Source organism: Peromyscus leucopus, chromosome 15, assembly GCF_004664715.2.
Source record: "Peromyscus leucopus breed LL Stock chromosome 15, UCI_PerLeu_2.1, whole genome shotgun sequence".
NCBI classification, from domain to species: domain Eukaryota; kingdom Metazoa; phylum Chordata; class Mammalia; order Rodentia; family Cricetidae; genus Peromyscus; species Peromyscus leucopus.
The window spans coordinates 59,992,336-60,136,514 of NC_051076.1; positions in this window are offsets into that span (position 1 = coordinate 59,992,336).

Sequence of the window (144,179 nt, forward strand, 5' to 3'; positions counted from 1 at the left end):
CTCTTAGTCTAGCTAATTTCACTTAACATAATATCCACCAGGTTTATTCACATCATCACAATGGCAGGGTTTCCTTCTGTCTTTGTATGTGAGTATGTGCAGCTTGCATGCATGTATATGTGCATAGTCACATGATCTCCATTTTATTTAATGAGACATGGTCCCTACTTGAACCCAGAGCCTGCCTCTGTGGGCTCATCTTCAGAGATTCCCAATCTTTACTTTCTGAGTGAGCAGAGGATTTCTGGAGAGCCACCACGCCTGCTGGCATTTGCATGGGTGCTGGAGATCTGAACTCAAGTCCCCAAGGTTGCATGGCAAGCACTTTATCCACTCAGCCTTCTACCCAGCTCTCGCTCTCTCCTTCTTTGTAATGAGGAATAATAGTGCATTATGTATGTACTATTTTTTTCCCTCCCCTTTTATCCATTAATAGACACTTGGATTGTTTCCACATCTTGGCTATTGTATATAAAGGGCATGGAGTTAAATGATCTCTTCAGAATCTGATTTTTTTTTCCCCCTTGCCTACATACCCAGACGTTGGACTGTTGGATCGTATGGGATTTGACTCCTAATTTTTCTAAGGAACACCCATACAGTTTTCCATCATGGTTCCAGGGGATACAGTCCGTTATGCTATAGAAGTTGAGATACCAAGAGCTTGAGACAGCTGGCCACATGGCATGTGCAATCAGGAAGTAGCGGGTGAACAGGAAGTGGAAGCAGGCTAGAAAACCTCAAATCCCACCCCCAGTGACCCACTTCCTCTAGCAAGACTCCATCTTCTAAAGGTTTTGCAACCTTCCTAAACACACCATCGGCTGGGGACCAAGTGTCAGAACACACTTGGAAGGATGGACACACTTCACTTCCAAATCACAGCGTTGCCTTCTCTCCACAGCTTGGACAGACACTTCCTCTGGTGTGTTTGATAACAGCGATCCTGACAAGCGGGAGGCCATCAATCCTTTACTTGTTTGTTATTTGTTATATGTTGTTATTTACTTTTCCCTAGCGATTGGTGATGGTGACCACATGTATATCTTCTCTCGAAATATGTCTATTCAGGTCTTTTGCCCATTTGACTGGGATTATATAGTTTTCTTGCTCTTGAGTTATGGCGGGTTCCTTACATACTTAGGATGTTCACACTAATCAAGTCCACATGAGTGACTACTTTGGGGGATAAAGGAAAATGAAGAAAAGATGGGGTGAGACAAGCAGAGAGACACCAGTATATATCTTCATTTTTTTTTTTTTTTAGAAATCCTGAAATTGTAGTAAAATAATAAACCCTGTGGATTTATTATCCCCTCTCATTCAGCTATGGCGTGCGCCCCATGCATGTGGGGATGAGGTGTGGAGAGACCAGCCTCACATGTCATTCCACAGGTGCCGTCCGCTTTGTTTTTTTGAGGCTGGCTTGCAACCTGCTGATTCAGTGAGTCTGGCCTCTGAACCCCAAGAACCCTCCTGTGCCTGCCTCCCCAGCTCTGGGATTATCGAGGGTTCGCACCATGCCAAGCCTTTTACATAGGTGTGAGCGACCGAACTCAGTTTCTTGTGCTTGCCTGGCAAGCACTTTGCCAGCCTAATCCCTGGCTTCTATCATCTTTTAAGCTTTTTAAGAATAAGGAAAAACAACTAAAGCTGGCACATATCTGGCCTGAGGCGAAGGAGAACTGTCCAGTGTATCCCACCACTCTTTGGGGAGTTACCATCATTGTCCTGGCATCACACAGCCAACTTGCTACAGAAACGGGCATCAACTCAGCCCCCCTCCATTCCATGCCTGCCTTTTCTGGAAACGGCACATGCTTGCCGTTCCGGGCAAGCATTCAAGTTATTTGCAGCCCGAAGTGTTCTATGGATTTGCTAAACCAAGAGAAGTCGAGGGAGGGAGAAGTTTAAATCACTGTAGTTGCAGCCACTGCTAGAGCTGAGGGCTTCCCCCAGGGTAAAGTCAATGAGGGCCGAGGAGTGAGGGGATGGAAATAAAGCACTTTTTACTCCTCTGGAGCAGATCTGCTAGGCCCCCACAGGCATCTCTCTTCTTCCTCGCTCACCAAGTAAACACAGATGCCCAGGCAAAGACATCCACCTGCAGACAGCGAGTCAAGAAAGCAGGTGTGGATAGCTAGAGAGACTCCTGTACAACGGAGCCCTTCCCTGGGTGAGGAGGGGACCTACAACCACAAGGGAAGTAGGGAAGGCTGGAGACTCATGGGAACAGCTCTGCGGAGAGACGAAAAACACACAATAATGTAAAGCAGGCTCTAGGATGCCATGCTTAGCCCTGACCTGCGGTAGTATTTGAAAGTACAGTGCAAACTGGATGTATTGTCAAACTGCCTTCAGTGCTTGTGGGTGTGCATGTGCACACACACACACACACACACACACACACACACACACACACACAAATATATATATATTTCTTGAAAGAAGGAATGGGTGGGTGAAGGGAGAAGATTGAACAGCAAGCCCCAGATCACCCTTCACCCTCCACTGGCTCACTCCACCCATTCTCCTGACGGTTCCCCCTCCTCCATCTTCCCACAGCCCCCTCTCCAGGCTCCTGCTGTCCAGGGACCAAAGCCAGTGAGAAGGGAGAGGGTCAGATGCCAGGGCTCTGTCTTTCCCCACAAACTACTGTCAGGGAAGCAGAGGGAGACTGGGTTCACCTGGTGCATCCGGGTTATACGGAGCTGACATGGGATCTTTTCTTCCAAACCAGAGGAACCATACTCATTCTCCAAAGAAAGTATTTCTTCTTGCAATAGCCATGTTACTATGGAGTCCTGGAATTCCAGTCTTTGAAAATGATGAAAATATGATGGCATTCTATTATAGAGACAACTGCCATGTTATCCCTTTCTTATTTAAAGTGTAATTTTGATGTGTCATAAGGAAAAGTCATGCCTTCATTGATCAGGGAAAACATGATCTTCTATTTTCTTTCGGAAGCTTCATCCAGACCCCTACTCTCCCGCCCTCTTAGGACTCTGTGAGAGTACTGATCTTGGGACTTGGGACTTACCTTCATAGAGCACCTGCCTAGCTCACAGGGGGCCTTGGATTTGAACCCCAGCACCACACACAGTGGATATACTGATGCACACCTGTAATGCCAGCACTTGAGAGGTGGAGGCAGAAAGTTAACAATTTAAGGTAGCCTTTGCCTACATAAAGTATTTGAGGCCAAGCTGGTCTACTCAAGACCCTAACCTCTGCTATGAGTTAAAAACAAAACAAAACAAAACAAAACAAACAAACAAAAAAACCTGACTCTCAAAACTGACATGGTAGATGTCTCCACCAGCAAAAAACTGTGAGTACAGCTTTGAAGAGAAAAGGACTTCAAAACCAAGGTCAGAGGTCAAGAATGCAAGCAGCTGGACATCTGTCTACTGTGTGCACCCCACCCCCTCACAGAGTGTCACTTGGCTGGGTGAGTTCACAGTAGCTTCAGAAGGGCCCAGGGAAGAAACTGCACCTATTTTCACAACCTCACTGAGGCCTGCTGGGGTTGAAACCACACAGTGAGGGCTGATGTGAGAAATTAGGTGCTTTACGCAAACCAAAATGGAAAAGATGAATCAAAGAAAGTCTTTCTTTTCTTTTCTTTTTTCTTTTTTTTTTTTTCATGCTTGTTTGGGGGGGGGCTCTAATATTTCCTTCATAACAAAACAACATTCACACTGTCAGGGGAAGAGGCACACTTTGTGCACTGTACACACTCCAACGCAGGACTTGATTAGCATCTCAGAGTGCCATTTGCTCAGCTACACTCGTAATCCCCCGCATTTCACCTCTTACCACTCATCCAGAAATCCTGCTTTAGTTATAGGTGCTGGGTGGCACACAGAACTGACTATTGCCGTTTCCTTTCTGCTCCTGTGAGAAAACACTCTACCCAAAAGCAACTTAGGGAAGAAAAGTTTAAGTCACTTATCAGTTACAGTTCATCATCGTTGAGGTGCTTTAGGCCAGGACCACTTGCCAGGGAATGGTGCCACCCACAGTGGACTGAGCTCTTTTATGTAGATTAACGATCAAGGCAATCTTCCAAAGACATGGCCACAGATCATCCAATCTCAGCCTCTCAGTGGAGACTCCCTTTTCTGGGAAGTGTAAAGTTAACGGTCAAAGCTAACTAGGACTGAAACTCTGTAAAGAAAAGAGGGTTATGTAGCTCACTGTTCTGGAGATCCATGGACTCACATCTGGTGATGGCTTTCTTGATGGTGAAGTCACTGGGATGATGGAGAATATCCAAAGGCTAAGAAGGGTATAGATATCTGTGCTTCTAAATCCCCACGTCTCTAAAGTGGCCACCACCAGTCCCAGCTTGGAAAGGTAAGGAGAAGCAAGGAACCACACACAAGTGTGCAGATCTGGTTCCTCCCACTGGCTTGTGCCTCCCCAAAAAGGTATTCCCTCAGTGCCTCAAGAAAGCCTCTAAGCCACACCGAATGACTGCCTGAGCTCAGCTTCTGACAACCGTCACTGGGTGTCCGAAAGTGACCACGAGGGTATCACCTGCCTAGGAGGAGAACTCACCAGAGACACTATGACTGGAGAAAAAAAAAAAAAAACCAATTCTGTGGATGATAGAGAAGAACACAAACAGAATTGGAGAAGCCACAGGCTGCGTGGATAGGGGCATTTTCTTTCCTTCTCCTGAAGCCATCACTGATCAGTTTCACTTGTGAACAACTGATAAAGCTTATCTCGTCTGGTCTCAGGAGCAACCCTGGGCTTAGAGTGTTTATCAGTGTGTCAAGCAGACAAAGCAGGCTGAGCTTCAAATAGCCAAGGGTGGCAAGCCACAGGGCTCACACGTTCGGTTCCTCCTCCAACATCCATGGGCATCAGAGAGTTCCAGATTTGCTTGAATAGGCGTTGGGCAATGCTTCAGTGGGTGGAGCGATGGCTGAGCAGCCTGAGGACCAGTGTGCAGATGCTCAACGCCCACATAAAAAGCCAGGCATGTGGCAGTGTACAATAACCGCAGTGTTGGGGGAACAGAGACAGAAAGATCCCAGGGGTTGGGGGGCCAGCCAGCCTAACAGAAATGGTGACTGTCAGGGTCATTGAGAGACGCCATCCATCTCAAAAATAAGATGAGGGGTGATAAAGGACAGCTCTGGATCACACACACACACACACACACACACACACTTGCTTGAATAAAGGTGAGGAGATGGTTTAGAAGCCTGACAGAAGCCTGGCCCTTTGGGAAGCAGAACAGAGAGTGGAGTGCTCTTAGAACTGACTGTGTCACCCCAGGACTTCCTTCCAGGTGAACACCTTGGGGCACCTTGGCTCAAGAACTTGACCTTCCACAGCCCATGCCCAATTACCCGGTTAAACACACAGAGCCCCAGGCATCTCTCTAGATACCACGTTTTATCTTCTGGCCTTGAACAGGGTTTCTGAGAAACCCGTCCTTTTGAAAAATTGCCAGGCTGCAAGAGAAATCAGTGCAAAGTGCATATTTGTAAACAGAACTTCTCATATTCATTATTTTCTTTTCCCAGAAGGGATGAGGTTAGCTACGCTACTACAGGATAAAAATGGCTTTAGCCGTTGCGACTGTCATCCCAATGACAAATGTATTTTTCTCTGCTGCCCAGAGCAGGTCTCTTGACACACCGTGAAAAGTGAGGGGGGCTCTTAATTGCTGAGCCCCACTGGAAAAGATGAGCAGGCTAGCGACGCACGGATTTTAATGAAAGGATCTGCACCAGGAGGGGCTGGGAAAGCCGTTCTCCGCTCGACTGCCTCTTCTCCGGGGGGAGTTCTTGGTCTTGTGGGGGAAAGAGAGGGCAATTAGAACAGAAGTAAGACTGCTTGCCTGTGCAGTTCAGAGCTGCTGACCGCCCTGGGGACCTGGTCCGATGCAGGCAGCAGCTGCCCAGGGGTGAGGGCCGTTCTGAGGATGGAGAGAGTGGGAAAGGAAGGCGCATAGGTCCTCATGTATAGAGCGGGGTCTAAGATAGCTGTCTGAAGGGATTGTTCAGGGCTGGGCGGTGGGTCAGTCCGTGAGGAGCCTGCTGCACACACAAGGACCTGCTCTCTAACCCCTGGAACCCACGTAAAAGCTGGCCGTGATGGCACACGCCGGGAAGCTCGGTGCGGGGGGGTAGGGGAGTGACACAGGCAGATCCCCAGGGCTCACTGGCCGGTTAGCCTAGCCCACCCCACTCAGTAAGCTCGGGGAGAATGAGGGACCCTGTCTCAAAAAGGAAAAGAGACCAAACCAAGTTGGATGGTACCTGAGAACACCCAAGGCTGGCTTCTAACCTTCACACACACACCTGTGTGTGCATGCCACATGCACACCACCTATACACGCAGAGAGACAGAGACAAGTAGAGAGACAGAGATGGAGAGGCAGAGATAGAGACAGAGAGACAGAAACAGACAGATTTGCCTGCCCGGTTTCATTCTTCTAACCCAGCTCCCCGAGGTCTGCACCTACCTTCCTGGACAAACATCTCAGATTTTGGGTTTCGATTGGTGAAAAAGACCATGGGGATGATCCAGTCAAATGGGCAAATGCCATCTGCGCCTCCTCTCCCCCACCCAGTGACCCAGGCAGACATCACTAACTGATCACCAATTTTGTTCCTTTTGAGTCTGCATACAGCCTAGATTTTCCTTAGTCCAGCGTTCCAGGAAGCCGCCATTTTGGTATACCAGATGAAACCTATTCCCGGTTTTAATTTTGCCTGCCCTCATCTGTGTTTGTTACTTGTTTAAACACATTTCACATTCACTGGGTTAACAATTGCACAATATGCTGTTGTTTCTACTGTATTATTTTTTTTTTTGCCTTTCTGTCCCTGACTTCTTTGTCTTAAAAATAACAACCAATAAGGAAAACATAATTACGAAAATCCACACACCATAAAACGGAACCTTTGAAAGCACACAGTTTAGGGGTTTTGAGACTATTCATGAAGTTATGCAGCCTTCATCATTAATTCTAGAATAACTTCATGACTCTCCCAGGTACCTCAAATTCACTGTAAATCACTCCCCATTCCTCCTTTCTCCTCATCACCTGTGTACCACTAAAATACTTTCTTTAGATTTGCCCGCTTAGAATAACGTGTAAATAGAATTGCACCAATATGCCATCTTGCTGTGTCTTATAAGTTCAAATTGCTTTGTGTGTCTATGTCTGTGTCTGTGTGTGTGTGTGTGTGTGTGTGTGAGAGAGAGAGAGAGAGAGAGAGAGAGAGAGAGAGAATATGTGTGTCTGTGTGTTTGTGTGTCCTTCTGTGTCTGTGTGCATCTATGTGTATGTGTGTGCATGTGTGTTTGTGTGTCTGTGTTGTCTGTGTGTATATGTTTGTGTCTGTCTCTGTGTCTCTCTGTGTATATGTGTGTATGTATATGTCTGTGTGAGTGTGTGCCTGTATGTGTGTGTCTGTGTCTGTGTGTCCATCTGTATGTATGTGTGTGTAAGTGCAGGTAAACACACTCTCAAATCAAAGGTTAGTATCTGGTCGTGTGTCTTCCTCAGTTTTTTTTTTCCACTTTGTTGTTGTTGTTGTTGAGACAGGTTTTCACTGAGCCTAGAGATCACGTATTCTGCTAGAGTGACACTCCAAGGCCTGCCCCCAATCTCTGCCTTTCCACCTTGCAAGCACTGGGGTTACAAGCATTTTCTATGCCCATCTTTTGTCCCTGGGGGGATCAGGGGGCAGGGGGTGTCTAGAGGTAGAATTCAAGTCCTCTGCTTGCACATAGCAAGCACATTACCTACTGGTCTCCCCAGCTCCTCTTTCTGGTTTTAAAAGAAAATGGAGCACAGCTGTGATCTGTGCCAATGGCTGTGGGTCCCAGACACTGTCCCCACCTCCCAGGAAGCCTCCCACTCTCCCTGGAGTGCCTCCAGATCTCTCAGTCACCATGCCGGGCTGCTTCAGATGTCTGACACCTTTTCCTGTGTGGCAAGAACCCCTAGAGTACCCAGAGAGCCACAGCCCGGGGAAGCGGCTATCCTCTGCATGTGCCAAGCCTGCCCTGCTCCCTGGGGTCCTTCCTAGGAATGGCACAGACCCAGCCAGCCCTCAATGCCGCCCACCCTCCGAGGCCGGCTTTCATCCTGGGCCAGACGTGTCTGTCTGGCTTCTTTCTCACTGAGAGCTGTGTTCTCCAGAGGGCTTCCTTGTGCTAAGAGGCTGGCCACCATCAGGCCTGACTCCCAGCAGGCTGGGCTGGATAAACAGGGCCCTGCTAACGGTCTCTTTCCCTTTCATCATCCCGCTGTACCTCACCCAGGCAGCTTGGAGCCCTGCTTGGACATCAGGCCCAGAACAGACAGCCCAAGCTTGTGCCTCTGTGGCTTTTCCTGGCTCCTCCTCCCTGTTCCGTTCCCAGAAAAGTCCTTCTGCTCCCTGAGTGGGTCCAGCTGGAGGGATGGGAAAGGAAGGCTGTGTGTCAGACCCTCCAAAGGGACTTGCTGGAGCTAGGGTGGGGAGCCAGCCTTTGAGGAGAAGACCACACAACAGGGCCTCGGGGAATTCACATCTTCTGCATGTCATTAAGTGGTGATGAAGGTGGAGGGGGGGGGATGAAAGCAAAGGCCCTAGGCTGGGAGGCTGGGAGGCTGGGAGGCTGGGAGGCTGGGAGGCTGGGAGGCTGGGAGAGGGCCCTGGAGGTGGGAAATTGTAGGACTGATCCAGAACATTCCAGTCAACAGAAGTTGCGGGGAGGAGCTGGACAGTCCCCTGAATCCTGCCTGCCTGCCATCCCTGCTCTGGGTTTGGACTCCCAGAAAGCATCCCATTGATCATTCATTCATTCATTCATTCATATCCAACTCTCCTAAGCCTGGGATATACTCAATGCCATGCTAGATGCTGTCAGCGTAGCAATGAGCCAGGCAGCATGGCTCTCCAGGAGTCTGTGGCCGAGGGGGGAACAGCAGACAAGAAGACAACGTAATTAAAGGATCCTTGGCAAAGGATGTCGGTTCTATCGGGGAGAGATTTCAGTTCTGGGAGGCTGGGGACAAGTGGAGAAAGACAGAGATAGATGGAAAGAGAGAGAGAAAGACAAAGAGATAGAAAAAGAGACATATAGAAGGAGATAGACAGAGATATTGGGATCAAGAGGTATAAGGAGAAAAAGATAGGGAGGGAGCTAGAAGAGAGGGGAGAAATAGGCAAAGAGCGATGGAAATGGAGGGGTAGAGATATAAAGACAGACGGGTAGAGAGGAACACAGAGGAAGAGAAAGACGTGGAAGAGGCAGACAGAGCTGGAGAGAGGGAGAAGAGAGAATGACAGAGATGGAGAAGAGAGGTAGACAGACAGAAGGAAATGGAGATATGGGGAGAAATGTGAGAGAGACAGATACAAAATGAGAGAGAGAGAGAGAGAGAGAGAGAGAGAGAGAGAGAGAGAGAGAGAGAGAACAGAGGGAAAAAGTAAAGACAGTGTCCTTGTCACTATTTCGTCAACCTGACATAAGCTGGAGTCATTTGGGAAGAGGAACCTCAGTTAGCTTTTGGGCAAGCCTGTGGTATATTTTCTTGACTAATGACTGATGTGGAAGGGCCCAGCTCACCATACACAGTGGCACCCCTGGGCAAGTGGTCCTGGTCATATAAGAAGGCAGGCTGAGGCAGCCATAGGGAGCAAGCCAGGAACCGCTGTTCCTCCATGGCTTCCAATTCGGTTCCTGCCTCTAGCTTCCTGCCTTGACTTCAGCGATGGACTGATACTTGGATGTTGATATTAAGATAAAATAAACCCAAGTTGCTTTTGGTCATGGTACTTATCACAGCAAAAGAAGCCCTAAATAAGGCACGCAAGGAAACTGAGTGAGACAAAGACAGACAGACGACACCACAGACCAAGTGGCTTAAGCAGAAGCTTACTTTCTCTTGGCTCTAGAGGTTGGAAGTGAGGAATGAGGGGACAGCAGGCCTGCTTGTTTTAGAAGCAGCCCCTCGGCTGGCGGCCTTCTCCTTGCTGTGTTTCTCACAGTCTTTCTATGAGCGTGCCCGAGTCTACTGTAGGTACACCAGTCAGATCAGAGGAGCGTTCACCCAATGGCCTCCTTCTATTCACCCCACATTATTAAAGGCCTTGCCTCAGTCTTTTTGAACTGCTGTAACCAAACCCATGGCACTGGGCCATTGATAAAGAGTTGAAATTGATTTCTTACAGCTCTAGAGGCTGGGGAATCCAAGATCAAGGGACTGACAGTTTATAACCATTCATTCTCCACCTCCAAGATGATGCCATGAGCATCCTGAGGAATGAGAGCCTCCATCCTCACAGGAGAGAAGCTGGAAAAACAGGTGGAACTCATTTGCTTTGTGGTAAAATTGAGTTCATGGGGGAGATCCTAATGTCTGTATCCCCTCCTATCCCCTGCGTAACACAATCACACTGCCCATTATATTTCAGCACCTGAAGCTTTTAGGGGGCATCATAGACCCCATTGTTACCAAGTTATTAGAGTCAGACTGTGTTCTGGCATCCCTAACAAGTCAGGCTAGGCCACCTGTCCTCAATAAGCCAATTAAACACACAAGTTATAGTGAAAGCCAGATTGGGAAGAGCAACAAGCAAAGAGACCCAGTGACCCACCCTGCACCACCATCAAGTCCGCCTTTGGGATCCTGACTTGAAATTTATGTTTACGCAGAAGGCAACAGGCACGCATAGCTATGCAGCTCTGGACAAGAAGTGGTCCTGCCCATCACTGGCCCATCATCGTCTTGACTCTAGTCTCTCCTTCGAGGTGGTCTGACAAGTTGTAAGAACTGTGTGAAATAACTTGCTGGGAGACGAGTTCCTCCTCTGGCTGTCAGCAGACCTCAGCCTTTCCCTCCCTCGGCATAAAAAGATTCCAATTTCCTCCTGGCAAAATTCCGATTTATTTGGGGACCATTGTTTCAATAGTTTGATAGCCAAAGGGAGGAACCTAAGTGTCTCTCCAAAGTACCATCAACACACAGCACTTTGAAGGGAACATCCAAGACCCATGCTATAGCTTGGTGGTCCTGATGCTGACGACACTAGAGATGTCACATGGTGAGAATCTCCATCCCATGCTCGCCTCCATCAGCAGGATTCTCTGCGTTTCATTCTCTGTGCTGTATGAAGAGAAAGCCCGAAGGCAGGCTCCTGCTGTGGCAGAGGTTGCAGATCCTTCCAGAACATTCCTTCAAAACATGAGCCCAGCCCCCAGGACGCTGGCATGAGCACAGCTGTGATCACCACTCCTTCTCACACACGCAGAAGGCATGGAGCTCAGTCCTGGTAGCTAAATCACACTGTGAAACACAGAGACGACATCCAGACCTCCCAGAAAGTGACTAAAAGCCCCAAAGGGTACTTTCCACAGAAACGCCCTTGTAAAGGCCTTTGGGGCTCACATGAAAGTCTCCTTGATCCTATAGCTAAAAGCAAACTGGAAAGTCTTGTGTGCTCCTCCAGTTTCTCTAAGGGTATGGACAGCGCCGGGAGCCTTGGGCTGGAAGAACAAGGTTTGGCTCTGACTTGGCTTGTCAAGGCTGAGCATCTTTGCTGACATCAGCCATCAATTGTGGAGAAGTCAGTTCTTTCATCTCTAAATCAGAGCAAGGGGACCCTGTCCCGTCCCTGCCTGCCTGAAGATTGGACTTCTGTAAGCTTTGGAGGGAGGGAGTCTGCTTTGAAGCCACGGGGTTCTACTCCACCTTAGCCACTTGCCAGAAAGGCAAGGGCAGTGGGCCTCCAGGGTGAGGTGTAGAGACTCTCACTGTGGCCCTGGGTGCTCATTCCATGAAGTGCTAGCTTCGGAAGCGTGAACATCTTGGTTACCCAGAACCCATGTAAAAAGCCCGCGTGGTGGTGTGGCAGTGGTGTTTGGGTCCTCGTGAGCTTTAACTGTCAACTTGACACAGCCTAGAGTCATCTGAAGGGGCTGGGGAGTTGCCTAGGTCAGACTGGCATGTAGGCATGTCTTTGTGATTGTTAATTGAGGTGGGAGGGTCCAGTCCACTGTGGGTGGCGTCATCCCTAGGCATGCATAAGAAAGCTGGTTAAACAAGAGTCTTCCAGCCAGCAGGGTTCCTCTATGGTTTCTGCTTCAAGTGCCTGACTTGAGTTCCTGACTGACTTCCCTCAATCATGGACTGTGACCTCGAAGTATAAGCTAAATAAATCCTTTCCTCCCCTACCTTGCTTTTGGTCAGAGTATTTTACCACGGAGGCAGAATGAAACTAGAATCACTAGCTATCCCAGCATTGGAAAGGAGACAAGGGTATCTCAGGCTCACTGGACACACAGCAAAACTATTTGACACACGCATGGCGGGCATATGGAGAGAAGAGGACGACTTTGGAGAGTTGGTTCTCTCCCCACACCTTTACTTGGTGCAGTAGCTACTGTTCTGTGGCTGTGACAAAAGGCAGCCTAAGGAAGAAAGAGCTCACTCGGGTGTATGGTTCTGGGTGGAGACTCCATAATGGCAAGGATGGCATGGCAGCAGGCATCTGGAAACTTGAGGCAGGGTGATCTGGAGATGCTGGGAGGCTAAGAGCCTGCCCCTTGTGATGTACTTCATCTGGCAAACCTCCACCTCCTAAAGCTTCCACAATCTCCCCCAAACAGCACTCCCAACCAGGGACTAAGTGTTCAAATATGTGAACCTATGGGAGAGACATCTCCCATCTAAACCACCACAGTTGGGTTCCGGGCATTGAACTCAGGTTGCCAGACTCATGCAGCAAGCGCTCTTACCCATTAAAGCATCTCAGCAAGATTCTCTTCCCTCCCTCCACTTCCCTACCTACTGCAGCCCAGGGGCTATGGGAGGGGGGCATGTCTGGGGTTCATGGATATGTACCTGATAAATCCGTACCTGATTCATCTGAGACAGCCAGATTGCAAGCATCTATGTGCAATCAACCACACGGTATAGAACCTCTCCCTTCCTCTGAAAGCTACAAGAAGCCCCCCATCACTCTGCCTTGAGGCCCGAACTCTCCTGAGAGCCCCCACCATGGCATTAATAGCTGATCCAATAAATCTCTTACCCAAAAAGTCAGTCCATCTCAGTGTCTCCCTTAAACTCTGAACTCAAAATGGTTCACCTCTCACAAAACCACAACACAGTGCCTTTGGAGCTGGGCAGGAGAGGAAAATGTCTCGTTCCCAAACGCTTCCTGAGTAGAGAGACAAATTCCCCCAACTAGAGTGTAGGGATTCAAGATCTCAAAACTTGAAGTGTCGGTGGAGTTTGTTAAAGAGGCAGAGACACACCTCCCCATGGGGAATTCTGGTACAGCCCATCTAAGAAAGACTCCCAGGAAAATTGCATTTTAGTAAAATGTAGTAAAAAGCTCTGGAGTTTTGTTCTTGTTATTGTCGCTGTTTTTGTTCAGTAGTAAGTCTTTCAATCCTTACCCTTGTTTCCACACTAAGACAGTAGCTTATTTGGGGTTTAGCATCTGAGAGACATCATAGCCACAGTGGTTATTGTTTAGGACATCCCATCAGCCTGGTACCTTACATTTAGTATCCAGAATCTGTCTAGAAGCCAAGAGTTGAGTATTTTGTTTTCATGAGTTCGAACCTGGCACATCTCTCTGAGTTAAAGAGATGCCATTTCCTCCTTTCCTGTGACTGCATTGGATCTGCCAGTCAAACTGTCTAGTGCCCCTCTTCTGAAGAGGAGGGCATGCAGAGGAAGGCATTTGACTCAGCTCCAGCCAATCGGATCCCTCTTCCTGGGAACCTGCTAAGTGAGACAGGTTGGGGTGATCAGTGTCAACTTTCCCTGGGGGAATCCACAGTCCAGCCTTGACAGAGGCTGCACAGTTCAGCTCCGTCTTCCATTCTGTGAGCTACCCAGGGTCGTCCTTTCGGTGAAATTTTTACTTGATGGTGCTAGTCTCCTTGATTTATTAAACACGTTACTGTGATATTTGTTTCACAGAGAGGAACTAAATGACCAGCCCAAGCTCCATCACCCAGAAGACGGCAAAGTAGGGCTTACAGCAGGCCTGCTGGTGTTCCCTGGCCACAAATCTGTCATTACCACCCTCACCTTAAACTTCCTAAAAGCTGAAGTGAGAGAGAGAGGAAGAACACCACCCATATTCTTTAAGGCAGGGTCTCTCATTGGCCTGTGCATTGATGAGGAGGGAGGAGAAGGAAGAAGAAACAGAGAAGGAGGGATAACTATTTTGAAATATGTATATATCCTTTGAGAAAGTATAAAAGGAAATTTGAAAGCTACTACAAACCTCTTCAAACCTCCTTGTAGAGGTTTCAAATCTATGAGTCAAAGAGGCAGGCTAATTAGTAATTTAATTGTATCCATTTTAGTTAAATGTCCTGGTGATCTAATCATCAAATATATATACTATATTAGAAGCATAAAGAGGTATAAGAATAAGAAACAGTGGTCCAAATTGGGGAAATGTTGAAGAAAAGTGTTCTGATAGAAAAATTATTAGGGCCAGAGTTCAACATCACTTTGACTGAATTTTCATTCTGGGTTTTTTGTTTGTTTGTTTGTTTTGTTTTTTGTTTGTTTGTTTGTTTTTAGGCTAGTGACTTCTTAAACTCATGGGTCTTAAACTATAATGTTAAAATCACAGAACAGTAGATGAAATCATAACTGAAAATATGGCTAATTCATAGTCAAGTATTAAGTCTTCTTGCCTTTGCCTCTAGAATAAGTAACTCCCTTCTCCTTCCAAGCACACAAGCAAGACTATGCAGAAGAAAAAAAATCTATACTCACATGGTTCCATAATATGCCTTTCACCCCACCTTGGTCACTGCAAATTCAAAACCAAAATAAAGCTAGTTTCTGTCATTAAGGAGAAATCAGTTTTGCATAATTTGCTTTAAATCTATATATAGCCTCAATTTCATGTTTAGTGCCTGTGTGCATGTATACTACAGGAGTGTTTGTGTGCATGGATTGCTGAAGTACATGTATGTGTGTGCACACATATGTGTATGCATATGGAAACCAGAGAGCAACCTCCACCTCAGGTGTCACCCTAAAATACACTTCCCACCTGGTTTAAGACAGGGTCTCTCGTTGACCAGAAGCTCACCTCCTAGGCTGGGCTGTCTGTTCATGAACCCTGAGATCCTCCAGTCTCCGCCTCTCCGACACTGGGATTACAAGCACGCACCACCATGCTGGATACTTTTCCTTGACTTTGGGGAATCAAAGTCATACTTCCAAGAAAACATTTTACCAACAGAACCATCTCCCCAGCCCTGTCTATTGAGTTTTGGTGAGCTCAAACTGGTCATACTGGAAGATTCCCTCAATTTTCCCCCAATCTATACCCCCAAATAACCATCCATCACTTAGGTAAACTTCCCCTTACTCCCTTAGAGCTTCTGTGCTGTAGAAAGCCAATAATTAACCCCACCTCCTGGAATTTTATCTAAAATATGATCATCACTTTACCTGGATAGTCAGCCCTAAGGCGACGTAGATCATAGCACTGGTTCTGACAGGAAAATAGAAACAACATAAAAGCCAAAAAATAAAAACTTGCACAGTCACCCACTTAGGATGGTCTGACTTAATAACGATGTGCGAACGATGCCCAGACAACCATCCCGGCTCTCACTTTCTGTAGCATGTTCAACCATTTGCGTGAGCGTTTCGACACTCCTGTTGTAAAGGAGACGTGTCAAGTGACTTCGCCAAGCTGTTAGCTGTCAGCATTTTGAGTGTGAAGAAGGTGGGCAGAGCTGAGCTGTAAGGCTCCATAGCCTGTGGGTATCAATCAAATGCATCCTTAAAGTAAATATTTCAACTTAGAGTGGGTTCACTAGGATATAATCCCTGAGTCAAGGAGCATATGTGATTAAATACATTAAATAGCATGATCATCTAAAAGTTGTTTATTAAAACTGGCCTGATGAGAGTATACTCATTGGTGTAACACTGTCATGTGTTGTAAATGCATGTACAATACAAATATAAAATATTTCTCCATACGTATCTTTGAAGGAAAGATTTTACAAGTATATATGTATAGATACAGTAAATGTATATGATACTTACCATGATTTTAAGTGTACTCACCAAAATGGAAATTATATTTATGCCTGGAAACTATAATTGTAAATTATTTTATTTTCATATTCATTTTTGTGTGTGTGGCACAGTCTCATGGAATCCAGGCAGGCTGGCCTTGAATTTACTGAGTAGTTGAAGATAACCTTGAATTTCTGACCTTCCTGTTTTCACTTCCCTAGTGAAAAGGCACTCAATTTGCCATGAGGATTACAGGTATGTGCCACTGTATCTGCTTTATAGAGTTCTGGGATTAAACCCAAGGCTTCATGCATGCGAGGCAAACACTTAATCACCTAATCCACACCCTCAGCCCCATATCTACATTTCTTAAAATTTCAAAAGCAACTATTGGACTGGTCAATAAATGGGCAAACTGGTTAAGTCAGTCATGCCCAGTCAGACCTGAGTTGGCAGCTGATATCGGATCCTGGCCTTCTGGATGGTAAGCTGTATACCATCCAGGGAGACCATTAGAAAGATTCCAGGTGTCAAGTATCATGTGCCAATCTGTCATGAAAAAAAAGAAATCTAGAAAGACAAGTAAATTCAAGGAATTAAAATGTAGGCGTGGGGCTAGGGATGTAACATGGTTGGCAGGGTGCTTACCCAGCATGCGTGAAGTGCTGAGTTCCAGTCCCAATCTCACATAAACTGAGCATGAGGAGCCATGCCTGGAACCCTGGATCCTGGAAGTGGAGGATCGGGAGTTAAGGTCAATCTCTGATACAAAGTGGTTCAAAGCAGTCAGGCTGGAACACATGAGATCCTGCCTCAAAAAAGTGGGAGAGGTAAGGGAAAACTATATATATATATAAGGATTAAAAATGCAACAGCTCATATTTAAAGGTGATGTGGGACGTTTTAAGTTTCCTTTTGAAGTACCAGGGAAATCACCTGAAGCAAGTTAGAGGGTTTGGTTGGAGGAGGTCAGGTCTCCAGCCAGTCTCGAAGATGAACCCCATCCTGAGAACCTGAAAGCAGGACTCACAAACACAGGGAAAGTACCTCTCTCAGGTTCCACCTGCCCCTCAGCTCCTCAGGCAGCTTACAGGCACTGCTTTGAAGGATGTGTCCAACCACCTCCTTCTCCAGCAAAAGATGAGTAACGAGGAAATTTAGAATAGAGTGTAGCAGGAATCTTAAAAGTTCTTATTAATAAAATCAAATCTGAGACGAGTTATTGGGGTCCATGATGGTAGATCAGAGAGACAGAATAAGCCACAGCTATCTCACCTTGCCACTTCCTCAGCTGGTCTTGTCTCCTCAGACTGGAGGCCTCTGAGTCCTCATCTGGAATGGGTCTCAGCTGAATTACTGCTCAAAAGCCTGAATGCTCAACCAGCCAAAATCTTAACCAGCCAAATGCTCAACCAGGCCAAAATCTTCTAGCCAAATGCCTCTAGTTTCTCGTCCTCACGCCTTATATATCTTTCTGCTTTCTACCACCACTCCCTGGGATTAAAGGCTGGCTTTCTGGGATTAAAGGCGTGTCACCATGCTTGGCTATTTCCAATGTGGCCTTGAACTCACAGAGATCCAGAGGGATTTCTATCTCTGGAATGCTAGGATTAAAGGTGTGAGTGCCACCATTTTCTAGCCTTTGTATCTAGTGGCTGTCTGTTCTCTGACCCCAGATAAATTTATTAAGGTACACAATATTTTGGGGAACACAATACCGCCACAATAGAGATTACTTTTTCCCCCATATTACTTTGACCCCCATGTCCCCAAGCATCCCTGCCATCAAGAGAATTCTCCACCACATTGGGACACCACCTCATTCTCTCCACATCTAAGTACCATAACAACAAAGGCTTCTGTATCATAATTCAGAGTAAGTACTTCATACAAGAAAAGCAAATATCTATGAAACATCCAGATGAGGAGTCTCAGGTACTTAATCCCAGGTCTCTTTACTCATCCTCTGAGAGATGGCAAAGGCTAGCTCCAGCTCCTCCACTCTCACTCCCTGGCTTCCTGAAGGTAGAGGCTGCCTCCATCAACAGAGATTGCACATACCATGTCACCTTTCCAGTTTCTCTTAAAATAAAGTGGCCAGGAATTCCCCATTTGGCCAAGGAAGTTACAGAAAAAGACATCTAAGAGTCTAGCGAGATGGCTCCGGCTGCCAAGTGCTTGTCAGGACCTGAGCTTGATCCCTAGAACCCATGTGGAAAGTCCATGGTAGTGAGTGCTGTAATTTTGTGCTAGATAAAGCCTCCCTGTGGCTTGGTGGCCAGCCTACCCTACTTGGTGAGTCCCAGGCCAGTAAGGGACCCTGTCTCAAAAATAAGGTAGATAGCATTCATGGGGAACGATATCTGAAGTCGTCTACACACACATGCATGTACCTTCACACACACACACACACACACACACACACACACACACACACACACAGGCGCACGCGCATGCATGCATGCATGCATAATTAACAACAGATGTACAAATAATTTCCCAACAACAGCCAAAAAGTTGTAGTTATATTTTTTGGTCTCTTAGCAACATGAATGCTAATATATTTATGCAGATGAAGATGTTGACTAGATAAAGAGGGAGAACAGATGTTTTCATTAGTTTCCAGTTTGAAGATGAAACTATGAAATAAAAGGAAAGTCCTCAGAAACCAAATCTGATTGTTTTCTAAGATAAGTTTCTAGATGAATTAGAATCATTGCTCTCTCTAATCCCAAGTTACTAACTGTCACAAACTGCACACAGGGTGTGTAATTATGAATTCCCCAGAACAAAAAAAAAAAAAAAAACACTGGAAAACTGAAAATGTCTATATCCAAGCCTTACCCCTAGAAACAAGGCACAAACAATTTGGGGGCAGAAAAATCAGTTATTTAGCCTGTGTCTATCTTGTCAGTGTGTGTGTGTGTGTGTGTGTGTGTGTGTGTGTGTGTGTGTGTGTATACATGTGTGTGCAAGGATGTGAACCCATAGATGTATCTGTGGAAGCCTGAGGTTGACAGCATTTCTCACTGAACTGGAAGCTTGCCTTTGCAATAGGGACTAGACTGACTGGCCAGTGAGCCCTCAGGACCTTCTTGTCTCCACCCCTCAGCATTAGAGTTCCAGACACACACGCAGATGCTAGAGACCAGCACTCAGGCCCTCACGCTTGTACGAAATGGGCCATCTACTTTGCCCCCGCGTCCGGTTATATCACTCATGAAGGTTTCTTGTGGCAGTGGGATTGAACCCAGGGCCTTGGGCTTGCAAGACAAGCACTCTACCACTAAGCTATGCCTGTGTGTTACTGTCTCCGTTATCTGAGTATTTGATATTGTCCCCCAGTGTAGGTCAACTTCAGCTATGATTTTGTAACTGATCTGGGGCCCAGGACTGACACTCTGATGATGTCTGACCTCTATGTGTGCTCTATGGTGTGTGTGCATCTGTACTTACACATGTACACACACACACACACACACACACACACACACACACACACACACATTGGACCACTTTTTTTTTCTTTTTCCTCAGTGGCTGGTGCTGGTCTGCTTGTATAGATCTGTAATTCTAGCTCTTGGGAAGTAGGCAATAAAGAATCAGGAGTTCAAGGTAACCCACAGCCACATACCAAGAATCCAAGACCACCCTAGGATACATGAGAGCTTGTCTCAAAACATTAAATACATCTAAATGAAAAAAAAAAAAAAGTTTAAAAACTGCTCTGTGTCTCCATAGTGGTACAGACAAAAAAATCAGCGCACAATATAGATAGAGTGAGCCAAGCCATGGATCCTGCTGCGTTACTTTTCATGTTTATGGAATGGAGAGAAGTTCCTTCACACAAGGAAGGCGCTCTTGGGGGAGGGGCTTAGAGCTTAACTTAATGGCTCGCTTGTGTGTGGGAGGGGCTTAGCTCTTATTGGCTGGCTTGTGTGGGGGGAGGGGCTTAGCTCTTATTGGCTGGCTTGTGTGTGGGGAGGGGCTTAGCTCTTATTGGCTGGCTTGTGTGTGGGGAGGGGCTTAGCTCTTATTGGCTGGCTTGTGTGGGGGGAGGGGCTTAGCTCTTAATGGCTGGCTTGTGGAGGTGTGGGGAAGGGTGGTTTCTAGTTTTTCCTGGTCCGTCACTCTGAAATACCATTTTACAGCACATTTTATTCCCACGGTACAGTCTCTGCTCCTTGACTGCTGCTCATAAACCTTCATGTGTGTGTTTCACAGCGTGTGAAATGTCCCAGCAGGTCCGCAGGGGTTAAGTAAAGCATGGCCGTGAAACCGTGGCTGCCGCAGACAGGGAAGTGACCAGGCACTGGAGCTACTCCAGTGACCTGGGCTCTCACGACCACCATGACGGGTGACATTCTTTGCCAGCTGCATTGGTTGTAATTGGGCATCTTCCTGCTGCAGTATGAGCTATATTCTACCTGCGGTGGCGGCGGGTGGGTAATGTGGAGATGTGAGTGTGAGAGCCACTGGGCAGATGCAACTTCCTGGACAGTGCCAGAGAATCAAAGGTGAGAGAAAGGAGCCTAGCCCGCGGGTGTGAGCTAGTGCAGACATGAATAGAGTGTTGTGTCAAAGGGAGATGCAAAGGGGCGTCAGGAGGGGTGATTATTGTGGAGGGCAAGAACTGCTGGGGAAGGTAGACTACCGAGCCCTGGCTGCAGCATCACAAACTGTAACTCAATTACTTATCAGTGATGTGTGCCCAATGGCAGGTCCCTCAGTGTGTCCGAGACCCAGTTCCACCATGTATAAAATGGGGTTAGCTGGGCCTGGAAGACAGCTCAGTGGGTAAAACGCTTGCTGGGCAAGCAGGAGAGGCCGAGTTCGAGCCTCAGAATCCGTGTGAAAAAGCTGGGCGTGGTGATGTGCATCTGCAATGTCAGTGCTATGGAGGCGAAGACAAGAGGATGTCGGGGCTCACTGGCCAGCTAGCCTACCCTACTTGGTGAGTTCCAGGCCAGGGAGAGACCTGTTTCACAACAAGGCACCTGAGAAAGGACACCTGAAATTCACCTCTGACCTACACACACACACACACACACACACACACACATGTACATGCATGTGAGAGTGTGCATACTTATACACACACAGTTAAAAAAAATAGGTTTGGTGAGGTGGATCAGTGAGTAAAGACACTTGCTGTCAAGGCTGATGACCTGAGTTCTGTCCCGGGGACCCAGCTGGTGGAAGGAGAGAACCCACTCCTACAGGTTGTCCTTAGATCTCCACACTTGAGCAGTAGCACACAGGCGCACTCACAATAACAATAACTGTAATAAAAATAAAATAACACTAAGTGGGGCTAGTTTCACCTTCCTCCAGGGGTCCATAGGAAATCTCGTGAACTATTTATCCCCTGAGTGGTTTCACGTATAGCAGAATTAACTCCATACTCCCCAGCCCACCCGAGATCCTCACCTTCCACCTGGCCGGAGACAGGGTCTCATCACTGATGCCTGTGGGGAGTGAGGTGAGCTGGCTGGCAAGCTCCTGGGGATCCTCCTGCCTCTGCCTCCTGTCTCTGTGGGAGTGCTGGGATTGCAGACCCATGTCCCAGACACGCACAAGTCCTGAGAATCTGAACGTGTGTTCTTGTGTCTGTGTAGCAAGAGCTTTATCCAGTGAGCCGTCCTGCTGAGGAAGCCCTCATATGAAGACAAGTGATGTTTGAGTACATGTGTAAAAGATGCAGAGAGGCAGCCATATGCCTCTGTAGGAGGAGAACGTTCTGGACAGATGGATCAGTACCAGAGGGTAAGCTCCAGGACCTGGGCTGAGGCTAGAGCTTGTCCAGCGACGGATGACACTGCCAGCCACTAACCCTGGCCAGAAGTTCCAGGATGCGTTCTCCTGGTCAGGTTTCTTATAGAACCCCAAACCACCCAAGTGAAAAACTCCACATTTACGCCAAAGACAAACAGAAGAGGGATTATTCCTTTTATCCAGGGCCTCACAAAAGGAGTCTTTTATTCAAGGGAAACTCCCTGGCACACAGAAAATGGTTTGGGGTTTAAAGTTGTGATTCTTGCTATTTTTTTTTTTTTAATCCACTTCCCACACAAAGCAAGGAAGCCCTGAAGCACTGGTACGTTTAGTCAGCTCCAGACACACTTCCCTCGGCCCTCAAAGGAAGCGGTCCTGCTGAGACAGGAGCATGACCCTCTAGGAATGGCTAGTGCTGACTGGATTTGATTGCATGTTGTAGGCTGCCCCTCTTGAGAGGCACCAGGATCAGCTACTTTTTGTGCCTTGCTAGAGCCCTGTGAGAGCCACAGTGACCCCTCCTAGTCACCCCAGCCCTTGGGGCTCCACTCAGAGCTGTGCTTTTGGGTCATTGTTTTTTTTTTTTTATTAGCGTTTATTGTTTTACAGTCAAGGAAAATACCCTCTTTGTAAGATTCAGAAAACACACAAGAGAACAAAGAACTATGTTTGAAATCCCCATACCCCTCCCACCCGGAGAAAAGCACTTACGGGCAGCCACTCCGACCTGCTGCTTGCTAGTCAAGTTGCAGGGATTTAGACTGTCAATCACTTTTTGTGTCCAAAGCTCCTCTGGGTGCTGGGGAGATGGTTCAGTCTGCAAGGTGCCGGCCGCCCTGAGGTTTTCTGTACAGACAGACAGCCCAGCAAATCAGAGCGTGTCAGGTTAAAAGTGAGCAAACAGGCTGGAGAGATGGCTCAGTTGGTTAAAAGCACATGTTGCTCCTGCAGAGGACTGGGGTTAGATTCCCAGCACCCATGTGGCAGCTCACAACCATCTGTAACTTCAGTGCTAGGGGAGCCAATACCTCCTTCTATCGGTCTTAAACACCAGGCACAAATGTGGTGCACATACGTGCAGGCAAAACACCCATATATATAAAATAATAAAATAAATCAATCTAAAAAATACTCGTTTTTTTTTTTTTAAGTGAGACACCCTGACTCAAAATCTAAGGTGGCCAATGCCTTAGGAATGGCAGCCAAAGTTGTCTACTAGCCTACACACACACACACACACACACACACACACACACACACACACACACACACTGTCCAAAAATTACTTATTCCACAAATGAACATTTCAGAATTTCCTAGCAGCTCATACAAATGCAGAGATATGAGATATGAGACAGCAATGTCTGTGGATTAAAACCAAGTAAACAAGAGAAAAATACAATCATTTTTTGTAGCTGACTTCCACACCCAGCTCCCTCACAGCCCATGTTTTTTGTGTATTCAGGTGCATGTAGGTACATGTGTGCTTGTGTGCATACAGGTACATGTGTGTTTGAGTGCACATAGTTAAATGTGTATGCATGTGAAAGCATGTAGTTACATGTGTGTGGATGTGCATATAGGTATATGTCTATTCATGTGCATGTAGGTACATGTGTGTGCATATGATTGCATGTAGGTACATGTGTATGCATGTGCCTTATACATTATTTTTCACCTGGGAGTTCCCTTTCTCTCCCCCTCTTCTCCCTCATCTTCCCAGATGCCCAGAGGTTTCCCCTTCCAAATCCCTGGGGACCTGAGAGCTACGACTGTTGAGATGCGGCCGCCGCTGAACAGAGTCCTTCACACTGAGCTAGCTACAGCCTCCTAGAGATCCCCACTTCAACAATCTGCAAACGGCATCGAGGCCTGTGCACTGCTTCAACAACAGCCAGATTGGCAGCCAGCTGGACTGCATCAGCCTGCAGGTTAATTGGCTCACATGACCGAGACAGAGCGCCAACTGTACCCCATCACACTGAACTGCTTACGGTCCGACTCTATTGTGCTTCCTAACCATTCTCATATTCCTCTGAAGCTTCCAAGAGACAAGAAAAGGATCCAGACTTAAAGAAGAGGAGCAGCTTCCCATTAGCCACCCATCTAGCAGGCTGCATTTCTTCCCCATCCTCCGCTCCCTCCCTCCCTCCCCGAGGCAGACACAGCCATCGGCTACTTCTGTGGCCTTGAAGGCATCCACAGATGAACTGTCTTTTTTTGCCATCTGATAGATCTGCGTCCTTTAATTTCTGGTTTCTATTTGTGCAAATGTTGGCTCCTGGTTTCTGAAAAGATTTGGCTAAGGTTTTTGTTTGTTTTCTTCTTTATTTCAAGCACATTTCAAGTCTCTGAAGTCTCCTGAAATAATTACCAGCCCACTGATTCTAATACGCAGTTCATCATATTCTAACATTGACTGCCCAAGTGCAAATCTATATTCCCTTCAGACTTAAGAGCAAATTTCCCCCGAGTAATGCCTGCCCCGCTATTTTATTCTAGGTAATATTGATCTCCCTGCTCTCCTCCAAAGCCCCTTGTGGTGTGCCAATAATTTTGTTATAGAAACCTTTTATTAATGAACTCCCGCAGTTTAATTTGGTTTAGGTAACTTTAAAAAGAAAAGGACGGAATAAAAAGAGCAACAGTTGACACTGTGTTATTTGCTCCACAAGTTAGGGCCCCTGTGAGGTGGTTTGTGGGAGTCGGGGGTGACAGTGTGAGGAGGCGGTGCTGTTATAAACAAAGCTTCTACCAGCTGCCACACTGCTCTGAGTCACCCGGAACAAGAGGATGTCCCACTAAGCGGAAGATTTTGATTATGCCCAGAGCTGGGTGGTACCAGGCCCAGAAGTGACTGGCACATCGAGACCTAAGCCAACCGGACTCCTCTTAGCTGGCTGTCCCCGTGATGCTGAAATACCCAAACTGAGAAAGCCCAAGATGCACAGGGAGAGACTATGGGCTGACATGTTGGACATGTTTGACGTGAGAAGGAAGGTATTTTATCCCAAGATCAACCTCTACACAAAACGATTAAATCAGACTCAGAGAGAGGAGCTGCTTTTCCCAGGCTGACCTGGGTCTGTGAGAGGCCGTTAGCAGTTCTTCAGGGTGAAGCTAATCAAAGCGAAAGTCATGGCAGGAAAGATCTTACCCACAATCCCGGAGACCTAACCACAGGTGAGGCTGCCACTGAAACTCCCCGAGTCGAGGTCAGCAACTAGACCCAGAGCAGAAGCCTTGCAGAGGCCTCACACCTGCCCCAGACCTGGGCTTTCCAGCCTCGGTGGCACCGCCTTTGTGGCCACAGACGCAGGTTACATCACAGTCTAGAATTGGCTTCGGTTAGGCAGAAGTGACCGCACACTGAGCAGAACCATCTTCAAGTCTGCTTTTGTCCTGACACTGTAGATCTAACTTGACTAGCTCTAAGATTAAATAGAGAACATAAGATAGTTGAATCCACCATATGTCTCTCCCTAACACATCTACCCAGTCAGCCTGTGGTCAAACTAGAAACTGAAGAATATTTAAGATTGTTAAAGACAATCGCTCATGAATGACTTGATACTTGGATAGGTAAGAAGATGGTTATTTGGATGGATGGGATAGACGGATGGTTGGTTGATGGTTGGCGAGGTGGGCAGATGGTCGAATAGGTAGGTAGGTGGGTGGATGGATGGATGTCTGTATAAAAGGCGGGTAGAAGGATGGATGGTATAGATAAGATGGATGGGTGGGTAGATAGATTAGATAGGTGGGTAGGTGGATATATATGTGTTGATGGGTATATGGATGAATGGTCGATATGGCATATAAGGAGATAAAGGGATAGGTAGGTAGATAAAGGGATAAAAAAATGGAAGGCTGAAGAGGAATCAGACATAAATTCCAGAAAAATGTAGAATAAGAAATTAAAACATGGGAACTGGAGGTGTTGCTCACGAGTAGCTGTTTGCCTTGAACGTGCAAGGACCCAAGCACTGGAAACAAGGGGGGGGGGGGACAGGGCTTGCATTGTTGTTGGAGAATGATGGAAACATGAAGAGATCAGGGAATGGAAGATATCAGCAAACAGAAGATGGTTTGGAGAGAGGAGGTCAGACAGAACTATGGTGCTCGTGGGGGATGGCAGAAGGAAGAAAACCCCGGGAAAGGCAAAAGAACGTTGCTTATCCTGGTGATTTTGGCCAAGTGTCTTTTATAGTCAGAGCCCTTGAGGCAGAGGCAGTCTTCCATCATCAAGGGACATCATTTCATGTAACCATTTGTTGAACCCCTCCACCAATTCCTTCCCTTCACCAGCACATAGAATGTGTGGAAGTGAAATCTGAAAGTTGCTTTCTGGTTATATGTGTTTAGTATTGTGCCCGTGAACAGACTTACAGAGACCTCGGTTTCTTCAAGGGTTGTATGGGGTGAAAGCCTTTACCCCCAACACCTGGAAGGGCTACAGTCTCTGGACTTATAAATAGCCACTGACTCCGCTGGCACATAGGACTTGTCTTTTCCTGCCCCTCCTTTGAGTCTTTCACTGACCCCATTAATGCTCTACTAAAGATCAGGAAAAGGAAACATATTTCAGACCTCCTACCATTGTACTGCTTGTTGACAGTGGAAAATTTAGTAAAAGGGTTAAAGGGCTAGCTACAATGGTATCAAGGGTCAAGTGTGGACTTCCTTTTTTGAACAGGACCCATCAAGGAGCTGGGCATATAGCTCACTTGATGGAGTACTTGTCTGGCATATATAGAGCCCTGGATTCCATGCCCATCACTGCATAAAACAAGGCACAGTGATGTACTATGTACTAAGAAAGTGTAAACAGGAGGACCTTAAGGTCAACATTATCTTTGGCTACATAGCAAGTTTGAGACAACCTGGGCTATATAAGACCCTATATAAAAAGAGAAGAAGGAGGAGGAGGAGGAGGAGGAGGAGAAGAAGAAGAAGCCAATAGTTGCTGAGCAACACTGTTCTGAGACCAGGAAAGCCCTATGCAAGCCTGCTTTCATCAACCCTGTGTATAATATGCACGATCTGGACCACACCATTGAGCTAATCCCTTTCTCCAGCTGTTTCCAATGTATTACATCCTCATCATCTACATCAGTATCCTTGTGCTGTTGTGCTGGTTAGTCTTTACTGTTAACTTGGAAAGATGGTTCCAATGAGGAATTGTCTAGACCAGACTGGCACATCTGTGGGAATGTCTATAGGGAGGGTAGATTGTCTTGGTTGTTAATTGATATAGGAGGGTTCTGCCTACTGTGGGCAGCACCATTCCCTAGTTTGGGAGTGTATACGAGCTGGTGAGGGCTAGTGGAGTACTAAACAGGTAGGCAAAATGGGTACATTTATTTCTCTCTGCTCTTGACTGTGGATGTGATGTGGCTAGCTTCTTGAGTTCCTGCCAAGACTTCCCTGAAATGGTGGACTGTAGCCTAGAGTTCCATCACCCTCTACCAGCGAGCACAGAAATCAGAGTCTACAAAAGAAACTTTGGGACACTCTCCTCTTTTGTTCTAGAGATCACAAGACTAAAATGGTGACTGGCTGTGTTATAAACTAGCCGTGTTTGCTTTTTTCCTACCACACCACACTGCACTATTAGGTAGGGGATCAACAAGCCTTGCTGGAGGGCTTGTAGGTAGCCCCAGAAATGGTAGAACCCCTAGTACCAAGTTAAGAAAGGTGGAAATGCTAAATGGAACCCGGAGTCATATTCAGAATGAAGAACTTAAATGCCAGTTCAGCTATAGCTGCTGCATGAAGCTGGGGTTCCCCCCATCATGTTCTGTGTCGGGGAGGGTAAATGTGTATGTGCAGGTGGACATATGTATGTGTGCAAGTATGAATGCATGGGGGTGTGTACATGTATGTAAAAGCTAGAAGTCAAACTCATGGCATTCCTCCAGAGCTATCCAATTTGTTTTTTGAAAGATGATCTGTCACTGGGAGGTAAGGCTCACCATTTAAGCTAGGTTGGCTGGTCATCAGCCCCTGCTGACCGACCCTCCTGGCTCTGCCTCCCCCGTGAGACCGAGTTACAAGTGCACACCACTACACACAGCCTCTTTACATGGCTTCTGTTCTGTGGAACAAAGCTGGGTCCTCAGGCTTGAGTGGTAAGCACCCTCCCCACCGAGCTACCTCCCCAGCTCACCCACCAATTACAGTTCTAATAAACAGGGTCAGGACAGATTCACAGTTGGACTTCATCCCTGTAAATGGACCACCATGGGGAAGGTTCTTCTAGGAAGATCTGTTACCAGGATTCCATTCTCTGGAGATAAAGTCTAGGGGCACTGACCCTGAGTCCCAGCTCTAACAGCCCTGCGAGAGTCCCCCCCCCCCTCAAGGAAAGGGCATCCCCTCCCCAGGCAGGTCAGACAGCGTATAGTTTGCTTTCCCACACTGTTTTCTTGCCCATGAGTGGCAAACGTGATGTCTGTGTTCCTCCCCCAGCATGGCCCTTTCTGTTGAGGTCCCTCTACCCCACTTCATCTCCTTGGGTACAATTTGTGGCTGGAGAAGGAAATGTGTGTGCGAGAGAGCGAGAGAGCCACCGTGTTGTCGATATTGGTCCTCTAGTCTCCTGGTCCAAACAAATGTCGTGCTTGATGAAAAGATGAAAGCTGGGTCTCTGAGCGTGGGAGACCAGCCAAACCAAGCCAAACACTAAACCAGCACACAGGCTGGCTTGTCTCATCTGAGTTATCATAGCTCTAGTTAGAGATCTGGAGAACTGGGCTCACCCAGGCTTGCCTAAGAAGTCCACTTTAAGAGCATTAAGAAACCCCACTAATAGATAAGGGATGCCCGTGTAGCAACTAAAGCTCAAAGCTTTTTTTTTTTTTTTTTTAAGCAAGAAAAATAGTAAAACCCAGCAAAGATCTCTGCCACATTTGTTTAACAACCACATCAGAGAGTGACAATCCTAACAGCCAACTGTGTTTGATCTGAAGGTGCCAGGTTGACAGAATGGCACCCTGGACTGTCTCCACTTCCTTTAGACATTGCTTCTCCTCCTAAACAACCCAGAGTAGTCCAATCACAGGGTTTCATCTTCAGATGCCTCAACACTTAGGTTTTTGTTTTTAAACAGTAGTAAGAAAAAGTAGAAATGACTCAAGAATAAATCAATAAAACGTGACGTAAACATGTTGAAGTGGTATCATGAAAAAAATGGAACATTTTGACATATATTTCCATATGGAGGAAACTTGGAAAATTACAAACTAGTATTTAAACAATATAAACCGGACTGGGGAGATAGCTCATTTTGGCAAAAGCTTGCCTGGCAACACAAAGGCCCGCATTACAAAAGAAACCATGTTTAAAAAATATATATATCCAGGCTTTGTGACTCCTCCTTGTGATGCCAGCACTGGGGGCGGGGGAAGGGGGGACAGAGACAGATGGATCCCTGGAGCTGGCTGGCCACCAGATTGGCCTGCTTGACAAGTTCCAGACCAGTGGAACTTCTCGGCTTAGAGAAAAGGTGGATGGTACCAGAGGGATGACATTTGAGGTTGCACTCTGACCTACACACACACACACACACACACACACACACACCACGCACGCACGCACGCACGCACACACATAAACACATGTGCGCACACTCACTTACACACAAATGTTTTTAAACTTTTTTTTAAAACAGACATCAGGTGAGTGACTGTGCAAGCTTGAAAACCTGAGTTTAATCACAGGATCCTGCAATGGGACAAGAGAACCAATTCTCAAAAGTTGTCCTCTGACCTACACAAACAGGCCATGGCATGTACCCATCCACAGTGACACACATACTCCCCCTCCTTCTCTCCCTCACCCCCTTCCTCCCTTCCTCACCCCCTCACCCTCTCTCTCAGGAAAAAAAAAAAGACAGAAAAGGTCACATAAGTGCATTTTCACAATGTATCAGAATATTTAAGTCCACAGAGAAAGAGGGTGGTTTTCAAGGCTGTGGGGAGACAAGAATTCTTTCATATTGGATAGAGACTTTATCTGGGGATGATGAAAACATTCTGGATGCAGATGGAAGTCACACATTGCTGGTATACTAAATGCCACTGAATGGTATGCTTTCGTTTTGTGTACATGAGCTCACATGATTTTCAAACAAACGTAAAGTAGGGCTGAAGAGGTGGCTCAGCAGTTAAGAGACACACTGCTCTTACAGAGGACTAGAGTTCAGATCCTAGCACCCAAGTTAAGGGGCTCATAACCACTTATAACTTCAACTCCAGGGGACCTTATACCCTCCTTTGGTCTCCACAGGTACTGCACTCATGTGCACATAACCTGAGACACACAACACACACACACACACACACACACACACACACAAACACACACACAAAAAAAAATTAAAACAAAATGGTTTAAAATGTAAAAGCGTGATACAGCAGTACCCTTTACCTAATAGTGTTGCAGATATAAATTTGGAAATAATGCTAGTATGATAGTTTTATTGCTGTACATGTTTACTGTAAATTTTAAATGTATATGGCGGTAGAAAAGACATTATCTGTTTGTCCATCTGTATATATGTTCCTGAAATGTTATAAGGTAAAAGTAACAGAAACCGGGCTGGCAAATGATTTATCAGGTAAAGGTCCTTGCTACCAAGCCCGATAACCTGAGTTTGAGCCCCAGAAACCACACAGTAGAAGGGGAGTTCTGACCTCTAATGTAGGTCATGGCACATGTGTGAGCATGTGCGCACACACACACACACACACACACACACACAGAGAGAGAAAGAGAGAGAGAGAGAGAGAGAGAGAGAGAGAGAGAGAGAGAGAGGCATATACATATCCATAAATAAAAGTAAAAAAAAAAACTTTTGAGTAACAGAAATTTAAAGTGTTGTCAAAGAAATGATGGATGCCTAAGGCAACGGATAAATGCCAAATTACCCTATGAATATTGTACATTATACAAATGTAGTATAGTGCCATATTGTGCCCCATAAAAATGTACAATTATTCTATGTCAATTAAAAATAGAAACAGAGGGGCTGGGGAAATGACTTAGTGGGTAGCAGTGTCCAATGTGTGGATCTGAGTTTGAATCCTCAGAACCCCATGAAGGCTGGATGCTCAGCACATGTCTGTAATCTCAGGGCTCCTACAGCCAGGCGGCAGATAGCAGCAGGGTGTCCCCGAAGCTCTTAGGCCAACAAGCTGCTAGCAAGAGACTATTTCAAAGAAGATGGAGGGCAACAGTTAACACCTCAGACCATCTTCTGACCACCATAGGAACAGTTTGGCACAGGCGCGCACGCACACGAACACGCGCACGCACACACACACACACACACACACACACACACACCATTCACCCACAACAAGTAAAATTTTTAAAAATACATCTAGAAGCAGGACCAAAACTACACAAAAATAAAATGAAGCCTTGAGTCGAAAGCTGCTTCTTTCCCCACCAATGAGCTGGGCTGCCAAAGCACACTCAGAACGATTTGTGAAAATTCCCAGAGTCACACTCGAAGAAAAATGAGGCCAGACAAGCTTCTGCAAATGCCTGGCCTGAAACCTCAGATAGTCCAGGGTGGCTAGGTAGTTTGTCTGGGTGGTTTCAACTCTTGACCCAGAATTGAAACTATCCTGAAAAGACGGGTCTGAGTGGTGAGGTCTTTGAGTCACTCCTTCCTCTCAGGGAGCCTTTCTCAGGCAGCGGCAGGTCAAGTCTGGTTTGTGGGCCAGCCTCAGCCTAAAGACCTACTTTGCAAGACTGGGAAGAGCTGCACGCTTGTGCCTGTCCTGGAGACGGGCACCCTGGTGGAACTTGGCGACTGAGAAGGATAGCGGGTTGCCAGAGAGGAGAGGAGACTGTGGGCCGAGCCATACCATGAGATCTTGCTTAACCTGCTTCTGAGCCTTAAGAGCTAATGTTCTAACCAGTTCCACCTTTCTGAACGCAATCAATTGGGTATCAGAGTCCTAGTGGCCCCCTCGCCGGTCCCCGTCCTTTGGTCCCCCCAGGCTCCCCTTGGCTGTGCAGCCCTCCCCACCCTTCTTAAGCTCCTGCCTAAAGAGGAAGGAGTGTGCAGAAGATCACTACCTCCTAGTCACCCTGCACCTCCACTTGTAGCTCAGAGGAAAACTTGAGGGAATCAGCTCTTTCCTTCTACCGTGTGGGTCCCTGGAATCGAACTCGGGTCATCAGGCTTGGCAGCAAGCGCCTTTACCTGCCAAGCTGTCTCACCACCTAGACCTGCACCTTTGATAGAACCAATATCTTCCCCACTCATCCTATGGGCAGTGGCAGCTCAGGACCACGCAATGTCTATCACCTAAAGTTAGGAATTCAAGCTTTGTCACAGAAAGGATGTTTTAGCTCCACCTCTCCAATTTACCCACTGGATTTTACTGCCCCCTACCGAGAGCAAGACCTGGGAGCTATAACATAGTGTCTCGCTCCCTGTGTCTGGCACATAGCCAGCCCAGAAAAGTCACTGTTAAATAACTAGATGAGTGACATGCAACAATTGGGTTCACTTGAAGCAGTGGAAAAGGCATCTAGGACACAAAGTAAGAAGATGCCTGAGAAAGATGCTGTGGCAGGCGCCAGACACTGGACGCCACTTTGTGTCACCGTCTTTGAGAGACCAGATGTGAGAGAAAAACTCGGGAAGACTGAGACTGGAACCAGGGAAGGTAGAAGGGGTCAGGGAACAGGATAAAGAGGGGTCACACAGAACAGAGGGGCTGATATAATTCCTAGGGATGACTTATTCATCATTCAAGTTTGGATTTCCTTTCCCTGAGTCTTATGGGAAGTTGGTGCTACCTACATTGTTAGGGTCAAAGCCTGGGCCCCGACAGCTCCAACAAGCTATGTTCAGCCATCCATTTTCATCCATGGCCTCCAGACACATGTATGCACACATGCACACACACACACACACACACACACACACACACACACACGCATGCACGCATGCACGCACAGAGCTAAATAAGCAGGGATTCTACTGATGTAGTTAGTGTTTTCGCTGCCCACAGTCAGGACAAATCTCTGTTACCCGCCAGTCCCACAGCCGCTCAGACCCACCAAGTAAACACAGAGACTTATATAGCTTACATACTGTATGGCGTGCAGGCTTCTTGTTAACTGTTTTTATATTTAAAGTAACGCATTTTAAATATATTCTTATATTTAAAGTAATCCATTTCTACAAATCTATACTCGCCACGTGCTGGTGCTTATCAGCGTCTCACATGCTGCGGTCATGGCGGCGGCTGCAGCGTCTCTGGTCATGCGCGGCTGCAGCAGTCCTTCTGCTTCCTGTTCTTTTATTTTCCTCTTGTTAGTCCTATCCTTCTGCTAGCCATGGCGATCAGTTTTATTTATTAACCAATCAGAACAACTTGACATACAGACCATCCCCAGCACAGCCAAGTGCAGACCATCTCAAACACTGCACTCAGGCCATGGTCTAATCATCCTCTATATGGACCTGCTGGGTAACGCACAAAAAACCAAGAAGGCTCCACAGACATACATTAACATCCCACAGCATACTGACATCATAACTTTGTCCCATGAGTTTTGCTTCAACACCTGGAAGTCTTCCAGAGCCAGCTCTGATCCTCTGCTAGGTGGGTTCCCTGCAGTGTGGACAAACTCAAACACCTTAGGGATGTCCCAGAAAGAATTTTCAAATTCACAGAATTTGCACATTAGAAATTACTCCTGTTCTGAAGATGTAGCTCAGTTGGTAGACTGTATGACCAGCACACACGAAGTCCTGGATTCCATCCTCAGCACCACCTCAGCAGTACAGTTCTGCACACCCATCACCCCAGAACTCTGAAGGTGGAGACAGGAAGATCAGGAGTTCAGGGTCATCCTCATCTACGTAGCATTGAAGGCTAGCCTCAGATTAATGAGAACTTGGCTCATAAAAGAAAATATATGTACATTCCCAAGACCTTAAGCAAGTAGAAATGTGGCTTTTTTGCCCCCTCCCTCATTGCCATGGATCTTTAATGCTATTGGAAGAATGGAAAAGGTTTCTAGAAAAAAAAAAAATCGAGCAAGTGCATACAGCTAGAGAGAGAAGGTTTTGAACCAATGTCCTGCAGTGCAAAGACTGAACTAACAACTTCGAAAGGAATTTCTACTGATACAGACAAGACCATGGCCCCATCCCAGCTGAATCAAGTGAATTTCTTGAGATGACCAACATATCACACAATCTTCTGCAAATGCCAGAAACACCTGAGTTTCCCCTGCGCTCTCAACCTTAGGGGAAATCTAGATCCCACTCATCTCTTTGCCTGCTTGAGAATAGTGCTGAGCTCAGACTCTCCATATAGTGTCCTGGGAACAGACTCAGAAAATCTCAAGCAAATCTCAGGCATCCATGATATGGAATGAATCATGGAACATCAAATATGACAAATGTGATCAGTGTCTTGCTCAGCCATCGTTAGAGAAGCTTCCTCATGCAGTAGATGGGAACACACACACACACACAACTGGACCAAGTGCAGAGAGTGGAACACTCAGTCCTAAGTGAGATGTCTCAATTAAATCCCTCCAGGGCTCAGGGAGCTCTGCAGAAGAGGCTGAAGAAAGACTATAAGAGTCAATCGGCGTGGAAGATACCAAGGATCAAGGCCTTCCAGACATAACAGGACTGGCACACATATGAACTCACAGATACTGTAGCAGCATGTACAGGGCCTGCATAGGGCCAAGTCAGATGAGCTCCCCATGCTGAGCTGAGAGGAGAACGGGACACAAGCCCCCATCCCTAATCCAGAAGCTATCTCCAACAGACAACTGCTCACAAAGGAAAAGCTCGTTTTCTCCAATACAGTCTCACTGGGTAGACAAACGGCCCTTAAGGGAGGCCCCAGGTCCAGGAGTAGATGGCCAACACAAAATGAATTCAGTAGTATTTGGGGGTTTTGTTTGTTTGTTTGTTTGTTCTGGGTTTTTTATTTTCGTTTTTGTTTTTCTCACAATACTTTGGGCTTTCTTTTAACTTATAGATCTTTTGTTTATGTGTTAAGGTTTTTGTTTGTTTGTTTTTGTGGGTTTTCCATGTGTGCAAATGTGTGTGTCTCAGCATCTGTTTATGTTCCCTGTGCTTTTTCTTTGGCTCTGTTCCCTTGCTTTGTCCTATTCTGCTTTGTTTTTATTTTATTATTACTATTTTTTTAAGATTCTTGTTAGTATTCTAATGAGAGAGAGAAAGAAAAGGTGTGGATTAGGTGGGTGGGGAAGTGGGGAGGATCTGAGAGAAGTTGGGGAGGTAAAATCATAATCAGAATTTATTGTAAGGGGAAACCATTTTTAATAAAAAGAGAAACCATGGAGTTCGAGGCCAGGGAGGTGGCTCACTGGAGGTGGTTGAGTTTGGCTCCCCAGCACCACACAGAGCTGGCTCTGGAAGCCCGCGACTGCAGCTCTAGGAGGTGAAGGCAGGCCGATCCTGGGGCCTTTGCTAGGCGCCAGGCCAGCTAGTCAGTGAGCTCCGTGTTCAAGGTGTCTCAAGAAATGTCACGGACAGTGACTGAGGAAGACGCTTGACATCAGCCTTGCATGTGTGAATGTACACACACGTAAAATATAAAATATTTTAGAAACAGGGTTCTGTATTCAAACTCTGAAGATCCTGATGTACTACAGTTGGAAGGTCGCCGAGTAAGCTAAATGATCAACTAAAAAAAGTAACAAAATAAGTTGTAATTTTAAAATCTGATACATAAAGTTAGATGTGTGTGTGTGTGTGTGTGTGTGTGTGTGTGTGTGTTTAATGTGAAGTGTAGGTGTCTTGTACATACAGTTTGATGTGCACCATGCAAGGATTTCTGGGAGGGGTGATAATTTGATACATAAGGTTCTTAAACATGTTAATTCGAGTTGCCTCCATGTCAACATCCCTCTGACAACATCATGTTTTAATTTATGCATCTATTGACTTACCAAGGAAATGTCTCTGACTCGTCACTAAAATAGTGGACCTGAGCATGTTAACGTGTGCTGCCAGAATTAACTTTGCAATAGTCTCATTAGAATTGGCACGTAAGCCATCACCCAATCTTTTTGAGAATACTCACTGTGCTGTTGTCAATAAAGTCCAACCCACTGGCCCAGAAAGTTTGAACACTGGATAACATTGATTAGAAATTCAAGACTCAGGGCGGCCACAGGATATCCCAGAAGAGTTCCGGTGAGGATCCAGTGATGACGGTGGACCAGAAACCAGAGGCCTTGAACCAGACTGGCGACTCATTGTAATAACATTTGCTAGTAAAGCTGATTGGACAAAAGGGTGTACCATGTGAGACACCAAGGCCCTCAATGCCATCAGGACAAATCAAGAGGTGTTGGAGAGGCGGGAAAGAAGGAGAAGCAAAGGTTTGTTCTTTGTTTTGTTCTTATGTTTGCTTGCTTGTTTACTGTGTTTTGTTTTCTTTGGTGTGGGGCACTGCAGGGGTGAGGGAGGGATTAAGGGGGGACTGGGAGTGAGCAGAATTGGGGTGCAGGATGTGAAACTCCCAAAGAATCAATACAGAAGTTAAATTTAAAAGAAGAAAAAAGAAATCCAAGTCTCAAATTTTCTTCAGTGGTGCAGGTAAGTCACCCATGATCCTGTAAGTACCTCCTCACTAATACTCCTGCAAGTACCTCCTCACTAATAAATACTCCTGCAAGTACCTCCTCACTAATAAATACTCCTGCAAGTACTTCCTCACTAATACCCCTGCAAGTACCTCCTCACTAGTGCTCCTGCAAGTACCTCCTCACTAGTACTCCTGTAAGTACCTCCTCACTAGTACTCCTGCAAGTACCTCCTCACTAATAAATACTCCTGCAAGTACCTCCTCACTAAATCTCCTGTAATACCTCCTCACTAGTACTCCTGCAAGTACCTCCTCACTAGTGCTCCTGTGAGTACCTCCTTACTAGCACTCCTGCAAGTACCTCCTCACTAATAAATACTCCTGTAATACCTCCTCACTAATACCCCTGCAAGTACCTTCTCACTAATAAATACTCCTGCAAGTACCTCCTCACTAATAAATACTCCTGCAAGTACCTCCTCACTAATAAATACTCCTGCAAGTACTTCCTCACTAATACCCCTGCAAGTACCTCCTCACTAATAAATACTCCTGCAAGTACCTCCTCACTAGTGCTCCTGTGAGTACCTCCTCACTAGTACTCCTGCAAGTACCTCCTCACTAGTACTCCTGCAAGTACCTCCTCACTAAATCTCCTGTAAGCAACCCCTCACCCACACCCTGTAAGCAACCCCTTACCCATGCTCCCATGAGGAACCCCTCACCCGTGCTCCCATGAGGAACCCCTCACCCGTGCTCCATGAGGAACCCCTCACCCGTGCCCCATGAGGAACCCTGCTCCCATGAGGAACCCCTCACCCGTGCTCCCATGAGGAACCCCTCACCCGTGCTCCCATGAGGAACCCCTCACCCGTGCTCCCATGAGGAACCCCTCACCGTGCTCCATGAGAACCCCTCACCTGTGCTCCCATGAGGAACCCCTCACCCGTGCTCCCATGAGGAACCCCTCACCCGTGCTCCCATGAGGAACCCTCACCCGTGCTCCCATGAGGAACCTCACCCGTGCTCCCATGAGGAACTCTTCACCCATGCATAAGGATCTTATATGAAACTTCATCAAACTTGTTGATTCAAAAAAAATAGACATGAAAGCAAAAGGGGGACAAGCTGGTAAAAAGAAAGAAAACAGCAGAAGTGGAGAGAACAATGGAGCAAATATGATTGAGGTGCATGCATTATGAAAATGTCATAATGAAACCATTATTGTATATAATTAATACATCCTCATTAAAAAAAAAAAAAAAAAAAAAAAACTTTTTTAAAAGATTGAAGTGCCTGGACCATAGTTCTACTTTAAACTGTTTGATCCAAGGAAAATCGAGTTTGCTGTTTATTCTCATAAATTGTTGTTGTTGGGTTTTGCTCTCTGGAGGGGCCTGCCACCCAGCTCTCAAATAAATCACACACAGTGAGACTTGTTATCACTTATAAATGCCTGGCCTTAGCTTGGCTTGTTTCTAGTCAGCTTTCTTTAACTTAAATTATCCCGTTTAGCTTTTGGCTTTTATCTTTCTCTATTTCTGTATACCTTTCTTTGTTTCTTATTCCATGGCTTGGTGTATAGCTGGGTGGCTGACCCCTTGTGTCCTCCTCCTTCTCTTGTCCTTCTTCCTCTCCTATATATTCTCTCTGCTTCCAACCCCACCTATTTCTCTCTCCTGCCTTGCCGTTGGCTGTTCAGTTCTTCATTAGACATCAGGTGTTTTAGACAGGCACAGTAACACAGCTTCACAGAGTTTAACAAATGCAACATAAACAAAAGTAACGCACCTTAAAATAATATTCCACCACAATAAATCATCCCCTTTTCCAGATCACTCCCTGTGTCTCCTGAGTCATAGCCAGTGGGGGACATATTCATTCATAAACAGATTATGAAAATTCAACAGCTTAAAATTTAACAGGCCAGCCCACAGGCTTGTCAGAGATGAATGATGGTCTGGGGACATAAACTCATAGAAGCCTCACAGTGAAGACACCCTGCCGCTCTGCCTCCTCGCCTCCCCAGAAAGATGGCGACCGTTTCCTGTGGACAGCTCCTTTAGAGAGGAGAGACTGGGGGGCGGGGAGCGGACTGGGGATGGTGACTCTGGTGAAGTACTTGGCACACAAGCAAAAGGATCTAAGTCCAGTCCCTGGGACCCATGCAGAAAGCCATGCAGAGCCTGGACCTGCAGTTCCCAGCACTGGAGAATCAGGCACCCCTGGGTCCCTGGGACTAACTGGAAGGAGTCTGGTGGAAGACCCACCTTGGCTCCCCTCCCCATCTCTTTCCCTAAACCCACCCTTTCAAAGCCCGCCAAACACAAGTGAGACCCTGTCTCAAACAAACAAGGTGGATTGTACCTGAGGAGCAGCTGAGCTTGTTTTCTGGCCTCCACACACATGCTTAAATATGCATGTACAGGCACATGCCCATATACACACACACACACACACACACACACACACACACACACCACACACACACACACACACACACACACACACACACACACACACACACACACACACACTCACACCAAGGAGAGAAGAGACTGTACTCTATTTTAACTACAAGTTGCAATATCTACTCATGCCCCCCACAGCTCGGTCCTAACCGAGAATGGACTCCGGTTACAAAGCGAGATGTCTCATTCCGAGGGATTACAGCTGTCACTGGGGCCACGCTAAAAGCACAGCACTCACTTTCACAAATGAAACTACTAAGGGAAAACCAAGTCACCAGCAGATGACATAGCACATCGCAGCGTGCGGCCTGTGGACAGGGTGGTATTGTTTCACTACCCTCCTGGCTGCTTTGACGCCAGTCTGTTTCCTGTCTGAATCTTCTATGCAAAACCTGACCTTAAATTGGGCTGGCTGGTACCAGCTTAAAGCTTTGAGGTTTTTCTCAAGTATTGAATACCACTTTTGAAAGGCTGGAAAAAAGAAAACAGGATGTATCTATCTGAGTTTCCTGGGTGCTTGAAATGTATGTTGTGAGGTCTTCTGTGGGGGCTAACAGCCCGATACAAGATTCTCTGCATGTGACCTTTCTTACACACGGAGTCAAATGCATGACTTCCCCATAGCTGGTCCTCATCTTTAAAGAGATATCCCAGCTTCAGGCCTGTGCTCTTCATGTCATCATGGAACATCCAAACCCGTGCTCCCAGGGAATGGGCTTATGAAGCCATCTGGCTAGGCTCCCTGGGTCATGGCTCCGAGTCTCGCTGCCAGCAGTCTACACACAAAGGGACGCAGCTCTTCCCTCTCTCCCTCCCTCCTTCCTTTCTCTTTGGTTTCTTTCTCTCATCCTTCCTTCCTTGCTTTTGTGCATGTATGTGTGTACACATGTTCGTATGTGTGCACACGAGCATACAAGTAGGTGGAGGCCAAAAGTTGACATCAGGTGTCTCAATCACTCTCCACCTTTTTTTTTTTTTTTTTAAAACGGTATTTCGCTGAACTTGGAGCTGCTGGTTTAGGTTTGGATTGACTGACTGGCCAAGGCTCCAGGCTCCTCCTGACCACAGCTCTACAGCGCTGGGACTACAGGCATGGTGTACATCACAACCCCAGATTTTTTGTTTTAATGTGAGTGTTGGCATATTGGGCCCAGCTCCAAATGCTTGTATGCGTAGCCCTTTACCAACTGGACACAATCCTCTTCCTCTTCCTCTTCTTCTTTTTTTTTTTTTATTTAAAGTTCATGAAACCAATAAGGGTCAGTAATTTCTTTGGAAAACAGGGACTCATTGATCAATAAAAAATAGACATTTATTTTCTCCCATTCAGTTTTCTTGAACTGTAATCTTCCTTTATTTCTCAGGATTAGTTGCAGAGATCACTCAGGAAAGCAAATGATCCCACTGGCGATGCTGCTGCATGTCTGAGCTGTATTTTCAGAACCTCAAGGATACACTTTGGGTTCCCCTTTGCATAGGATCTGGCTGAAGTTTGGAAAGCAGGGTTGCATACAGTTAAAAGGAACACATCTCAAAGATCTTGGCAAAGCTTCCGACTGAAACAGCATGTATAAATGTCAGCATTTTATCAGATCTCACAAGTCACGGAGAGGGAGCTATGAAGCCAAGCTGGGGGAGGAAGACATGGGTATCCCCTGGCTCTGGATCTGGACTGTCTGAGGCTGGCACTTTCGGTGCCCTCCTGGTGAAACCCAGCAGCCCACACAGCATCAAAACAGACTCGACAAGGATTTACCAACTATCTTGGAGAACTTCTGTGGCCACAACAGTTGTCTGAAAACGTGGGCCTGAGGTTTGTCATACCCTACCAGGGGACCCACAGTCAGAACTTCTCAGGGAACGAACAGTATTGGCTGTCGGTCTGCAGAGCATGGGGATTTCCAACCCTGGTGGCTGAATGGTACTCCTGATGACACACTCCATGTTGCTCAGGGGTCCCAAGGGGTTCCCTTATGGTCTTGTAAATGCAACAGCATAGCAGCATCTATACATCTCCATCTCCTGAAGGAGGATGAAACAGGACAGGAGGGAAGGAAAGTGGCTCTTACCTGCAAGGCTTACCATCTAGCTAACTGACCTGAGCTTCCTTGACCTCATCTTCAAAACAGGCTGGTAATCTCCGCAGAGCTGGTTTTTGAGAAGAAGATGTATTCAAAGGTGCTTTTTAAAGATGTAAAAAAGCACCCAATAAATGAAACATGTCAACACACTATTCATTTATGACACCAACTGGTCACCATTAATGCAATTGCTGAAGTCACTTTTGGACATTTGCTGAGCCTGTGAAAATCCAAACAAATCGAAAATCCGCAGACTAGAAAAATGACTCAGTCAGAATAGAGATTGCTGTGCAAGCATCAGGACCTGAGTTCACTCCCAGCAGTCTACACACACACACACACACACACACACACACACACACACACACACACACACAGCCCAATGTGGTGGTGCATGGTTGTAATCCCAGTGCTGGGAGAAGACAGGCAGACACTACATCCACCCACCCTTTACTCCCAGAGTTCTAGGTATCAAACTCAGATCCACATGCTTGTTCAGCAAGCTCTTGCCAACTGAACCATCTCCCCAGGCCTCACATAAACCTTCAATAGCTTACATTACCCCTATTTGGTAGGAAGGTAACAGAATACAAACAAGATCACGAATGATTTTTCTGTCTTAGCATTACTGTGAGCCTGCCAGCTCCAAAGCCTGTTCTCCTCTCTCTCAGTTCTAAGATCCCTCTGTGGGGGGAAAAAAATTGATGAACACATCCTCAAATGCAGAACTGAATCCATGCCTAAAGCCTTCCGAGAGCAACTGGAGTAATGGCTCAATCAGTAAAAGGCTTGATGTGCAAGCCTGAGAACCTGAGTTCAATCTCCAGGACCCTTGTTAAAAGCCAGGCAGAGTGGCGTGTATTTGTAATCCCACCAGGTGGAATCCCTGGAAGGTGGCCCTAAGACGATCCTGGGGCTCCCTCCAGCCACCCAGCCAAGCAGCAAGCTGCAGATGCAAGGACAGGTTCCATCTCAGAAAACAAGGTGAGCAGCGCCTGAGGAATGCCACCCAAGGTTCGCCTCTGCTGCTGCCTACTCCCAGCAAGCACGAACTTTCCGAGGCCAACTTTAACCCTTTCTCTTCCCCCTCCTCTGTGCTTCATGTCCATCCTGAATCTCCAGCAAAGACCCAAGTGCTTGAAGAACAGAAATGGGCATTACCCCGCCCTCTGTCCTGAATTAATAATCATGGCATTAACTACTGTCGCATGACTTTTAAAGGTTCTTATTAATAAAATCACACCTGGAGCTGGGTATTGGGGTGAATGCTGGAAGATCAGAGAAACAGAGAACAAGCCACAGCTACCTCACCTCGCCAATTCCTCAGCTGATCCTGTTTCCTCAGACTGGAAGCTTCTGTGTCCTCATCCAAATGGATCTCAGCTGAACTGTGCTGCTCACAAGCCTAAAAGCTTGACCAGGCTATAGTTCCTGGTCCTCACACCTTGTACACCTTTCTGCTTCCTGCCGTTACTTCCTAGGATTAAAGGCGTGAGTCACAATGCCTTGCTGTTTCCAGTGTGGGCTTGAACTCACAGAGATCCAGGTGGATCTCTGCCTCTGGAATGCTAGGATTAAAGGTGCGTGTGCCACCATTTTCTAGCCTCTATATCTAGTGGCTGTTCTGTTCTCTGACCCCAGATAATAAGTTTATTGGGGTGCACAGTATTTTGGGGAACACAAAATCACCACAAACTACCTTTTTAAAAATGTATTTATGTATCTGTGTTTGTATGGAAGGGGGTAGAGTCCTGGGCACGCCACAGCACACGTGTGGATACCCTGCTGTGTCATCTCAGAGTCCCAAACTATGAATCTGGAAAGCATGTAAGGATAAGCAAGAGTTGCCCTCTCCCGGACAAAAATCAGCCCATGCTGACGTTAGCAAGGCAGGAATCCTCCAGTTTCCCAAGGCCCAAATATTTGTCTTTGCTGAAACTTATCTTTGCAAGGAGGTCTTAAAGATGGACATCCATCTTTGCCCTGAGCAGCCAACTCAAGTGACCACTCCGACACACTTGCCCACATTTAATCACACTCCCTGGAAATAAAGTATGGAATTGTATGTATCTACACCTGTGTGCAGGCATACATGGGCAGGTGTTTGTACATGTTCATGTGGCTGCTTGTAGGGGTTATGTGGGCACATGTGTGTACATGCTTTTGTAGGCTTGCGTGTGGAGGCTAAAGGTCAACCTGAGGTTTCATTTCTCAAGACCTATCTACCTTGAGTTGTTTTTTTTTTCATTAAATCTTCATATTCCTTTATTTTTTAATTAAATCTTCTTGTTCCTTTAATTTTTTTAGATTAAATCTTTATGTTCCTTTATTGAAGCAATTCCTGACTTTTATATATTGATGTATCTAGTAGTCAGAGATCTGTGCAGAAGTTGCATCTAGACAGATTTTGGTTAAAATTTGCCAATGCCACCTAGTTTCTTAAGACAGAATCTCTCACTGGGAACCTGGGATTCCCTAAGTATATTATGTGTCTGGCAGTGGGTCCCCAGTAACCCATCTGTCAGTCTTCCCAGTGCTGGGATTCTAAGCATATACCATCACACCTAGCTTTACGTTTGATGAAATTTCAAACATGGCTCCCATTCTTGGACAGCAAGTGCTTTACCAAATGAGTTACCTCCCCCAGCCCCCAATTACAGAATTTTTACTGAGCAGGTCTAGTGGCCCACAGCCTGGAAGAAGTTGCTGCTGCAGATGTCTCCAGACCCCATGTGGAATGTCCTGCCTGTAGGGCCAAGTCTCAGCCTGAAGAGTTACTCAGTGATCCCAGGGTGGGACCTCCACGGATGTGTCAAAGGGAAGAAGCAGGCCTACCTGCCCATGAGGAGGCATTTGATGGCTCCGAGCATTTCCAGATCATTTAACACGTCCACTCATGTAATGGCTGATTTTCCAGGTCATAGATTTCATGGGTTCACTCACCACTTACAGGATAACTATTGATCATTTAATTGCTAGGCGAATACCATAGAGAAGATGGAAAAATCAGATGGTGAACACTTTGAGTTTAATTGCCTGATTATCTTTCAGTCTTCCTGGGTAGCCGTCATTAACTTTCAAAGTTAAATTTAGTCCTAGAAAAAATCTCAATCAAGGCTTAGGGGTGTGGCTAAAGTGCCTGCTTAGCTTGCAGAAGCCCCGGGTTCCATCCTCAGCAATACATAATCATTCATGGTGTCACACACCTGTGATCCCAGCATTTGAAATGTAGAGGCAGAAAAATTTGAAGTTCAAGGTCGGCCTGGGATACGTAAGACCCTGTTTCAAAACAAAAGCGGGAATAATCTCTATTGGTATCCACTGATCATAATGAAAACCATTACTATGTACTATTAACATATGCTAATCAAACTTTTTTAAAAATGGAAGTGCTTCTAAATTTACATGTAGTAATCCATGTCATTGTTTGGAACTTAATAATAAAGCTACATTTAATCAATAAGAAAAAAAAAAATGCAAGCCCTGAGCACACCCTCTGCAGATTGGCTCGTTTATCTTCCCAGAAGCCACTTCCTGATTATCTGAACCCAGTAAGGCAACAAATGGTGTCTTGGGGGTGTGCACCAGGCTTTCCCAACTACAAGAAGAGCTGGGGAATTTCAGACGGTGCTTGCCTTTGATGCTCTGGCTTTAGAAACAAATGCTAAAGGGAAGCCATTAAAGGGCCAGACTCCAGACTGTCTCAAAAGCCCCGCTAGCAAACTCCCTTCCTCACCACAAACCTTTCCCCTCAAACAACAGGGACCCTCTAAAGCCCCTGTAGCCAGCCAATCAGGAAGCAGCCCACAGCAGGGGTGGAGAACAGCAGCAGCCCAGTGGTGGGGTTCTAAGACCTTCGGCAGAAAGCTGAATGAGGAAAGATATCCCTAGATCTGGTCATAGGAAGTACTCCGGAAATGAGTTGAGAAGACTCCCAGATAAAGAATTTTAGTTCTGGGTCTGCCACTGGTTTTACATTTCCAAAGTGACTTGTTCTGAAAATGACAAGTGACACTAAATGAGCCCTGAAGACCTGCCCAGGTTTGAAATGCTGCATTTCCCACCACTGGTACCCGTAAGTCAGTGGCTGTACTTCTCAACCAAGATAAAAGCACATCATTTGTCTCACTTATGTCTGAGATGCTCTTTCTCTGATTCAACAATTATCTAGACCACAGACTATCAGGGGCTCTGTTATAACTGTCTTCTGAAGACACAGTGTTAAAAAGTTCTTATCTTCATGGATCTATTTCCTAGTGAGAGAGATAGCCAAATATAATAAATATGTCAGTAGTGATGAGCATTGGAGAGAAAGGAGGCAGGTATGGACAGCCAGTTTGAAGGCCATTTCTACTTTTCTTTTTAAATATGTATTATCTTTTGAAATGTTTATTCATTTAGTGCTGTGTAGGAAGAACATATATGCCATGGCATGCATGTGGAGGTCAGAGGCAGCTTTATGAAGCTGGTTATCACCTTCCACTCTAATGGAGGATAAAATTCAAGTCACCGAACTGGTGCTACAGGCAAGTACCTTTACCCACTGAGCATTCTTGCCAGCCTTATTTCCATTTTTAAGTAGGTTGATCAGGGCAAGTGAGGAGGCTTCTCAGGTAAAAGAGCTTCCATGAGAGCCTGATCACCTAACCTCTATCATAGCCTAGAATTTCCAGAAGTTGGCCTCCACATGCCATGCACACCATGGCCTACATGCTCACATCATACATGGATAAAAATGATAACAGTAATAATAAATAAAACTTAAATAGGCTGGTCAATATATACAATCCACAATCCTGGGGATATGAATTAATAGGTAACTTCATATTGGGTAACTCATTCCTTCAGTTAGCCCACTCACATTTTCTGTTAAAGAATTCACAACTTTGAATTCACATTCTTGAAGAGTTCACATTCTTTGTTGAAGAGAGGGTATAGGTCAATGTTAGCCAGGAGGGATCCAGCTGGGGAGACCCAGAGCAACTAATCCTGGAGTCTGTCAAAGTTGGAATTTTAGGAAAATTTCTCGCGGGGCTGGAGAGATAGCTCAATAATGAATAAGACTTGTTCTCGCAGAAGACTCAGGTTTGATTCCCAGCACCTACATGGTGGAATACCACCATCTACAGTGCCAGTTACAGAATCCTATGCCCTCTTCTGACCTCCATGGACACTGTGCACACATGTGGTGCATGTACTTATAAATGCAGGCAAAACACCCAGACACATAAAGCAAAATAAATCAGTCTTTAAAAAAAATTATTTTAAGCCCTTACTTGAAGGCTTTTTATAAGATTTGAGTGTCAGCAACACTGGTCACTAGACACCAAACCACTCCAAAATTGTAGCCATCTAAGACTGAGGGTGTAGCTCTGTGGCAATGCACTTGCCTACCATGCACAAGGCACGCGTCTCAGACGGAAGATGCAATTTGTAATAGAGTGATTTCTTTGTGTTCTCAAGGCCCAAGGTTCTCCTACTAGTACCAGAAAATCAATGATAACCATCCAAATAGAAACCTGGACGAGTGACAAGTAGAGACCTGGTCATAAGCACAGTGACAGACTCCTTTGGAAGAACCCAGAAATAAATGGGATCCAATGAGAGTTGAGGCTTATTTGGATGTCAGTTGGTTGACTGAGCCTTGGGGAACTCAGATGACTTTATATTATTGCAGAAACAGAAAGGAAAAAACTCCCACTGAGTGCCTCACTGCCCAAGTAGAGATGGCTACAGAGAGACCCACTCCAAACAGAGGAGACTGATTTTATTAAAGAGAGCGGGGGCTGGAGAGAAGGCTCAGTCAATGAAACGCTTGCTATGCAATCAAGAGGACATGAGTTCAATCCTAAAAGTGTACATTTCCCAAAAAATCCAGACATGCTACTGTATGCTTGTAATCCCATCTCTAGAGAGGCAGAGGCGGGTGGATCCCCTGGAGCTCACTAGCCATCCAATGTAACTAACTAGGTAAGTTCCAGACCAATGAGAGACTTGGTCTCAAAAACCAAGGCAGATGGTGCCTGTGGTACAACAGCTGAGGTTGTCCTCTGGCCTTCACACACACACACACACACACACACACACACACACACGACGCACACACAGAAAAAGAAGCAAGTAGTTTCCACGATATGAAGGGTTACTTAACGGGAGCCCAGCCTCTGTTATCACCTTGTCTGAGCACAAACCAGCCCCAGCAAGAACATCCCACTGCTGGCCCCAGAATGCTACCAACAAATTATTTAGCCTGTCCTCCTCATTTGCATAAGAATCCCGCTCCATCTGTTAGAAGAAGCCATATCCCTTCATGCTAATCTGATTGCTTCCATCACTTGTATTAAAAAACATGGAGGCTACCATGAGCTGTACTCTGACCTTTGATTTTCCAATATCGCATCTGGGGTAAGCACTTCCTTTTAATCTCTACGGACAATGGATGGGATTTCACTGAGGGGCCTGTGACAGAGGCAGAGATCACAGAGCATGTGTCCATGACCCCAGGTTAGATGATTATAATAACGCATTTTGGGCTCTTCTAATCAAGAATATGCTGAACGGGCTCCCACGTGTGCACACGAAAGTCTAATTGCTGTTAACATGTCACTCCCATCATCGAGAAGCAACAATGTACTGACGGCTTGTCAAATCGGGAATTGATTCCGAAATTGCTTTAATGAGGTGCTGAATAAGGTTGCAGGGGCCTGGCCATCTGAGAGGCCTCTGTAGCATCAGCAACCGTCACCTGCAGTGGCTTTGTTGACTGTTTATAAATGAGGAGGGCTGCTAGCTGGTTGCCGAGGATTTGTGAGCATGGAGCGGTGTCTTGTCACCACCTCCAAAGTCCCTTGCCTGTTGACTTTGTGTCTTTCCCTCCAATAACATTCTTTCCCAATAAATACGTCCAGTTGAAAAACCTGGGCTAGTTTGGCGAAAAAGCACAAGGAGAGATTTCAAGTCCCTTCCTGTTCCCTTTCCAGCGTGTATGAGTGGTGTTCTGAGAGCGATGGGGCCCTCGGCTTTAAGCTTTAGCCTGCCAATTAAGACTCAGCGCTCGAAAGATGAATGCTTAGGTGGGGGGAATAATGTGTGCTCGCTGTTACTGTCCACAGCGAAGACAGAAAAGCCTCTATCACCCATCTCCAAAATCACAATGTCCATTTCTGTTTCACGGGAAGGAAAAGCCGAGCAAAGTTTTGTGGATAAAAATCCTCCAAGGATAGACTTTACTGCCATCTCAATTCCAGACAATTGAAACATAATGTGTGTACTGTGACATCACAGCCACGTAGTACCTGCCGCCTGCTATTTCCACCTTGCAAGGCAAACGCCAGTGATTCCACAGTAGTGAGGTACTAGCTCAGCAGCCGATCCCTAGCACCCACAGAGAAACATGAACACCGCAGCATATGCCTGCGACTCCAGACCTGGTGTGGGGATCCCTAGAGTTTACTGGTCGCCATTCTAGCCCAATCAGAAAGCCCCAAGTTCAGTTTCGGAAATTGAGGTGGGGCTAAGGAGATGGCTGGATGCATAAAGTTGCACAGCAGTAGTAAGGGTAAGAGTCTGGGTCCCTCAAATTCACAGAAACGCCAAGAAGACATGGCAGACGCCTGCAATGCCAGCACTCTGAACATGAAGAAAGGGAATACCTGGGATAAGCTCGCTAGCTAGAGTTCTAGGTACAGTGAGAAGCCCTGCCTCCATAAATAAATAAAGTAGAACATGATCAAGGTCGTTTGATGTCAACTTCAGACCTCTACACCAATGCGTGTGTGTGTGTGTGTGTGTGTGTGTGTGTGTGTGTGTGTGTGAATCCACAAATTCACATGCACTCACATACCTTATGAACCTGCATATACATGCACACTGATATCACATGAATACACAAACGAAATAAATAAAAAGTAAATAACGTGGACAGTGATTGAGGAAGATGCCCCTCATTGACCTCTGCTGTCCACATGGACACGCACGTACTTGGAAATACGTGCCCAAATGAACACACGCACTAAAGCAGTAAGCATGGACTAATTTGGACTCTCAAAGTGTTTTTGGACTCCTGATAAGGGAGCGGTGTTTCCCCAGCCAAGAGAGCTGACTAAGCCTCCTTACTTCCTTGTCAACAACACCCACACTTGAACAATGCAGATAAATATATGCCTGGCTCGGGGTAAAAATGAACACCCTGCCAACAACACTTCACAATTGCCGCTTTCATTCCCCGTCTCTCCGCCTGCAATATTATCTCATTCCGAGCCCAGGTAGAAAGCCAAATTGCCTTATTTCCAAAGGAGATGAATGTTCTTTAGAAAATATATCCCTACGCCTCTCTCCTGCGAGCAGCGTCTCATTCTAATGGCTCTGTGTTCGGGAATGCATGACCAGCATCCTTAGCTGGTAGAGATGCTGTCAAGAAATTGATGGCTCCAGGGACCACACATCAATGTTGGGAGGATGTATTCCTCACATAATCTGCAAATAAGGTCGAAAGGAGGGGGATATTCTGGCTGACAGACTCTCTAACGGTTTTTAAGGAATAGCCAGCTTTCCTGCAAAAAGTCAATTTGTTTATACCCCCTCCCCTTAACTTTTCTTTGTTTCCAGGTTCGATCTGGGGAGAGACATTTTCTTTAGTGGTGTAGCCACTGGCAAGTTGCCCATGCTTCTCTGGGTGATTTTAATTAAACTCACTGGGTTGAAAAAAAAAAGATAAGAAAGTAGAAGGGGGGAACTAGTTAAGAAGGATAAGGGGGTTTGTCAACAACAGGAGGAGGAGGAAAATAAAAGAAGGTAATGGGATGAATATGATCAAAATGCGCTATGTACATGTACAAAAAAACGGACACTCCTGTGCGCAGTTAATAGATGCTAATTTAAAGAAAAAGAAGTCTGATCTGGCGAATGAGAGCCCGTCCCCTGCCCACCCCACAGATAGCATATTGAAAGAGAAAAGCTCATTGCTTCTGTATAAACCGGAAATGAAAGTTGTTTGCATGAAGGGGTGGATAATTGGCACCTGATGGGGTTGAGATATTTTATCTTTTCACTTGAAACCTTGCCTCAAGCCCTTGGTCTTCAAAGAAGTAAGTGTCCAAATGAAAAAGGGAAGAGAAACTGCTTCTCTCAAGAGCTTGGTGCCTCCCAAGCATCAGGCCGAAATGGAGAGTCACTAGCGAGGGGAGGTGTCTGACTAGCTCCCTGCCTGTCCAGGGGCACTTGGGGCCGAGGTGCTCAGCACAGCTCCTGGGTCCTCTCACCCCAACTTCCATTTCTTCTCACTGGTTCAGACAAAAGCCACAAAACTTTTTTTTTCCCCAATGGGGTGGGTAGGACGAGAGAACTTTTATCAAAGTCGCTAAAATCAGGTATCTTTCAAATATGTATCTATATCATATAGTAACTAGACACAATAGTGGGTCTCACTGTAAAAATCACTACCTCTGTCGATACAGTTATTAGGAAAGACACATGGGCCAATTAGATGCCTCAGTGGGTGAGACCAGTGGCCAAGCCTGATGATCTGAGTTCAAGCCCTGGGACCCATGTGGTGGAAGGAAAGAGCCAACTCCAAGTTGTTCTCTGACCATCACACCCTGGCATGTGCATGCCTACCCAACTAAGTAAATGAATGAGAGGCTGGAGGTCTCAGTGGTTAGGAGCACAGACTGCTCCTCCAGAGGACCAGAGTTCAGATCTCATCAGGCAGCTCACAACCACCTATAACTCCAAGTCTAGGGGATCCTTACACACATATACACATCCCCCAAAACATACACACAATTTAAAATAATAAAAATAAATTTTCAAATAAAGAAGAGACAACTGCAAGGGACTTAACAAAGAGCCCGAGCCACAGAAGCACTAAATATGTAATAAAAATGCAAGCACTTGTAGATCTCATGAGTTATAAGTTTCAGTGATAACAGCAATTTTTGTACATGTGTATGCATATTCGTGTGTGTAGTTACACATGTGCATGTGAGTACAAGCGTGTGTTGTGTGTGTGTGTGTGTGTGTGTCTGTCTGTCTGTCTGTCTATATGCAGGTGGAGGCCAAATGTCAACCTCAGCTGCCATCTCCAGTGCCATCTACCTTGTGTTTTTGAGACAGGATCTTTCTTTGGCCTCAAACTCCCCAAGTAGGTTAAGTTGGTAACCAAGCCTACAGGCACACCCACCACCACCACCCCCACATCTGGCTTTTCTTACGCGGGTTCTGGGGTCAAGTTCATTTCCTCGTGCTTCTAAAGCAAGCACTTTACAGCCCAGACAACAGCACCTGGAAGGGAAAGAAATAGCCTTCCGGATTAAACACAGTACTTTCTCATTACCTTTTTTGTTTGTTTGTTTCAAGGTGGCATCTCATGTATCCCAGGCTGGCCTTGAACTTCTGATCCTCCTGCCTCCACCTCCTGAGTGCTGCTGGGATTATAAGCGAGCAGAGCCAGAGTCCTGGTTTCATCCTTATTGTTAACAGAACCATGCAGGCAGCCTCTTCCAGATCCGCGAGCTCCCCCTCAGGCCTAAACACAAGGGTGAAGATGAATCCCAAGTGACAGAGGCCGAAATGTCACTCTCTCCTTCCACCACCTGCTCTCGGGGTCAGCTGTACTGTGCTGTGTAATTACTGACCTCATCACGGTCTCTTCACTTCCTCTGTCCTTCTGCCTAATTGATGGCCTGACACCAGCCCAGAGTCAGCCGCCTAGAAGCACCTCAGGCACAAAGGACTCCTGGAGGCCTCAGATGCCACTCCTTAGGAAGACGATGGCCAGAGCCAGGGTCTCAACTGTGGCTTCTATGATGGTTAATCTTGACTGTCAACTTGATGAGATTTTAGAATCATCACAGAAACAACCCTCTGGGCATGTCTGCGAGGGAGTTTCTAGGCTGAGCTCATTGAGATGGGAAGACCCGCCATGAATAGAGAGAGGCACCCTTGTCCCATGGTCTGGGGTCTTGCTATGAATAGAAAGGGGGAAAGAAGCTGAGCATTTGGAAGGTGGAGGCAAGAAGTCCAAGGCCGCTCACACCTATAGATAGGAAGTTTGAAGCCAGCCCAGACTATGTGAGACCCTGTTTAAAACAACAAAATAAGCCTTCTTCCATATTGTCTGGTGGTTACATGTAGATAAGAGTTAACAATTGCATGTAGGCCAACTAGCCCAATCATTTTTTTAAAGAATGTCAAAAGTAGGAGTTATATATTTAAATGAACTTGTTCTGTGGTTATTGAGTAAGCACTTCAAGATCAGAGACAAATAAAGATAAAAGAAGCCCGTTCTGTGAAATAAAAATGAAAAGATGTTACTGAAGTTTGTTATTCAGATAAGAAAGTCTCTCTGGGGATTTCTTCAAGGGGACTCAGATTTGTCTCACTTGATTGAATACCAACTATGAAGCAATTCCTCAAGGAGAATCCTTTGTGTAAGGGCTGTATTTAAAGTCGAGAGCAAACAAATTAGTGTTTGTTTTTCCGTGGACTGTGTAATGGCAGATGCAGCACACTTCTCGACTCTTCTCATGCCTGTGAGACACGTAGAAGATATTGCAGTATTTCTCAGTCTGACCTGAACGGGCGACAAGGTCCCTGTCATGTAGGAGATGTAGAGCAGAGAGGAAGTTCCCAGAAGCATCAAGATCAACATAGAAATAAGCCAATAACAAACGGAGGCTGGAAACCCTCTCAACCTCCAATTACATGTAAAAACACAGCGCATGTACAAAAGAAAAAAAAAACAACCCTGTTAGGTGCCAATCTCCAAATGCTTAGGGAGGTGGGGCTTTGTAAACGACCCAGTGCCAATCTCCAAATGCTGGGGGAGGCGGGGCTATGTAAACGACCCAGTGCCAATCTCCAAATGCTGGGGGAGGCGGAGCTATGTAAACGACCCATAAAGGAGAAGGCTGCTCCAAGACCTTTGAGCTGCCCTTAGAGCTCCCTAGCCTACTTCAGTCTCCAAAGTCCCTTTTTCTTTCTTAATTAATTCTGTCGCTACCTATTTCTACGTATCCCTGCTCCAGTCCCTTATTCTAGGGCACAGAGCCTGAATATCTCAACAACGGTGCTCTTCTGGGGTCTGGCGCATGCCTGTAATACCTGATTCTCATGTTGTTACTGTTAATTTGGGAAGTGTTATTTGTGTGTACATGCACATGCATGCATGTGGGGACCAGAAGAAAACTTTCAAAAGTCAGTTTTTTGCCTTCCCCCACAAATTCCAATGATAGAACTTAGGTCAGCAGGCTTGCCTTATGTTCTGGTTTCCTTTCTATTGCTGAGACAAAACACCCTGACCAAAACCAGCTTAGGGGAGAAAGGGTTTTTTACCTGACTTATACTTCTAGGCTATAGTCTATCGCTGAGGTAAGTCACAGAGGCCAGAACTCAAAGCATCTAGTCACATAACATCCACAGTCAAGGGCAGAAACAAATTCGCCCATGCTGCCTGCTTGCCTGCCAGCTTTTTCTGTTCTTGTACAGTTCAAGGCCCAGCCTAAGGGATGGCATCACCCACCAGGGGCCCTGGGTCAATCAGCAACCAACACAATCCCCACAGACACACCCATAGGCCAACCTGAGCTAAATAATTCCTCAGCTGAGGATCCTCGGGTGAGTACAAGTGTGGCTAGTTGACAACTTAACATGAACCAACACACAAGGCAAGCCCTTTGACCCACTGAGGCACTGGCCAGGCTCTGACTGGCGTGTTTTCTAAGACATACATAGCTGAACTTCATGGCCACCTGACATCTATCAAGGTCTGCTCAGCCCCTAGCCCTGTAGACAGAACCTGACCCAGATGGCTTGCACTTGAATAAGATGTTGAAAACTGGCTTGTATCTGGGCTGGAACTACAGTGATCATACCTGGAGTGGGGTCTCTACTTCTCCCATGCATTATATCTTATACTCAGAGAGTTGAGCACCCAGCATCCTGAAGCTTACATCCTCCTCTGCACTAAGTTCCAGACTGTTACACAGATGACCCCCACCATAATGGCCAAGCCCTTTGGGGTGCTGGCAAACAGTCTTCTCTCTATACAGATTCCAGGCTAGGATGTTACAGGCACAGTCAGAGAGGTAGCACATACCTCTACCCATTCCTCTCTTACACACACACACACACACACACACACACACACACACACACACATCTTTAGATCTCTTCTGGTTTCCTAGGATGTCTGCACACACGTGCAGAAGAGGGCACCAGATCCCCTGGAGATAGAGTTATAAGCTGTTATGAGCCACCAACATGGGTGCTGAGAACCAAATTCAGATCCTCTGGGAGCACTGTAGGCACTCTCAATTGCTGAGTCATGAATACATGTGTGGGTATCTGTGTGTGGGTTTGTGCACATGAGTGCAGTCCAATGGAGACCACAAGAGGGCCCTGGATCTCCTGAAACTTGAGATGCCTAGTGTGAGTGCTAGGAATGAAACCCCGGCCATAAGGAAGAGCAGTGCATACTTTCAACTGTGTAATCCTCTCTCCAGCACCAATTTTCTTCCCTCATCTCTCAGGTGCTGAGACTGCAGATAGACACCACATTTCCTGGTTTACATGGTGCTAGGCATGGAACCCAGGGCTTCATCCATACTCTGCCAACTAGAGACACAACCTCAGCCTCTCCACATGATTGTCTAGTTAAACTTCACCTTACTTCCTGTGCATTCCTAGGATTTGGCATGGTATACAGCCAGAGGTTACTCAATCAATATTGCTCCCATGTGTTCACCCACCAGGTGGCAAGTTCCTTGCCAAACAGAATAAAATAGGAATCGAATGGGACAGAATCTGTGTCTTCAGTGTATCCAAAATCTAGAAGGAAGGAAAGCAAATATATATGGTATGGCTGGGTGGTAGTTAAGACTTTAGAGATGGACCCCTAGCCCTGTCTAGGCAGCCATGGGTATGGGTATAGATAGGCTTGCACTGGGAATGTCCTATCATCTGGAAATGTAGATCAGTTTTGTCACATTGAGACCTTGGCCTTCAAAGGATGCAAGGGAAGCATTTCCTTTCTAACATTCAATCTAGAAGATTCCTGACATTTACCATTCACTGAGATTCAGGTTTTCAGCTCAAAAGCAGAGAAATACAGCTGAATGATAGCTAAATCAGTAAAGTTGTTACCAGTAGTTTAAAAAAAAAAGCCCAGGGACTGGGACAGAGTTTAGCTGCTAAAGTGTGTGTCTCATAAGCATGAGGACCTGAGTTCGATTCCCAGAGCCCACATTTAAAAAGACAGGTGTGGTTATAGAGGGTGGCTGAGGTAAACAGATCTCTGAGACTTGCTGGCAAGAGGGGTCAAATCAGTGAGCTCCAAGCTCAGTGAGAGACCTTGTCTCAGCAAAACAAGGTTGAGATTGTCCTCTGGTCTCCACAGGTGCATGCACTTGTACACACACACACACACACACACACACACACACACACACACACACACAAGAATTGGGATGGTATTAAGAGAGGATAACTAAACTGGTTCGTTATCACATTCTATGACTGAGTGGTTACGTCAGTACATAACTAAATGGGATGATAATCCCAAGAGTTATCCCACATGTTCCTTTGGCATGATTGGAGAAAAGGGAAGACCAGTTCAAGTCTACAGTGGGTAATTCACCATTTCCTAGTCAAACTAAGTGCGTCTATAAGTCACTCTAATTCTGGGTGTGTAAATGTCCCTGAGGAACTCCCACATGGATTTACAAGTCATGAGAGAGAGGGTTCATTAAGACATTATTTGCATTCATGGCAATCTGGGTACTCAGCCTGAGGTATGGGACAAATAAAATACAGAAGGAAGGAAGGGATGCTACCCAATGAGCACAGTTGAAAGCAATGAGCGAAACACCCATGTAATAACGTAGGTCAATGCTGAGGCTGGCATTCCGCTGGTAGAGCGCTCACTTGGCATGCACAGAGCTCTGGCTTCCATTCCTAGCACTGTATAAATTAGGTGTATTGGTGCATGCCTGGAATCCTAGCACTCAGGTGGAGACAGGGGAATCAGTTCAAGATCATCCTTGGCTACACAGTGAGTTCAAGGCCATCCTAGGCTACAGGAGACCCTGTCTCAAAGAAAAAAAGAAAAGAAAAGAAAAAAGAAAAGAGGACAAGCCCCAAGGAGATTAGAAGCCCCTTACCTCCTATGAGGGTCTATGCAAAGGAGTGCTATCTATGTGGGAGACCGCGCTGGCCCACTGCAGGTTAATCAACAGAGATAGGAAAATCATGTCTCCTGAACAGGAAGCCCCTGCCCTTACAGGCATGGAACACTCTAGGGGTACAAAATTGGAAGCTCCTGGCTGCTGAGTTTAGTGGGAAAGTGGTTTTAAGGTTCCCTTCTCCTGAGAGCAGGTGTGCAGGAGTACCTGGAAAGGCTGGGGTGAGGCGGAACCAAAAGATCTCTGAAGGGAGACACCCGGCCTAGCAGTGCAGATGTGGATAAGGGCATAACACATCAGAAGGCTGAATCCTTGTCAACAACAGCCCTCCAGGTCCTCCTGTGCACTGGCTGAGCATCAAGCCTAGACAAAACAGCACTTTCCCATATGGCCCATCAGGGAAAGCCTCTGGACTCTCCAGTCTGGCCTGAAGGATTTTGCACAGGAATTTGGTGGGGATCTGCCTCCCTCCAGCTTCTACCTTCTAGGGATAAGATGCTATGAGCAGCTCAGACTTCCATCCTGTTCCTCTCAGGAACAGTAGGAAGAGGGCTTTCGGTCTGAACAGTTGAGCAGAAATTTTGGAAATGCCTCCAGTGACACAAACCTGGGACTTTACCATCCCTGAGTTACATCTTGCCAAGAGGATGGAATTAACTGATTGGCCTGGACCATGTTTTCAAGCCTGGCTCTGGGGCTACGGTAAGACCTTTCCAAACTACTGAAATGGAGAATGAGGGAGGGGCGCTTTTTCCTAAAGGGGGAGTAGATTGAAAGCAAGTAAAATCCTAAATGATGAGGTGGCTCCATGGTTAAGTGTGCCCTCCAAAGCTGGCTCTGCCCCTCACCTGGACAGTGTGTGAAAGATGGCCCCATTGGTGTGGGGATGGGAGAGCTGGCGGGCTGACCAACTCAGCTATCACCCAGGCCCACCTAGCCTAGCTATCAGGGCTAGGAGTTGGCCCACCCCAGCATCCACCGCATCTATGAGCTACTGGACCACGTGAAGGGGCTGGTCCTGCAGAACCACAGCTGCAGGACATCCATGACTCAGGACAACAGCAGGGTATCTGCGAGGAGCCTCAGTGAGGGTCCAGCATTGATGGTGTACCAGCAGAAGCCAGAACCTTGAACCAAACCAACGACTCATCGCAATGAACATTTGCAAGTAAAGCTGTTTGCAACAAAAAGGGTGTACTGTGTGACCCATCGCAGCTTCCAGCGCCACTGCACTGAACAAATATGTGACGGTGAGGCAAGAAAGATGGAGGAGCAGAATGGTGCATGCGCAGAGCAACAAGAGTCGCACCGGGCTGAGACAGGAAGCAGAGAAGGCTTCGGCTGAGAAGGGAGCAGGTCCTTCCCAGAGGGGTCGGCGAGATTATTTTTTTTTCTTTTGTTTTGTTTTGTTTTGTTTATTTTTTCATTTATTTTCTTTTAGCGAGGAGGTTACAAGAGTGGAGGGTGGATATGGAAGGTGGACATGGGGAGGGCAGCGAGGTAACAGGAGCCCTCGGACCCCCACAGAGGAGGGCCTGGTCTGTCTTGGCCTGGGGACTTGGCTCACACTCTGAGATACAGAGTCACTGACAGTCGGGTAAAGAGATGTGAGTTCGCTCCAGAGGGACTATCACGTGCTGCTCCAGGAGCTACAGGATGACCACTCCTGCTGCAGGTGGGTGAGGCTGGCAGGTTTGGGAATAGTGAGAGGTGCCCAGACCTTGAAAAGCCTTTTGGTAACTTAAAATGTAGGGATGTGCTTCCCCCTGTAGGCCATGGAAGGCCTATGGAAAACTTCGAAGAATTCATCCTACTAGAGACTATGCTAATGATTTAGGAGCACAGACAGAATTCCTAGGGATTAGGAAATAAGGACAAGGATCCACTCAACAGAACCCTCCACTCACATTCTAAGACAGCAACATTCCCACCGGAGACTCTTCACCAGGCTGTGCCCCCATGTGCTGAGGCAGATGGATTCCCACCTTCAGAGCAGGATGTGTGATTTGCTGAAATGTCATGAAAATTTGAACATCCATTTATGGAAAAATGGATGCATAATTTCCAGTGGATTTTTTTTTTGGGGGGGGGGAGTCTTCTTTTTGGTTTTTTGAGACACAGTTTCTCTGTGTAGCTTTGGTGCATGGCCTCGAACTCACAGAGATCCGCCTGCCTCTGCCTCCCGAGTGCTGGGATTAAAGGTGTGCGCCACCACTACCTGGCTCCAGTGGATTCTTAAAGAGATTCTGAATCAAATTAGGATGAAGTAAAAACAGCAGGTAAGTGCATAGGATGGGAGTGAGCGAAGTTCAAAATTCTGTGTCTGTGGGGGCGGAGGTGGGGGACGACGGGACAACCTCGGCTGTCATTGCTCAGGTGCTACGTTGTCGGGGGTGCTTGACTGTGTCTGCTCCTTTGCTTTTCAGCTTTTACCCTGGTATCTAACTCCGGGTTCTTATTATTAAGACTAGTTGGAACCGTGCTTCATCTGGCATCCAACTTTTGGGGCACGAATTCACGGAAAAGCCTCCAGCTTTGCAGCCACCAACACAGGCTGGAGCTGCAGACAGCCCGAGTCACTACCCTGGAGGCTAGGTTTTCCCTTCTTTCCACCAGCCATCTGGACAAGTCTGGGATTTTTTCTGTTGCAGCCTCTCTGCAGCAAACTCCACAGGTGCTTGGGCTCCAAACGCTGCTGGAGTTAGCCGCTCACGACCGGACAGCTCTGCCTTTAGGCAGCTCCCACCGCAGATGCTTCTTTCCCATGATGCCTGTGTGCATTTTTCAGATAGCAGGTTTTCTCTCCCAGTAGGTTGTGGGTTTTCCCTGGAGCCCCTCCTCGGGCTGCTGCCAAACTAGGTAGCTGCCTTGAAAACCCACTTGGGCTTCTGCTATTCTATGTAGCAGCAGTCAGCCTCATACTTCACTGTCATGGTCAGAAGATTTGGGAGAAAATTAGGATTTCTTAAAGGGAGAGGGGTGTTAGTTAAAAAAAAGATAGAGAGGGAGTTTTTCCCATGTTAAAAAATGGGAAACATTATTACAATGATGGGAGTTAGGTCTCTGTATGATTATACAATGGATGGCTTAAAAATGGGACAATTAAATGAGAGAATAATTAACTTAGATGGGATTTACATAATGTCAATTATAAACATTATTGGTTTGATCATTCTTGTTTTATCCCTAAAATAGTTGGTTAATATGAATGCCAAGATATGTTTTAGAAAAACTTATTAAAACATATCATAGAGATATTCAGACCCAAACAGAGGAATTTAAAGAAGAATCAATCTCAGCATTGTATTATAATGTTAGAAAGAAACAGCCCAAGGTTTTCAAACAACCAAATTTAATTTACTCAGTTCACTTTACAGGAGCTACCAAATGACAAATATCCCCAAGTCTATGCAAGAACTGAATGGACTTCTGTGGAAATGTTAAATTTGGGGGGATTTAAGAAAGTGATAGTCTTATACAGCATGCATTCACCTTTTGTGAAGCAGATGTTAAACTCATGGCTAACTTGTAACAGAGTAATCCCACAAGACTGGAAAGACTTTGTTACAGCAGTATTGGAACCTGGTCTCAATTACAGTGGAGGACCTGGTGAAAAGATGAGGCTAGGACCATTGAAAAAGGAAGTAGGGATACAGGTATTGAAATCTCCTAAGACCAACTTCTTGAAGAGGGCAATTATGCTAATGTACAAAAACATTCTGTATATGATGACCACACCCTGGCTCTATTCCATGTAACAGCTTTGAATGCTTGGGACAGAACTGAAGAAGTTGGAAAGAGAAGTGAGTTATTTACTAAAGTTATACTGGGCCCCAAAAAAACCTTAACTGATTTTTTTTTTTACAAAGACTGACTTCAGCAATAAATAGAGTGTTACCAAATTCAGAAGCTAGACAAATAATAATGAAATCTCTGGCTTTTGAAAATGCTAATGCACAATTCAAGAGGGTAATTAGGCCTTGAAAGGCAAGGTTAGCACCCATAGAGGAATGGATCCAAGATGCAGTCAATATTGATCTGATAACCATGATGATGCTTGGATAGGAGAGGTGATTTCCAGAGGCTTGAAGAAAAATCAAAATGTCAAGTATTTTAATTGTGGTAAACAAGGTCACCTAAAAAGGGATTATAGGCAAGGAATTCCTAGAAACAATGTTTTTTTTTTCTAAGAATAATCCAAACAGAACACCCCTCTCCTATGGAGTATGCAGAAGGTATGGCAAAGGCTGACTTTGGACAAATGAATGTAGATCAACAAGGGACATAAAAGATAACACTTTGCCATCAGGAAATGCTTGGGGGGGGCCTCTTGTAGGCCCTGTATCAAATTTGGTTCAGTCATTTCCTATGACTTGAGGGAAACTCCTTCCCAGAGCAATTAAAGGACCTAATGCCTATTGTAATATATATATACTGCTCTGGATGATAGAACAATTTTAGAAGATAAAAACAAAAATTTCAGGAAAACCCATAAAGCAAATATTTTGGTGAACTTCTATAAATGATCCAAAGTTAAAATACAAGTAAATGACATTGTCATTGAAGGTCTTGCAGACACAGGTGTGGATGTAACAATAGTTGCACCAGAATCTTGGTATCCAAATTGACCTCTTCAGGAGGTAAATGTTCAGCTTTTAGGGATTAGAATGTTAACTCAGGTAAAACAAAGCACAAAATGGATTGAATGTATAGAGCCAGAAGGACAGAGAAGAAAATTAAAGCCCTGTGCGGCTAATACAGCAATGAATTTATGGGGACATGGTTTGTTACAGCAATGGAATACCCAGATTCACATTCCTTCAATCTCAAAAACAAACCATAAGGTGACATATGTTTCCAGACAGCAGGAAGTAATTTTGAGAACATGACACCCACATTCCCAAGAGATGGAATGGATGGATTTTGGTGGTTCAATGGATTATAGATATTTGTCATCATTTAAGGTAGTTGGTTAAAAGTTGTTATTGGTAATGGTCAGGAAAAAGCTGAACAAAGGAGATTAGATTCAAGAATCTAGTTCTAAAAAGAAAAGGGGGATATAGAAATAGGATAAAAAGGTAGATTATTGAATCTACTTTTAAAAAGCAACTGTTAGTTTTAAATATTTTACATTGGCTTGGATTCTTATATATTGATATAAACTTGGTTATTTTTGTTATACTGTATATATGTTACAGAAATTATAGGGTAAATAGGTAGATTATTGAATCTACTTTTAAGCCAAAAAAGCAACTACTAATCTGAAATACTTTACATGGATATGAATTTTTGTATATTGATACAAATTTAAGGTTATTTTGGTTAGAACAAACTGTACATACCTTTCCACTCTTGTTCAAGGTATTGTACCTATACAGCTTATCTAACAATGTAATGTAAATTTCTAGTTCTTGAACTTATTATTACAAACTATTTAGGATAATAAATAAATTTAGGTCAGTAATTAGTCACCTATTACAATCAAACTTCTAGTCATGTTAGGAATGTTTTCAAGGTCAAACAGATATATTTTAGATAGGCCGATAGTCTTCAAACACTTTAGAGATCCATAAAATATGGCATTTAAGATTTAATAACCTAAAGTCCTTTTTTATGACAATAAGACATGTCTGCTCCTGGCAGCACCAATATACTTCAGAGAAGATGATGGACATTGAAGAAACTCCATATGGAATTTACTTTCTTTGTGGCAAAAGTTAGCCACTGGACAAGAAATTGCCCTGGCCTCTACTGCTGACAGTATTCTGTCCAAATTGGACTAGCAGGACAGAAAAGAAAATGACTACAGCACTTGCCAATATAAAGTGGGACAGCTCTTCAAAACTCCTGCTTCACAGAAAAGTCTATCAGACATGCTAGACCTATAGGCTGAAGATGGATGCCTCAATGTTGCATAGGAACCTTGGATGACTGTCTAGGAAGCCAGCTGTTTCTGTCATTTCTTATTTTTGGAAGTTGTTTGCTCTACACTTCCTATTTATGCAGGTAATATTATGTCCTTCTCAGGTCTCTGATGTAGTTGAAGACTAAGCAGTTATAGTTTTCCTTGTTAGCAGACTCAAAAGAAACTAACTAAAGAGGTGTAAAGTGTATAAGTTAAGAGACATAAAAAGATAGTTTTGGGTTGGTAATCCAAGTTAGGATAGAAAGTGAATTAGGTACAACACTTCGGATTCACCAAAATAGGATAGATAATGGAGTATTTTCTCTGAATTTGTCAAATGCTAATGAACTAGACATTGTTAATGTAATTATTGCCTATATATTTTTGTATATAGTTATTGTACTTATCAGATATAGTTTTTCTGTTAGTTAAAACATTCGCTTTTTATTTTAGATAAAAAGGGGGAAATGTATGATATTTTGTTTGTATTCTAAGAAATAAAGCTTGCCTGGAGATCAGAGGGTGAAGCTAGCCACTAGCTAACCATAGAGGCCAGGCAGTGGTGGCACACACCTTTAATCCCAGCACTTGTATAACATGAATTTAAATAGTCTTATTAAATAAAAACCTGGGGCCAGGTATTGGGGTGAATGCTGCAAGATCAGAGAAACAGAATAAGCCATATCCAACCTCACCTTGCCAACTTCTCAGCTGATCTTGTTTCCTCTAACTGGAAGCCCCTGAGTCCTCACCCAAAGGCAAGATGAAGGCAGGTGGGGACAGGATCTCCCACCCATTCAGTCTGAGGATTCGTAGAGACAGGATGACCTTTTTTGGTCTGAGGAGTCAGAGAGGTAAGAGGTGACTGTGGCTGTTCCTTTGCTTCTCTGCTCTTTCAGTTTTTACACCAGTATCTGACTCCAGATTTTTATTAATAAAACTAATTAAGGTCTGCTTCAGGTGCTTGCTTGCTTGTTTTTTCATTAGTTCTTTGAGAATGCAGTGCAGTACATTTTGATCATATTCGCCCCCTCCCACAACTCCTCCTGGAAAGATAGTTTCCTTGTAGCCACCCACCACCTCTGGCTCTTACAGTCTTCCTGCCTCCTCTTTCAGAGTGATTTCTGAGCCTTTGGAGGTGGGGTTTATGATGCTATCCCATGTAGCACTAAGCATTTTGCTGTCTCTTATTCTCTGCACTTTGACCAGTTGTGGATCTCTGAATTAATCACTATCTACTGTAAATAGAATCTTCTCTGATGAGGGTTAAGAGATGCATCCATCTATGAAATAAGAATAAGAATAATATATAGAAATAAGTCATTAGGAGTTGGTTTACCACCATGTCCATTTAGCAAAATAAGTTTTTCTGTAGGGTGCATTATCTGTCTAGTCACAGGACTTTGGCCCAATAACGGTGCCAAGTATGGGTTTCATTTTGTGTAATGGGCCTTAAATCCATCTAGAAAGTGGTTGGGTAGTCCCATGATGGCCATGCCACTAATGTACCAATGGGCATGTCTTGGCAAGCCAGTCAATACTGTGCTCTCAGAGTTCACAGGTGGGTAATGTTGCCGATCACTTTTCTTCTCCAGTATTTTGTGTAGCACCTCACAGCACTATGAAAACTAGCTAGTAGGGATAAAGTTTCCAGGAGAGTACCAGCTTGACTTTTCCATGTTTTATGACTCAAGTATGCAGTGTCTTCAGCCATAGAGACTTGCTGTCAAGTTCTGGAGGGTAACCAACAGCATTGACAATGGCCTATAATGTCTAGGGGCCTATGGGACATCAGTTGTCATCAGTTCCAAAGAAGTAGCCCATTCTTGGCACTAGGCTTTTTATTTGTTAACCTGTGATATCCAGTATGAGCACTGTCACCCTGTTATAGGGTAACTCTATTTTAATTCTTTGTTTGTGTGTACTTGTATATATATATATATATTCCTTCCCTGTATAACCTCATCTACCCTGCTCTCCTATCCCCATCCCATTTAACCCTTCCTCTTCTATTATTCCCCTTTAATTCTTTGTATCACTGAATTCTATCTCCCCTTCCTTAAAAGTGCCCCCCATGACCCTTTACTAAAATGACCTCTAAATGTATTACAAATAAAACATACATGTCTGAAGATTCAAAGCAACATCCTCAAATGAGAGGAAACACGGGATGTTTGTCTTTCTGTGTCTGGGTTTCCTCGCAGTGATGGTTTCTGGTTTTGTCTGTGTACGTGTAAACTTTGTAACCTTTATTTTTCTCAACAGCTGAGTAATATTCCATTGTATTTTGAGACACGGTTTCTCTGCTGGCCTAGGATAGGCTGAACTAGCTATCCCGTGAGTGACAGCGGTTTTCAGGTTTCCATCTCCCTATGGCTGGGATATTACGAGCATGGGCCGCCCTCTCCAGCTTTTTCACCCGGGCTCTAGAGATAAAACTCAGGTTCTCATACTTGCAAAGCAAACATCCTACTGGCTAACCCAGTTCCCCAGCCCTAGAATCCACTTGTGACTTGAGCAACACGAGGCTTTGACAACAACAACAACAACAAAAAAAAAAGATGGTGCTCAGCACTGGCTCCCTTTCAGAATTCACCCGGAAACCTTCAAGAGTGCTGACATCTCAGGCTCAACTCAGTCTGGCTGTGATCTTAGAACTGGGATATTCCACATGCAGACAGAGCTGAGAAAGGCTGGTCTAGAGTTTTGATGAACCTCCTCTTGGGTTGTTAACTATTGTTTACTTACCAGGCTTTTGCCTCCTAGTGCAGCACACTGTTCATCACAGTGTCATGGGGGATGCAAAGTCCACAGCTGAGTCTTTCAAAATTCTCAAAACAGAACCACTTTAACAAAACAAAAGTTACATATATATGCATATATATATATACTATTCTTATGTATATAATACAAATACTATATATATTGTTTTATATATCACGTATATTATACATTATAGACATAATTTTTTGAGACAGGGTCTCATGTAGCTCAGGTTGGCCTTGAACTTGCAGTGTAGCGAAGGTGACCTTGACCTACTGATCTTCCTGCCTCTACCTCCCCAGTGTTGGGATTGCAGGCACATACCATCACTCCTGTTTTATATACTGCTGGAGATGGAATCCAGGAATTCATGCTAGGAAAGCACTCTACTGGCTAAACTATGTCCCTGGCCCCTCAGACATAGTATTTATAATGTAATATGTGTGGATATAAATATAAGACAGTAAAGTTGCTGTTGACAGGGCCAGGTTTGCAAGCTACCTGAGACATGGCAGGCAGCCAATGGAAAATAGACCATCCCTTTCCGCTCCCTCACACACGCGTCCCCTTCTTCTACTAAGCTAGATTGTCCCTGAACCCTTGCAGCAAACCGTAAGACACTGAAAAGAACATCCGGAGGACGTTCTACCAAGAGCCTATCATGTTTGGGCATCATGCTAGACAAGAAGGCCTGTGTGAAGGGATTCCTGTTTCATGAATGTCATGGGTGGAAAAGGGATGATTAAACAAAATGTGATGGGAATCCATTAGAGGAAGCTGCAGAGCATTCCAAAATAGGGCGGAGCTCTTAGGAAAGGTACTTCATCTTGAGTGGGGTCGGGGTGTCTGAAGCTATGAGGAGATACTCTTACATGATCTCTGAAGCTAAGGTGGGTTTCATTCCCAGAATGGCTTTTCATAAGAGGAATAAGGCGATGGAGACGTTAGAAACAGGAAATTGAGAGGAACAGAGACAGCTGAATGGAAGACAAGGCCACAGAGGTGTTGGGGACTGGGGACATCAAGGGTGACACTTGCTACAGCACAGGCTAACTTGGGAGGCCCCCGAGCTGGGATTCTGGCTTTCCCAACAGGATCTAAAGAAGAGAGCACGGGCCCCATTCAGCCTACCGGGGCAGGTCTAAGGCCACCAAACGGGGGCTTGGCTGTAAAAACAATTTTCTTTGAAGTAAAAAGATCAAAATGGCCTTTGAGAAATCAGATCTCCTGGGCTGGATTTCAGCCCCCAAAGCTGGCTTTGTAGTACAAAGACAGACGAGGTCTGTAAAGTGCTGAGGCTAGCAGGTAGTCACTGTGTCACTGGGCTCTGCTCCAAGCAGACCCTCCCTGAAAATGTCCCAGCGGGATGATGTAGAAAAGGAAGGGAAGACCACCGGAGACCTGAAGTGGACCATTGCTAGGCCTGCACCCAGGAAAACATAAGCTAAGTCTCCTCCATGAACACACAGACTCCAGCTACAGGAGCTGTGGGAATAGGCATTCACCTGGGGAAAAAGTGTGTCTGTGTGTCTGTGTGAGTCTGTGTGTGAGTCTGTGCGTGTGTGTCTGTGTGTATGTGGGGGGTATGTCCTTCAGCATTCCCTGTACCACAGAAAGGTTAAAAACGTACAGGCAATTCTAGAAGAGTTTTCTCCTATGCACCCTCATGGTCTTCTATCTATTCTCTCAAAATGAGTTTGGGGGTGGGCTGGGAAGATAGCTCAGGCAGTAACGTGCATGCCTGACAGGCACAACTTGAATGTGAGATCCAGAATTCATGTTGTAAAAACTTAATAATTAGGTGTGGGGCACACATTTGTAATCCCTGCACCAGGGAGCTGGAGACAAGGACTCCTGGGGCCCCCTGGCCTGCCAGCCTAGCCTACTTGGTGATTCCCAGGCAAATAAGAGACCTTGTCTCAAAACTCCAGGTGGACAGCACCTGAGGAGCAACACTCGAGGGTGTTCTCTGGCCGCCACAGGCACAGGCGCACTTGTGAATGGACACTTGTGTGCACACACGCACCAACATAATCATGTGTCCCTGCACACTCACACATTGCTTTTCTCCCTGTACCTCTTCGTCATCCTTCCTCTGTAGATCCCTCCCTTCTCTCTGGACACCAGGACAAAGAAAAATGCCAGCGAGGGCCTTGTTTAGACTTTAGTCGGGGCTGGAGAGTTTCAGGTTGTCAATAGCACCATATTCCAGGCAAGTCCAGTGATGCTTTCGGGTCTTAATTGTTTCTCATTGGGTAGAAAGTCTCCTGGGAGCCCTGGGCGGCAGCAGCCTGGGACAGTTTTCTGGGTAGACAGAAGGGCTGCACACAGACCAGTGGAGTCAACGGGGGTGACTGACAGGCCTGCGGCAGCAAGGTACCCTCCTCTTGGCCAGTTGCCTGGGAAGTGGGTCCCGGCAGCCCTATTTCTCAGCCACCTGTCTCCATTTCTACACCAGGGGATTTTTCAATGAGGGTATAGTCTGATAAGACCGGATCTAGTTCACAGGAGAGGAAACCGAGGCTAGGGGACTTCCTGGTGGCCCAGCCCAAGCTTTGACCAGAGCCAGGTATGAGGATTCCCCTGCTGAACTTCTGGTTTGCACTGTCACAACTCTCCTGAGAAGGGAGCCGTGGTTTTCGGGTGGTGGGGAAGGGGGGGGCGCGGCAGTGAGTCTAGTTGTAAAAGGTTTCATTTAAACAGCACGAGAGAAAGTCAGGAATAAGCTAGCACTTCCACCAAGGGCAGAGTGGAATCTCTCTCTCTCTCTCTCTCTCTCTCTCTCTCTCTCTCTCTCTCTCTCTCTCTCTCTCCACCTCTTTTGTAGCCAGAACACCCAGAAGTCACAGCTCCACTCAAAGCTGGCTGGGGAAACTCCGCATTCACACCAGAGAGGGAGGATCAAGCACCTCAGAGGGACCAGGTGTCATCTGGAGCAAACTGCGGCTGCAACCTAAGCCCTGCCTTGCAAACCCGGGTGGGCGTGTGAAGCACTAACACACTGAGGAGGAAGGGAAGCTGGACCCTTCTGACGGGCAAGCTTGATTGACAGCTCATTAAGATTTAGAATCACCATGGAAACAAATCCCTGACTACGTCTGTGTATGGGGTTGTCTAGACTGGGTTAGTTTTGAGTGGGAACCTCGACCCTGAATGTGGGGAGCATCGTCCCATGGGCTGGGGTCCTGGGCTGAATAAAGAGGAGAAAGTGATCTGAGCATAGTGTTCATCTCTCTGCTTCCTGGATGCCAGGTGAGCAGCCGCCTCAGGGTCCTGCTGCCATGACTTCCCACCGTGATGGACCATACCCTCGAATTGTGAGCCAAAATAAATCCTTCCTTCCGTAAGTCAATTCGGTCAGATTTTGTTGAAGCAATAAAAACCAAGCAACTGCATCTTTACTAGAAAAGCAATGAGTATGGAAGAACGATATAAACGGATAACAATCTCTGCTAAGTTTCACTGAGTTCTTTGATTTATGTTTTGTGCACATGTACATGGGGGTGGTGTGCATGCCACAGTTGCACATGAGAAGGTCAGAGGACAACCTACGGGAGTCTATTATCTCGTTCCACCGTGGAGGTCCTGAGCATCAACTCAGATTGGCAGGTGGACCGAACCACCAGCCAGCCCTTCAGTGAGACCCTAACACAACCTCACAGTGTCCCATGATGTGGGTCGGCATGGGGAGGTTCAAAATCTTGCTAATAGCAATGCAGTCAAAAATGGTAAGAGCTGAGATTTAAACTCAGCCAGTCTAGCAATGAAGTCTATGACCTTGATGGTTTTTTTTTTAAGTTGGGCTATTCAAACAGAGCTTCCAACTTCCTGGGCTTCACAGAAGGGGCACAAGCTAATGACTAATTCCTTCACCTATCAGAAGCTGTTTTCCATCCTGAATGTGTGAAGTACACCCACTTATCCCCGGTAACCATTCAGAAAGAGCAGGCTATGATCTCCCTGAGAATTGGGGCTAGGTGTGACTTTCCTCTGAGTATGCTCTGGATTGGGGCAGACATTCAGGAAGGGCTTGCTGGCTCCTGGCACAGCCATGTGGACAGACTGTGCAGCAGGGGGCACACTGCCGAGCTCCTGGGGTTCCAGTGGCCCAGTGTGTAAGATAGACGTGATCACTGGGCTCGCCCAGTATGTAGCCATGTGATTAGAAGCCAGCCGCCTGTGTTCACCCCTTCCCGCATGCCTGGCACCTAGTAGGTATTCAGTAAATAACAGTTGCCATTACCTTCTTCCAAGCCAAGATGCCAAGGATGGGAGCATGTGAGGGTTAATCTTATTGCCAGCTTGATTGGATCTGGAACGAACTAAGAGGCATGCCTCTGGACAGGTCTGTGGGGGCATTTCCAGGAAGGACTAACTGAGGGAGAAGGCCTTCCCCCAAGTGGGCAGACCTTCCCGCTACAGTCCAGATATAAAGAGGTCTGAGGGGAGCCAGGACTGCTGGACTGCATGCCTTTGCTTCTTGGGGTGTGCCTACCCAGGTGTCTGTTCTGACGTCCTCATCTGACATCACACTCCAGCTGCTTCTGCCTCCTGATATGAACTAAATCATAGAGGTTCTCCAGGAATCCTCCAAGCTTTCAAAACCACGTTGGGGGTGCTGAGGCATCAGATTCTCAGCCTCTGTAGCAAGCAGATAGCCGTGGTGGGCTATCCAGCCCCTGCTGGGTAAGTCATTCCTATATATCTCCCTTGTGATCTGTTCATCTTATCTGTTCTGTTCCTCTAAAGACAACTCTGTAGCATGAATCTTAAAAGGTCTCATGAACAAATACGAAACCTGGGGCCAGGTTTTGGGGTGAATGCTGGAAGATTGGAGAAGCAGAACAAGCCACAGCTACCTCACCTTGCCAATTCCTCAGCTGATCCTGTTTCCTCAGGCTGGAAGCCTGAGTCCTCATCCAAATGAATCTCAGCTGAACTGTGCTGCCCAAAAGCCTAAAAGCTTAACCAGGCTATAGTTCCTCGTCCTCATGCCTTAAGTACCTTCCTGCCTCCTGCCATTACTTCCTGGGATTAAAGGCATGAGTCACCATGCTTGGCTGTTTCCAGTATGGCCTTGAACTCACAGAGATCCAGGCGGATCTCTGCCTCTGGAATGTTAGGATTAAAGGCGTGTGCTACCACTGCCTAACCTCTATGTTTAATATTGTTACTGTTCTGTTCTCTGACCCCAGATAAGTTTATTAGAGTGCACAATATTTTGGGGAACACAATACTACCACACAACTCAATAATAAAAGCAGGGATTAGAAAGACCTATAGTTCTTCTCAAAACGCAGTGTAGAGACAGAAGCAGTCACATCTGGTATTTCTAGAGTTGTTTTCTGTGTCCAGCTCTCTCTCACTCTCATTTGGAACTTTGAATGCTGGGTCCTCTGGCATCTCAAAGAGTGTTCGGTGTGATATTTTGAGAGATATTTCCCATCGTGTGTGTATATTCGTGTATGTGTATGTGTATGCAGACTAGAAAATTCAGTGTTGGGTGTCTAGGTATCTATTTCTCTCCATCTTACTTTTTGAGATTGAGTCTCTTGATCACCCTAGAACTCACCCTTTCTGCTAGCCTGCCTGGCCAGTAAGGCCTCGGGACCCTCGTGCCTCAGCCTCCCAGTACTGAGATTGCAGGCACACACCACCATGTTTGGCTTTTTCCATGGGTGCTGGAGACAGAATTTAGGCCCTCATGCTTGCACAGAAAGCCCTTTACCCATGGTACCCTCTCCCCAGCCCGCTTGCCCTCTTTTTACCCCAGCAGAATTCTACAAATGGCTATACCCCTTGGTGGGACCTTTTGTTCTCAGGAAACCTGGCCTAGCCTCAGAAGATTAGACACTAGGCTAAACACCCTGATGGTTCACATGCCATATCAGGGCTGATTTAGACCTGGGCACAGGGCAGGTTATGGCTAGTGGAAGCTAAGAGAAAGGTGATAAGAAGTTCTTGTTTCTGGAAAGAATTCCCCTTTTGGACCAAAAAGATGCATAAGGCACACAGCCTCTCTTTTCCTCTCAGATATTGTCGTGGTAGCGTGACTCTGGGGGTATGAAGATGTCTTACGCCCACAAGGAAAGCAAGTGCATCCATTAAGCCAACACGCCAAGTGTAGAAGCAAAGAGAAGAAAGAACTCAGTCTTGATAAGTTTGATCCCAGAGCCAACCAACCTTGCAGCACCCACCTCGGGACTTCTTGTTATATGGGATAGTTCAATTTGTTTAGTATTTAAGGCAGATGAGTCAGTGACTCCATCTCCAACATCCAGAAATATTCTGACAAGCTTGCCATCTGCTAAGGGTAACCCCTAAGAGGAAGGAACCCTTAGATTACTCCAGGGGAGACTGAATACCCTGAGAATGAATGGAAAGAACTGGGAGTTGGCTCAGGAACAAATACTCCCAAAGCCAACCACGGCAGGGACCTCAGTCCCAGACCTGAGTGTGTGGTCGCAGCAGGGTGCAGCTAATGTTGAGCAGTCTAAGGAGGTGCTGACTTGGCTTCCTTTTCTTTCCTTCTCCACCCCCCTCACACACACCCCCAGGGTCTCATGTGTCCCAGGCTAGCCTCAGGCTCACTTATGGAATCAAAGATGACCTTGAACACCCAATCCTCCTTATGCTGGCTAGTCTTGACATCAGTGTGACACAAGCTAGAGTCATCTGAAAGGAGGGAACTTCAGTTGAGAAGATGCCTCCATGGGATCCTGCTATAAGACATTTTCTCAATTAGTGACCAATGGGGGAGGGCCCAGCCCACAGTGGGTGGTGCTATTCTTAGGCTGGTGGTCCTAAAAAGAAAGCAGGCCGAGCGAAACCATGGAGGAGCAAGCCAGTAAGCAGTACCCCTCCATGGCTTCTGCATCAGCTTCTGCCTCCAGGTTCCTGCCCTGATTGATTTCCTGTCCTGACTTCCTTTGATGGTGCACTGTGGTGTGGAAATGTAAGCCGAATAAACCCTTTCCTCCCTGAGTTGTTTTGGTCATAGTGTTTCATCACAGTTAGTGACCTCAACTAAGACAATGCTGCTTCCGTCTCCTAAGTGCTAGGATTTACAGGTGTGCAGCCATACCACCACACCTAGTTAATGTGGAGCTGGGGGTAGAAACGAGAACTTTGTGTTGTGTCAAGCAAGTCTCTACGGACTGAGCTACATCAGTCCTAGCATCTTGACCAATGCTCCCAGAAACCTGACCTGTATCCTAGCTGGGGTTCCCTGGGCTCAGAAGCACTCTGGTGTCCTCAAAGGCGAGGGCGTCCACCCTCTATACCTGGGAAGCAGAATCACAAAGACTGACACAAGCTTTGGCCAAAGAAATACTCAGAGCCACGAGAGGAGCCTGAGCAAACACATGCCAGCAGGTTGCTAAGAACGCCACACAGGGCACGTTTCTGAACTGCCTTGACTCCCTAGAGTTCAACGGGGAAGAAAGGAACAATGCGAAAACCGGCAGGGTCAAAGTGTCTAGCCATCAGCTAATCAATTATGCTAGCGTTGCAGGCACCGGCTGCTGACAGGGTGAAGTGGCCGGCGAAAGCCTGCTGCTTCTGCAGTGAATTCTCAGGGCAGGAAGGTGAGCTCTGGGGGCAGCAGAACAGGAAAATATCCTGGCCTATGTGGCAAGTCTTTACAAATGTTAGGCAGTAGATGTTTTTGTCTCCAAGGTTCTACGAGGGGCTCTGGGCATTGAGACAGCTGAGTGAGTGACGGTGCAATGGGTGGGGGCGGGGGGGGGGTTAGCTCCCCAGTCCTGGTCTTCCTGCAAGAGGGATTCCCAGATCTGAGATCCACTACTGAGTTCCAACTGTTTGATCTCAGTGTCATCAATGTAGACTGTAGAACAATAAATCAATCAATCCAGAACTAGGGATATGGCTGAATGGTAAAGCGCTTGCCTTGTATGCATGAGGCCCTGGGTTTGGAGCCCAGCACCGCTAACTAATCACAATGACAATATGCAAAAGAGAAAAATAGAGAGAGTTGGAGCTAGGGATATACGGAGCTTATTTCCACGCACACAGCCCTGGGTTCCACCCCCAACATTTAATAAACTAGGTAGGGCGGTGCATGCCTGCTGTAATGCCACAGAACTTAAGGAGTAGACACAGAAGGATCAGAAGTTCAAGGCCATCCTCCATTACATAGACTTGACTGCATGAGACCCTGGCTCAAAATTTAAAAAGAAATTAATAAAATCCAGCACATTGTCACAGAATGTACAGAATGTACTCCATATATATATATATATATATATATATATATTACATTCTACATATATATATATATGTATGTGCGGTAATTATGACCCCAAGGCTAAAACCTGTATTTTTATTGCCTACAAGACACAAATGGCTTTCACATTTGATAGGCTGTTTAAACAACAAATAAAACCCGAGGTAGAGAAGACAAGAGGCATACGAAGCCTAAAGTATTAACTGTCTGATGGAAAATGTTTACTAATGTCTGGATTAGACTCACAGGCACATCCAACCTGTGCTCCATGGCCATATGCAGCTCGGGACAGCTACACACATGTACAACACAAAATGGAAAATCTACTTAAAGTGTGTGTGTGTGTGTATGTGTGTCAACTAAGCCGTTCTTAAGTGTTAACTACTAGATGACACGGTCGTGTTGCAATCACAGAAGGTCTTAGCCATAAATGAGGCCCAGCCTTATCAGCGTTTCCTTGAGAACATCGTTGGGGAAGCTAAGTGCTCCTGGCTACTAGGAGTCAGTCTCAAAGTTTCTCTCCTGAGTGATCCAGGCACTCCAGATACAAGAGCCCAAGTTCACCAAGGCTTTGGATTCCTCCAAATTCTCCTCTATATTAAACCCCTCATCTGTCCAGCTCCCACCCACCCACACACAGCCCAGGTTCCCCACATACATTAGTTATATTTTTCACTGCTGTCACCAAACGCCTGTCAGAAAGCGACTTAAAAGAGGAAGAGTTGATTTCGGCTCACAGTTGGAGGGCAAAGTCCATCATGGCAGAGAAATCAGGGCAGCAGGCATGTGATGGTGCACCCCAATCAGGAAGCAGAGAGATGGATGCTGGTGCTCAGCTCACTTTCTCCTAAATTGAATTCAAGATCCCAGCCCATGGGATGGGTTGTTCACCTTTAGAGTGGGTCTTCACACATCAATTAACCCAATGTCTGGGGGTGTTTCTCCTAGCCGATTCTAGAGCCTGTTAAGTTGACCATCAATATGAACCATCACACCAAGGAGATAATTCACAACATCCGACACCCAGGGAGGCTGGATCTTCCAGGAAGAGATTACCATGGCCATGGCTCACTCCACACCTACCTCCCACAGCACACTTCCTGCACAAACTGGGCTGAGCAGATGGAGAGGAGAAGGCAAGCCATTCTGAGTCATTCTCCAACTCCTCTTGCCTAAGGGACCCCTGGCCGGGATGCCACAATCTTCCAACCCGGCAACCCTGCACAGGGCATTCTGGGCACCAACCCACCTTATTTTGTGTGATGCCTCACATAGGGACCAAGCATCTATTGTAAAGACCTTATCACCCATAAGCAGGAGCCACAAAGACAACCAACAGATTCTGAATTCAGTGTAAAGACAAAGCAAGTTTCTCGTCTTCCAGCTGGCCTGTATTCCAAGCAGCAACTGACGGGGACAGCTATTGTATCAGCTCGGGGAAGACAATTTTATCATCAATTGCCACTCATTATATTTGTATACCCGATTTGTACCGAAGCACAATTTAAATAATCACTTCAAAGCAATTTGCTAGATAATGATGGAGTTCTACATAATGATGAAGACCCCCCCCCAAAAAAAATAAGCAAGCTACTTTGGGGTGTGGGAAATTTGCCAGGCTCAGCTGGCAAAGGGTCCTTCAATACCCTGGGCACCTGGCTGAACCCTACTAAGCAGCAAAGATAGTCAACACTGCTGGATAGTTCGGCTCTTCTTCTTTGGCCAGAGTAGCCCTCTAAGTTCTGCTGAGAAAGATGCAGTCTTTACTTTTGTCACAAGAGTAACATCTGAGGGATGTTTGTTTCAGACAGTCATGAGAGTGCCTTTTATAAAAATACAGAAAAAGCCGGCGGTGGTGGCGCATGCCTTTAATCCCAGCACTGGGGAGGCAGAGCCAGGCGGATCTCTGTGAGTTCGAGGCCAACCTGGTCTACAAAATGAGATCCAGGACAGGCACCAAAACTACACAGAGAAACCCTGTCTCAAAAAAAAAAATTACATTTTTTTAAGAGTAATGATTTCACGTCGCCCAGGCTGGCCTCAAACTCACTATGTAGCTGAGGATGACTCCTGCCTCTACCCCCTGAGTGCTGGGATTGCAGATGTGCACCACCATACTCAGTTTGTGCAGTGCTGGGGCTTGAACCTATGGCCTTGTGCATGCCAGTCAAAAGTTTAATCAGCTGAGCTGCTTCTTCAGTCTCTACAGAGTTCTTGTTTTGTTTGGTTTCTTTTGTGTGTGTGCGTGCTTTAGCAGAGAGATCAGCATGCTTTCTTGGTGTGATGCCCAGCTTGAACCTTGCTGGAGACTATGGCTTTTCCAGCGGGTAGCTACGGACAGAGAGGACCACCAGGTAAGGAATGGTGGTGCTGGTCCATGAAAATGTTCTTCGTCCTTGAGCTGTAGGGAATCCAATTATCGAAGGATGCTGTAGGATGCGGTAACATTGGAGAGGTAGCACTCTCCACCTTTTGTGGACGAGGAAAACTTTTGTCAGAAATGAAAAATAAAAGCAGACTCAGAGTCAAGCAGGGAGCTTAGACGGGAGAGCTGGACAAAAACAAGTCAGTGGAAAGTTCAGGGAACTAACAGGCTGGAGCGCCCACTGCTAGTCTCAAACAAGAGTTCCGTGTGGGAGAAGAGAGAAACCAGCAGTACAAGACCACCTAACGCTCTAACAGCAATTAGAATGTACTGGGGTGTGTGTGTGTGTGTGTGTGTGTGTCTGTCTGTCTGTCTGTCTGTGTTTGTGTGTGTTTTTGTGTGTGTGTGACTGTGTGTCTATCTGTCAGTGTGTTTGTATGTGTGTGATTGTGTGTGTATGTGTGTGGTTGTATGTGTGATTGTGTTTGTGTGTGTTTGTGTGTGTCTGTCTGTCTGTGTTTGTATGTGTGTGATTGTGTGTGTGACTGTATGTGTCTGTGTCTGTCTGTGTGTATGTGTGTGATTGTGTATGTGTGTGGTTGTATGTGTGATTGTGTGTAACTGTGTGCATTGACTTTTTTCTTCAGTGGTTTATAGTTTTGGGTGTATGTACCTTATACCCACTTGATTAAATGTATACCTATTTATCTTTTTTACATTATTATTGCTAACAGGCCCATTTTCTTCATTCCCTTTTCAGGCACTTCACCACTATTGTCTAACTGATTTTTGTCTGTTAGATTTTCATGGACAGAAGGGCACAGTGAGGAAGGAGACACGGAGATGGAGGATGGAGCTGGGGAGAGGGAGTCAACCAAAACAAAATACGTCTGAGAATGACATGAAGAAATGTGTTACTTTTTGAGATAATTTTCCTTATGTAAATGCTAGAGGTGTAGCTCAGATGGTGGAGTCTTGCCTAGCATGCACCAGGCATCGGGTTCCACTCCCAATAACCTCTATAAACCGGCAAAATGGTCTATGCCTGCAATCCCACCACTTGGCAAGTGGAAGTTGGAGAGTCAGAAGTTCAAAGCCATCTTCAGCCTCATCATGAAGTTGAGACTGGCCTGGAACACATTAGACACTGTCTGGGGGAAAAAAACTGCCTTCAAATTTCTTTATGATTTTTTGGGTCAGTATCTGGGCTAGACTCTGTTAACTCCCCATCTGATGTCACCAGAGGTCACTCCTAAAGCTACAGCCCCCTTGAGGCTTGACTAGGACTAGACAATCTACCATGACCTCCAAGCAGCCTCATCCCCTTGTCTGCAGGTTGGTAACTGACTGACTAGATGTAGGTACAAGAAGCAGGGCAGGCTCCAGGAAGCTAGGGCAGGCTGTGAAGACATTGCAGGCTGAGGTGGCTTCCAGAAGGAATGGCGGAAGGCTTCTGAAGAATCGGGCTCCCGAGATGTTCTACAGGTTCTGTGTATGCAAGCAGATCACAGAGGCTGTGAGAGTTCAGGGGTAAGCCGACAGACTTAACCGGTCCATTCGAAGAACAAGATCACTGAAACTGAAATTAAATTGTTTGTAACTTATCCAGACATCATCTGCACTCATCGCCACAGCCCATTGGCCAGCAATCCTAGAGCATCCCTGTCTGTTTCACGGAAAATCCACTCGCAGGGTGACAGCAAGGTGTTCCAAGTACAGCCGCAGAAGGCAATGAAACAGAGAAGTAGTTCTAAGAACATGAAACAAAAATAAAAATATATAGTCCTGATCCTCACCTCCGTACATGGCATTTGATCCAAACCCTTCACCATGTAGCCTTGGCTGGCCTGGAACTCACTCTGTAGGCCAGCTGGCCTTGAACTCATCGAGATCTACCTGTCTCTCTGTCCCCAGGGCTGGGATTGAAGTCCTATACTACCATGCTGGGTAGGAAATCTTTCGAGAGTCCCCTTGAGAGTTCTTTTGTACCACTCTTTTCTGCTCTGTGAAATATTTATCAACTTTCCTCCCAGCTTTTGCTTAACGAAGTTCTCATACCCTAAATGCCTTCCTTACCCCTTGGTGTGAATCTAAATGCCATATTTCCCAAAGGCCTGATGCAATCTGATGTCCCCACACCTGTGTGTGTGTGTGTGTGTGTGTGTGTGTGTGTGTGTGTGTGCGCCAGTTAATGATTTTCCTCATCTCTAGGTTTTGATAACACAGGATGCACTGCAAAACCCATCTCTTGGTTCAAAAAGCAGGTGGCTTCAGAGTTTTAATACTCATGGCTGGATATGGTCTACAGGACTGCTTAGGCATATAAAGTGTACAGAACCATAGAGGATGGTCACAGTGGCATGATGGACCCAGAACAGTTTTGATCTGTAATCCACATAAAGATCAGGGGAAATGCCTGGTATATCGGCTGCAGAAGGAATCCTGTGGTCTTCTGTGTCCGTTACTTTTCTCATTACCATGACAAAATGTCTGACAATATCAATGTCAGGGGCCGGAGAGTTGGCTCAGCACTTAAGAGCGCTTAGTGAAACCAGATTCGGATCCTAGCACTCACACTAGTCGGCTCACAAACACCTATAACTCCAGCTCCAAGGGATCCTAACCTCTGTAGGCACCTGCACTGTGCCCAAGCGTGTGTGTGTGCGCGCGCGCGCGCGCACACACACACACACACACACACACACACACACACGAATTAATTAATTAATTAAAAATAACTTTTTAAAGCATTTCAAGGAAGAAAGAGTTGACTTGGGCTCACAGTTTGGGGGAACCGTTCATCGTGGTGAGGAAGGCGTGGCAGCAGGAACCTGAGGCAGCTGGTCACATGGCATCTACCATCAGGAGAGATGAATGCTGGTGCTTGGCTGACTTTCTCCTTTCCATGCAGCCCATGGAATGGTGCTACCCATGTTCAGGGTGTATCTTCCCATCTCAGCTGGCCCAGGCTAGGAGCATCCTCACAGACATGCCTAGAGATGTAGGTAGTTCTAAATCCTTTCAAATGGACAACCTTAACCATTACAGCCATGTGACTTTGCTCCCATGAAACTCACAGAAGAACTTCAGCTGGATCCCTTCCTTACTCCCCTAAGATTAGGTACCCACTGAGGAAGTAAGTACCACACAACAGCTAGAGCTTTAAAGCAGATGGGAACTCTTTGTCATGGGCCACTGGGGAGTCCTCCAAGACCAGGACGTGGACCAGTTCACAGTCATTTCAGGTGAACAAGTGGTTCTCCCCCGTAGGTTCTCAACAACATGGACCTAACTTGACATAACTGCATCTCCTGCAGCGTCTGGTCACCCTTCCAGGCCTCAGGCGTCAAGGAGAATGAGTACGCCAGCTTGCACTAAAGAGACTAGCCACAGCCAGAAAGCACAAGCAGCAATATTTTCAAAGGGCTTGTAGCGGTCCTTTTAAGCTGAATGTCAACATCTAAGTGGTAGGTGAGGAACAGGAGTCTGGTGACTTAGAAGACGTTGGGCCACGGTTGGCCTTGGAGAGTGACGTCGGTTCAATTCATATACAATGGATGAAGTCAGCTGCTAACTACATGAAAATCTGAAAGCATCCAAAAGCCTTTCTGCAAGTGTCCAAAGAGTTTGGGAACACCTAAGTTTCCTCTCACAGTGACAACACTCAAGTGCAGTTGGAGTGGCTGGAGAGATGACCCAGTCGGTGAAGTGTTTGCCTCTCAATAGTAAGGACCTGAGTCATGGTGACAGGACAGACAGGTCCAACCCCAGGACTGGAAATCCAGCTCACAACAGATGAGAGCTTGAAGGACTTGGTCTCAGAGGTCATTGCCCAGTCTCTCCCAGTTGCTGCTTTCCCAGTGTAAATAATCTCCTGACACATTACCGCTCAATCCACAAAGTTCTGGGGAAAAGCAGAATGGGTAAGGTTAAGGGTTCATGCCTGTCTCTCTGCAGAATGCTCTGTGAGGAACAGCCCCCTCCTCTTGCTCGCTCTCTCTCTCTCTCTCTCTCTCTCTCTCTCTCTCTCTCTCTCCTCTCGTGTGTGTGTGTGTGTGTGTGTGTGTGTGTGTGTGTGTGTGTGTTTATGCATGCTCACATTCACAGGTACACTCGTGTATGCAGGCACATATGTGTGTGCACACAGAGACTGGAGGACGGCCTCAGCTGTCATTCCTTGGGATACTATCCTCCTTGTTTTTGTTTGTTTGTTTATTTTGAAGACAGGGTCTCAGCTGGGTGGTGGGAGCACACACCTTTAATCCCGGCACTTGAGAAGCAATAGCATTCAGAGGTGACTGAGTTCAAGGTCAGCCTGGTCTACAGAGAGAGTTCCAGGACAGCCAGGGCTACACAGAGAAACTGTCTTGAAGAAAAAAGAGAGAGAGATAGGGTCTCTCAAGGTGGCTAGGCTGCCTGGCCAGCAAGCCCCAGGAATACACCTGTCTCCACCTTCCCCATGCTGGTACTCCAAGCACGCACCACCATACCCAACTTATTTTAAAGTGAGTTCTGGGTCTGAACTCAGTTCCTGATATTTGCAGTCACTCACCTGAACTGTCTCTCCAGCCCAGGAGGCTTTGACTTTGAATGGAAGATGGTGAGAATTAGAGCAGCCAGTCTCAATAGCAGACCATGATGGGAAATGGGGACAGCCGCTGGGCTGTCACACCTCAGTCTGGTGACATGTCCTGCTAAGCTGCCCCTTTGCTCTGGAGCCTTTGGCTGATTTTCCACCTTTCCACTTTCAATCTCCCTGCCGTGGATTGGGGCAAAAGATTCTTCCTTCAGGACAAAGGACAATTCTTTCTGAAGAAGTTTCTGTCTAAATTCACAAGATTACCAGTCACTTAAGTTTATCTCAGAGAAGACCTCAGGCGGTGGGTCTTGTGGTACACACAAGGCTGAGTACCGAGCTCTCACAGACAGCTGGTATCTCCCAGGAGCACCATCTACTGCCAGCCACATCTCTCTGAACGGCAGTGAGGCTGGGTCTGACATTAAGCATGGCCTTGCCTGTCTTTGCCTGTTCTCTCGTGTTCCAGCTTTTATCCCCATGAAGTTGAAATCTACATACATCGTCTTCGTTCCACAATAAAAGAAGATTTTCCCAACAACTCTTGGGCCATCTGTTGCTACCTGAGGGATCCATCCATTCTGGAGTGGTGACTGGTTCCCCATCGTCCTTTGTTAACCAGAAGCTTGAAATCTGCAAATGTGGTCGTCAGGCATGGGAACTGGACCAGTGTCCACAAGACAGACAATCTGTAGGGTAGACTGAGAAGATTGATGATATTCAACCTTTGGGGTCAGCGTTAGAGCTGGGAGGTCTACAGATAATTGATTCGTTTCTTCCTCTTCTGTTGTTTTTATGTTTGTGTTTTGTGACTCAGCCCAGGCCGGCCTTGAACTCACTCTGTAGTCAAAGATGACCTTGAACTTGTGATCCTCTTGCCTCCTGCCTCCTGCGTGCTGGGATTCTAGGTATGCACCACCACACTGGGTTTATATGGTGCTAGGGGTGGAACCCAGAGCTTGTTGAATGCTAAGCAAGCTCTCTGTCACTGGAGCTGCATCCCCAGCCCTGATTTCCTTATTTTTCAGATGAGGAAGCAAGAGCCCGGACAGGGAAGTAACTTGCTCAGAGCCTCACAGTTTGTAAATAGAACAAGATAAACCATAATCTCATTCATCTTTTCCATTACATCATCCTACTATCTTGGGGTGAGGGGGAAAGGGGGAAAAATTTCATCAACTTCCAAGGCCCCTAAAATTAGAGTGTTCTCACCCCCTTTCTGGTAAAAGCCACTCTGACCTATGTATACAAATACCAGATATTGCAAGAGCTTTTTTACAAATGGTTATTTAAAGACATTCAGAGAGAGAGAGAGAGAGAGAGAGAGAGAGAGAGAGAGAGAGAGAGAGAGAGAGAAGGGAGAAGGAAGGGAGGGAGACACAGAGAGAGGAAGAGTGTGAGTGTGTGTGTGTGTGTGTGTGTGTGTGTGTGTGTGTGTGTGTGTGTATTCGTGCTTCATCACCTTGAGTAAGAAGTTCCTTAACTTATTTGAAGGTCAGTTTCCTCTTCTGTAAAATAAGTAAGGTATCTCAGCATGTTGCTTTGAAATGTTAATTAGCTAATCCCCTGAAAACATTGACTCAGCAGCAGATCCAAGGCAAACACTCAAGTGGTCTTGGGTTATTATGAAACATCATGAAAGCTGTGGGATTTGATCTTTTTCACCAGGACCCTAGGAACACCTACTCAGGGGTCACAGGCACATACAGACAGAACTGTCTCTCCCAGTTTGGCATGGTGAGAACCCCCAGGGAGTCACACAAGTGAAGATAAAGGGCAGGGAGATGGCTCAGGTAATAGCACTTACTTCGTGGGCATGAGGACCCCAGTCTGAATCTCCAGACCCTACATGAACATCTTGCACGTAACCTCAGCAGGGAGAGAGGGTGGAGGCAGGAGGATTGCTAAGGCTTGCTGGTTGAGAGCCTCGGTACAGCTGAGTGAGAGACTCTATTTCAAGAACGGAACATAGTGATAGTGCAAGACGCCCGAAGGCCCCCATGCGCACACAGATGCATACACACATGCACAGACAAACTCCAACATCAAGAAAGTGTCGAGGCATGAGTCTCCCTTCTAAGAGTCTGCATGCCTTGGTCGGTGGGACACCAGGGATTCTTCTCCCGTTCTATAAAGCTCCCAGGGGACCCTACATGCACTAAAACCTTGGAATTGCTGATCTCTAATATTGAAGCTATAGGCAGGGGCCAGGTAAGACAAGAGCTTTAAACCTATGGCATTATCACCCTTCCCCTACTAGCTCAAGATCACACTGAATACGTAGCTGCTGCAGGCCCACCCACTCCAGTCCAACTCCAGCATCTTCCTGCACCCCCTGCAACAAGAGCTCAGGTCTTTGCATTCAAAAAAGATCGAGAACAAAAGATGCTCAGATAGAACTGAACTAATTCTAAGCCTTGCTCTGGCATCTTTTACCATTTTCAAAGAAGGGAACTTGGGGAATTGGGAAGATGGCTCAGTGAGTAGAGCGCTTGCTGCTAAAGCGTAAGGACCAGAGTTCAATCCCCCAGAACCCAGTTAAAAACAGCCAGGCACTGCAGCCTGCATTTATAGTTCCATTGGGGAGGTAGAGACAGGAGGACCCCGGGGCTCACTAGACAGCTAGCCTAACCAAGTTGGCAATCTGAGAGTTTAGTAACAGACCCTCTCTCAAAGACATAAACCATAAAGTGGAGAGTAATTGAAGAGGACAGTTAATAGCAACTTCTAGTTTCTTCACTGCATGAATGTGCACACGTACACACACACACACACACACACACACAACAACACACAAAGGGAATCTAGAAGGTGGCAGGATCCTCCTTGCTACAAAACAGAGCTAATGGTCCCAAGAATTAAAGGAATCATCATTTCATTTGCAAGCTAAGGTAATGAGTTCTCATTGTGTGTGTGTGTGTGTGTGTGTGTGTGTGTGTGTGTGTGTGTGTGTAGCTGCTAACTAGGCCCTGAGCTTGGCTATATGTTAAGGGACACAAGATTCTGAGGAAGTTGTTTTGGTGCTGAGACAGAGTGGAGTCTGACATGTGATCTCCATTTCTGGGAGGCTGCACAAAAGTACTAGGAAAGAGGGTACCTTGGAAGGTCCCCATGAGTCACTGGCTCAGCTCCTGCCTCCCTGTTAGCCTGGCCTTAAAGATCCCAGGGTTCTATGGCCAGGCCCTTGTAGCACATGCCCCTGTTTAGGGAAGTACAGCCTGGGAAAACAGCAGTACTGGGCACAGTTTACCCTACTTCAACAGAATTTGCCCTGAGAGCCCGGCTGGCTTCCTCTTCTCTGCCGGTTGATCCTGGCAAGTCCCCTTACAATGACAGCCTTTCCAAAGAGGAACAACAGAGGACTGGTTCCAGTCCTCCGTCCTCCAACAAAGCTGGCCAGGGGCCCTAATTCTCACAGCGCCAAGATCCACTGTGACGGGAATCTCAAGGCTGGGGTTGCAGAAATGGCACCCACAACTTAAAGCCACCTGGAGACTTGGTTTCTCTCAGAGTGAGCATTCACTTCTCCCAAGTCCCACTGGTGGAGGATCCAGTACAGAGAGATCCCAAGTAGGGCAGGTGTGCACACAAATGACACTACTGGAACCAGAGGTTGACCAGATGTTCCCAAGGATCCTGCCTGAAAGTGGATGTCTATGCATCTCCTGGTGGTATCAGTCTTCCAAGACCAAAATGAGTCTAAACAGGACATGAAGATAGGAAGAGGATGTGTTGGAAGGTATGTAGGGCAAGTGAGAAGGAAATTGGAAGAGATAGATGGAAAATATGTATAAAAATTGTCAGAGATTGAAAGATATTAAAGTGGATCTGAGAAATCATTTTCTTTCATTTAAAATTTTTATGTATTAGGTAATTCAGGCAAACCAATAGAGAAAAACAATGTACTAATTTCTGTGTGTATGTGTATACCTGTTCATGTGTATACATGGATGAGGAAGGGTTAACATGCACCTGTGTGTATGTGTGTGTAAGTAGACACCAGGGGTCAATAGCAGAATGTCTTCCTCAAGTCACTCTCTACCTGAGTTTTGCTACAAGACCCCTCCCTGAACCTGGTACTCACCATTTGACTAGGCTGGCTGGTCAGTAAACTCCCAGGAGTCTCCTGTCTCCACATCTTGGTGCTAGATTTACAGATGCATGCTGTCATGCCTGCCTCTTCTGTGGGTGCCAGGAGTCTGAGCTCAGATCCTCACGGTTGCACAGTAAGTTCCATACCCACCAAGACAGCTATCTCCCCAGCCCCCAAATCATTTTCTTGCATTTAAAATTTTGTAAATATGACATAGTTCAATCATAACAACAGAAAATAATACACTATGTTTCTGTAAATATATCACTGAGATTTTGCCTAACTGGCTTCAAATTCACCTCTCTCTCTCTCTCTCTCTCTCTCTCTCTCTCTCTCTCTCTCCACCTCTCTCTCCTTTCCATGCCCTCTTTCTTTACCCCTCACTCCACACTCCCTTTTAAAGAAATAAAAATGTCCACATGTAAGTAAAGTTTCATTTCTTTTTTAAAATTTTAGTGTGTACACACACGTGTGCGCGCGCGTGTGCGTGCATGCGTGTGTGTGTGTGTGTGTGTGTGTGTGTGTGTGTGTGTGTGTGTAAGTCAGAGGATGGCTCCGGGGAGTCAGTTCTCTCCTGCCACGTCGTGGGATCTGGGATTGAACTTAGGCCATCAGGCCAGCACACTAGCTCCGCCCTTCACTAAGTCATCTCCACAGGTCTTCATTGCTTTTGTTAATGCACATTTCAAACTTACGTCTCCACTGGCACAAAAACAAAGAAAAAAATCTTACGTATTAATGAAGCACTGTGTGATGTTTCAGTATAGGTATGCATGTTGACGTTTGTTCCAGGTTAATCATAGCCATCTCCCCAAACACTTATCCTTTCTTTATAATAAGAATGTTGAGACATACATCCATCCACAGAAATGTACTACATTTCTGTGTGTATGTGTATACCTGTTCATGTGTGTACATGTTTAAGAAAGGGTTAACATGCACCCTATATATAGAATATTACTGTTGCTTGTGGTCACTGACCTGGGTGAGAGCTTGCAGAATTTCTTGCTTCCTTCTAACTGTAACTCATACCATGGGCCGATCTTTCCCCCTCTCAGTCTCTCTGTGGTTTACTCCTCCTCCTTCCTCAAAGGTTACCATTCAATCTGTCATTTTCATATATGGTTTTTTATTTTTAATAAATATAAACCTATTGATAAAAAACATAAATTACACCTGTATGTATTATACATGTATGTGTTCTCCACAGATGGCCTTTTACATCTTCCTTTTATAATTTGACTTCATTTAAAATCTACACAGCTTTATAAAAAGTTGGTCCAGCAATTCATATTATTAACATCTGTATAGGATAATATTCAGTTCCATTACCATATCCCATGAACCACAACCCTGGGCTGCATCATCAGCATTCTTCTGTGCTTGTGTGTATTTGTATGTGTGCATACGTACACATAAGAACAAATCTGCACACATATGTAAAATATAGTCTCCAAGCTAAATAACCAGGGGTCGTCGAATTGCTGTCTCGCACTAGGAATGCATCTTCTGTTTCAGTTGATATTTTAAATTGTCCTCCGAAATGACCATACTAATTTGCATCCCCACCAGAGAGCCCCTTGATGCCCACAGCTCAACCAGCCCCGCTGTCATCGGACTTAATTAATTTGTACTGATCTGGTAGATGGGAATGGTAGGTACTTCAAGATTTCAACTTGCCTTCCTGAATCTCTGGGAACTGATTATAATTGTTTTCAAGAAGAAAAAAAAAGAAGAAGAAGAAGAAGTCTACCTCCTCCTCATCTCTCACACTCCATGGGGACAGGGAGTGCAGAAGTTGGCCATCAGCCCTGATGATCGGGGTCCTGAGATCCAAGGCTAAAAGCAGGGGTGTTTTCATCTCAGCTGTGGTGGCAAGTATAAATCAGTAGGAACTGAGGGCTGAGTTCCAAAAACAAGCCAAACATACTGCTGAGGACACGTGACCAAACCAGCTCCAGAAGAGCAGGGATAGAGCCAAACTCTGAGACCAGCAGATAAATAAGAAAAAAAAATTAATTAATTAATTAAAATATCAGAGCCAGTGGGAAAGGATCCAGGTTACTGCCTTAGAGCCAAGGCAGTTGCTCACAGCTGGCAGCCGGAGAGGAGAGACTGAGGATGGAACAGGCAGGTAAGAAAGAGGAACATGTACTAAGGTCTCAGAAACCCAGCCTGCCACCCTCATCCTCTGGGCCCCATCTCTCCCCCGTGTGGATTCTGCCAGGTGCCCTTGGTCACTCTGCACATGTCCAAGTGAACCCCTCAGGAAATGCGGGGCCACACTTGGATCTGGAGGTTTGAAGTTTTCTTCTCTTTAGAGCAACGTACTCCAGGGCAGGAGTGAGTTCTTTGGGGCAGACCATTTCTCCTTCTGGCAACTTTTCTTCAAAGCTTGTTTGGGAAATATTTCACAGCCCTTCCCATGGCACTGCTTCTCTGAGGAGTTAAACAAACTCAGACTGATGGAGAGACTTCAAGACATGTGCACTGAAATACACCTCCCAGATGAAAAACACTGGAGCATTCTGGGAATGGCTCATTTCCTTGGGGGCACTGGAGGGTGTGGGAATCTTGAATGTCTCCAAGCTCTTGCTCTGAGAAGAGTCATCTGTCAGTGTGTGTGACAGATACAGTTCTTCCTAATGGGGACAGGAAAACCACCCTAACCTCAATGGGCCCAGAGTTTCACAGACAACTTTCCCTTCAGCTCACTTTGCTTCATTTATGACCCAAAGTGAAGGACAATGACCAGAGTCTCCAGAGAGGTATAGATGTGTTGCAGGGGTCGGGGGAGATGGTCCAGTCAGTAAAATCCCTCCTATGAAAGCATGGAATCTTGAGTTTGATACACAGAATCGACATAAAAAGCCATGCATGATGGTACCATCATGTGTAATCCCAGAGCTAGAGAGGCAGAGACCCCTGGAGCTCTGGTCAACCAACCTAGTATTGGTGAACTTCAGAGCAGTAGGAGACCCTGTCTCAAAAAATAAAATAAAAATTGTTCATGCCCACAACCCCAGCATTGGGAGTCAGAGACACGAGGATCCTGGGAGCTTGCTAGTCAGCCAGCCCAACCAGTGAGCCTCTAGTCAGTGAGAGACCCTGTGTCTAAGCAATAAGGTAGATGCCCTCCTCTGGCCCCACATATGTGCACTCAGCTATACACAGCCACACACTGGGCATACACCACACATGCACAATACAAACAAAAATTCAAAATTATAGAAAAGGGAGACAGTGCCAAGGTGAACAGCACCTAAAGAATACCACCTAAAGTTGACCTTTGGCCCTCACACATATGTACAGCATCCTCATAAACATATATACACAGAAATAGATGGATGGGTAAGTGGGTGGGTGATTGATAGATAATAGATAGATAGATAGATAGATAGATAGATAGATAGATAGATAGATAGATAGATAGATAGATAGATATAGAATTGTTTAAAGTGTATCATAGTGCACAATGTTATCCTGGGAGCTAAGAATTCAGGAACCTAAGGGCTCATTTTCATTATCTGGCATTATGCAAGCCTAAAATGAGTTAAAGCCCTCCATCCAAAATGGACAGGATTTACAAAAATCCTAGAAACTTGAACAATAATCCGGAATTATTCTGCAAACTCAAGCTTAGCAAAAGTGAATTCTCACTTTTTTGACCTTTGTAAATTGTAACCAAGATGTTCCCCCTCATTCCCCACACCCCCTGTGTGGTGTGTGTGTGTCGGTCGGTGCATGCACATGTGTGCATGGGTGTGTAAACCAAAGAGAAATCTTGCATATTCTTCCACTATGGACCTTGTTTATAAACAAGGTCTTTCACGGACCCAGAACTCACCAAGTAGTCTAGACTACCTGGCCAAGGAACCTCAAGGATTCTCCTGTCTCTGCCTCCCCGGTTTGGGATTACCATGTCGATCTTTTTTTTTTTTTTTTTTTTTTTTTTTTGTTCCTTAGATGAGTTCTGGAGTTGTAACAGGTCCTCTCATGCCTGTAAGGCAAACACCTTACTAACGGAGCTCTCATCTCCCAGCCCAGCATGTACTGTGTTACTAAGGTCATGTATGACAGTATCGGCCAATTCTGACTCCTCATGGCCTTGAGATCTATCACAGGACACTTCTACCTTTGAAATAAATTCTAGAGCCTGGTTTGTTTGTTTGTTTGTTTGTTTTTTCTCGTGCGTTTGCCACATACATTTACCTATACACAATGATATCATGTTTGTATAATGATATCATGTATGTCCTCTGGGGTACCCCAATGTCACAAAATATCCTCCTTGGTTTTTCTGCTTGTTTGGTTTTTTTGTTGTTGTTTGTTTTGTTTTGTTGTTGTTTTGTTTTTTGAGATAAGGTTTCATGTAACCCAGGCTGGCCTTTAACTTGTTCTCTGTGGCTGAACATGGCCTTGAACTGACTTCATTCTTGGTTGAGAACCAGGTATAAGTTGATTAGAAGTTGTGAGCTCATCAATCATTAGGGCACTGGGCACTGGGTATGGTGATGGTCGGTTTTAATTGTAAACTTGACACAACTTACAGTCATCTGGGAAAACAGTTGAAGAATTGTTTAAATCATGTCCTGTAGGCATGTCTGTGAGGAATTACCTTGATTGCCTGAACTGGTTTAGGGAAATCCAGTCCACAATGCACGCATTTATTCTTTCTTGCTCTTGAACGTGGATATGATGGGACCGGCTGCCTGAGTGCCTCTTTTAACTTCCCCACAGAAATGGACGGTAGCCTGGGATTTTAACCCAGAGAAACCCTTTCTCCCAGGCTGCCTTTTGCCAGGATATTTGACCACAGCAGCATCAGTGAAACTCAATCAGGTATGCAGCTCACAAATCATGGCGGAGAATTCAAATACAGGAACTTGAACGAACAGACTCCAAAGATGGTGTTGTCCAGTTGAAGGACAAGGGTGACAAGATACCTGAGGATGGGCTACCTGTGGGAAGCTGCAGCCATGCCCAAGGAAAGAAACCGTGTCACTGAAGCTCAAGATGGGCTTGGGCTGCCCAGTGAGAACTGCAGACATGTTCAGACATGGTGATTGGCAGGGACTCAGGGCAGACAAACACTCCAGCTCGGGGGCTCACGAAACCCCATCCCTCCCGGAGGATCTGTAGGCAGTTAACAGCAGCCGGGTCTCATGAGGCCCTACCCTTTCCTAAGGGTTTATTGTCAGTTGATAGTTTCCTGAGAATGGAAGAGACATTGGTTTTCAGGAATATCGCTACAGGTAAGTTGCCCATGATTCTGTCAATAACTCCTCATGCATGCTCCTGCACTTCCTCACCTAGGTTCTTGTAAGTATCCCTAAGTACTCACTAGTGTGTGTGTGTGTGTGTGCACACACACACACACACACACACACACAGAAGGAAGACTCCTTGGGGTTCGGTGAGCATGAGAGCGGACAGAGAAGATAAATTAGGGTGAATATGATCCAAAAACATGATATACATATATGAAAATGTCATAATGAAGATCATTATTGTCTGAAATTAATATGTGCTAATTAAAAAAAAAAAAAACCTTGCTAGCCTCAAACTCACAGAGATCCTCCTGCCTCTGCCTCCCAAGTGCTGGGATTAAAGGCGTGTGCCACCACTGCCCAGTCAAAAGCTTTTTAAAAAATCCTTCAGCCTCTCTCTTCCCCTAGCTTGGGTCTCTTATCTGCATTTGTTAAACCTTTGGCTAGGGAGCCTGGGTGCAATCCTTGGAGTCTGCCTCCTCCTGGGCACTGAGCAGGCCGTAAAGAGAAGTGGGTGGGGATCTGGAGGGCGCTGAGGTGCCAGCTGAAGATCTGAGAGGCTCTCCCTCCATCCCAGAGCCTCACACTTGAATCACTTCCGGGTATGTCTCAAGACACACAACATAATCCTCTCCCAGGCACTTCCTCAAACATTTCATCAATCTTCCTGATCCGGGGTCAGTTTCCACATTTCTTAGCAGAAAGTCCAATTCAGAGTCACTTGACCCCAGAGTCAACTGAACAGGAGACGCTGTCCTATTTTGAATAAGGTTATGTAGCCAGTTATGTAGGTAAAGACCTACACCAGACTCCAGCAGCAAATTGCCTCCAAACTAACTCACTATTTAGGCTTTCAGAAACAGGGAGTTTCTGTCCTCTGTTTCCATAGAGAGTAGATCAACTGCTGCAAGCAGATCCAGGACAGAGAATGTAGCCCTCAGTGGTAGGAACAGAGACCAGCACTTAGCCGTGATTATGCATGTGCCAGGCATTATTCTAATAGAATGGTTTGAGTTGGCATGTCCTCACTTGTTAAGGCACAGGATTAGATGGGGGCAGAAGAGGCCTGGGTACCACCCCCATGCTATCCAGGCAGTGGCCGTATGACTCTAGGGGTCATACAGCCCCAGACAGGGCTCCTCCTCTCCCAGATCCCGAGAAAACACTCCCTATGCCTGCCCTTTGATCACAGCTCCCCCTGGGCACCTCTCCGTCCCTGTTGCCTCCAATGAGAGTTAATCTTGACTGTCTGTTTGATTGGCTTTGAAATCAACTAAGAAACACTCCTCTGGTCTATGAAGGTGTCCAGGAAAGATTAAATGAAGAGAGGAGAGCCTCCTCAGAGTGAACAGAAGGATAAGACAAGAGAGGATAAGGGGAGAAGTGGGATCGAAGTGCATTAGATATATGTGTGAAAGCATCACAATGAAAGCCATCATTATGTATAATTAATGTACGTGAATAAAGGACACTTTGAAAGTAATAAATGTTGAAGAGTACGCCTTTAATGGATCTAAATTGTCCTATCTTACTTAAAGGGTTCTACTGCTTTCTCTAGGGTCCTGGGCTTCACCCCCACGAATCTGAGCCTAAGAATCCTCCCATTGTTCCCCTCCTTAACAAACTGAGTTCACTTCAGTTCATTCCCTTGGGGTCTGTAAGTTTCACAGGCTCTCTTTCTAGCCTGGGGAGGGAAGACCACCTTCTTGGTGAGGTCAGGGATCCTGGGTGGTTCAGGTGGCCTTCCCTATGATGTAATACCGTAGATATGTTCCCAGGCATAAGTGCAGAGGGACAGGGAGAGGGGCCAGGGCCAAGACCAGCGCACCCCCACTTTCGACTCATGTTCCTCCAGATAATATTAATTGATCCCTGGAGAGTGTCACAGGGATAAAATGGCAGAGAGAACAAATAGGGAGTTGAAGTGACAGTCCTTTTGTGAAAATGATAGTCATTAACGGCCAGGGGAGCTGGTGCCTGGCTAGGCTGGAATTTAGTAGGCATTTCTCCTAAGGCAATTTGTAGGTTGGTGCTCAATTTTATAAAGATTTCCGATTAGTTCAGTTCCACGGCAGCTGCGGGGTGAACAAGTCTATACCCCCTCTACCAGTACTTCCATCTGAAACAATGAAGTCAGGAGAATTCCAATTTGGAGGTTTCCAATAAGCCATGGCCAGCCTGTTATCATAGGAACAGACTCAGGCTGTGGTTCTCAAGCTCACATCCAAGACAGTGACACACCCAGGACCTTAATCATATGCCCATCTGATGGTGTCTGAATAAGCTTGCATTAAGAAATCGCCCCCTCATGACTGATGGATATGAGATTGATAACAAGTGATGTTAAGTGACTTGAGGAAGCACTTGCCACATGCCCTCAGGCTACCTGCCAAATGGCCTGGACAGAGCAGAGCCCAAGAGTGGAAATACCCTTGCAAGTTGTGGTGGCTGATTATTAGGAGTATTAAGAGGCAGGGGCAGGGATGGATGATCCAAAAGGCATTTCAATTTGACTCAGTTTGCAGTGTGTGTGTGTGTGTGTGTGTGTGTGTGTGTGTGTGTGTGTGTGTAGACATGTGTGCACATATGGAAGACAAAGGATAACCATAGCTATCATTCTTCAGGTGCCATGAAACTTGATTTCTGAGACAGGATCTCTCACTAGGACCTGGAATTTACAGGTAGCCTAGATTGACTGGCTAGCAAAGTGCAGGGATTTGCCTAACTCTGCCTCCCCTACACTGGGATTATAAATACATACTGCCACACCTACCTTTTCTTTTCTTTTCTTTTCTTTTTAAACTGTTATTCCATGCAATGGTCAGGCTTTTCCACCATGAGATGTCTTCAGTATCTTCCCCATTTTCTATTAATGACAAATTATCTAAGTATTTAATGGTTATACAACACTGGTCTCAAAGTCCTGCAACTTCTTTTCATTTTTATTTTATGAGCATTGGTGTTTTGTATGTCTGTATGAGGGTGTCAGATCCCCTAGAACTGGAGTTACAGACAGACAAGCATGAGCTGCCATGTGTGAGCTGGGAATTGAACTTGGGTCCCCTGGAAGAACAGCCAGTGCTCTTAACTGCTGAGCTGTCTCTCTAGCCTTCATCTTGTTTGTTTGTTTGTTTGTTTGTTTGTTTGTTTGTTTGTTTTAAAGACAAGATCTTCCTATGTAGCTCTCACTGTCCTAAAACTCACTATGTAGACCAGGCCAGCCTCTAACGTACAGAGCTCTTCCTGCCTCTGCCTCCCCAGTGCTGGATTAAAGGTGTATGCCACTACCCATGGCTCTCCATTTCTCTCTGATTCATTTCTTGCAAAACCTCCATCAGATGAGCTAGAAATGTAGCTCAGTTAGAGTATCTGCATAGCACGAGGAAGAGGAAGCTCTAGGCTTCACCCCCAGTTCCACATAAACTTAGTAAGGTAGTACACACCATTTAAACCCAGCACTTCGGCATTGAAGACAGGAGTAAACCAGGATTCAAGGCCATCCTCTGCTGTACAGTGAATTCAAAGACAATCTGGGATATGTGGGATCCTGTCTCAAAAAGAAAAAAAAAAAATCAGCAAACACATACTATACGAATTTGCAACACATAAAATTTCTGGTGGGCAGGAGTTATGAGACAGCTCAGTGGTTATTAGTTACTGTCCTGTTTCTGTGGCAAAACACCATGACCAAAAGCAAGTTAGAGAAGGAAGGGTTCATTTGGGCTTATGGTTCTAGAGGAATGAGAGTCCATCATGACAGGGAAGTGTGGCGGCAGGGGAAGGGAGCTGATCGATCACCTCTTGAGCCACAAGAACAAAACAGAGAAGTGGATGAGGTTATAATTTCTGAAAGCCCACCCCCATTGACATACTTCCTTCAGCAAGGCTGGACTTCCTAAACCTCCCCAAACATCACCTCCAACTGGGGACCAAGTGTTCGAATACCTAGCCTGTTCAAACCACCACACTCTTCCAGCAGAGGAACTGGTTTGGTTGCCAGCACCCACATTAGTGGACTCAAAACTATCTGTAACTCCAGTTAGTCCATGGGATCCAATGCCCTCTTCTGGACTCCAGACACACACATGATGCATATAATACATATATGCAGACAAACACTCACATACAAATTAAAAAGAAATCTCTTTACAAATCTTCTGATAGACAAACTGATAAGGTAAGGAAGGGAAATGAGAAGACGGGAGAAGGAGTGGACCCCAATACACAGGGCTGACGTCAGCCACTCTGAGGGACACAGAAAAGGAGTGGGTCGTTAAGTATAGATGTTTGAGATGAAAAGCTCTCCCCTGCGGAAAACCACAGTCCACCTTTGTAGGGTCCCTCTATATGTTACAGCTTTCCATTGTGTAACAAATGCTAGCAGCGGTCAAATGTTAAGAGGAGAACAAAAGTACTCATTTTGGAAGTTTCAGCCCCCAGTCTATTGCCTTTGGGCCTGTGCCAGAGGCCTGTGGCAGGGCGAAAGCGCTAATCCTCGTGGCTGGGAAATAAGAGAGAGAAGGGCTGGGCCCGCTGTCTCTCCAGGGCATGCCACCACTGACCTGAAATCCTGCTAGGCCCCACCTCTTAAAGATTCCGCCTCCCAATACAGCCAGCCTAGGGAACCATCCGTTACTATGCACACCAAATATAGCCTGGGCTGCATTGAAGATCCAAACAGTAGCATCACATCCACATAGCTCCGAAGCCTGTGCTTCCAGACCCTGACTAGGGCTGGGTCATACTGAAGTGTGACGTAGATAGCAACACACTCCAAATTTTATATATTTACACATATATATGTGTGTATATGTGTATGTATGTATGTACGTGTGTATATACATACATATAATAGGTATGTTATAACACATGTATGTGTGTAAACATATACATACATATATACATGTATTGCATGTGTGTGTATATATATAAACCTATATGTGTTTTATATATACATAAAATCTCAATAATTTTCTAGCAGTTATAGACAGAAATTATAGTTTAGACATAACAATTGCATTATTAAAGCTGCTTCTGTCTATTTGGTTTTTATCGATATGACAAACAGAAATTTTTATAAGTTATGCATGTGGTTAACAGTCTCATCTCCCATACTAAGGTTTGGTTTGGTCTGGTTTGCCAGCGTCTCACATAGCCCAGGCTAGCCTCAAACTCACTGTGTAGCTGAGAAGAATCTTGAATTCCTGATCCCCCTGCCTCCACCTCCACCTCCTGAATGTTTCACCACAAAACCTGCATATGCTGTGCTGGGGACAGAACCCAGGAAGGACTTTCAGGAAAGCTGGTAAACACTCAGCCAGCTAAGCTACACCCCGTCCATTATGCTAACATTGTACCTATTTTTCTTTACGTTCAGCCTTTTTACTTAAATAAACTGAGCCTTATGCCAGGCAACAGCAATCATGAAACCATATGTATGACATGACAGCTAAGTACTGAAATGAATTACATAAAAGAATTTAGCCATAGAGTATCTAAATTCAGCTTGTGTTTGGCCAGCAGTGTATAAAAACTGTGTTTTGGAATGCAAGAATGTAGACAAAACTATATGATGTAAAGAAAGGAGAAAATGACAAGTCTCCAGTCACCGCTAGGACCGGAAGCCAAAGTCACTGGGGCTGCGCCTTCCTCTGAGTCGGGTGGAGCTGGACTAGCATGGGTACCTGGCTGTGGGAACAGCCGCCACACAAACAAGCTCCCGCGTCACTCACTGGCCGGCACCGGAGATTGCGTGAGTCTCTGCCCAGAGGGCGTGGTGTTTGGGTGTCCATGCCGCCTTGACATTTCACAAGGTTAGAGCTGTCCTTTAGGGCCAGGGGGAAGAGGAACTTGTGCCTTTGAGTAACTATGGGGCTGTTGCGACTGGAGGTGCAGAAGAGTGTCCTGGAAGATGTGACTGGGTTATCACTGGATGCTCCCTGCACACCCGCCCCTGTCAATCAACCTTACTGCTCCTGCTGGCGCTCAGATTCCTCAGTGCCCCCCCCCACACACACACACATTCTTAGCCTTGCTATTTATTGCACATGGTCTTAACCTAATGTGAGCAGTTCTTCACCCAGCTCCAGGCTTCCCACAACCCAAGTTGAGACACCTCCTGCCTAAGAGCTAGCCTGACAGAGTCAAAGAAAAGCTAGCAAACTGCCCTCCTGGGCCCTGTGAGGAGAGCTGGGTCGCTGTGCCCACACCTCTGACTTGAGGTGCTCTTCAGTCCCTGTGAGTGCGTGTAACAGACCAAGAGGGGGCAGAGTCTCATAGAAACCTCGCTTCTCCTCCATACTCTGACTCCTAGCTTCCCTCCTTACACAGGCCCTGGTATGTTTCTGCTTTTTTGTTTTGCTTTGTGCTCTTTATTTGTTGGTTTGGGGAGGGGTATTTTTGGTTGTTCGTTTGTTTTGTTTTCCGGATCTTAAATATCCCATGCTGGCCTCAAATCGCCATGCAGCTGAGGATGACCTTGGATTTTCCATTCTCCTGCCTCCACCTCTCGAAGGCTGGGGCTTGGACCACCACATCTGATATGTCAGGTGCTGGGATGGAAGGCAGGGCTTTGTGCATGCTAAGCAAGTGCTCTACCAACTGAGCTACCTCCCCAGCACAGTCCCTGGAAGGTCAGGAAGGAGTGTGTCTAACTTCACATGCCCTGGGGTTGGGGATTTAGCTCAGTGGTAGAACACTTGTCTAGCAAGCGCAAGGCCCTGGGTTTGGTCCTCGGCTCTGGGGTGGGGGTGGGGGGAGAGCTTCTTTAAGTGAGAAAAAAAAAAAAAAAACCAGCAAGAATCCAGACTGTTCTGGGTCCCACCCCTAAATACAAAGAAAAATGTCCGACCGATGGATGATTCAAACTTGTACATCCCCCTGCATTTTTAACCACCTCAAGAGACGGAATCAGAGACGTCAGTAACTACACAAGAGCAGGAGTGCACAGTTCTAGGTTACTGGTTTATCCATAACCTGTTCCACGTACTGTCACCTTCCACATTCCCAGTAAAGAGTGACAGGAAGCAAGAGAGGCCACCAGGAGGGTGCAAGGGCAAAGCGTAGTCAGTGCAGCGCCCCCCCCCCCCCGAAATGAACACAAAGGCGTGGGGTGGACCAGCACAATGGCAGCTGGCCCAGTGGCTTCTTCTCATTTGTCCCTCTTATCACCACAGTCCCACACTCAGCAGAGTCCCCTCAAGGTCATCTGCTGCACGCCTCTCCCCAGGGTTCCGTGACAGGGCTTTTCAGGGCCTGTACAGTTGACAGCTTGAATCTGACAAGATCGGAGCTGAAAACAGAACCCCGTAACTGAGTCTCAGACAAACGCCCGTGGCCGTCCCAGAGGGCCCTTTGATGGATGGGCCTCTCTCTGAGTGTCTCGGGGGACAGCTAGAGAGAGCTGAGGTCTGCAGAGCCCCACCGTGTCTGACAGGAGGTCATCGGCTGTTTTAATGACTGCCCAGTGCCAGCCACCTCTCCCTCCTCAGAAGCTCGCCAGGGCCTACGTCTGCTTGGGGATGAATCCACCCTTGCTAGAGGATAACGCACACTCCAGCCCAATTCTCCTCTATTCCAGCGTGACTCAACTTCTAGTCCCATCTCACTTCACAGTCCAGGACTTGAAGCTGAGCTCTCTCATCCTAGCATGGCATGCCCTGCCTGCCTCCTCCACAGATCTACACACCGCGTCGTGAGACAAAAAGCTGACAGCCACAGGACATGCAGAAGAGAATCAGAGAAAAGAGGAAGAAATAACGGAGAAAGAGGGGATAAATGGATGGATGCATGGGTACATGGATGGAGGGAGGGAGGGAGGGAAGGAAGGAGGGAGAAAGGATGAACTAATGGGTGGGCGGATGGACAGATGAACGGACAGATGGATGGATGGATTCAACAAATATTTACTGGATACCTACCAGGCCCAAGCCCTGCTGTAAGCATTGGGGCCACAACGGTAAGGAAAACAGGCATGACCCTGTCCTTTGGGAGCTGACTGTCTGGGGCAACTTTATACACAGGGACTCTCTTAAGGAACATGCTTGCACGGGACTCAGAGGATGGTAGGCCCAATATGAGGGGGGTAGGGCAGAGCAGTGCACCCCTCATGGGCCTCTGCCTTGACTCCTGTCAAGAGAGTTTGCTGCATTGTGAATCTGTAGACTAGAGGGTCTTCAAACTAACTGCGCCTCAGGATCTCATGGTGAGCATCTTAAATACATAGGTTCCTCCAGCCTACTGCAAGATTCTGCCTCCAGGTCAGGCTTGGGGGAAGGAGAGAGAGATTGATTGTGTGTGCGTGTGTATGAAGGTGGCCAGAGGTCAACTTCAGGCGTCATTCTTTAGCTGCTGTCCACCTTGTCTTTTGGAGGAGAGCCTGGATTTTACTAAGTAAGCTAGGCTGGCCTCACAGGGAGGCCCAGAAATCCATCTGTCTTCTGCCTTCCCTACACTGTGCTCACAAGTGCACACTGCCTTGCCAGCCTGGCTTTCTATTTTTTTAATTGAGTAACACTTTTTTGTTTCCTTCTCCCTCAATTCCTCCCAGATCCTCCCTACCCACCCAACTTTATGTTCTTTCTCTCTCTTCAAAACAAAAACAAAAAAACAGGAAACATATACACAAAAATGGAAATCCAAATAAACAAACAGAAACCAATAGAACAAAAAATGCTCAAACAAAGCAAAATGAGACAAAAAGTCTACAAAAATACCACTGAGGGTTGTGTGTGTGTGTGTGTGTGTGTGTGTGTTTTGGCCAACTTCTCCTGGGCCATGCCAGCTTTTGTAAGTGGGTTCTAGGGGTTGAACTCAGGTCCTTGTGCTTGCAAGGAAAGTGCTACTGAGTAAGCTATCTCCAAAGCCCCCGGTCCAGGTATTTGCAGGGCATTCCTACATGACTGTGGTGAAAATCCTGCCTTGAGAGACCCTCATTCCTAACTGCTAGTTCATTTTTCAAGGTATCCAAGGGACTTAAATCACTGTGGGGATGAACGAGCAGATGGATGGATGAGAGAACATGTTTGAATGCATGTCTAAGAGCTCATATGTGGCTCTGGTCTGTGGTAGGGACAGAAGACCGAGAGGCTGGTGTGGCCTAGAATCTCTGGGCATGTTAGCACTGTGCGATGGGTATGCAGGAAGGGGACAGGATGTGGGACTCCATGCTTGGCTCTGGGCCCCCATGTCATCCTGCTAGGGGAGTGTTGATGACTCAAGGTGAGTGGAAATCACCAGCCACAGACATCTCAGGGGTCTCAGGAAGCCTGTCTATACAAAGCCACACAGAAAAGGCAGACAGGCTAACAGGATGAACCTGAACCCTGGAATCCCCAGAATCACAACCTTACATTGACTGGTTACTAATTTTTTGCATGCTGAATGGGCACAGTTCTGCTGGGGCAAGGTTCTGGGGACTCAAGGAGGCTGGGACCTGATAGGAAAGATGAACATCAATAGAGAGAAGTCACCAAAGTTAGAACAGCAAGCCTCTGGCCATTCTTGTTGATATTCAGAGGGTAAACTTTGGAAATAACAAACTGAAATAGAAGGGAGGGACCCCAGGGTTGAAGTAAATGTGTAAGGGTCATACATGGAGATCTCAAGCTATTCTCTGCTGCTTACTAGCTGTGTGGCTACAGACATATTGCCTTGCCTCTCTGAGCCTGTTTCCTTGTCCTTCACATGGGAATGGCCCACCATCCCTTAAGATGATGGTACCAGCAAAATGAGATACCAAGTTTGAGAACACTGAGCACACAGTAGGTATGTGAGGGGACAGAATAATAACAACCATTTATTGAGTCCTCTTCATATAGTTCCCTGTGGGAGGCCAGCTCCCACCTTTTCCAGGGTTCTTATAAGGTGGAGAGAGAAATAAGAAAATATTAGATAGAAAGATAGCAAAGAGGAGAAAGACAGAAACACAGGATAGCTTCAGGAGGACCTGGGTCAACACCCAATAGCCCATTCCATTTATTCAAGAGGGCTTTTTATAACAATGCCAAGGGGTGAGGCAAAAGATCAAAGCACACTGCACAGCCAAGTGTAAACCCTTCCAAACACCTGGTAACCACACCCATGTGGTTAAATCATCCCCTTATACAGACCTGCTGGGTAAAGCAAGCTCAGATTCTCAGACCCTGAGTAATTTGGACTTCCACAAATTCCCCCTTCTTAATATTTTAAAGGGCCCCTCAGACTCCTCAGATAGACTGTGCCTGCCTTAGGTCATCTTCTTCTTCACTAATCAGCCTTACCCATCATGGAGATACACTTCCTGTCAAGTGTACTCTTTCTTAGGTTGGCAACTAGCAAGAAGGACTTACCCATTTCTGACTACCAGCCTCTGGCAGGGGAAAGTACAGAACTTAACTGAATACTGACTCAGGTCCCTACTAAGAGCTTGCAATTAGCTGGAACAACCACAGCAATGCTCCTACTCCCTAGGGCTGCCACATCTCCCAGTAAAGGAGTAGAGGATAATAAAGATGTAGTGTCCTATTTGAATGGGTCTAAGATGTCTATAGCAGCCTCAGCAGCACCAAGCCCTTTTTTAAATGAATAAACTCTTGATGCAACCGCATCAAATCTAAAGACTCCCTTAGCTTCACCAAACCATGGTTCATCAATATCAACAGTTTAACATGATTCTAGCATGAGATTACAATACATATTTACAATTCTTACAAACTTATATCCAAAAGCACACTCTCAAAAGGACTATTTACACTTTATAAACTTTTATCAAACATCCAAAAGCAATCTCTTAAAAGAACTCTTTATACTTTAAAGCAATCTCTTAATAGAACTATTTGCATTTCTTGCTAACAAAACATAGGGTACATTAACACAGGTTAACATTAATCCACTCAAGGGACAAGAAAGAAACTTCTTTTTTAATTAAAGAGACTGAGGCATACTAACTCCCCCTTTTCTTTATAATTTTTTAAGATGCATCTTGAGCCTAAGTAGAAAAAGCAAATTTCTCTATTCCTACAACAAAACCAATTCCATTTCTACAGTTTGTGAATCACCACAGTTAATGAAACATATATTCATACATAAAACTCATAAGTCATCACAGTTGATAGAGTATATAGGTGAAATCAAAATTGCCCTATTTCTGAGGTTTGCAGAAGTTCAAAAAGTCAGTTCCAATACCAGCCCCAAAGTTCAACTGACTGCCCAAGATTAAGGCCTGGCTCATCAGCTGCCATGAAGTCTTTGTATAACAATCCAAGTTGTGATAACTCTTAGGCAAACCGTTCCAAATATGAGGAGTCCCGTTATCAAAATTTGTTGTAGCTCCCCTGAATGCAACAACTCAACTCAGCTCAAACAAGCTCTCTGAAGCCTCACTCTCAGCCACAGAGGCACTTTCAGTTAGCTTTCCCCTAGGCAAAAAACTGCTCCAGGGCAAAAGCTGCTAGCTGGCTGGGGAAGACCCCTTTGTACAGCCAGCCTGAACCACCAGCAAACAAACTGCACAGCTTTTTTTTTTTTTCCATCTGAGTCTGTCTGCACCTCCTGTCTTCGGGCCTGCCCACCTAGAGACCCTCGTGTCCTGAGGCCCTAAGGGCTCTCTTGCACCTTGTGCTGCACAGCTGAATGCTGCCCCGCTGCTATGATCTAAGGTTCTCAAGCAGCCCTTCTGGTCTGGGAGGAAACCCAGCCATGGCCAGTCACTACTGCTGCACCCCGGCTCCGTTACCTGCTTTTCTGGGGGTCTCTCCTCCTCATGCTGCCCTGCTTGCATGGCCGAATGCTGCTCCCAGGGTAGCTACATGGTTCAGCCTCATTCTGTCACTGGGAGCTTGGGCTAAGTCAGTCTCAGCTGCCTGGCTGGCTGGCTGCGTCTGCTATCGCCACTGACACCACTTCTCTACCCAGGGCAGCAGTCTCTCCGGAGGGCTTCTGCTGCTCACTGCTGCTCACCTTTAGCCTCTCTCGTGGCATCTCTCCTGGATTCTGGGCAACAGACCTGCTCCAGCCGCTGTGGTCCAAAGTCTGCACTGCTGCTCTCTAAGCCATTGCCTGCCATTTGCCTCTCTCACTGTGCAACATCTCCACTTGGCTTGTCAAGGTTGCATGTAGCCTCAAGCTAGTCACAGCAGAAAGCATGCAAAACCCTGCTGTTTGTTCTGGCTCGCAGGACCGGCGGCTTCTGGAGTTTCTGAAGCTGCTCGGACTGCTAAGTCTGTTCAGTCCTGGATGCTGTCCTGTGTGTCCCAGGTCCTGCTCAGGAAAATCTGCTCTTACTCTAAGTGACTTTCTTATTAAACCTTCACTGTATCCGTAGACCTAAAGCTCATTCTACCCTAATATACCTAAGCCTACACTTCTCAAACTAAACTTCGCCAAACTTTTTTACAACTTTAGAGAGAGAGAGAAACAGAGACATACTTGCTGCAGCATAACTTTGCTTTATATTTATAATTTCACTCACAAAGAATAGAAAGCCACCACCTAACCTTTAATTAATAATCTGACATGTCCAACTCATTCCATGATGCTCCCTACTCTCTCTTATTTATTTCCTCTGTACCCAAGTCCCAAGTTCTGGCATCATCTGTGGGAGGCCAGGTCCTATCTTTTCACCTTTTCCAGAATTCTTATGAGGAGGATAGAGAAATAAGAAAATATTATACAGAAAGATAGCAAAGAAGAGAAAGACAGAAACACAGGATAGCTCCGGGAGGATCTAAGTCAATACCCAAAGACCCTTTTCATTTATTCAAAAAGGCTTTTTATAACAGTTCCAAGGGGTGGGGCAAAAGACCTCCCCCTTGCTAGATCAAAGCACACCGCACAGCCAAGTGTAGACCCTTCCAAACACCTGGTAACCACACCCGTGGTCAAATCATCCCCTTATGCAGCCCTGCTGGGTAAAGCAGGCTCAGATTCTTGGACCCTGAGTAATTTGGGCAATGCTTAGTGCCCTGGTTTCCTTCCTGCTGCCATGATAAAGACCCTGACACAAAGTGACAGGGAGACAGGTTTATTTGAGCTCACAATTCCAGGTCACAGTCCATCACTGTGGGGAAGTCACTGCAGTGGGAGCTGGAGACAGCTGGTCACGTGGCATCCACAGTCAAGAGCAGAGAGAAACAAGTGCATGCCTGCTTACCCAATTGCCTAGTCATGGTCAGCTTGATTTCCCTACTCTTTTTGGAGTCCAGGACCCCCTGTCTAGGTAATGGTGCCAGACACAGTCGGCTGAGTCTTCCCACATCACTTAACTAACACAATCCCCACAGACATGCCCACAGGCCAAGCCAGTGTAGACAATCCGCCACTGAAACTCTTCCCAGGGGATTCTAGATGGTGTCACTAACCACCACACCACCTGAAGGAGCTGTCCTGAGCTCCAGCTTTCAGATGAAGAAACAGAGAAGTGAAACAAACAAATGGCAACTCAGAAAACAAAGTGCACAGACTTTACTGGAACACTCTGCTACAGGCACCAAAGGAAATGCGCTTTCACGGCATGAGGTCTGGGCTGGAGAGATGACTCATTAGAATGTTTGTCATTAGACTTTTGTCAGGCAAGTGTGGGGACCTGAGTTCAGTCTCCAGAACCCATATTTCTTAATAAGCCAGGCATGATGGGATGCCCTTGAAATCCCCTTGCTGGGGAAGTGAAGACAGGCAGATCCCTGGAGCTCACTGCCCAGCTAGCCAGCCAGCCAAATCGGGGAGGTCCAGGTTCATTGAAAGGCGCTGTCTCTAAACACAAGGCAGAGAAAAGCCTAGAGTGGTGGCATAAACCTCTAATCCCAGCACTCAGAAAGCAGAAGCAGGCAGATCTCTATGAGTTCAAAGCCAGCCTTGTCTACATAATGAGTTCCTGGCCAGCTAAAGTTACTTAGTGAGACCTGTCTCAAAAATTAGATAGATAGATAGATAGATAGATAGATAGATAGATAGATAGATAAAAATAGGTGGAGAGAAACTGACAAAAAATACCTAAATGTTAACCTCTGTTCTCCACACACATACCCATAATATTCACAAGCACTTACATATACACAAAAGTAATATATGGGGTGCCTGTGATTATTACAATAATCCAACATGGTAGTTCCCTAGAACTACACCTAGGATTAGGATATAAGGCTGTACTCATCCAGCAGGGTGCTAGCAAAAGCTTCCTTGTATTGAGCGTTCATTAGGTGTCCCATCTGAATCCTTCTGTCCATCAGTGGCTCCTGTCAGTTCTGAACCTCATGGAAAGGCTTCAAAGAAGAAATGAGGTCATTCAAAGCACTACACAGAAACCAGGGGGAGTTGGGAGTTGGGATTTTATTGGCTTTTTCTTGTTTTAAGTAATAACAGAACAATATTATGTCTCAGCGGGTAATGTGGGACCTTGCTTTGGACTGAGGACAATAAAGGGCTGAGCTCATTCAGCATGGTGTTGAGTGAACATGTCTCTCATCGGCCCACAGAAGTAGAGGTGTGTGATGGGTCAAAAAGACACCTTCTCTCTTCTTCACCCAGTAGAAGATGATTGAAAAGAGAATCCAGAGACAGAGGGATTTATCTCACTCTTGAACCAATTTTAGCTGAAATGCTGAAGGTTCAGGCTGAGATCTCTCAACTTGAGGGCAAAAGAGAGGAAAGAAAATGTAGCCTCCAACTTCTCTGGCCCTCATGGAGAACCAAAGCCCTGAGAGGTGACCATGGAGCCCACCCTCTGGATGCTTCCCTTTCTCCAGGCCATCCTGTCTATCAACGGCATCATGAAGAAAAGGAGTCTGACCTTCAGAGCCTGCTTCGATGTTTCCAGATGTTCTCCCCAAAGCTGCTGCTGTTTTTAAAGGGGCCATATCTCCATCCCTCTCCCCTACCTCCCCTGGCTCCTCATTACCTTAGAAAATGCCCTGAGTCTGCATCTCTACTATCACCAAAAAAGAAGCAAGCTAAGGGGCTGGGGGGAGTACGGGGCGGGGGGAGGCTATCAGTAAAGGGCTCGCTTCACAAGCAGGGAGACCTCAGCAAGATATCCAGAACCCACAGGAAGATATCAAACCAAGGAAAATATCCAGAACCCTCAGGAAGATATTCAGGAGTGCTGGTGCCTGCTTATATCTAAGCACTGAGGAGGGAGAGGCAGGCTAACCCAAAGGTGTCCTCTGGCCTACACACACACACACCACACACACACACACACACACACACACACACACACACACACACACAGAAGGAAAGAATAGAGGGAGGGAGGGAGAAGGGAAGGGAGGGAGGGGAGGGACAGAAAGGGAGAGAGAAGGTGAAAAATAAATAAGATAAGCGTGATCCACCTCAAGACAGCTAAGTTTCTCTCCCCAGAGCCCCAGACTCCCCAGACTCCCACTGCTCTGTGTGACTTTGTTCCTCCCCCTGAAGTCAACCTGTTCTATGCGAGGGAAAGCTGAATGAAACAAAACTTCAGAGACAAACATTTCCACTTTGTTGAAAAAAACAGACACTGCTTAGCTACCTCACTGCTAGCTGGCCTGATTGACTGTGTTGGCTCTGACCACTCTGAAGTGGAAAGAAGCGGGAGAACAGTGACCCCCAAAGTCTGGGGAAAGGAGGCAGGTACAATGCTGGGGACAGGCTGAGTCAGTCATTGCCAGCATCAACCTGGTCTGGAGAACCAGACCTGGCGGCATCAGGAGCTCTGTTTCCAAGAACACAAAGTCACTCCCGCATTGTTGGTTGGGGGTGGGGAGCGTGGCCACCAAGTCCCCCCTCCGTCCACCTCAGGGGAGAAAGTCTCAGCGTCTGAAAAACAAACACTTAGAAAGAGGGAAGTGTCTGGGGCTGAGAAAAGCGGCAGACACCTGACAGCTTTCATTACGCAAATGGCAACTGGTACACCAAAACAAGTGACTAAAGCCTGCATCAGTAGGAAGCAGTTGACCCCGGGGTTCCACAGTCTGATGACTAGAGTCGGAGGCTTTCAAAACAGGAAGCACCAGATAGAGTATCAAATGACCCAGACAGTAAAAAGCAAGGCAAAAAAAAAAAAAAAAAAAAGAAAAGAAAAGAAAAAAAAGATCTAAATTGGAAGACAGGAAGTCACAATCACGCCACCAACAATGTAGATATTTGTCTGAGATAGACGCTTGGCTGGGTGCCCTGTCACGGTCAGAAGGTGTAGGAGCCAAAACAGGGGAGACTGACTGAGGCCAGATCCTCAGAAATGGTCAAGGGAGCAGCACCACCCTTGACAATCCCACCCCTGAAGTGTCAGAGGTCACGTTTCTAGGATTTAAGAGCAGCCTATAGACTGGAGGCCGGATGCCACTGTTGCTCGGCCCCAGACACATGCCGCTGCGGCAAAAGCCCCAGCCACCTCCCTGCTCAAATGCTCCCTTCTCCCGGTAGCCTGCCTCTCCTCCACTCTCAGTCTCCACCTAGCTGACCCAAGGGATTTGTGAGGCAAAGGGCTTCTCTCCTGCTGCTCAGCAACTGATGGGGTCACCTGCTTTGAGCCCTGGACACGAGTCGCCTGGACAATAGTCCACTGCAGCTATGGAGGAAGATAAGCTCTCTAGCTGCTGGAATTTCTGATCTAGTGGGATACAGTTTACACCTGTGGGACTCACTATGCAGCTCCTACCTGCTAGAGAATGAGAACTCACACCAAGGAAAGCCATGGGGTTCCCATAGAGCAGAAAGGAGAGTTTGTCTCGTGTGATGATGCAATTATACCCTGGGATCCAACCCGACCGACACTAGACCATACTCCTGAAGAGCTGAGACCAACGACGTCCTCCTCTGCTCCTTCAGCTGAGAGTCTGTCTCTTGCAAGAGAGTTGCTGAAATGTAGTCAGCAGAGGGACAAGTCTCCAGTCTCTGTGACGTGTTCACAGGGACTTGGTCCTGGGAGCAGTCCGCCACTGTAACCAAGGTCCCCTATCTCTCTGGATCTTTCCTCCTCCGGAATGCAAAGTTTAACCAAGAGGGCTAGCACCCCAGCAAGTACTAAGAATATGATCTCAGCACCCAATCATCTCCTGCGATGTTTCAAAGAGCCCAAAGCAATGCTTAGGATGCACCTGACCTTCCCTTTCAGCAGGTGCTTCCAGCAATGTTACAGAACACAAACAGGGACATGGAAGTTATCTGGAAAGCCATGGTGCAGGAAAACTCCACCACTGAAGTTTCTCTCCAGCTCTCTTCTCCAAGTCCAGATGGCCAAAAGGTACCAGAGACGTGAGAGATTGCCCCTCCTTGCTGGGCAAGACTTCCGTGGCCCCCAAATGGGCAGCAGGCTGCTGATACACTGAAGAGAAGACGAAAAGGCAGAGTCCCCGGGAAATACAGATCTGGGGAGAAGCTCTGTGGACAAACCACTTGCTAGTCAAGCATGAGGATGTGAGGACAAACCGCAGGGCCCACATAAACCCAGGTGAGGTAACATTTGTCCCCAAGGCCAGTGTTCCCATGGAGAGATGGAAGACGGAGACAGGAAATCCCAGTTCACCCGCTGTTAGCCTGGTGAAAGGTGGAAGGTAAAAAGATGCTGGAAGCTGTCCTCTGCCTTGCACACACATGCAGTGGCACATGGATGACACACACACACACCACACCACACACACATACCCACCACATACATACCCACCCACATACACATACACACAACATAGACATACCCACCACACACACGTACCCACCCACATATACATACACACACCACACCACACACACATACCCACCACATACATACCCACCCACATACACATACACACAACATACACATACCCACCACACACACGTACCCACCCACATATACATACACACACCACACCACACACACATACCCACCACATACATACCCACCCACATACACATACACACAATATAGACATACCCACCACATACGTATACCCACCTACATATACACATACACTACACCCACACACCACATACACACATATACATATATATCATGTACACATACCCCCACATATACATATACATACCACATCACACACACATACCTACCAGCATATACATAAACACATACCACACCACACACACATACCCACCTACATATACATGCACACACACCACACCAGACACACATACTCACCTACATATACATGCACACCACACACATACCCACCCCCACACATACCACATACATACACACACCACACCACACACACACATACACAATACACACTCACACATACAAACCACACACACACACACACACACACACACATATACATACACATAAAAACACACACATCCCCCACTGCATAGTTTGTTAATAAACATAAGGTCATAAACTTAATTGTGCAACTTGTGATGAATCTGTGTATTATTCAAGACCATCTAGGTTACAAGCAGCAGAAATGGCAGCTTGAAGGGGATCAAACAACAAAAAGTTACGTGGCTCCTGTTAACAACAAAAATCCATATCCCATCTTCATGGACGGTTGGACCAGGGTACTTAATGATGTCGTCAGGAAAATGCTTCTGTCTTTGGCTTCATGTTATTTTCCTTCTCTCACTGTTAACACAGGTATGTAACATGGTTGCATGTTATTCTCCTCCCGTGCTCCTCTCAGCTGTTAATACATGTATGTAACATGGCTGCATGTTATTCTCGTGCCCTGCATTTCTCAACTATTAACTTAGGTATCTAACAGCAGCAGCTCCAAATTAGCAAGCACAAGGTGAGGACAGAGTTCCTCTTGAAAACGTTGGCACCGAAACGGGGAAAACTTAACACATCTGTGACTCCCATGTGCCCACCTCTGACCAGACCTTGGTCTCGAGCACCCATGCATGGGACACAGAACAGGAAGAGCTCCCTGTAGCGCCTTGAGCTAAGAGAGAGAGACGAAACCAAAAGAAAAGTCAGAGAGCTTCTTACAGAGGGAGGACGGATGCGTGGCAAGGAAGGAACAGGCCGACATCAACAGCTTCTGAGCCATTAGCAACCCTGGAGAGAAGTCATCGGCCTCTATGGTAAGAGAACGCCATCCTTGTCTCAAGTTGCAGTGGAAGCCCCGAGACGGGAGGGAAAGAAGCCACAGCAGCTCAGCTCCATGTACTGGGATGAAAACTCAAGCAGGCACAGGGCCCATCTGGGCTTTGCAGGCCTTGAAAGGGCTACCCAAGACCTTGTCCTAGGAGGTCCCTGATGGTCCCAAGGCTGTGCCTGAGCTTCATTTCTTCTCTTCTTCTCCTGTGCGCTCTCCTACAACTCCAGAGCACAATCTGACTGGGGTGCAGGTGCTACCATTATGCATGGACCAGGACAGCCCAGAGGTGGTGGTTGGCACTGCTGGTGCCCAACAACGTGCACTCACTGAAGGACCTCTCTTCTACTTGTCCAACTCTACCCCATCAACAACCTAAGCTCCACACAGTGGAGACCCCTTGACAAAACAACAACCAGAAACAAAACATAAAAAAAACAAAAGGACCCACAGCTGGATCAGGCCTCCATGTGCATCTGACTCACCCTGAATCATGTCCCCAGAGGACCTGCTCAGTTACCATTGTTATCTATTAAAAAAGAGTCAAGTGCATCCGGCTACACACACTTCAGGTGGAAGCCAAGTCAGAGGATGTTGTCTTTTGTCACGAATACGACTCTCCATTAGAAGCCATCAGTTACCTATTTCTCCTAGGGGGGATTTTAACTTAGGATAATTTAAGCTACAGCATACCAAAGAATGACCAACATTCTAAAACGTGTCGGGTTCTGGATTCTATTCTTTTGCTGGTTCTGTGTCAGGCATTCCAATCATTCCTAATCTCCTCTGAGAACTTTCAAGGGGGCTGGGGAGGGGGCACAGTTGGTAAAGTGCTGGCTACACCAACCTGAGACCCTGAGTTCAAGTCCCAGAACCCACACTTCTCAAAGTTCAGGGCAGCAGCACGCCCTTGTTTTTTATTCACTAGAGAACAGAGACATGAGGACCCCTGGAGCTAGCCCATCAGCAGCCTAGCTGAACAGACCAACTCTGGGGCCAGTGAGAGAGCCTGTTTTTAAAAATCAGGTAGATAGTGACAGAGGAAGACATTCCAACACTGGCCTCTGGCATCTAATGCACATGTGTGCACATATGTGTGCACACACATACATAGAACTGATAGGTTCTAATTTAGCTGAGCTAAACTTCCCCTGGCCCCATAAGCCTCTTTCTACCTTCTTCTCAGGACAGAGATGTCTGACCACCATTGCCTGCAGAGACCTTTTTCCTTCACTTTCCTTCTCTGCAGACCAGGAAACTAGTGAGGTAACCACAACCAATGCAAAAGGAAGAGATGTTGTAACTGCACATTGGGGTGCTTATAACTCTATGTCTATAAGACAAGATTAAAAAACTGATCTTGCTCACCTACCTCAGAATGTTAACAAGCAAAAATTACAACCTGCCATTATAAATATTCCACAAAAGTTGTGACAGTCAATAGAGCCAAGCTGTGAGACCAGGATAGGGCTCTCCAACAAAGAGCTCCCTAAATCCTTCTCAAGTCTGTCCCCTGAAAACATGGAATCATGTCCAGTAGCTCCTATGTTGGGGGTGGGGCACATGTGTGCCACAGTACATGTGTGGAGGTCAGAGGACAACTTCTGTGTTGGTCTAGCCTTGCACCTTGTTTGAGACACAGGATCTCTCTCTCTCTCTCTGTCCTCCACTGGTCACACCAGACCAGCTGGCCCATGAGCTGCTGGAATTCCCTTGTCTCTCCTCCCATTCCACCACAGGAATGCTGGGATTACAGACATGTGCTATCCAGTCCTGCTTGTCAGAGGGTCTGGGAGTCTGGATTCATTCCTCACATGTGCATGGCAGGTGCTTTACCACTCAGTCATGTGTCCTGACTTCCAGGTACTTGTAATACACAGTTATTTACAATCGATACCATGTCAGCATCCTGCTGGAATAAGTACCAGAAATGAGTACTCCCCAGCCCACCAATTTATTGATGACATCATCATCTTTGGAAGTTGGTCTCCTCTAAGGTTCTGGTGTGATTCTTATGATAGTGAGGAATGACAACAAGAATACAGCCACATCTGTCTGTATATATCTCTTCTGTACACAAACATAGCTGTCCTGGATAGCTTTGGTCAACTTGACACAAGTAGAGTCATACTCCAGCTGCCCATCCGATGGGCCAGGGATTGTGCTAAACGCTTTACACATCACCTTACTCTCAGGACAAGTCTGTGAGAAACAGCTATTGTCATCCTCATTTCACAGGTGAGGAAACTGAGTATCGAGCAGGTAACAAGACTGTGATCTAAGAATCAAACTCCAGCAACCTCACCCTGAGTCCATTTCTTTAACTATTTTCATGTCATGGTCCAATGTATGAACTGGTGGCCAGGACAATTATGTCACAGGCTACACCTACAGCCACATCAGAGTTCCTGGACCACCTCCTTGGTTCTGTTCTCGAGGTCTTCCTGGACCTGACCTCCCCTCACCACTTCTCCATCTGAATACCCAGACTTCACTCTGACTGCACATTTTCTTCTCTGTTCCATGCTGGTCATTCAGTTCCTGCCAACCCTAAGACAGACACAAAAGGTGAACTTAATCTGACATCCATGCCCATCTGCAAACTGCCTCCTTCCCCAGAGGCCTGCCTCCTCTTCTCTACTCTTGGAGACCTTGGGACAAGTTTCATCTCAAGATGCCACTATACTGTGTATTCTCTCTCCGAGAAACCGTGAGGCCCGTTTCATTTTATTTACTCATTTGAAATTGGACATTCCCGTGTGATGCCAGATAGGAAGATACACATAAATTATTAGCCTAGCTAGAATATAAACCACACAATACTGTCTCCTTTGAGCAAGTTTAATGCTAGCACAAGGGCTGGCTGTGTCACTCAAGGGCACAGTCAAGACAACTCAGAGCCTTCACATTTAGTATGGGATTCAGACTCAGGTCCTCATGCTCCCATAGCAAGCACTCTGTTGACTGAGCGATCTCCCCAGCCCACCACTTTATTGATGACACGATCATCTTTGGATGTTGGTCTACTCTAAGGTTCTGGTGTGAGTCTTAGTGAGGAATGACAACAAGAATACAGCCGCACCTGTCTGTATATATCTCTTCTGCACACAAACATAGCTGTCCTGAATAGCTTTGGTCAACTTGAAAGATGACAGGAGGGACCTCAGTTGAGAAAATGCATCCATAAGAGCCAGCTACAAGGCATTCTCGTTAGTGATTGATGGCAGAGGGCCAGCCCATTGTGGGTGGTGCTATCCTTGGGCAGGTGGTCCTGGGTTCTATAAGAAAGAAGGCTGAGCAAAGCTGTAGGAACAAGCCAGTATAAGCAGTGCCCCTCCATGGCCTCTGCATCAGCTCCTGCCTCCAGGATCCTGCCCTGTTTGAGTTCCTGTCCTGACTTCCTTTGATGATGAACAGTGATGCGGAAGTGTAATGCAGCAATAGAAAGCCTAACTAAGACAATGGCCTTTACCAGACTCTATGATAACATGAACAAAATGAACTACTTTCATTGAAAGACAAACTCCATGAAAATGGAGGCCATGCTGGAAATGTGTTTTGGTCACCAGGCTCTTCCTCCACCCTGTGCTATAGTAGCCTATAAAATCCTGCTGAGACAGAGACTGAGGAGGACATTCAGTTGGTAAAGTGCTGGTAATGTAAACATGAGGATATGCATTCTATCCTGTTTGGTCCATATATTTTACTTGTATGTATGTGAATTCACGGCTGGCCACTTGGTACTGAATAACCAGGCAGGAGGCTCACCCCTGAGGAAGACTATTTCTCCCCTTCTCAGTGTTCCTCAGTCACCAGTGGTCCTTCGTCTAGGGCTGAGGCCATGCGAGCTTGCTCCTTTCATTTCAGCCTGTCAATTGATTGTCATCCTGCCTCAGGTCTCCTTTAGGCAGCCACGTTGATGAGACTTCACAGGAGCAGCTGCTCTGACACTTCTAGGAGACACAATCCACACAAACTTCCTACTCCTCTGGCTTGTAGATCCTTCTGGCCCCTCCTCTACAATAATCCTGACCTTAGGATGACTGTGCTGGAGTTGTGTTGTAGACAAAGCTATCTGTGGTGGCTGGGCCGCACATGATCACTTCTTCTCTGAATATTGGTTGGTTCCAGTCTTCTGTGACGGTCTCATCTGATGAGAACTACAATTATCTGTAGGTATAAGTGTTTAGAATGTAGTTAGGGATTGTGCTGATTTAGTAAAGTGGTGGTTGTATGTTCTCCTCCAAGATCTACGACTTACTAGGCGTGATTTCCCTGCTGTTGACTGGGCTACCTGGCGAGCTGTTGGTTACTGCCAAAGCATGCATGCCACGAGCATACCCTTAGGTTTATCATGCCATGCTGGCCATTGCTCTAGTTCATAGGAACCGTAGGTTGGTAAGACTATTGATTGCTTCCCTCCCTTGGAAGCTTGGATGGCACTTTGTTGTACCATGAGAACTAGTCTTCATGGAGGAGGCTGTCTGGTCAGATCTAGTTCAGATCATCTGATTCCTGTGTCTGAAGTTCATGGTGTCTTCAGCAATGGGGACTGTGGTAGTTTAAATGTAATTGGCCTCCATAGTCTCATAGGGACTCGCAGGATTAGAAGGTGTGGCCTTGTTGAAGTGGATATGGCCTTATTGGAAGAGGTGTGTCACTGTAGAGGTGGGTTTTGAGGTTTCCTATGCTCAGGATACTGCCCAGTATCTCAGTCAACTTCCTGTTGCTTGCAAGAGGTAGGACTCTTAGCTACTACATCAGCATCACATCTGCCTGCAAGCTACCTTGCCCCCCACCATGACGATAATGGACTAAACCTCTGAATTGTAAGCAAGCCACCTTAATTAAATGTTTTCTTTATAAGAGTTTCCTTGGTCATGGTGTCTCTTCACAGCAATAGAAACCCGAACTAAGATAGGGACTAAACTTCTACCTCTGGGGGTAACCAAGGACAACAGCAATAGCTTGTAATGTTTTGGGAGTCTCTTGGACAATGATAACTAACGACCCAAAAGTGGCCTTCTTATGCCTGGTTTTTGTTACATAGTCTGTGGTTCTTGGGGGAGGCTATTCAGCCCAGGTAGGTAAATTTACTTTGAACTGTATATGGATATTTATATAGAGAGTTAAATAGGATTTTAGGTAAATAGAGAATAATATAATTTCTTATGATTTTTTCAAACATCCTTTTGTTTATTTGTTTTGAATTGTTCATTTGTTTTTTTGTTTTATTTTTAGACAGGGTCTCCCTATGTAGTCCTGGCTACCCTGGAACTATGTAGACCAGGCTGTCCTTGAATTGACAGGGATCCATCTGCCTCTGCCTCTGGAGTGTGTTTATTAAAAGTTTTTTTTATTAAAACCATGCCTGAGCCTGGCAGGGTGGCACACACTTTAATCCCAGCACTTGGGAGGCAGAGCCAGGTGGATCTCTGTGAGTCTGAGGCCAACCTGGTCTACAGAGTAAGTTCCAGGAAAGGCGCCAAAGCTACACAGGGAAACACTAAACACTGTCCCGAAAAACAAAACAAACAAAAAAACCCAAAAAAAAACAAAACTAAACAAAACAAAAACCATGCCTGGCTTTCTCAGACATCTTAACTGTTATTTTATCTTCCTCCCTCCCACTTCTTCTACATCAGCCTGTAACTCTTCTTCTGTATTGGCCTCCCTCCTCCTCCTCCCTAATTAAAGCCTCTGCTCAGGCTCCTCTAATCTGGACACAAAGGGTGAGAATGTCTGAAACAGGTCTGGTCCACTTTACCCTCTGATCAAAATAGGATGCAAACCTCAACAATGTCATGAGAGAGAAGGTGGGATTTCATTTCCTCCACTCGGTGCTTTTACCCTAGAAAGCCAAAGAGGCTGGGCCATTGGATAGCAGAACCATTTCTAGCTACTTTGCATTTCCTTCCTTGAAACTACCTTTAAGAGTCTGGACCACAGAGGAGGAAGAGAACAAAATAAAATTCATATCTAGTTGAATAAAATAACAAAATGAAGCACAGACAGAAATCTGCTTAGTCCTGGGATCTTACATGCTATGAGTCGAGGGCTGAGGCCATCCTGAGCATGAGTGAGAGAGCCTGGGTCTGCCCAGCAGACTCCTTCAGTCAAAGCCCTTCCAAATCACAATCACAAGCCCTTGGTGTACAGTTAAAAGTGAGGTTGTCTGGTCCATTCACAGAGCTTGCTGAGCAACAGCAAAGGAACCCTCAGCCCTGCAAACCCCACTGAGGGAAAGTTTAAAAAGAACATTTTCCTGCTCATATTAGAAACTCAACTTATATTCTCAGAGTCTAGACGAATAAGTCACCTAACCAGATAAATTAATAATAATAATAAATAGCCTGGAGATATAGCTGAGTGGTAGAAACGAATTTTTACTCTGTATGCTAAAACCCTGCGTTCAATCTCTAGAATAAAAATAATATTAGTAATCAGGTATAATAATAACAAAGACATTGTGTGATTGGCATCATGTGTCAATAATCAATATTGAAGCAATCGTTAATCCGAATCCTAAGCATTTTTAACAAAATCGTATGCCACTGGAGGTAGAAAGGGAACTATTAGGGAAGAGGAAGGGGGATGGGAGGAGAAGGGAAGACTTGAGAGAGTAATGTGGGAGGGGCTGTGGGGATGTGATCCAAGGTCTTGTATGCCTTCATGAAAATGTCATAAGGAAACCTATTGTTTCATAGAGTGGGTAACACTAATACAAAAAAATCTCAAAAGTTTGTATGCCACTTTGTAGATCATAGGGAAAATATTGAAAAAGTAAAAATCACAGTGAACTTCATGGAAATGACTGAAAGGCTTAGTTTAAAGTGCTAGTGCTTCACCGAGAAGGAGGCTCACCCAGTAAAGTGCTGCCACACTAGCCCATAAGCCCCCGAGCCTCTGGGAACAGTCAGGTGTGGCAGTGAACACTCTGCTAGCAGCCTGGGGAGGCAGAGACAGGAGCCTCCCTGGGGCTTACTGCCCAGCCAATCTAACCTAAATAGCCAGCTCCAGGGTCAGTGAGGGACACTGTCTCCAAAAACAAGATAGGTGGCTCCTGAGGAACAACACCTGGGCTTAGCTTCCGGTTTGCACACGCACAAAATGCACCTGCATGTGCGTATGGACACACACCAACACTTGCACACCCCTGTACATATACCCCCACACACATACACACATGCATGCACACAAAGAAATAAAATGCAATTAACTATTTTTATAGAGGCAAACTCTGATTTCTCCCTTTCTCTTTTGCATGAGTGATCTCTTAGGAAATCGTTTAAGGCATTATGACAAGAAGTTTCTAGAAGATTAGAGTGAGAACTTTCAGCTGAGGAGTCAAGGAGCGGGAGCCGGCCCCTGATATCACGGCGACACTGGTGTCCATCTGACCCCCTGAACCTCCTATCATTCTCCAATGTGTCTGGTGTTCTCCACACATCATTGGCTCCCAACTTTCTTCCCCCTGTTACGTTCTGAGTCCGTTTGTTTTCTTTCCCAGATTCCATTCATCTCAGCAAATGTGTATTAGCCACCTACTCTTGCAAGACGCTGCATCACTTTATCTCCCTTTGTATCAGTTTAATGCCTGATCTCCTTAGTAAGCAAACATCCCTGTTGGTTCTGAAATACCAAGACAGACCCAAAAAACTAGAGAGATAAAACAAAACCCCCGTGTATCTATTTCTCGCTAGAAAGAACAAAGCATTAATAAAATTGACAACTCATGTGTAACCCTTCCCTGTTCACATCCCCCTTCCCAAAATAAATAGGGCTTTTTTATTATTCTCATGTATTTTAAAATATTTTTACCAGGCTTGATCATATCCATACACAATTGGATACATAATATACAGTATTGCTTTATATTTTCTTTTACTTATTTTAGAATAACATTTGAGTAACATGTATGTTTTATAGATCTTTGTTCGTGTATGTGCGTATCCATGATTTGCATGGGCATATATGCAGGTGTGGAGACCAGAAGTCAATTTTGGGTGACTTCCTCAACTGCTTCTTTATCTTTTGTTTTTCTTTTTGTTTTGTTTTGGTTGGTTGCTTACTTGGTTGCTTGGTTGGATTTTGGACTTTGGGTGTTTTTTTTGTATTGGAGAAAAGGCCTTTTGCTGAACCTGGAGCTCGTGGATTCTACCAGACTGGCTGACAGGTCAATGACCTTCAGGGATCCTCTCATATCTCCCCCTTCCCCGCCCACCCTCTGCAACACTGTTACAGGTGTTTGTTGCTCCACCCCGATTTGTTGTGTGGATTCTGGTGATTTGAACCTGAGTCCTTCCTACATGACCAGTAGGCAGGCACTTTACCAACTGAGCCAGCTCTCCGGCCCTGTTTCCTATTTCCTTGGCATGCATGGTTTTATGCCACATCACCGCTTTGGTTTGCTCTTTTGCTCAACATTGTGTGGTTGACAATGAATATCTGCAGCCCTGGTTTAATCCATAATCATTCCATTGTCAAATTCACCCCAATTTATCCTGTCTCTTTTGGGCTGGACGTAAGTTAATTCTAATGTCCTTGTCATTACAAATCACACGGCTGGGAACATTCTCGTGGGGGATCTTTGCATGCATTCACAGTGTCCTCTCCAGCTTCCCCTGCACGCAGGACTGGCAACACTCCTAAGGCTCAGTGATGCTTCCCTCAGCCTGAACTCTGGCCCTCTTCCATCTCACCCACAACTTAAAAGGACCCAGCTGGGCCTCTTTGATCAGTGAGGCCTACAGACAGCCTTCAATAAAAGCCCCCTCTACCCCCCTTGGCCTTCTGCTGAGTCTTGCCGGGTATGGAGCCGGGAGTCGCTTCCCCGCACTGTGTATCTCAGTGCAGAATCAAGCCATGGCTTTGGGACTTAATACATTTCTGACCCACTGCTTGTTCCCTTAACACAAAAGAGCTCATGCTCTCCTGAGAAATTAATCTGAGTTTCCATTGCATTTTACAAGAATGAGCATGTCAGCCTGGGTGGTCTAGTCTGTGGCTGATTCTTACTAATCCCCTGTCCCGCAACCACGCTGATGACGCCATGACCCTCTTGCTCATGGGTCTCGGATGGCCATCCCAGACTTATTTGGTTCCACTGGCTGCTTTTTTTATCATTTCTCCTTTCTGTACTTCCAGATGTCATTAGATATGCCCCTATATGCACTTTCAGAATTTCCTGCAGACACTTAGGGAAAAGGCTCTATGAAGAGCCACTCAGGAAGAATGTTTGGAAAATATTTAATACAAGAGTAAGGAATGTATTTCCTATAATAATATAATATAATGATAACAGGATAAAATATAAACTTTTTCTGATTCTCTCTCCTTTTTCCTCCTTTCCTTTCTTTCCTTCCTCCCTTCCTTCCTCCCTCCCTTCCTTCCATTCTTTCTTTCTTCCTTTCTTGCTTTCTTGCTTTCTTCCTTTCTTCCTACCTAAGAGAGCTCCATATAGCCCAGTCTGGCCCTGGCCCTGAATTCCCACATAGCCATGGATTGCCTTGAACTTCTGATCCTCCTGCCTCTGCCTCCTGAGTGCTGAGACAACAGTTGTGTATCACCATGCTTGGTGTATGCAGTGCAGAGGATGAAGCCCAGGGCTCCATGCATGCCAAGCCATCACTCTACCAACTGAGCTACATCCCTTCCTGAACTTTCTAGAAGTCTTTATTTGCCTGGATGCAGAGGGTTTATAAAATGATTTTTATAAGAAGTGAAGTTTAAATAAAACTATGATAGGGATAAGGATATTTGAAAAATAAAGACATTAAAATATACTCAACTAACAAGCAAGTGTAATAACTTGTTGGTAGCCAAAATTGCTGGCATTCCAGGTACAAAGGACTAGTATTTACAAGTTGGTACCAATCAAGACAACACAGGATCCACTCATCATAACAACCACATAAAGTTTGTGACTTAATTATGTATCTACTGATGCTTTATGTATTATGAAATTAGGGTTAGGAAGGAAGAGAAGTGGGTAGAAAATTTATCACTGGGGTGAATAGGGGTAATTATCCCATCTGATCACACATGTGCAGACACATGGACACACACACAAATTCACAGAATGTGAGCATACTCCAGCATGTGTGACTGAAACTTTCAAGCACACCACATTTTGCCTTTTTATACTGTAAAACTCCAGAGATGTTTGCTTTCATTACTGGGCCAATTATGCAAATGTATTCTATTTAGAAAGTACTTACTGTGATCACACATTCACACTGGGATGGATGGATTGGATGAATGGATAGATGGATAAACAAATGTGAAGACTAACTTTCTTACCAGACAGTGGTGGCGCACATCTTTAATCTCAGCACTTGGGAGGCAGAGGCAGGCAGATCTGTGTGAATTCGAGGCCAGCCTGATCTACAGAGAGAGTTTCAGGACAGCCAGGGCTACACAGGGAAATCTTGTATAAAAAAAGCATAAAAAATAAAAAATAACTTTTTCTTTGATAATAGATGATTAGAAAATCTGTCTGGGGTTCAGCAGGTAAAAGCACTTGCCACACAAGCCTAATAATTCAAGTTTAATAACTGGAACCCACATCTAGAAAAAGAATCAGAGTACACATCACAGCAGCAGAAACAAGAGAGACTCTGCCTCAACAAGACAAAGGCAAGAACCCACTCCCAAAAGTTGCCACATGCATGTGCTGCCCCTCCACACACACAAACACACACAATAAATAGATAAATTTTTAAAATGTGAGGTTTGGAATTAAAACTTCTGTTATTATTTATATGGATACATACATAGAAATAATTGATGATAGATAGATAGATTAGATGATAGATAGATAGATAGATAGATAGATAGATAGATAGATGATAGATAGAATGTTTAATCAAGACTGTTCATCTGTTTCATAGATTCACTATTTCCTTATAGATAGACAGATAATGATATATAGGATGTTTAATCAAGACTGTCCATCTGTTTTGTAGATTTGCTGTTTCCTTCTGCATCTCCTTTAACTTTTGTATCTGCAGCCCCAGAGCAGGAGGAAGTACTTGGATGTGGGAATTTCCTGCTTTGTTTTCTCCGAAACTCAGTTGATAAAGCCAGGCCATGCTCAGCCCCTAGGAGGTCCCCCATTTTCCCTCATTCTTGTCATCTGAGCCCTTCCAGCGTGGCCAGCTCTCTCCTTCAGACAAAGAGGTTCACAGTCACAGCAACGTCCAGAAAAGACGTGGAGGACCAAAGACACGCTACATCCACTGTCTGCCAACATGCTTGTCCTACACACCACAGTCACAGCAAAGACACACTACATCCACTGTCTGCCAACATGCTTGTCTTACACACCACAGTCACAGCAAAGACACACTACATCCACTGTCTGCCAACGTGCTTGTCTTACACATCACAGTCTCAGCAACCTTCAGAAAATACGTGGGGGGCCAAAGACACACTACATCCACTGTCTGCCAACGTGCTGGTCTCACACCTACCACAGATCCATGAAGTCTCTCCATGAAAAGAGATCAGCACTTTTGCAACTGGCCATTGAACATGAAACTAGGAAACTCAAGTAAGGAAAAATAATAGCTGAGCAAGACATTCAGGGAAGGTGCCGGTGCTCCTGACTTAAAAGCTCTTCACCTTGTTGGATTTCCATTGTATTGATCCCATTTTAGAGATGAAGAAAGTGGGATTTCCAAGAGGCCAGGTCAGTTATGGGCTAAGAGTGGGGCCTTCATGTGTCTTATTTCCAAGCTGTCACTCTGTCAGGTTCACTGAACTCCTCAATGATCTCTTGTCCATCCTGATCCTTCCATCTGTCACCCAGCTGCCCAGACCACATCACCTTGTGCACAGTAATTCGAGATTTAGTAACAGTTTTAAAGAACCATGTGAAATGTTTATAGGCATGTTACATGTCCTTCAATGCATGGAGACCTGTGCTTCCTGTCTGTAAAGAGCACGTGGCTGTGGGATTTCACCAAGACTTTCCGAGAGTACAAACTCCAGGCTACAGGAGAGCAGGGCAAGGACCTGTGTGTCTCTTCTATGTGTAAGGTGTCAAAGCTGGGGAGAACACTTAGTTTGCAAAGCGCTTGCCTCGTATGCACAAGGACCTGAATGTGACTCCCAGCACCGACTTGAAAAGTCAGGCACAGTAGTGGATGTGCCTGTGACCCCAGCACTGAGGAGACAGAGGCAGAAAGATCCCAGCGACTCACTGGCCAGCCAGCCGGGCCAGCTTGGCAAGCTCCAGGCTCAGTGAGAGACCCTGTCTCTAAAACCAAAGTAAGGGACGCCTGAGGAAGAGTTCCCAGCGTTGTCTTCAGGCCTTCACATGCACATATGTGCACATGCACCCCCCGCACACACACACACATGAGTACTTAGACACACCAAAAACGGGGGAGGGAGGGAGGAAAGGAGCCAATGAGTTAAGGAGGAAGCTTCAGCAAGATCAAGATTGACATTTCAGATCTACACTTTAACATCCCTGAGGTCCAAATGTCCCCTCCCTGGTATTCCAGCAGGCATGTTGTTCCACTATAAAAGAGAAAAATGGCCCAACCAGGTCAAGCAAATGTTTTCAAGACATTGTGGGGTTCCCAGCTACATACTGTGTATGAAAACAGACCTGGAAAGTGAAGGCATGCGATAGAATCAGTGTCAAGCCAAAGAAGGCAACAGGAAATAATAAGATAACCTAGAAACCAAACACACACACACACACACACACACACACACACACACACACACACACACACACACACACAGAGAGTGCCCTGAAGGTATCAGGGAGGGGATCTCTTGCCAGAGTCTGAGGGGGCAGAGAGCAGGCCTTCCTCGGCCATCTGTGTGAACACACCTTCCTCAGAATTCTAGACAGAGGCCAGGCAACCTCACACCCAAGTGGCAAGAAAAGAAACATCTCCACCATAGCACAGGCCAAGTGGAGACTCCATAGCATAGAGAGGGTTGGGACTTGGAGAGAGGGCATTTATTTATGCAAGGGGTCCTCCAGATGGAGTAGTCAACCTCACCCTAGGGGGTGGGGTGTTGTTGCTGTTTTAGTTTGTTTTTAAGATTTATTTTATTTTTAATTATATATATGTATATATGTGTGTGTATATATATACATATACAGATATGTATATATACAGAGATATATATATATATATATATACAGATATAATTTTTGTTTCTTTTGAGATAAGGTAACCTGTAGCCCTTATCTCAAACCTTCAAACTTGTTCTGACCTTGAACTCCTTAATCCTCCTGCCTCCACTTCCCAAGTGCTAAAATCACAGGTCTGTGCTACTGCAGCCAGTTAATGCTACAAAACCCAGCATTCCATGCAAGCTAGACAAGCACTGTACCAACTCGGCTGCATCCTCAGCCCACTTCTGTATGTTTTAATAAAAAAATTAAAACTGCATAAATAGATATCGTGGGAGTTGTCACTGAGTTGCCAGGCTATACCCTAGGCCACACAAGTGAGTGGAAATCAGGAACCCAGACCTTTGAACTCATAATGACTGTATCGGTTCCCCCCAGCAAGGATAGCTAACTTTTTCAGAGTCTTCTCTAGTAATGCTGGTGGTTGTACAATCCAGCAAGACGAGGCGGCTGCTAGGAGAATCCAAGCAACCAGCCGGCTGAGTCTGGGTCGCATGTATCCTGTGCAAACACGCATTGGAGCAGCCTCCTGAGCCCTGCGGTTCCTCTTGTTTCTGGAACACCAAAGACAGTACGAAATAATCCTCCTGCTGCTAGAGTGCTTGTCTAACGTTCATGAGCCCCAGATTTGATCGCCAGCACGTCATAAACCAGGTATGATGATGCATGCCCATGATCCCAGCCCTGGAGACACAGAGGCAGGAGGATCATAAGTGCACAATCATCCTCAACTACATAGGAAGTTTGAAGTCAGCCTGGGCTAGAGACTCTGTCAAAAGGGAAGGAGAGAAGGGGAAAGAAAAGATATATATGTGCATGCGTGTGCGTGTGCGTGTGTGTGTGTGTGTGTGTGTGTGTGTGTGTGTGTGTGTTCTTCTAACCCAGCAGGCTCACCTAAAGAGAAGAAGAAGAAGAAGAAGAAGAAGAAGAAGAAGAAGAAGAAGAAGAAGAAGAAGAAGAAGAAGAAGAAGAAAAGAAGAAGAGATTAAAGTTCCACAGGAGAACTGGGATGGAAGGTACTAGGCCCAGACTCAGTGGCAGCATTTAACCAGTGCTTATTGGGGTCTTACATTACATCCCACCTTGCAGGGGGAAAATAAGAAATGTTTACATTTGACAAGATCTCTAACCAACCAGGGAAAGGAGATTAACTCAGCATAACGCGATTGCATACGTCTGACTAGAGCTGAGGGGGATGGGCAGGATTCTGAGCTGCTGAGGCGGCTGGCATCCCCTGGGTAATACCGACCGAACCTCACAGTTGACTGTGTCCACCCATGACCCTCCAACCCTGCCACCGCATCTCCATTGGCTAGCAGTCACCCTCAGAGCCCGAAAGATTCCTTCTTGTGGCTAAGATGCTGTGCTGTGCCCGCCATCCATCCTTTCCTCCAAGCACGGAAGAATCATTGCTAAGCTCTACGGACCTGCTTCTGTCCTAAGCAGTTTTCCTGTGCCCGCTGTGGTTCTGGCAAACCCACCCTCCCATTTGCCTTTGCTGTCATTGTTCTCTTTGTAGGGTAGGGTCTAGTGCCGGGCTTCAGAGACAAATCCATTCAGAGGCACCCTCCTCCCACCGGAGTCCATCAAAGGGAGCTCTTCTGGGTAAAAGGCTCCTGGAGCTGGAGGCAGCTGTAAGAGCCACACCAGCTGCTCTCCCGGGTCAATAGGTCAAGCCTGACAAACAGCCGAGCTCATATTTCTGACCCTCAGCGTCTCTATAAACTTCAGAAGCAATTTTAGGTAGTGAGATGACACTTGGGGAAAAAAAAAAAGGACCTAAAATGTGGCCCTTTATGTGTAATAGCAACGTGGGAATTTCAACGGCCAGCTAAGGACTGGGGACATGGCTAAGGTAGGTAGGACGTTTGCCTGGCATGCACGAAGCCTTGGATTCAAACCACACAAACTGGGAACAGTAGTTCATGCCTTTAATCCCAGTACTTGGAAGGTGGACACAGGAGAACACAGAATGGATATTGCATAATGAGTGTGAAGAAAACCTTAATCACGAGAAACCCAGTACATACATACATACAAATATATATTGTGTTGTCTGTAAATCAGAAGAGCCTGAATCTTCAGTCATGAAAATGAGTAGGAAGAGAGAAGCAAAGAGTACATTTGCAACTCTCTCTGTCTCTCTCATGTGTGTGTCTGGGTGTATGTGTCTGTGTGTCTGTGTGTGTGTCTCTGTGTGTCTGTATCTATGTCTGTGTCAGTGTGTGTCTGTATGTGTCTGTATCTATGTCTGTGTGTCTGTGTGTATGTCTGTGTCTCTGTGTGTGTCTGTGTCTATGTGTGTCTATGTGTCTGTGTGTGTATCTGTGTGTGTGTGTCTATGTCTGTGTGTGTGTGTGTCTGTGTCTATGTGTGTGTGTGTGTGTCTGTGTGTGTGTGTTAGGCCAGAGATCATCCGTGGATGTCATTCCTCAGGTCCCTCCATCTTGCCACAGTTTGACACAGTGTCTGACCTTGGCCTGGAACTCTCCAAGTAGACAAGGCTAGATGGCCAGTAAGCCTCGGTAAGCCTGACCCAAAATACTCAACCCTGGGAATTGATGTTAACAACAACAAAAAAAAAAAAAAAGTAAATCAAGAGTGAAATTAAACTAAAGGGTCTGCAGAGATGGTTCAGCAGTTGAGAGCAGTTACTGCTCTTGCAAGGGACCTGGGTTCGGTTCCCAGCAACCACATGACATCTCAAACCATCCATAACTTCACTTCCAGGGGCTCTAACGCCCTCTTCTGGCCTTCCCAGGCATTAGGCATACATGGGATACACTTACATACGTATAGGCAAACCTCATATACATAAAACAAAAATAAATCTTTTTTATTATTAAAGTGAAGGTCAGAAGGGACAGTTTGATGGAACGCAAGTGTCTTTGATTAATCACTTCCTCCAAGGACAGTGTGGGAGAGAACACGGTGATGTCATCAGCCTGTCTTTAATTTCTCTCTCACCGCCTCCCCCACTTGGCTCTGATCTCAAAAACATCAAAGCAGCCTTCTAAATTTTCCCAGAAAACTTTTCCTACGTCAATTTCATCTACTCCTGTGTGTGTGTGTGTGTGTGTGTGTGTGTGTGTGTGTGTGTGTGTGTGTACACAAGTATGCATGCATGTTTGGGCTCAGGGGTATGCAGATATGTGTGCATACATGTAGCGACTAGCGGTCAGTCTTGAGTATGGTTCTTCAGACACCATCCACCTTGCTTTACTTTTCATTTTTGTTCCTGTTCATTCTTTTTTGGTTTGGTTTAGTTTGTTTTTGCTGTTTTGCTCTGTTTTGTTGTTGAGACAATTTTTCTCACTGGCCTAGGACTCTCCATGTAGGCTGGCTGGCTGGCCAGGGAGTCTCTGCCACCCCAGCGCTGGGGTTATCATCCACTTATTTTTAAGTCTGGGGAGATAGAATCAAAGCTAATAAGCATATTCAGTTCTGTGGGAGCACGGTGACTACTCCATGGTCCCTAGATAACTAGCAAAGGAGAGGATCCTCTTGGTCAGCCTCCATCGAAGTTCCCTGCCAAAGCTCAGAGCTAAAGAGAGCCCAAAGGCTGACTCAGACAGTGGGCTAACAATTGTTCTCAGGAAGAAGCCAACGATTCAAACAATGATGTGCATTATGAACAAAAAAAATTCATGTCTTTTCTGCCAAGTGTGATGAAAGACACGAGACACTTAACTGGGTCGTCTAATGGCAGAGTTAGAATGGTTAGAATTTCAGAAAGGGTCCAATCTTAGAACCATCCTCCCTGGCCTGGCCCACCCCATCCCCATGAAAACAATTTAGGAACCAACAGGACAGTCCTTGGAAACTAGGTCAAACATGAAACCATGCATTCATAGTGAATTCCAAGTTGGACAGCCAGAAGGCCTGTCCCCTGCCTTCATAAGCACAAGTGTGCAAGGGATTCTTGGCTCAGTGCTGCCTTTCTGTCCTCAGTTGGCCCTCCCATTCCAGTGTCAAGACCTCTCTCTAAATCCTTTGTACATACAGTTTGAAAAGCGCATCCACATTTTCAAAGACCTCAGCCAAGAGCTGTCCTCCTGTAAAACCAAGACTTCCCACCCCAACATAAACGCCTGAATCCAAGAGGGAGATTTATGTCTTCAAATCTGCAACTGTTTATGACTACAATTGACAGCTGGCTGAGAACAGAACAAGTTCAAACTTTTAAAATGTGGATCAGTGCTGTTGTGGTTATTCAACTAATGGAATACTGAAGTTCTTTCTCGTTGTGTATTACTTACTCGGATACTTAGTGACTTGAGCCCGGGGCACGTTCCATGAGAAACAATCCCTTCTTTCAAAAAGCTCTCTGTTCTGGCCCAGTCTACCTTCCCTAGCCTCAGAGTTGACTTTTAGGTTTATTGTAGAGCTTAAACTAGGAAAGCACCAAATGACCATCTGAACCAGGGGCTGGGGTGGTGGCTCAGTTGGCAAGGGCTTTGCCTTGCAAGCGTGAAGACTGGAGTTGGATCCACGCACTCATGTACAAAGCCAGGCACAGTGGCAATTACTTGTAATTCTAGCATGCGGGCGACAGAGACAGGCGGATTCCCGGGTTCGCTGACCAGCCAGTCTAGCCTGCTTGGTAAGTTCCAGGGACCCCATCTAAAAAGAATAATAATAAGATGCACAACATGTGAGGGCGGACAGTTGTCCTCTGGCCTTCACATACATGCATACACGTGCGCATCTCTACCTAGACACACATGTACCATGCGCTTAGGAACACACGTGGACGCACAAGTCCATAGATAAGTAAATAAGTAAACAAAATGAAAAAATAAACAAAAATAGAAATTCATTCTGGAACTAGCTTTGAAACCTACAGTCAACTCTACTCCAAGGGTTCCAGGGGTGACAAGCTGGGGCTGCTGAAGTAAAAGATCTTTGTAAAGCCTAAAGCACCTTAATAATGTAATATAGATGGTCCCCCTCTACCCAGCTCTCAGCATTTGAAAAGCATCAGCTGGAAGATTAAGTGTACTTTAAAGTTTTAAGGACCGTAGACAGCCTGGAATATCTGTCCCTTGTTGTCACCATAACCACCAAGAGAAGGGAACGTTTGTGAAGGACAAAGGACAAAAGGATCATTCATTTGTGTCTTTTTAGTCTTTGTGTGTGTGCGCACACGTGTTCATGTGTGTAAGTGCAGATGAGGGCAGGCCACAGCCTACAGACGACAGCCTGGGATGTGTGTCCTGTCTTCCACCTTGTATGACACCAGCTCTCTCTTGTCATTCGTTGGTGAACACGCCAGGCTAGTTGGTGAGAGGGCAATTTGAATCTTGTAGGGCAGAGAAATAGATAAGGGTAGTTGGAACACAGAGATGAGCAGGAGTGTTGGAAGGCTCAAAGATATCCAAACATTGTCTCAAATTTCAACAGAAAAAGAAATCAGACTCTGAAAAAAAAAAAAATCTCAAACCCAAACCTTAACCCTGGGCAAAAACTGAAAGCTCTTTATAGGAACAGTTGCTAGCATGTGGAAGTACTTCCAGGGTGGGCAAAGTAACGTGTCAAGTGTTTTCCCTGTGTTAATCCACACATACCTTCTAAGAAGTCAGTGATAAGCAATTATCACACATGTAGTTCTTAGAACAGAGCTTAGCGTGTGATGAATACTAAACACATGGCTGTTATCAGCCCCATTCTGTAGAAGTGGGAGCTAAGAAGAGAGTCAGGTAACTCACTTTTCACAGGGAGTTTAAGTGGCAAAGCTGAATGACTTGATCTCAAAACACAGAGGGAAAACATCTTGGGTGAACTTCAATTTAGCTTAAATTGTTACCATTCTTTGGACAGTTAATTCAACTCAGCAAACACTTCTAAGTGCCTACTCTGATGAAAACACCAAGTTCTGGGAGAAACTGGACCTGAGTTACAGTCATTGCTGTGTTTCCAATCAATTAATTAGCTGACTGTTTCAGGTATTCTAGAGAATAAAGATGCACAGCAGTGTCTGTTCAACCAGTGGAGGACATGCTTGAATAGCTGACTACCTGCCTGGTCCGATATGGATGACAATAGAAAGATGTACTGGAGCATGCTGGGAGATTTCAATCCCACAGATCAGGAGAGAAAGATCTGAGCTACGGTTCTCCCCACAGTGTCAATGTCAGACTCTCTGGAGCAGAACCAGGTAGGGAGGAGCTGTGCTCTCTCCGCATAATCAGGCGGAGTTACTCATCTGCTGGAAATAGGGTTAAGGTCACCTTAATAGGAAGAATATGAATTTCTCCTGTTGGCCAGATGGGGGCCTTTGGAAAGGGATGGATGAGTCCCAGGGGTCCTCAACTATATTTGAATGCTTATACTTTTCGAGAAAAAATCATCCAGCCTGGAGATGAAGCCCACTGCCTATCTCTCCCAGCTCCCACCCCTCGATGTCTTTTAAGACAGATCTCACCGGGAAGTGAGGCTTCTTAGAGCTGGGATTTTAGAGCCCTGCCTCCTCCACCATCAACTCTCCCCTCCACCCTTCTACCTAACCAATGAAAGCTTTGGGGAAATCGCATGAAGCCCTCCAAAACCAACTCCTTCTTAAACTCTGAATGGGGCTAGAGTTGTGACTCAGTTGGTAGCATGTTGGTGTAGTTGTGGGAGCCCGTTCTTGGGTTCCTTGTGGCTTTACCCAGCAGGTCCGAGTAGAGGACAATCAGGACCACGGGCCTGAGTGCAGGTGTCTGAGATGGTCTGCACTTGGCTGTGCTGGGGGAGGAGGTCTTTTGCTTCACTCCTTGGCGTCTCTATAAAAACCCTGGGCCAGAGACAGTCGGGGCCCGTTGGAATAGGCTCCAGGCCCTCTCGAGGCTATCCTTTATTTTCTATCTGTTTATCTCCATGATATTCTCCACAATAAATCCTCCTATCTAATATTTCCTGCTGATTGCACTCAAGAAAACTCTGGGGAACTGGGGTTGGGGGTAAACGCCCCACATGTATATTTTTTTTAAAATGATTTTTTAACTTTATTTTATGTGCATTGGTATGAAGGTGTCAGATCCCCTGAAACAGTTAGAGACAGTTGTGAGCTGCTGTGTAGGTGCTGGGAATTGAACCCAGACCCCTTGGAAGAGCAGTCAGTGCTCTTAACCACTAAGCCATCTCTCCAGCCCCAGGTATAGCATTCTTGAAACCTTGGGTGTGATCCCCAGCACCATATAAACCAGCTTTGGAGGTGCACACCTGTAATTCCAGCACTCAGGGGGTAGAAGCAGGAGGATCAGTAGTTCGAGGTCATCCCTCGCTACCTAATAAGTCCCAGGCCAGCCTGAGACCCATGAGCCCTTGTCTTCAAAACACCACAGAACCCTTCAGTGGCTCTCCTAGAGGAGCCACTGGTTGTGTTGGAGCAGTAACACAACTGTCGTTCAGAAAAACTAACTCATTTCCGGAAGCTCGCTCATCTCATGCAGCAATGGCCAGAGGAAAGTTCTAGCTTTTGATACACATGTGGAAGCTTTTAGGTTCCAAAGAAATTTCCTAAGAGGAAGCGAGGGAGCTGGCTCAGCCAGTAAAACACTTGCTGTAAAAGCATGAAGACCCAGTTCAATCCCCAGAATTCACCTGAAAAGTAAGCCAGGCATGGTACCATGCACTTGTAACCTAGCACTGGAGGAAAGAGACCAGTGGATCCTTGAGGCTGGCTGGTGAACCAGCCTCGCCTACTTGGGGAAAGACCGTGTTTCAAAAAGCAAGACCTGGGCTGGTTGAGACGGCTCAGCCAGTAAGGACACTTGCTGCCAAACCAGACCACTTGAGTCTGATAGTGGCATCTCGTGGTAGAAGGAGAGAACCGACTCCTGCAAATTGTCCTTGGACCACGCTGAAGCTATGTTGTGTACAAACACACACACACACACACACACACACACACACACACACACACACACACTGTGTTTGCTATTGAACTGAGTCCCACTATGGGCAATTGCATTTCAAACTTCCTACTAAAGCAGATGTGTAGGTAACCTCAACAGCAGCAGCAGCAGCAGCACTCAGCAACAGGTTAGAAAAAAAAAAATCTAGTCTCCAACCTTGAGCCCCTGATCTACCATTTGCATTTTAATGAGATGACGTTGTGACCCGGGCCTTGGAAAGGCAGGAGGCATTTGTCCTTCTCTGGACCAGGAAGCACTTGATCTTTTTTTTGAGACAGGTTTCCTGCATGCCAAGTTGACCTCAAAATGTGCAGGTGAGGACGACCCTGAACGTCAGATCCCTCTGCCTCCACCTCTCAAGTGCTGGGATTGAAAGTATACGTCATCATGCTCTCTCTGTTTATATGGCTCTGGGGACCTAAACCAGGGCTTCGTACATCCTAGGCAAAGACTCTACCAGTTGGGGGTATCCCCAGCCCCTATTTGCTGTTTTGAGTTTCCAGTCTAAACATATTCCCAGCGCTTGAGAAAACTATGAAGAAGAAAAACTGGACCCAGCCCTGAAAGTGGGAATGATCTGGGGAGCTGATCATGATGGGAAACGGATCACCCAGGCTGAGGGGTGAGCATCCATCACGGATGTGTTCAGTACCTAGCTCTCATGAATACAGGAGACACTTGTAGCCATTTAATAACCAGCTGACATCACAATCAGAACCAAAGCAACTAAAACCACTCGGAAAGAAAAACAGAGCATAAATAAGAAGATAATTGCTACCCTAGTTCCTGGATCTCCAAGATAAAGCAAAGTACAGTTTGAACCTCAAAGGATGGACAACCTTGACAGAGATAAGCCTGGGGACATGAAGCAACACAGGGTGGGAGACGGGAGTTATGTAATCTCGGCTCACACTTTAATAGTAAGAGAGCCTTGTGTAGTGAATGTGTGCTAAGCACTCTTCTAAGGGCTAGAAAACGTGTGTGTGTGTGTGTGTGTGTGTGTGTGTGTGTGTGTGTGTGTGTGCTCATGTATGTGTACTCTCGTGTGTGTGTATGTGTGTGTGTGTGCTCATGTATGTGTACTCTCGTGTGTGTGTGTGCTTGTGTATGTGCACTCTGGTGTGTGTGTGTGTGCTCATGTATGTGTACTCTCGTGTGTGTGTGTGTGTGTGTGTGTGTGTGTGCTCGTGTGTGCACTCTGGTGTGTGTGTGTGTGTGTGCTCATGTGTGCACTCTGGTGTGTGTGTGTGTGTGTGTGCTCTGTGTGTGCCTTGGTGTGTGTGTGTGTGCTCGTGTGTGCACTCTGGTGTGTGTGTGTGTGTGTAGTGTGCATCTGTGTGTGTGTGTGTGTGTGCTCGTGTGTGTGTGCTCATGTGTGTGCACTCTGGTGTGTATGTATGTGTGTGTGTGTGTGTGCTCGTGTGTGTGCACTCTGTATGTGTTTTTTTTGTGTTGTGTTGTGTGTGTGTGTGTTCCTTGCTAGAGCCCAGTAAGAATGGGGAGGCAGCGACAAGTGGATCCCTGGGGTTCACTGGCTAGCTAGCTTACCCTACTTAGTGAGCTCCAAGCTTGTGAAGAGCACTGTCTCAAAAAAAAGTAAAGGAGGCACCTGAGAAACAACATCCTATGTTGTCCTGTTGCTTACACACACACACACACACCACACCCCCCCCCCCCCCCCCCCCCCCCCCCCCCCCCCCCCCCCCACACACACACACACACACACACACATACACACACACACACAAGATCCTAAGACAGTACTGTTTACCATTATTACTTCTGCTTTCTACTTGAGGAAACTGAGGCACAAAGAAGTGAGGTGACCTGCCTGGAGGCAGTGTTCAACTTCTGCCCCTCGCCCTAATTCAGCTCCACAGTATTTGGGGGGACTGCAGGGAGCCCCGACAGTGATTTTAGCCGTGTCCTCCAGATATAACTCTCCTCAGGCCCACAAGTCACCTAACGCTGTGTTTGATGGCCAGCTGGTGGGGGATTCAAGTTGACCAGGACTACATTGTACAAAAGGTCTCCCTCCCACACTCCAGAAGAAGCGAGGCTAGCTGAGTGCCTGTCCATCAGAAGGTCATGGATGGGGTGGACAGCGCCCAAATCTAGAAGCAGGAAGGCTTCAAGCACTGAACGAGGGTGGCCAGCAACTGGAGCATGTCCAGAGTCAGTCCTTTGGGTTTAATTGCTCTCACTACTTAACCCAAAGCGGGAGGGTTAGCTCATGCCATGGCGCCTCCTTTTAGCTCTAAACTCCGACCTGGATGGCCAGGTTAAGCCTGAGAAAAACAGCTGTAATGAAGAATCGGAGAGTATGGCGCTTTCTCCTGATCCCATTTGCAACGGTGTTCTTTCACCAAAGATTTAAAGGGTGCCCACTAAAGACACTACAAAGTTGAAACTTCACCCAATGACATCTATAAATATTCTGCAGGTATTGCCTCCCATCAGACTTCAAGGTGTTCTGTACTTTTACACAAAGCATCCCCACTCAGGACATCCTGAATGGGGCTGTTGTGGAGACCTACCCCACTGTGTGTGTGTGTGTGTGTGTGTGTGTGTGTGTGTGTGTATGTACAAATTATATCCAAGTAAAGATGCAAAGGTATCTGTGTGTGCATAGGTGCATGTATGTGTATAGTTGCATGTGTGTGTGCATGCACATAGAGGTCGGAGAACAAATTCAGCTATCATTCCTCAGGCATGGTTGACTTGCTTTTTAGACAGAGTCTCTCACTGACCCACAGTCCTGTTCAGGTAGGCTGGCTGGCCAGGGAACCCCAGAATTCTCTGGTCTCCACCTCCCAGTTCTGGGATTACACATGCACATTCCCATACCTGCCTTTTGACTTGGATTCGGGGGCTGCTAGAACTCAGGTCTTCAGGCTTACAATACAGAGAGCACCTCCACAGCCCACCCCCAAAATTTCTCACTGTGTGTTTCTTGTTGCTAGGGCGATACAGTCATCCTACCAACACACAGATTTTCAAACGGATAAAAGATCAGAGCCTATTTCCTCCATGAGCCAATTTTCCAGAAACCCATCCTTTGAAAAATACCAGTTAGACCACTTTGTCGCAATCTGAAAAATACCAGTTTTCAAGCTCCAAGAAGGGTGTCTGTGAAGGTGCCCCATTCAGTCAGTCCCCCCTTTCTTCAAACACAATTCTCCTCCACCCTCCAGGGAGGGTCCTGTGAACTAAAAGGCTCTGAGAAGAAGCCCAGGAAAAGGGCAGTGTGAATGGAATGGCGCATTGTTCTATTCTGCCATTGGCTGGAACACTGAGAGCAAGGTTAATCTCACACGCTTCCCTTCCTGCCTTCACTTGAATGCAAACAGGCCATTTTGGGGACTTGGACATTTCAAGACACCCTGGATGTGGATGAGGCACGACACGCCTCAGCTGCTCAGAAGGATCAAGTCTCCAGTGGAGGAGAAGCCTTGTGGAAACACAAACAGCAACTCCCCAAGGCAGGGAGCCGCACAGTCCCTGACCTCGGAGGCACTTAACAGCCCTGATGGAGAGATAAGGGCTGTCGACCTGAAGCAACACAAGACAGGTGCCACGCCTTATGTAACAACTGCTCACAGGAGTGCTAGAAAGTTTTCACTGGTGGAATTTCCTCTCCTCACTCCCCCTCGCTGTGTCTCCCATCTTCTTCAAAACCGGTTATGTGTGCCCAGTTGAGAAGATGGCTCCTCCTCCGTCCACACAACAGAGTCAAGAACCCGGGCTCCCAACAAACCCTTGAAAGTGGCTGAAAGGAGTCCGTGTCTTGAGAAACTAGTGCTTGGCAAGGTATTTAGGGAGGTAGCATCAAAGTTGTGATTTCTGTGACATGAAGGGGCAATGGGGACAACTGGGGAGAAGTGAATGAAAAAAGAAATAAAAGAGAGATGGGGACGTGACTGCTCCTAGGGATGGTGGAGGAGAAAGTTTACTGTAGATAAGGGATCGCATGGCCAGAGGCAGGGACATCTGGTAGAGTCCAGAGTGGACATGACCCTGAGCCATGTGAGCCGGAGAGAGGCGAAGAGCAGCTGCCGGCCAGGAGGGGCAGCCTGGGCCAAGAGACTGGCCAAGAGAGTAGACAAAAAGAGCAGGTAACCCAAATGGCTGGATTAGAAAGGGAAGCCCAGCCCAATACCTGGGCTGGAGAACTTCAGTGAGGGGGAGGGAAGGAATGCCAGCCAGGAGGGCCGGGCACTGAAGGTCGCTGGGAGAACCTGGAGCCAGGTCCTCTTTGATAAGTTAAGTAGACACCCCAGTCAACTGTCCCGGGTTTGAGACCTAGCCAGCAGGAGGCAGGATGAGAATGAGAGAGAAGACTGGGAAGGAGCAAAAGAACAACTTAGGTATGAAAACGCCATTGAATGCTCATTTTTAATTGGAAAAAAACGTTGGCAGTGGGGCTGGAGAAATGGTCCGGCAGTTAAAAGCATGTAATGCTTTTGCAGAGGACCCAAGTTCAGCTCTGAGCACCCACATCAGGCAACTCACAACTGCCTATAAATCCAGCTCCAAGGATGAGGTCTTCTGGCCTCTGAGCACACCTGCACTCGAAAGTATATAACACACACACACACACACACACACACACACACACACACACACACACACACCAACACATACACACACAAAATTTAAAAGTTATTTTAATTTTTAAAAGTTTTTAAGTTGGTCTGGGGAGGTGGCTCCATGGATAATATCCTTACTGGGCAAGCAAAGAGACCAGAGTTTGGATTCCCAGAACCAAAGTAAAAGCCAGGCAGGCATGGTGGCCGCCTACCTGTAATCCCAGAACTTGAAGTGGTGTGGGAGTGCCTGGAGCAAGCTGGCTAACTAGTTGAACTGGCAATCTCTGGGTCCAACTGAGACCTTGTCTCAGTAAATAAAAAGCAATCAAGAAATACATCCAATATCAACTTTGGGTACCACACATACACACACGCGCGCACACACACATCAGATTTTATTCTCAGCATTTATTTACTTTAGTGTAAGAGAATTAAAAAGAAGTTCTCTGCCTTGTTTTGGAACATGCATCAATTTCCAGGGCAAACTGGCATTCTCTTGAAACACAAACCATTATTCCCCTTTCTGTATCCACAGCAGACATCACTAATCAATGGCAATCCTCTCTCCTACTCAACTCTGGTCTTTTTCTCCTCTCTCCCCACTTGGTGATAGTGACGGGGATCTAACCCAGGGCTTTGCATATGGTGGGTAGGCAAGCACTTTACTACAGAGCTATATCCCAGCCCTTTCATTACTTATTTATTTATTGAGACAGGGTCTAACTAAGTCACTCATGCTCTTCTTAAGCGCACTCTGTAGAATGAGAGGACAATCTGGCTGCGACATCTGTCACTTCATTGATCGTGGGGTTGATTCGGCTGATTTGGTTGGCTAGGTGGGTGCCCCCCCCCCGCCCCTTCCTCCCTTACCACTCCAACATGCTCCTCTCCCTCTCCTGAAGCTGCATGGCCTTCCCTGAGTAGAGGAGGACTGCTCTAAACACGAGCAGCTGCCTGCACTCCCCTGCTAGAACTTCCCAAATTCACTCTGGGGTCCAGGCAGATCTTCCTGCTTTAGCCTCCCAAGTAGCTGGGCTAACAGGCCTGCACCCCCAAACCTCACTCAGCACTTTGCCAGAGCTCTTAGGAGCAGCGCTGTTCCCCTCCCTGTCAGCCACTTCAACTGAACAGAGCTGCACTACCCCTTAAGACCACGCCTCTTTCTGTCCTAGTAAATGATTGGATGTGAGGACACTTGGGGCTGCTTTCTGGGTCCCCTCATCTTCCTCCAAACACAATCATTCTCATCACGGAGTCATCACACATCAGGAGTTGGTTGTTGAATGTTCTCTCTTCTGCTTTTTCAAAGTGGAGTCACACACACACACACACACACACACACACACACACACACACACACACACCAAGGTTTGGCTGGCACGTGATGTCCTCTCGTGGAACTCCCTGGTCTAGGTTCCCATAAGAGAGCTCTGTCTTATGACTTCCAGTTTTGTTTTCTTGTTTATTTTTATCCTCTGTCAGACGTGCAATGTCTAATGCATTTCAAATATTTTGGAATTTTGTTCAAAAGAAATCATGGGGCAGATGGATGGCTAAGTGGGTAAAGGTGCTGACCTCCAAGCCTGGGGGCTTTAGTTCAATACCCAGGACCCACTGGTGGAAGAGAGAGCTGACTCCACATGATCTCTGCACATGCTCCACAGCATGCCTCCACCCTCCACCCCTGCCCCAACATTAAAAAGAAGGAGGAGGAGGAGAAGGAGGAAAAGGAGGAGGAGGAAAGAAAAAAAAGAAAAAAACCATAGAAGGACATTGGGTAGAGTACTCTATAAGACAGAACTTGTTAGGACAGGCAAGATAGCATCTACCCAGGACTTAGGAGCCAGAGGCAGGAGGATTGCCACAATCTTGACAGCCTGGCCTATGTATTGAGTTCCCAGACCAGCCAGATCTATTTAGCAACAGCTGTTTCAGACAGGCAGACAGACAGACAGATATATAGATTGATAGATAGAGATAAGCAGGTTGGCTAGGGAGATAGCTCAGTCTATAAAGTGCTTACAAAGATACAGACCCAAATTCAATCATCAGTACCGACATTAAAAAAAATCCAGGTGAAGTGATACATGCTTGTAATCCTAAGGCTAGAAAGGGCAGAGACAGGCAGATCCCTAGGACTTGCTGGTCAGCCTATTAGGTAAGTTCCAGACCAGAAAGATACCCTATCTTAAAATAACAACAATAATAATAAGTAAATAGTAAATAAATAGATGAGTGGTGGACAGAGCCCGGGAATGACATCCAAGGTTGTCCTCCAGCCTGCACACTCACTGACACACAGGTGCACACACACCAAGACATAGATGTACCCACACAGCAGGAAGCAAGAAGTGACAGAGCACAAGAAGAACTTGTCTGTCTTCATCTCATTGAGGGGATTGTTATTTGGGTGACCTTCTGTTTGGATTGTAGAAACAGCAATTGCCACTTCCTTTGGACCACCGCTAATTTGAGGAAGCTTAGAGGTCTTTCAGTTCCATCAACGAGAGGCAAGACCCCACCTGCCATGCCCAGAGGAAGCTATGAGGTCTTCCCGTATTTGCATGTATGGACCACACACAGACGTGTCAAAGGGATCTCTAGGGCCAGTCTGAGATGAAGGCACAGTCTCTTTCCCTAGAGAGAACTAAGAACTGGGCTGTTAGCTCTGCCCAGTCCTTACAAGTTGTGGACTCTACCCTGTCTTAGTTAGGGTTTGTATTGCTGTGAAAAGGCACCATGACCATGGCAACTCTTATAAAGGAAAACATTTAATTGGGGTGGCTCACTTAGAGTTCAGAGGTTCAGTCCATTATTGTCATGGTGGGACATGTTGGTGTGCAGGCAGACATGGTGCTTGAGAAGTAGCTGAGAGTCCTACATCTTTCAGGTAACAGGAAGTGGTCTGTCACTGAACAAAGCTTAAACAAAAGAGACCTCAAAGCCCACCCCCATAGTGACACATTCCCTCCAACAAGGCCACACCTACTTCAACAAGGCCACACCTCCCAATAATGCCACTCCTTCTGAGCTTATGGGGGACAAATACATTCAAACTACCACATACCCCTCATATGATGGCTGAGATTCTACCCCTTATATGGTGGCATTAGGAGATAGAGGCTTGAGAGTAGATGTGGTCATGAGGACAGATGTGTCACCAATGGGGTTGGACCACTTTCCAGAGAGTGCTCTCGCCCACCACATTGAAGCTTGGTACTTATATTGACTACGTTAGCCATTGATGCAAGAGTATACTTGATAAAACAACTTAAGAAGGATTTGTTTGCGTTTACAGTTTGAGGGTACAGTCTATCATGATGTGGAAGGTGTGGCTTCAGGAATATAAGTGAATGAAAAAAAGAAATAAAAAGGAAAGGACGCAACTGCTCCTGGGTGTAGTGGAGGAGAAAGTTTACTGTAGATAAAAGGGAGAGCATAGCCAGAGGCAGGGGCATCTGGGAGAATCCAGAGTGAACACGACCCTGAGCCATGTGAAGAGAAGGGAGGGGAGAGCAGCTGCTGGCCAGGGTGGGAAACCTGGGCCAAGAGACTGGCCAAGAGAGTAGACGAAAAGACCACATAACCCAAATGACTTGATTATCTAGGGAACAGCAGCTGGAAGAAGGGCAGCCCAACCCCTGGAGAAGTTTAGAGTGTGTGGGGCCGGGCGTTGGTGGCGCACGCCTTTAATCCCAGCACTCCGGAGACAGAGCCAGGCGGATCTCTGTGAGTTCGAGGCCAGCCTGGGCTACCAAGTGAGTTCCAGGAAAGGCGCAAAGCTACACAGAGAAACCCTGTCTCGAAAAACCAAAAAAAAAAAAAAAAAAAAAAAAAAAAAAAAAAAAAAAATTAAAAAAAAAAAAAGCCAGGCAGTGGTGGCACACGCCTTTAATCCCAGCACTCGGGAGGCAGAGCCAGGTGAATCTTTGTGAGTTCGAGGCCAGCCTGGTCTACAGAGCGAGATCCACGAAAGGCACAAAGCTACACAGAGAAACCCTGTCTCAAAAAACCCCAAAACAAAAAGAAAAGAGTAGAGTGTGTGGGGTGGTGGTGGTGGTAGTGGGGTGACAGCCTGGAGGGCCTTGTAACAGGAATACAGGGAGGAATGCAGGGAGAACCTGGTGTCCAGTGTCTTCTTTGGTATGTTCAATAGGCACCTCAGCCTTTGTCCCAGGTTTGAGACCTAACAGTGAGCAGCTGGTCACATGGCATCCACAATCAGGAAGCAGAGAGATGAATGCTGATGCTGGGCTCACTTTCTCCTTCCTATTCAATCCAAGACTCTAGCCCATGGGATGATGATGCCCACAGTTAGGGGAATCTTTCCACCTCAATATAGTTTAGAAACTCACTCATAGACATGCCCAGAGGTTCATCTCCTAAGCGATTTGAAATCCTGGCAGGTTGGCAATCAATAATAACCATCACAGTGCCCAACCCTACACTGTACCACTTAGAGCCCAGAAATACGGAGGGCTTAGTGCCCACCCCTGATCAAGATGCAGAGTCAGATGGGAGAAGCACGGCCAGGAAACATGGCCTTCACCCCCACACTGCGGCGGCTTTGGGACTCAGCCTTAAAATTTGTATCTATGCTAGAGTATGCGTGTTTAAGTCACCCCCAAAATTCATTAGAACAGAATCACCAAAGAGTTGGCATTAGAACAGGGGGTTGCGTCAACATTCTGTCGTCAGTGGGAGAGGGGAATAAGGGTGAAGCCCCACCCCTTAGTCAGGAGCTGTTGACAGTTTAAAGAGTCATTTTCCTTCTGTGGTGGAGGCACTGAAGTTGCCTGTGTTCCAAAATAACACGCAATCAACAATAACTAAACTCAATGGGCCACATCAAAACATAATAAACAAACAAAACAAAAAACAAACATGAAAGTAGGAGGGGTCAACCTAAGAAGAAGAAGGTTCTGGGAGAAAAGAGGAAGAGGATAAAAGTGGGTACTGGGGAATGGCAAAGACCGACCTTCATCATGTACATGTATGAAACTGGCAATGAATATTTTTATTAAACGTTTTATTCATTTTACATATCAACCACAGATCCCCCCTCTCATCTCTCCTCCCACTCCCCCCCCAAGACTTTCCCCTCAACCCACCTCCCATTCCCTCCTCCGAAAAGGTAAGGCCTCCCATGGGGAGTCAGCAAAGCCTGGTACATTCAGTTGAGGCAGGTCCAAGCTCTTCCCCCTCCACCAAGGCTGAGCGAGGCATCCCACCATACATAATAGGCTCTAAAAAGCCAGCTCATGCACCAGAGATAGATCCTGATCCCACTGCCAGGGGGCCCTCAAACAAACCAAGCTACACAACTGTCTCCCACATGCAGAGGGCCTAGTCCAGTCCCATGCAGGCTCCACAGCTGTTGGTCTAAATTTCATGAGTTTCTACTAGCTTGGTTCAGTTGTCTCTGTAGATTTGACCTTGATGCCCCTTGCTCATAGAATCCCTCTTCCCTCTCTTCGACTGGACTCCAGGAGCTTGGCCTGGGTGAATATTTTTTTAATTAAAAAGAAAACAAAAAGAATACAGAGATGTTAGGAGGTGATTAGATACATCAGTAGGATCAGTGTCCTTATAAAAAGAGACCCCAGGATTGGGAATGTAGCTCAGTTGGTAGAGCACTTGCCTAGCATGCATGCAGCCCTGGATTCTATCCCCAATACTACATAACAGGGTATAGTGATGTATCTGTGATCCCAGCACTTGAGAGGAGGAGGCAGGAGGGTCAGGAGTTCAAGGTCATCCTTAGCTACCTAAAGACCTGGAGGCCACCCTGGGCTACATGACACTCTATCTCAAAAAAACAAGAGCGTGGATGGATGCGATGGTGGTCAGCCATAGTGGATCATTTCCATCAAACTCTGACAGTAGTGGACTGATCTCAAGTGTGTGACCCAGTTCCTCAAGGCAACATTCCTGCTTCTGATCTCTCCTGCCAGCTCCATTCAGATGGATCTACTGCACAACAGACCCTCACCCTCATCATGCCCTTCCAGGCTGAGTGCCAGCTAGCTGGGGCAGCCCCGCCTTTCCTCTCTCCCCCTTCTCTGCACCCCCATATCCTTTCTAGCACTGATGAAATCCCTCTTTGCTCAGAGGTACTCCCTTCCCTCCACTCCCTCCTCAAACCCTCTCCTCTCGTTCTTTTCTAATAAACATTGTGGCCCATCAGATCCCAAGACCAAAAGAGAGAGGGCGACCCTGCTTCTCTGGGAGGTAAGAGAGGCAGAACCTCACACCCACGCTGGAGGTTGGGGACATCTTCACAACAGCAAGGCAAAGGGACAAAGTGTAGACCGCTTCACCCCTTTGCTGGTTTAGATGTCACATAGGCTGCTACAATTAGACCAAAATCACAGAGGCCAAGTTGAGCTGTAAGTTTTCCTCTTGGTCAGTAAAGTTCTCCGCAGTACAAGGTGAGGAGGGTCTAAATTCAATCTCCCAGAAGACACTTTAAAAATTATAATTATAATCCAGTTGTGGTGGCATGTGTTTGTAATCCTATTGCTGGAGAGGCAGAGATAGGATTCTTCCCAGGGCTCCCTGGGCAGCAAAGCCTAGTCTAGTGGGTGAGCTCCAAGCCAGTGAGACCCTGTCTCAGAAAACACAAATTGGACAGTGCTGTGGGATAATGCCCTTGTACACTGGCTCAATAAAACGCTGATTGGCCAGTAGCCAGATAGGAAGTATAGGCAGGATAAACAGACAAGGAGAATTCTGGGAAGAGGAAGGCTGAGTCAGGAGTCACCAGCCAGACACAGAAGAAGCAAGATGACAAGGCATAATTGAGAAGAGGTTCCAAGCCACATGGCTAAACATAGATAAAAATTATGGGTTAATTTAAGTGTAAGAGCTAGTCAGTAATAAGCCTGAGCTAATGGCCCAGCAGTTATAATTAATATAAGCCTCTGTGTGTTTACTTGGGGGACACAAGTGGGAGAGATTTGTCCCGACCACCTACAGGCAGGACACAGGAAAACTTCTAGCTACAGGACAGCACCTGAGGAACAACTAAGGTTGTCCTCTGATATACACATACACACTCATATACATGCACACCTACACATATATACATATGCAAATAAATAAATAGAATCACACACACACACACACACACACACACACACACACACACCAACCATTAAGACACAGGTGAACAGATTGGGATAAATGTTGACTCTAGTTTACAGTAAGTGCTGAAGTCAAGTCCCTTCTATTCTTCCATTATCCTGTCTGCCTAGCCAGTTAGAAAAACAAGTGGGGTGGGGGTGGGGAGTCCCTCTCTTCTTTCTCTCCTTTCCTTTCCTTCCTTCCTTCCTTCCTTTCTTCCTTCCTTCCTCTCTCTCTCTCTCTCTCTCTCTCTCTCTCTCTCTCTCTCTCTCTCCTTTCCTTCCCTCCTCTCTCTCTGTCTCTCCCCCTCCATCCCTTGCTCCCTCTCCCTCTCTCTTCCCTCCCCTCAAAGGAAGGTTGCTAGGGGTTGGGGAAGAAGTCAATCTTAGCTGTAGTTTCTCAGGCACTCTCCACTTAGTTTAGTGAGACAGAGTCTCTCAGTAACCTGGAACTGGTTAAGTAAGCTAGGCTATCTGTTCAGGGAACCCCAAGGATCCTCCTGTCTCCACCTCTGCAGTGTTGGGATTACAAGTACTTGCTACCACACCCAGCTTTTTTAAGTAGGTTCTGGGGCTCAAACTCGGGAACTTGTGCTTAAACAGCAAACACTCCACCAACTGCACCATCTCTTCTGCCTAGGAAACTTTCTTTTTAAGAATGATTATGGACTTCTTTTCACAAGCACTCTATTAAATTCCATCATCAACCACCTAGCTGCAAGAGAGGCAGAAACCTGCAGGCTCGCTGGGTGGCCATGTGTCTTCATCAAGGAGGGAGAGGGGTGTCTTGTTAAAACAGTTGCACACGGTTATTACTGTGGTCATAGTTATCGCCCTCTGCCAAACCCCCATCCTTAGATCATTCTGAAATGTCACACCCACTCCAGTGTTCCACGACCTATGATGCAAAACAATGATGAGTAGCACAAATGAAACATATGAAGGGTTCTAGGGAAGGAAGATTCATTTTGTGTTTATTGTAGAGATAAACTACATTTTTTAAAAATAGTTTTGAGTGTGAAGAATGCTAAAGTCTTGTTAACAGTTGATGGTATTGTTGAGAAGCAGTTGGTTCACCAGGGCCTTGACTTCACTAATGGACCCATCTATAGTGGGTAGCCATTCCAGCTTGGATCTGGAAGTTCCAACCCCCATTGAGACTCTGGCAACTGTCACGCCTACGAGGCGGGGCCAGGGGAGGCGCCTGGAGACCCCAGATCTGGATGGGCGAGCGCTCACTCTGGGCCGGGACCCTAGACGGTGGAGGTTGACTGAACAGAGCTCCAGAGGACACCACTGGACTTCGATACACCTTCCCCAGACCCCACAACCTACCTTTCCCTTTTTTGTAAGTTACCCACTAAATAAATCTTCCTTTTAACTACTTGGGGTGGCCTTAATAATTTCACCAATACCCATCAGTCTCTCCTTCTCCACCCACCCCACCCCACCATGCTGCTCCTGCCTGCCTGTCAAGCATGAGCAGTTTCCTGCTATGGGTCCCTTCTAACATGATGTCCTGCCTCACCACAGGCCAGAGGTATGAAACCACCCGAATGAGCATGGCCTGAAACCTCCGGAGTCGTGAGTCCAAGAAAGCTTTCTTCTTTCACATTGAATTACTTGAATATTTTGTCACAGAGGAAAAAAAGTCCACCAACATAGCCTGGGTCCTGGAAAAAAGGAAAACAAAACAAAACAAAAATCCAACTCTGAACTAAGAAGGGTGACTTTTAACCAGCCACAGTACTATTAGGCACATCCACACATTGCCATAAATGTTAGAGAAAAAAAAAAATTAGGCTCTTAATAAAGGCTGGATCACACACTGAAGACATTCATAGCTCAAGTTACTTGGTCAACAATATGTTAAGCCTCAGGCTTCTCTCTTTCTGGTTTTACAGGTGTGTACCGAGCAGTTAGTCAACTAAAACATAGGAAGACAAGCATTAAGTTCAATTTCCTCTCTAAGCACTCTGTTCTTCCTGAACAAAGTCATTTCCTGGTGTATCATAAGACAGGGCTCACCAGCCTACCCATTAAATCTATTTGTTTTCAGTGTATATTCCTAATCCCGTTGAAAAGGAACAAAACATTGGAGTTGCTCCTGATGCACTTCACGTCTTATTTTAATCACTACTTCCTTTGCCCATTTTCCTGCCTTGTGTTCTCCTCCGTAACCCTCCAGTTTCCTCATGACCTGGGAGACAGAGAGCTCACTGAGGCAATGCCCACCCACACCTCCACCTGCAGTTCAACATTACACCGGACTACTTCCCAGCAGGAGCCGGACCTCAGGGTCAAAACACAGGAACTCAGGGGAGTGATTTTGTAGCCGGATGCACTGGCCTATGGCAAGCCCCTTAACTCCCCTCTGAAATAACATTTTTGAAGCAGGTGTAAAAAGCCATCCCAAGTCCATCTTTCTGAAGCATGAGGTCGAAAGGACAGCAGTCAAAGGCTGGCACCACCCTCCTCCTTCGCCTTGTTGGATGTCTACGACTGCCAGAGTCAGGGGAGACATTAGCTTCAGAGTTATAGTCTGAGCACCTTGGCCTTCTCGTAAATGAATGCTTCGGAAATGCCTGGTAGGCAGGTCGTTAAAACCTCCCTGAGCATTGTCTAAGGAAGGCCACGGAGAGCCACAAATCATGCCACGGGGGTTCAGTATTTACCCAGTCAGCACTTCCGTGGTGGGCTAAGGACTGGTGAAGGATTTCGTGGTGGTTCTTTCTGCTTCTCTGCTTTACAAAGTGGCGCAGGTGAGCTCACCGTGAGCAGGTCATAGGTCTCTTCTACCTCGGTTTCCCCATCTGTAAGATCAGAGCCTTCACATCTGAGATGTAAGGAAGTGATTCCAAGATTCCCGTCTAACCCAGGAATCCTGGATTCTACCTCAGAACAGAATGGGGAAAAACAAAAACCAAGACCTTGCAGAACTGGCTACTAGCCTCTAAACTCAAACTAACTAGCAGAGGCTGGCAGATGACGCTGTGGGTGAGAGAGCTTGCTGCCCAAGCATGAAGAAGGATCCTCAAGTTCT